The 144,179-nt window shown below is 46.6% G+C and overlaps 5 protein-coding genes across 6 annotated transcripts in view; 1 reads left to right on the top strand and 4 right to left on the bottom strand.

Moving 5' to 3' along the window:
* ZNF684 (zinc finger protein 684) overlaps positions 1-16,105 on the bottom strand; it is a 17,471-nt gene extending 1,366 nt beyond the window's left edge. Inside the window, 3 exon segments of the mRNA XM_012928836.2 lie at positions 1,936-2,031; positions 2,344-2,495; positions 16,026-16,105. Of these exon segments, the coding sequence (XP_012784290.2) occupies positions 1,936-2,031; positions 2,344-2,488 (241 nt within the window). The 5' untranslated portion in view covers positions 2,489-2,495; positions 16,026-16,105.
* A 7,337-nt stretch (positions 16,106-23,442) lies between these two features.
* On the bottom strand, positions 23,443-30,875 carry EXO5 (exonuclease 5). The gene is made up of 2 exons (XM_004591531.2): positions 30,773-30,875; positions 23,443-24,621 (listed from the first exon to the last, which is right to left on the bottom strand). The coding sequence occupies exon 2, from the start codon at positions 24,589-24,591 to the stop codon at positions 23,470-23,472; it is 1,122 nt and encodes a 373-aa protein (XP_004591588.2). The 5' UTR covers positions 24,592-24,621; positions 30,773-30,875; the 3' UTR covers positions 23,443-23,469.
* A 3,837-nt stretch (positions 30,876-34,712) lies between these two features.
* On the bottom strand, positions 34,713-48,561 carry ZFP69 (ZFP69 zinc finger protein). 2 transcript variants are annotated; one of them, XM_058679404.1, is made up of 6 exons: positions 48,297-48,561; positions 46,426-46,718; positions 45,842-45,927; positions 39,674-39,800; positions 38,202-38,300; positions 34,713-36,178 (listed from the first exon to the last, which is right to left on the bottom strand). In XM_058679404.1, the coding sequence occupies exons 2-6, from the start codon at positions 46,550-46,552 to the stop codon at positions 35,049-35,051; spliced, it is 1,569 nt and encodes a 522-aa protein (XP_058535387.1). In that variant the 5' UTR covers positions 46,553-46,718; positions 48,297-48,561; the 3' UTR covers positions 34,713-35,048. The 2 variants fall into 2 exon arrangements, with proteins under 2 accessions (XP_058535387.1, XP_058535392.1); XM_058679409.1 differs by having other exon boundaries at positions 38,202-38,297.
* Positions 48,562-54,288: 5,727 nt separating this feature from the next.
* LOC131483148 (uncharacterized) lies at positions 54,289-59,106 on the top strand. The gene is given in 1 exon segment (XM_058680451.1): positions 54,289-59,106. A coding segment is annotated over 1 exon segment (4,818 nt).
* An 11,818-nt stretch (positions 59,107-70,924) lies between these two features.
* Positions 70,925-130,225, bottom strand: SMAP2 (small ArfGAP2). Its single transcript, XM_004591532.3, has 10 exons — positions 129,707-130,225; positions 88,848-88,981; positions 87,168-87,253; positions 86,127-86,205; positions 81,441-81,527; positions 80,397-80,478; positions 78,647-78,753; positions 77,498-77,663; positions 76,733-77,052; positions 70,925-72,304 (listed from the first exon to the last, which is right to left on the bottom strand). The coding sequence occupies exons 1-10, from the start codon at positions 129,807-129,809 to the stop codon at positions 72,179-72,181; spliced, it is 1,290 nt and encodes a 429-aa protein (XP_004591589.1). The 5' UTR covers positions 129,810-130,225; the 3' UTR covers positions 70,925-72,178.
* Between the last annotated feature and the right edge of the window lie 13,954 nt (positions 130,226-144,179).

The following is a 144,179-nucleotide window of genomic DNA, read 5'->3' as shown; positions in this document are numbered from 1 at the left end:
TCATAAGAAAAAGAAACCTTAAAGGCCAGTGCTGTGGGATAGCAGGTCAAGCTGCTGCCTATAGCACTGGCACCTAATATGGTCAATGGTTCAAGTCCTGGATGCGCTACTTCCCATCCAGCTCCCTGCTGATGCACCTGGCACAGTAGAATACAGCCCAAGTCCTTGGGTCCCTGCTCCCACATGGGAGACCCAGGAGAAGTTCCTGATGCCTAGATATGGCCTGACCATGCCCTGGCTGTTGTAGCCAGTCACGGAATGAAACAAATATCGAAGATCTCTCTCTTGCTCTCCGTCCTTCCTTTCCTCTTCGTAACTTTGCCTTTGAAATAATGAAACACAGGGCCTGGTGCAGTATCCTAGTGGCTAAAGTTCTCACCTTGCATGGCCCAGGATCCCATGTGGGCGCCGGTTCTAATTCCGGCAGCCCCACTTTCCATCCAGCTTCCTGCTTGTGGCCTGGAAAGGAAGTGGAACACGGCCCAAACCCTTGGGACCCTGCACCAGGGCTGGAGATCGGGAAGAGGATCCTGGCTTCAGATCAGCTCAGCTCTGGCCATTGCAGCCACTTGGGGAGTGAATCATCGGATGGAAGATCTTTCTGTCTCTCCTCCTCTCTGTATATCTGTCTTTCCAATAAAAATATATAAATCTTAAAAAAAAAGGAGTATCCAAACAAAAGGGATGTCTCTTTCAACAGATGACATGATTTTTTATAGGTAGGAAACTGTAAAGGCTATATAAAAACATTTCTAGAACTAACAAATTCAGCAAAGCTTCAAAATAACTAACACATTCAATTAAGTTGTAAGAAAACAAAAACCAACAAATAAAAATCAACTGTTTCTATACAATAACAGTAATTTAAAAAGAAACTAGGCACCAAAAGGGCCCAGTGTGATAGCCTAGTGGCTAAATTCTCGCCTTGCACCTGCTGGGATCCCAAATGAGAGGCACCGGTTCATGTCCCGGCTGCTCCACTTCCTATCCAGCTCCCTGCTTGTGGCCTAGGAAAGCAGCAGAGGATGACCCAAAGCCTTGGGATCCTGCACCCACATGGGAGACCTGGAAGAAGCTCCTAGCTCCTGGCTTCAGATCAGATCTCTCTGTACATCTGCCTTTCCAATACAACAAAATAAAATAAAGCTTATAAAAAAGCACACACACACAAAAAAAAAATAGTTAGAAATTAATTGAAAAGATAAAACACTTCTAACCCAGGGCAAATGTTTGGCTTAAGGGTTAAGATATTATTTGGGACCTCCATCGCATACTGCAGTTCCTGAGTTCAAGTCTCAGCCACACTGCCAAGCCCAGCTTCTCCCATCCAAGTACTAACCAGGCCCGACCCTGCTTAGCTTCCAAGATCAGAAGAGACCGGGCGCGTTCAGGGTGGAGTGGCCGTGGACCCAAGCCCAGCTTCTTACTGCCATGTCCCCGGGGAGGCAGCAGCTGATGGCTCAGGTAGCTGGATGCCTACCCTGACATGGGGCACAAGGACCGAGTGCCCAGCTCCTGGACTTGGCCTGTCTAATCCTGGCTGTTGTAAGTATTTAAGAAGTAAACCAATAAATGGTAACTTCGTGTCTGCCTCTCAAAATGAATGAATAATGAATAAATTTTAAGTCTTACAAGGCAAAAACTACAGAACACTGCTAAGAGAAATTGAAGATAACACAAATAAGTGGAAAGACATTCAACGTGAGTGGACTGGAACCTACCGTTTTTAAATGCCAAAATTCCCAAAGTGAATTCGATACAGATTCAATATAATCTCTATCAAAATCCCGACAGATTTTTGCAGAAATTTAAAAAAATCTTAAAATTCACACAAAGTGACAAGGGAGCCCAAAAAGTCAAAACAACCTTACGAAAGAACAGAGACTTCACACTCACCAATTCCAAAAATACCTGTTTGGGTTTTTTCTCTCTCACCTGTATGGCTCCAATATGGCTTCCATCCGTTCACCTTCTGCCGCTTATGTCCTTGCTCCACCTTAACGAAGACCTTTGTCTTGGTAACGGGGTACCCTGTTCATGGGAAGACAACACAGAAGTGGGCACAAAGTGCTAAAGAGACCACCACCCAGTCTAAGTCTCTTCCTTTGAGCCTCAGGGCCCTGAAGGGGCTTTTAAGTGGGCTTCAGAACACAACAGCCCCTTCTCCACTTGGGAAGTAGACACAGAACCAGACCATCTGTCACCCAAGGGGATTAGGGATCCCCATGGCTAAAATGCAGGGCCAAACTGACGAATGTCTGAGCAATGTCCACAGCCTTGCCGAGACGCAAAGGACAGATGCTGTGTTTGCACATGCCCAGTTTGCGGGGAAGCTGTCCTCACCCAGTGAAATCAGGTTTCTCAGGTTCTCCAGCATCACGTCACAGTACAGGGTCCTCTGATCATCAGCAAGCAGCTCCCACTCCTCTGGAGTGAAGCAGATGGCCACGTCCTGGAATGTCAGTGATTCCTGCAGCAGCACATTCATCTTCCCCCTGCAGGGAAGGCCGCCAGGGAATGTAGAAGATTCAGATTGTGTCCTCTGATTACGTCCACTGTGCCAAGCCACAATACACCACACAGAAGAACTAGCAACTCCTTAACCCAGAATTAAAATCTGCGAAAAACAAAATCGTATTACAACCGTCACACACTATACAGATGTGTGTGAGTACACGCATTCGTACATATGAAGATACTTCAAAATGTTCATGGAAAATGGAATTAAAAGTTTATTTTGGTGCAAAAAAAATTTTAAGTCCACACACAGTTCTTTTTCCAGATAATATGTATTGTCCATAAATTTTCTGACGATGTCTCATATGCATGGAGTTCAAAATTGCACAGAGAGCAAGGGCGGACAAAGTGGCACAGAGAATTAGTTGTGGCTCGTGAGGGCAGCATCCTATATCAGAGTGCTGGTTTAAATCCCAGCTACTCTGCTTCCAGCGCACGTACCTGGGGAGGCAGTGGTGATGTCCCAAGCATTTGAGCCCCTGCCACCTACGTGGAAGACACAGATGGACTTCCTGGCCCCGGCTTTAGTCTGGCCCAGCGCTGGCTGATGCAGCTACTTGGGGGGTGAACCAGTAGATGGACAATCTGTTTCTCCCTCCCTCCCTGACACTCTGTATTTCAAATAAATAAATAAATCTTTAAAAGTTTCTGTACCACACCCAAAAAAATTATCTTTCAATTTTCCATATGCTTGTTTGAGGTACCCTCATATCGCATACATATCATGAGGCAAAGAATAAAAAAGAGGGAAAGAGTGAGAGAATAAAAGGAAAGGAGAGTGGAGGAGACAGAGTTCAGTTCACTGAGCACTCCTCTGCCTCCTACAACCTGTGTATAAAAGGGAACACTCTTAAAATGATCCTAGGAAAACTGCTACTACATTTATATTAAGTTTCCTACACAAACACTTTAGTACCAGGAAAATCTTCATGTGACATATTCCATTAAACAAGGCCAATAATTTTACTGAGTATTCTTTTTCTCTTTTCTACAGCTTTTATTTCTTTTTAAATTTTCAATGAATATTTAACAGATTCAATGTCACTTATAGATACAACTTTTAAAAAAAGGCTTATTTATTATTATTTGAAAAGGGGATTTACAGAGAGACAGAGAGATCTTTCACCTACCGGTTCACTCCCCAAATGGATATAACAGCCAAGGGTGGGCTAACAGGAGCTTCTTCAGGTTTCCCACACAGGTCCGGGGGCTCCAAGGACTTGGCCCATCTCTTCTACTTTCCCAAGCACATTAGCAGGGAGCTGGATTGGCGGTAAAGCAGCAGGGACTCAAGTCAGCATCCACAGCAGATACTGGCATAGCAAGCAGAGACCTAACCTACTACACCGAACTGCTGACTCCTATGTATTCTAAGACTCACAAGATTAAATACAAATTCACATCTCAACCTTATAAACTGTGGATAGATGCTGTGCCCCCCATATCAATTTTCTAACGTTACATTCAATGAAAACATCAACCTGTATTTCCCCTGTTGATATACTTAACTATTAACATTTTTCTATTGTATTCTATGGCATCTAATGAGGCAATGCAACCTCACTGGGAAACAAAGTGGAACCTGAATGAACAAAGGGTCAGTGAGTCGAGGCACAAACTCTGTGACTCCTCTCCTAGTGGTCTGACCCTGAGGATAACTGCTCTCCGTTTTCATATCTGCAAAATGGTGACAATAACAGTACCTCTATCATGGGAATTCTATGAGAAGTAAACAGCTAACACATGAAAAGCATTCAAAACATATGGCATATGATAAGCATTCGATAAAATGGGTATGATTTTTAACAAGGGAAAGTTAAAAGTATTGTTTTGACATCTTTGTCAGCACAACCCAAGAGTGCTGATTTTAAAAATCACGATTATTCAAAGGGTAGACTCTTATGTGGTCACCAAAAAATGATGCTGAAGCAGTGGGTGTTTGACACAGCCACTGGATGCCACTTAGGATGGTGGCAACCTCTATGTGAGTGCCAGCTTGGCGCCCAACTCTACCTTCCTGGTAATGCACACCCTGGCACAGGCACAGCCAGCCTGGCTTCCTGCCACCCACATGGGAAAACCAATTGGAGCTCCTGGCTCCTGATTTTGATTAAGCCAAGCTCCCACCACTACATGCATTGGTAGAACAAACCAGCAGATGCATGATCTCTTTGTCTTTCCACATTAAGAAACAAATATAAATAAATAAGTAAAAAAGCATTCTTTGTAATGGCACTAAGGATTATACTATTAAGAATTTCTACTGCCTGCACCCGCCGAGACCAGCAACGGACACAGCAGTCGCTGGGAGACGCACCTGCGGCGAGGATTCCGACCAGAGGAAGAGGCAGACTGCAAGAACCTGAGGTTTGAGTGAGTTGGGTGGGGACAGTGGTGGGTTGGAGGCTTCGGGAGTTGGCCCCCCAGGGGCATGCACAGAGCCTGAACACAATTGGTGCTCGTCTCCCCGCCCCTCCCCCACCCCCAGACTCCAGCGTCTAGAGACACAGGGCGAGTGCCTTGAAATTGCCAAAACTGTGTCTGGGAGAAAGGCAAAAGGCACATTGGATATTCCCCCGTGCCTTTGCGGTCTGGCACTCAGCTGGGCGGTGCTATCCCACAGGAACCCAAGCACGCCATCTGGGCTGGGCAGTCCCGTGCTAGCGCTGGGGCGGTCGGTCCCCTGCAAGCGCTGGGGTGGGCGGGCCTGCACAGGAGGCGCTTCCAGAGAACACCTGGAACACCCCACGCCCTATAGTCCAGTGCTCCGAGCCCTGTGATCCCGCGCACAGGGGGCGCGCAGAGAGAGTGCCTTCACTCCCCCACGCCCTGTGGTAGCATACCTGTAGGGGACGAGCTGAGAGTGCGCTTTGAATCCGCTGGGCCCTGGAAGTGGTGCCCTGAGGTCCAGTGTTCTGGAGACGCACCAAAAGTGCCCTGAAAATTCCCACACCCTGCTACTCCACGCCTGCAGACTCCGATCTCTACAGGATAGTGCTTGGAGACCCCTCAGCACACTGGTGCCTAGGTCTCTCAAAAAAGAAACACTAACACAATGGGAAGAAATACCAGAAAAGGTAATGATCCAGATGAGAGTGCCAACACCCTACCAATAAAGGATCGAAAGCCAATGTCTATTTCGGAGATGCGAGATGAAGACATAGAAGATCTACCAGACAAGGAATTAAAAAAAATAATGTTAAAATATGTCAGAGACAATGAGAAGAATTGGGAGGACTTCAAGGAATTCAAGAACCACATAGCCTCAGAAATACAACAAATGAAAAGTAAAATCCTTGACTTAGAGCACAAAATTGAGAGCCTAACCAACAGAACAAATACAGCAGAAGAGAGGATCTCTGAAACAGAAGACACACAAAACGAACATACCCAGTTCATGAAACAGCTGGAGACAAGTCTGAACAAAGCCAATAAGACCATACAAGAAATGAAAGACAACCTCAGAAAATCAAATATTAGGATTATTGGCCTTCCTGAAGGAGCGGAAAAAGAGTCAGGAATGCAAATGGTGCTCGACGAAATTATACAGGAAAACTTTCAAAACACTTGGAACATGAACCCAGCCCAAATCCAGGACGGTCAGAGGACTCCCAGCAGATATGACCCAAAGCGATCTTCACCCAGATATATGGTGCTCAAGTTCCACTCCAACGAAGACAAAGAAAGAATCCTAAGACAAGTACGAAGCAGAGAAAAGATCACATACCGGGGAAAACCAATCAGGATCACTGCTGACTTCTCTGAAGAGACTTTACAAGCAAGAAGAGAATGGACAAAGATCTTCCAAATCCTGAATCAGAACAACTGTCAACCAAGAATATTGTACCCAGCAAAGATCTCATTCGTATTTGAGAACGAAATCAAATACTTCCACAGCAAAGAGAAATTAGAAGAATATGCCAGCACAAAACCAGCTCTACAAAATCTCCTTAGAAATGCACTAAATCCAGAAAAAAAGGAGGTGAATCATAAGCAAAGATGGCAAACAGGAAGATCTCCCCACTAAAGTCCACACAAGGAAGGGCAATTACACAGATATCAACACCCACAAAAACAAGTATGGCAGGGCAAAATCACAACCTCTCAATTTTAACTCTTAACACAAATGGCCTGAACTCACCAATCAAAAGGCATAGATTAACAGAATGGATTATCAAACAGCACCCAACTATCTGTTGCCTACAAGAGACACATCTAACCAGAAGAGATTCGAAGAAGCTGAAAGTGAAAGGTTGGAAACAAATATTTCATGCCGGAGGGCTGCGGGAGAGGACGTCTAGCTCGGATCCCGAACCCAGTCCGCCATGTGCCCATGGCTCATGGCGGGCTGGGCCCGGACATGCCTGGGTGCGGCCTGCTTCCTTCTGGGGTGAGTACGCCGAGGGGGGAGGCCTCCGTGACTGGGCATGTCCGGGACCCACCCACCACCCTCATTGGGTGGTGGGTGAACGGATTTGGGGAGGGGCGCAACCTTGGGCCTGCAGGATTTAACCTCCGGCTGCCAGAGGCGAGCCGAGGGCTGCGGGAGAGGACGTCTAGCTCGGATCCCGAACCCAGTCCGCCATGTGCCCATGGCTCATGGCGGGCTGGGCCCGGACATGCCTGAGTGCGCCATTTGGCGCCAGGCTGTGCCTGCTGGCCGCCCGGCCGGGGAGCTCTGGGGTATTAGACATCTGAATCGCTGCTGAGATAGCTCTAGAGTGACCCCACTGTTTCTGGGATCTGAGTCAATCCTAAAGATTCCCAATGCCAGTAACTCTTCCTTTGAAGAACTTCCAATCCCTTAATAATGCTGAGCTTTGAACACCTATCAAGTAAAAGATAAGCTCCGGCTTGTGTAGCAGGCTGGCACTAAATGGTCCTCGGAGCAACCACGTGCAGGTGCGTGATTTACGGCTAGGAACGGTCCCAATCTGGGATGCCACAGCTGGGATGAGGTTCCCACCAAGGGGTGTATGTGCTGGAATGGGGGCTGCGTTCTATCTAGAAAACAGTTGCAGTCACCCGAGGCACTAGTGTGGGCTGGGATTGGATGCACCAGGCCGGTTCAGATCCCAGCACCATCTGGTGTTATGGAGAAACAGGGTAGATGTGGGACTGACTAGGCTGGGTCTCAATCCCCTACTGAGCCATGTGTGAGCTGTATGTGGGTATGGACGAGCCATGGCCGGGCTGAAACATCCAACAACAAGAGTCTGAATGGGGTGAAAGCCAGCCAGGAAAAGCCACTGTTCCTGCTAGGACAGGAGGTGAACTGAGTAGGGTTGGCTCAAGAACCCCCTGGCAAGCGCAAAATCTGGCATTGGGAGGGGTTCTGATGGAGGAGCCTGGGCAACTCCTCTGGCAGGACACAGTCCCTGCAGGTAAGCGCGAGAAGCATGATTGGAAACAGCCCAGAATAGGCCATGGAAAGTTTCCCACTGGCATGCATTCGGCATGGGTCAGGAGCAGACCAGGCTGAATCAGTTCATGTCATCCTCTGGCAAATCCGATCACCAGAACAGAGTGTGGAATGGGCCGGGTTTGGTTGCGACAAAACCAGTACACATTATGGAACGCCAGGGCGTGGGTGCCTGTACTGGATATGAATGCAGCACCCATCCAGCACACGTGAGATCCAGGAAGGGAGGGGCAGAGCTGGCGGGGGGGTTAAGGGGCTGGTCCCCTCGCTGGACAACCACTCCCACTGGAGAGTGTGGGCTGGGATAGAGACAGACACGACTAAGCAAGGCTGCAACACCTGTGCGCTGCATGTGGACAAGATCAGGGCCACAGCATCACCTGTCAGAAGCTGGCACTGGGGACTAATTCTGTCGAGTCAAATCACAAAACCACCTAAAGAGTGCATAAACTGGGACAGAGAGACCTGGGAGGGAAAAAGTGGGTTCCCCCTTCTTGGGTCACTATTCCCGTGGGAGGGCATGAAAACTAGGACGGGGGCTGGGATGGCTGGATAGAGAGGTACTCAACAATATCTGTGAGGGCTGGATGGTTGAGTTGGTTAGATAAAACCAAGCTTTAATACCCATTGACAAGTACCAGAGCCAAATGGGATGGGGGACAGATTGGTCTTCTGCTACACATACTGGCAAACCAGGGTAGGGGGCGGTCTGGTGGGGGTTATTGTGGGTCGCCCCAACTAGGCTACAGCTCCCACTGGTTGATGTAAGGGCCGAACCAGACTGGACTGCAACACCCATTGGTTCCAGTGCAACTCGGGACTGAAAACAGAACCAACACAGCAATTGCAACCACCAGCTGATCAGGGTGATGGACTGTGCCGGGCCCTGTGCTTGCTAGAACATACAAGCAACTAATCTGGGAATACCTCAAAGTATCTTTGGAGATCTCCCCACTTGAACTGCTGGACTCAGAATTCTAACCAAGAAAAGACAGAAGACAGAATAGGACAATCATTCATCTCAGCTACATGTTGGCAGCGAAATATGGGACAAATGGAGCCTTCATGATGGACCATATCAATCAGTGGACCACCTCATCGAGCGAAACTGGCAGTGACTCATAACTGGAGAACTATTAACTCCACTTGAGCACATATCTCAGAGCATGCCCCACATCCGGGACTTGGGGTGGGCGGGAAACCGGGTGGGGCTTCTCCCTCAATATCCCCTTTTACCTCAGATACATGATGGAAACAATATGGACATAATAGCATTGCCCACCTCCCTATCCCCCTGAACCTTTTTTTTTTTCTTCTCTTTCTTGATTTTCCTTCAACTATAGTTAACTATGTAAAGATTGTCAACAACAATACAATAAAATGGATTATAAAAAAAAAAAAAAAAATATTTCATGCCAATGGACGAGAAAAAAAGGCTGGGGTAGCTGTCTTAATTTCAGATGATGTGGACTTCAATCTGACACACATCAAAAAGGACAGGGAAGGACATTATATATTGGTGAAGGGACTGATCCATCAGGAAGTAATTACCATTGTGAACATATATGCACCAAATTCAAACGCACCTAGCTACGTGAAGCAATTACTCACGGACTTAAGGGGAGACATAGATATGCACACAATAATAGTGGGTGATCTTAACACCCCACTAACAACTATAGACAGATCAACAAAACAAAAACTCAACAAAGAAACAACAGAGCTCATACAAACAATAGAACAACTGGACTTGGTTGACATCTATAGAATTTTTTACCCTAAGGCCACAGATTATACATTTTTTTCAGCAGTGCATGGCACCTTCTCCAGGATCGACCACATGATAGGACACAAAGCAAACCTAAATAACTTCAAAAAGATAGGAATCATACCATGTACCCTCTCAGACCACCACGGAATGAAGCTGGAAATCAGCAATTCAAAATGTCCCAGGAAATACAGAAACTCTTGGAGGCTGAACAATATGCTATTAAACGAACAATGGATCAGAGAAGAAATTAAAGATGAGATCAAAAAATTTATGGAAACCAATGAAAACTCTGACACAACATTCCAAAATTTGTGGGACACTGCCAAAGCAGTGCTACGGGGTAAACTCATCGCAATTGGAGCTCATGTCAAGGCCCAAGAGAGGCGCCAAATACAGGAACTAAACACACACCTCCAGGAATTGGAAAAACAACAGCAGAAGAGCCCCACACACAATAGGAAACAAGAAATCATCAAAACAAGGGAGGAAATCAACCAGATAGAAATAAAAAAAACCATACACAAAATCAATGAATCAAAAAGCTGGTTTTTTGAGAAGATAAACAAGATAGACACCCCACTGGCCCAACTGACAAGGAAAAAACAAGAGAAGGCAAGAATTAACAGCATCAAAGATGAAAAAGGCAACATAACAACAGACACTGCATCCATTAAGGCCATAATTAGAAATTACTACAAAGCACTGTACTCCAACAAATCAGAAGATCACCAAGAAATGGAAAAGTTCTCAGACTTCTACCACCTGCCAAAACTTAGCCCAGAGGCAACAAACGACCTGAACAAACCCATAACTGAAGTAGAGATTGAATCAGTGATTAAAGACCTCCCAACAAAGAAAAGCCCAGGCCCAGACGGCTTCACTCCAGAATTCTACAAAACATTCCGAACAGAACTGACCCCAATCCTCTACAAACTCTTCAAAACAATAGAAGAAGAGGCAACCCTTCCAAACTCATTCTATGAAGCCAACATTACCTTAATCCCAAAACCAGACAGAGAACTAACAGAGAAGGAAAACTACAGACCTATCTCTTTGATGAACATTGATGCTAAGATTCTCAACAAAATCCTAGCCAACAGAATTCAAAAACACATCAGACAGATCGTTCATCCAGATCAAGTAGGATTCATCCCTGGAATGCAGGGATGGTTCAACATTCGCAAATCCATAAATGTGATACACCACATCCAAAAACTGAAAAACAAGAATCACATGATAGTATCAATAGATGCAGAAAAAGCTTTCGACAAAATCCAACACCACTTCCTACTAAAAACCCTAACCAAGGTAGGCATAGATGGAAAAATCCACAACATAATTAAAGCCATATATGAAAAACCCAACGCCAGCATCATACTGAATGGAGAAAAGCTGGAACCCTTCCCACTGAGATCTGGAACAAGACAGGGATGTCCACTTTCTCCACTACTATTCAACATAGTCCTAGAGGTACTCGCTGAGGCCATAAGACAAGAAAAAGAAATCAGAGGAATCCAAATGGGAAACGAAGAAGTCAAACTCTCACTATATGCAGATGATATGATTCTTTATGTAGAAGAGCCAAGAGACTCAATACAGAGACTGCTAGAACTTGTACGAGAGTTTGGTAGAGTGGCAGGGTACAAAATTAATGAACAAAAATCAACAGCCATAGTGTATGCGAACAGCCCCAAGATGGAAAAAGACTTAACCAGCAAGATACCATTCAAAATAACAGAGAAAAGTATGAAATATCTGGGAATAAATCTAACCAAAAATGTAGGAGACTTATTTGAAGAAAACTACAAACTACTTAAAAAAGAAATTGAACAAGACCTCAAAAGATGGAGTAACATCCCATGCTCCTGGATAGGTAAAATCAATATCATTAAAATGTCTATACTACCAAAAGCAATATATACATTCAACGCAATCCCAATCAAATTGCCCAAAACATTCTTCATGGAACTGGAAACAATGATCCAAAGGTTCATCTGGAAGCACAAAAAACCACGGATAGCTAGAACCATCCTGAAGAACAGGAAGTTAGCAGGGGGAATCACAGTTCCGGACCTCTGGACATACTATAGGGCAGTGGTTATCAAAACAGCGTGGTACTGGCACAAAGATAGAGAGGAAGATCAATGGAGCAGAATAGAAACACCAGAAGGAAATCCACACAGATACAGCCAAGTAATCTTTGACAAAAAGACAAACGACAATCCAGGCAAATGGGAAGGTCTGTTCAATAAATGCTGTTGGGACAACTGGTTAATAGCCTGCAGAAATAAAAAAATAGATCCACATCTCTCATCATACACTAAGATCAGATCCAAATGGATAACAGATCTAAACCTACATCCAGAAACCTTCAAACTTTTGGAAGAAAATGTTGGAAACACACTGCAACACTTAGGGGTAGGCCCTCACTTCCTAAAAAAGACTCCAAATGCAGTAGAAATCGAGACCAAAATAAACAATTGGGACCTCATCAAACTAAGAAGCTTTTGTACAGCTAGAGAAACAATCAACAAAGTAAAAAGGCAACCCACAGAATGGGAGAAGATCTTCGCACACGACATAGGTGATAGAGGGCTGATCTCCAGAATATACAAAGAGCTACAAAACAACCAAAATGTCAAAACAAACAACCCACTCAAGAAATGGGCACGGGAAATGGGCAAACACTTCACAAAGGAACAAACCCAAATGGCAAATAAACATATGAAAAAATGCTCAAGTTCCCTGGCAATAAGGGAAATCCAAATTAAAACATCAATGAGGTACCACCTAACGCCAGTAAGACTGGCCCACATGAATAAAAGCACCAACGACACTTGTTGGCGAGGTTGCGGGGAAAAGGGAACCCTACTCCACTGCTGGTGGGGCTGCAGGCTGGTACAGCCTCTATGGAAATCAGTATGGAGAATATTCAAACAACTCAAATTCAACATACCGTATGATCCAGCAATAGCACTCCTAGGAATATATCCAGAACACTTGTTTTATGAGAAACCAACATGCACTCCTATGCTCATAGCAGCACAATCAGTAATTGCAAAAACATGGAAGCAACCAAAATGCCCATCAATAGAGGATTGGATAAGAAAGCTATGGTTCATCTACTCCATGGAATACTACTCAGCTATTAAAAAAAACAAAATGCAGTTCTTTGTGGCCAAATGGGCCAAACTGGAAACCATAATGCTAAGGGAAATGAGCCAATCACAAAAGGTTAAATACCACATGTTTGCCTTAATTTAAGATGATATGATGTTATCACTGGTTTAGGTGAGGGACGAGAGTGTGATGGGCAGAGCCGGGGAGAGATGCGATACTCATTGGTTCCAATAGAGGTCGGGGCTCAGAAGAGAACCAATCCAGGGGTTAAAACCATCAGCTGATCGGAGTGATGGACGGTGGCGGGCACTGTGCTTACTAGTAGTACATGTAGGAGCCTGGACTGGGAATGCCTCAAAGTTTTTTTTAGGGGGATTCCCCTGAACAAAATGGAGGAATCAAAGCATTAATCAAAAAAAGATGGAAAATGGAGTAGATGAATCAACCACCTCAGCTTTATGCTTGCAGCGAAAAACTGGACAAGGGGAAACCCTAAGACGGACTATGTCAATCAGTGGACTCTGCACCAGCCTCATCATACCTGGACTGTTGCTGATGATATGTTGGAGCTTCTAATTGATCGAGGTGACGCTCTGCTGGCTCTGCCTACAAACCTGAGAGGGCCTCCCTAAGAGGCCGTTGAACTTGAACTGGACAAGTGGGATGCTGGACTCTGTATGGTGTAAACCTTTAATTAGGGAATCTCAACGGAACTTGAGCTGTGGTTATGCATCAAGGTGAAGAAATTCATGATGGGGGAAGGGTTTGGGGTGAAGGGGGGGGGAATCCCAGTACCTATGAAATTGTGTCATGTAATGCAATGTAATTAATGAATGAATATTAAAGAAAAAAAAAAGATGATATGATGTTATGTATAACATGTTATGTTTTGAATGTTATATGTTGTGTATAAACTAAAATTGAAGTGTAGGTGAGGTGGTCACAGAAGGTGGCTGGGAACTCGCATTTACTTTTAACATATTGGTTACTCATTACTATGTCAATTAATTCCATAATGATGTAAATTTTTGCTGATGGTATGTTGGAGCTTTCAATTGACTGGGATGATACTCTGCTGGCTCTGTCTTCAGACCAGAGAGGGTATACCTAAGAAGCCGTTGAACTTGACTGGACAATAAGATGCTGGACTCTATGTTTGGTATACGCTTGCAATGGGGGAATCTCAACTGAACTTGAGCTGTGGTTATGCAACAAGGTGGAGGAATCCACCATGGTGGGAGGGTTTGGGGAGGGGTGGGAGAACCCAAGTATCTATGTAACTGTGTCACATAATACAATGTAATTAATGAAAAAAAAAAAATAGAAAGAAAGAAAGTGCAAAATCTGGGACTGGGAGTGGACACATTAGGGAAACTGTGGGCCCCTCTGATGGGCTGCAACTCCCACTGCTGAGCATAGGAACCAGGGCTGAGGCGACTATGGCTGGACAGGTAATGGCACCAGCCAGCATGATCATAAGCTGCATAGTGAGGTTGGTCAGGCTGAACTAGGCCCACTGATGTGTATGTGAGCCGAATGGGACACGGGACAGACCAAATCAGTCTGGTGCACACACCAGCACACACAGGAACCATGACTGTGGGCATGCCTGGTGGGGGTTATTGGAGATTACTCCAACCAGGATGAAGTTCCTGATGGTGTGCACGAGGGTTGAGTGTGTGGTGGGCAGGGTTAGGCTGGGCTGCAACATCCACTGTTTTGCATATGAGATGGGGCTGGGGACAAAACTCGCTGCACAACCTCAACCGCCAGTGTGTGTAGGCTGATGTGGGTGATGGACTGAACTTCAAATGCATTGGCTGGCACACACAGGAGTCAGTTTGGGCTCACCTTTGGCAAGATTTCTTTGGGATCCAGCCCCACTTTCCCCGCTCCAACTGGATCACTGGACTCAGAACTCCAACTGCAGGGAAAATCACAGGATCTGTGGTCTGACTGTGGAGCGCATGTGTCATTACTGGGCCTCCTCAGTTGCTGAGGCCTGTGTAGTAGGCAGCCTGCCCAAATGCACAGGGGAAACATGACAGCTAGTTCACTGAGGTTTGCAGAGGATGTCTAATACCACTGAGGGGAGGAGGCTAAGGGGCAGCACAGAACAAATTGGACAGCTCTTCCGGTCAAGCTTTGACAGCCAGTATCTGGACAATTCAAGATTCCAAGGTGGACTATGTCAGCCAATGAACCTTGGAAGGATTTCCTCAACCTTGGAGTAACAAATCAACAGCATCTCAGAACTATCAACATCATGGAGCAATACCCTTAGAACATTCTCCACATCGGGGACCCTGGGATGATACTGGGCAGCCATCACCCATCCCCGGTCACTGATGCATTTAGGCTGCTGGGAGTGGTCCTCTTCCCCACTTTCCCCAGGTACAGGAAGAAAAGAGATTAGAAACAGTCGTCTCATCCATTTTCCCCCATTCCTCAACCCTCCCCATCTTAACTGATGGTCTACATGGGCATGCATCCTTCTTAACTATGTAAACATCATCAAAAATAAAATAATTAAAAAAAACAACAACTAGATCCTTCCTTATCTTCACCTCCCTCATTCTCTAACCCACAGAACCTAACCATCCAGGCCCACAACCTACATTCTTCTTAAATACTTAATCTCCCTTCAAACACTTTAATTGACTGTCCCAGGGTTTAATGCCTTGAGTCAAGCTATACTCCCTTTCCAAGAGGACAATCGATGATTCCTAATTCTGCCTAAAATTGGGTTAGGCCGGCTCTGGTCAGGACAGCGTCCTCTCATGAACTGTCTACCCTTTTCTTTTTCCTAGTTCTGATGGGCTGGAGGTCGGCCAAGCAACACTGCTTCAAGGCAACCTTTGGGTGGGGCCCGAATTCCTTTAACTAGTGACCACCTGTGGCTCTGGGTTGGCCTCTCCAGACTTTTAGCCAGAGCTGCTGGAAATCAAGGGGCCGGTAACATGCAAGACAGAGCTATGTGCTCCACGACACAGTCTTCCACAAATCTCCACAAAACGATGAAGTTGGGATTTACTTAGCTTCGGCAGAACTGTGGGTTATAGACTGAATGAGCTCTGGGGTAAAACTGAACTGAGTTTGAACATTTTCTCCTCTACTGTGTGATTTCAAGCAGGTAATTTCCTGCCTCCCTGTCTAAACAAAACAAAACAGACAAAGCAGGAAGAGGCTACTAACCTCGCACGACCAACGAGAGAAATACCACGCTCTTTCCCAAGAGCTCAACAATGTCGGTCACTGGCCACTCTGGCTGCCTTTTCTGCTGCCTTGCGAAGGCGTTCAGCCGTCTGCGCGCCAAAAGGCTCCTGGAATGAGACCAGCTACAGGTCACCATACAGCGAAAGGCTCCCCAGAAAACACACATTTCGCCCCAAGCCGCAGCACAGGAGCAAGACCAGCCTCCAGCAAAACCAGGGGAGCGGCAGTCCTTACCGGGCTTTCTAGAAGTCAGACGGCCATGCACATAAGGGTTCCCTAAGACTTAACTTTCTTCCTGCGAATCACAAACAGGTCTTTGTTCTTCAGCAGCGACCCAGACCTTCGGAATCCGGCGCTCCGCAGCACCGATGCGCGTCAACGAATGCAAAGCTTCCTGCCCACCCCAGGGCGCATGTGCGGAAATGATGCTCCTTGGCGGTTTCCCGAGTCCTCCGGGAATTCTACCTGATACTACATTTCCCATAAGGCGTCGAGATTTTTTTTTATTCCGGAAGGCATCAAGGATTTTTCCCTAGCTCTGTGGATGATTTGCTGTAGTTTAAGCTCCGCGGGGAGTTCGGATAATATAGAAAAGAAGTGTGTACGCCATGTTTCTTTTTAATATGAGAATTTAAATTTTTAAAAAAATTTATTTAAGGGCAGAAAAGAATCCGCTGTTTCACTCAAGTGAAAAGATAATTAGGGTTATGGTCCCTGGTGAAATTTTCCTTTGAGAAATATGAAAGTTTGCTTCTCCCCTGTTTATGCCCCCCTGTGGAAATATGGGTTGCTTTTGGTTTCTCTTTTATCATAAGAATAGCAACAGGGCTATTGGGGGGACACGTTACTGGAATGTGAATTTACCTCCCTGGGTTCTAGAACAGGAAATCACACTGAAGGGATACAGAGACTCCTCTAAAAACTATCTTTGACCAAACAGAAGTGTCAACCTCTACCTCTTTGAATATTTGCAAAGAAGCAGCAAGGAAATAGTGCCTGAGATTTTGGTTCATCATGAGAAAAGAAGGTTGCCTGTCACACCCTTTTTGTTCTGAGCAAGCTAGACAGGGTTAGAATTCCAGCCTGTGATGGTTAACTGCTGTTCTAGCTTTTTCTCTCTCGAAAGTGTGCTTAAACAAGACTTCCACTATTTTCTTCAGTGTTTCTCTTTCAAAACCCTTCCACCGAGCTGCTGCGACTCAGGTTTCCACCTTTAACATCTAGCAAATCTTGCTTCTCACACTGAAATTGTCCACATGAAAATTCTTTCCTGTGAGACAAAAACTGAGGTCCCCTTTTCCTTGTCTGGTGAAATTCCCCACAGCAGTGCCCCAGGGCCACCCCTGCGGCCTCCCGGGTCTGCATTAACAGTGAATTAAAGAGCAGAATGGGAGATTCAACCTAGGCAGTGCCTTACACAGGGATCTCAAAAGGCATCTTCACTACTGGGTCAAACTTCCTTTAAAGATACTGGCAGATAGAGAACAACAATTTAATAAGAAGAAAATATGCCATGTTCAAATACAGTCTCCTCTTCATTTTCTTAAAAAAAAAAATTAAATTTAGTTAGGGAAACATAAAGGTATCTTAACTAAATCATTTTAAAATATAGGCGCATGTAAGATAATGTGCTAGAGCCCTGTTAAAAACCTTTAAGAAGTTTAGTCCAAGGCCCGGCGCTATAACTTAATGGTTAAAGTCCTTGCCTTGAACATGCGCCCTGCGATCCCATATGGGCGCCGGTTCTAATCCCGGCAGCCCCACTTCCCATCCAGCTCGCTGTTTGTGCCTGGGAAAGCAGTCGAGGACGGCCCAAAGCCTTGGGACCCTGCACCCGCGTGGGAGACCTGGAAAGAAGTTCCTGCCTCCTGGCTTCAGATCGATCCAGCACCAGCTGTTGTGGCCACTTGGGGAGTGAACCATCGGATGGAAGATCTTTCTCTCTGTCACTCCTCCCCTCTGTACATCTGCCTTTCCTATAAAATAAATAAATATTTTTTAAGAAGTTTAGTCCAGATATGAATATGTTTCAGAGCTTTCTTCTACCACTTTATGTTGCGAGATGATCAAATCTATCTCATAAATAAGGCAGACTCTTAGAAGCTCAGGAGTATTCACAGGCTGGCACTGACTGACGGTGAAGAACCTCAGTATCAAAATCCCAACCATTTGTTCATGGCTCATCACTACTAAGAAACTATATGAGCTTGCAAGCTAAAAGGCCTATGTAACCTTTAGCGGCCTATGTGACCTTTAGCAATGAGAGGTCCCAATTCTTATGAACCAAGGTGCACTTAAGTCTGGTTATCTCACAGGTGGCTCCAAGTAAATAAGTGGGTGTTTCCCTTACTTGCTGGAGGCAAGGGCTGTCCAGCCCAGATAGGTAGGGAATGTGTGGTATTTCTCCTCACCTTGCAGGCTATTAGGAATTGCCCCTTTTCAAGCTATTGTGGACTGCCCCTATAAAAACCCTATGAATGTGCTGTTTGGGGCCACGCTCCTGGTAAGGGGTGTTGGTCAGCAGGCTGCCTGCTATCAACCAAAAATCCAGGCTCAGGATGTGCTGAGCTTGAATAAACCATGCTTGTGCACTTGGATTGACTTCAGACTCCTGGTGATTTCTGGGGATCACAAAATCTGGGCACAACATTGGCCTGTCCCATTCTACCCTGCATGGAAGAGAGTGGCCCTAATCAGCCATTTTCAGGGGTTCTTTTCTTTCTTTTTTTTTTTTTTTTTAATTTATTTTATTTTTTATTGGAAAGGCAGATTTACAGAGGAGGAGAGAGAAAATGGTCTCCTGCCCATTGTTTCACTCCACAGGTGGCTGCAATGACCAGAGCTGAGCTATCCAAAGCCAGGAGCCCAAATTCTTCTGGGTCTCTGACGTGGCTGCAGGGTCTCGAGACTTTGGGCCATCCTCCTGTGCTTTCCCAGGTCACCGGCACGGAACTGGGTGGGAAACAGCAGGCAGGACACAAACCGGGACCCATATGGGATCCTGGTTCATGCAATGCAAAGATTAGCCACCAGCTAGAATGCCAGCCCTGTTCAGGGATTCTGAAGCAATAATTCAATCAACTATGAGGGCACTGGTGCATGGTGCAGCTCGTTCAGTCAACCAAGCTTACATCAGTGAACAGTGCAAATGATCCAATCACTCCAACACCCATTGGTTTGCATAGAAGACAAGGCTGGAGGTAAAAATGACCCAGCAATTGCAACCACCAGCATATGCATAGGCTGACGGGGCGACGGACACTGTACTGGACACTGTACTGGCAAGCACACACAAGAATTAGGTCTGGAATCACCTCAGATGAAGTTTCTTTGGGGATCACCCCAATTGAACTGCTGAACTCAGAACGCCAACCATGAAGAGAAGTGCAGGTTCCATGGTCTGAGCATGGAGGGCATGTTTCAAAGCTGGGCCTCCTCAGTGACTTAGATGGAGCAGTGGACAGTATATCCATGAGCACATGGAGGATACGGTAGTACATTAGAGCCTACAGAGGACACCTGGTACTGCAACGAAGGACAGAACAAATTGATCAACTAGCCCAGGCAAGTGTTGTCAGTGAAAATCTGGGCAAGTGGAAATGCTAAGGTGGACTATGTCAGCCAGTGGATTCTGAAGTGATTTCTTCTTGCTTGGAGTGGCAAGATCAGCAGCAATTCAAAACTGTTGAACTATCGAAACCCCTGGAGCAGTGCCCTCGAAGCATGCCCCACACTGGGGACCCTGGGATGATTGGGAAGCTGGGTGTGACTTCTCGCTTTATCTCTCCCCTTCTCTCAGATACAGGAAGCAAAAAAGAGAGTGTGGAATCAATGGTCTTACCCACTTTCCTGTAGCCCTTGACCCTTTGAGCCCTAATCAACTATGTAAAGATCATAAACAAACAAACAAAAAAAATCCAAGCAACTTTAATGGCATGGAGCAGATACCCAGTTTAAGCATCATGCACTTCAAACTAACCAATCAGGGCCCGGCGGCGTGGCCTAGTGGCTAAAGTCCTCGCCTTTTTTTTTTTTTTAAAGATTTATTTATTTTATTACAAAGTCAGATATACAGAGAGGAGGAGAGACAGAGAGGAAGATCTTCCGTCCGATGATTCACTCCCCAAGTGAGCCACAATGGGCCGGTGTGCGCCGATCCGAAGCTGGGAACCAGGAACCTCTTCCGGGTCTCCCACATGGGTGCAGGGTCCCAAAGCTTTGGGCCGTACTCAACTGCTTTCCCAGGCCACAAGCAGGGAGCTGGATGGGAAGTGGAGCTTCCGGGATTAGAACCGGTGCCCATATGGGATCCCGGGGCATTCAAGGCGAGGACTTTAGCTGCTAGGCCACGCCGCCGGGCCCCCGGCACCATCTTTTACACAAACCAATGGGTGTTGGAGCCCATCCCAATCCTGCCTACCACACACTTGGCCATTAAACCAGTGGGAGCTGCAGCCAAGTTGGGGAGACTCCCAATAACCCTTACCAGACCTGCGCCCCCTGCCCTGGTTTCCATGCTTGCCAATATGTACAGCAGATTGGTCTAATCTGTCCCACATCCCATTCAGTTCTCATCCTTGTCAATGGGCATTGAAGTTTAGTTCAACCCAATCAGCCGCATTATCCAGCCCACATAGCTGCCAACAGGGGCCACTCCTTGCCCCAGTTCTGGTTCTTATGCTCACCAGGGAGAGTGGCATTCCAAGAGGGAAGTGCCCACTGTTTCTTGATGGGCCAATTCCCATTCATGGATCCTGCACTCTTCAGATGGTTCTGCAGTTTGGATTGACAGAATTAGCGCCGCCCCCGCCCTCCTCCCCCATGACAGCATCTGCTAGCTGATACTGCGGTACAGCTCAACCAACCCACACCCACTCTGACCAATGCTTGTGCCAGTACAAGCAGTCAACTCAGCCTGGCTTTTCCCTGGTCTAGCTCACATGAGGCCCACATGTGTTGTAGCCCTGCCTGGTCTGGATTGCCCCTATCCCAACTCACGCTTTCCATGGGAGTGGTGGTCCAGCAGGGGAGCTCTCCACATTCCCCCACTAGCTTTTCTTTCCCCTTCCCCTCTGGGTCTTGTGTGTGCTAGTTGGGTTCTGCAGCCCAGTCTGGCATGGCCTGCTAACCTCAGCTTTTGCCGGTGGTTGCTGTAGCCTGCCCTGGCGTATCCAACCCCCAATTCCCGCTCATGCTGGTGGGGGCTACAGCCTAGCCCAGCCCAATAGGCACCGAATCCCAGCTGTAATGTGCACTGGTGTGCGTTGCGACCAAACCTGGCCTGACCCACACTCTGTTTTGGTGCTCGAATTCGCCAGCAGATGAAGTGAACTGGTTCAGTCTGGTCCGCCCCCAACCTGCGCCAAATGTATGCTGGTGAGTACCTTTCCCTGGCCTGGTCTGGGCTGCCCCCATCATGGTTCTTGCACTCACCTGCATAGACTATGTCCCAACAGAGGAGTTTCACAGGCTCCTCCATCAGAACCTCTCCCAATGCCAGATTTCGCGCATACCGGTGGATCCATGGGCTTGCCCTACTCAGTCCACCTCTGGACCTAGCAGGAACAATGGCCTTTCCTGACCAGCCTTCAACCCATTCTGGTTATTATTGTTAGGTGTTACAGCCCAGTTTAGTCTGGACCACATGCATACACAGCTCACACCCTGCTCACAAGGGCAAAACCTAGCCTAGTCCATCCTACATCTACCCTGGTCCTCACAAGCACCAGTGGGTGCTGGGGTCTAGCCCAGTCCGGTGCACTCAGCCCCAGTCCACACTTGTGCCAACATATGCTGCAGTGTACAACAAATTGGAGTGGGTACTAGGACACCACAGATTAAGCAATCCATATTGGAATGCCAGTCGGAGTCCTGGGGATTCCATGCTTCCTATCCAGCTTCCAGCTAATGTGACTGCAGGTGGGCAGTAAGTGATGGCCCAATTACTTACATTTCTGCCACTCATGTAGGAGACCTAGGTGGAGATCCTACCTTCTGGATGTGGCTGTGCCTAATTGGATGTGGCTGTGCCTAATCCTGGCTGTTGCAGGCATCTGGGGACTAAACCAAAGGTTGACAGATCTCTGTATGTCTCTCCCTCTCTCCCAGTTTCATATAAGTAAATCCATAAAAAATAACAAATCATCCAAATTAAAAAAGATGCAAAGTATCATGTTACCTTAGTTTATCAAAATCAAATACACAAATACGTAACTTAAATATGACATTGCTTATACTTACAGCTTTCATCTATCTGCCAATGAAAAAGAATATGAATACCTCAAAATAGGTTTAATTTGGGCCCAGGGCAGTGGCCTAGTGGTTAAAGTCCTTGCCTTGAACATGCCAGAATCCCATATGGGCACCAGTTCTAATCCCGGCAGCTCCACTTCCCATCCAGCTCCCTGCTTGTGGCCTGGGAAAGCAGTCGAGGATGGCCCAGAGCCTTGGGACCCTACACCCTCATGTTTGACACCCAGAAGAAGCTTCTGGCTCCTGGCTTTGAACTGACACATCTCCGGCCGTTGCGTGCACTTGAGGACTGAATGATCGGATGGAAGATTTTCCTCTCTGCCTCTCCTCCTATCTGTATATCTATCTGCCTTTCCAATAAAATATTTAGAAAAAACAAATTTCATTTAAACGCTTGCATGCTTCATCTACGAATCATCAAGATTATGCAAAAAAGTCAACTGTCCTCACAGTGTTTTTATATTTTACTTTATTGTATAAGAAGTTGCTTTATTCTTGGGCCCGGCGCAATAGCGTAGAGGTTAAAGTCCTCGCCTTGCATGCGCCAGAATCCCATATGGGTACCGGTTCTAATCCCGGTGGCCCTGCTTCCCATCCAACTCCCTGCTTGTGGCCTGGGAAAGCAGTCGAGGACAGCCCAAAGCCTTGGGACCCTGCACCCACGTGGGAGACCTGGAAGAAGTTCCTGGCTCCTGGCTTTGGATTGGCACAGCACCAGTCATTGCAGTCACTTGAGGAGTGAACCATCAGAAGGAAGATCTTCCTTTCTGTCTCTCCTCCTCTCTGTATACCTGACTTTCCAATAAAAATAAATAAATCTTTAAAAAAAGAAGTTGCTTTATTCTTATTGCTTTGAATAACAAAGGGAAGACTTCTTATGAATTAGACTTTTTTGTTTAAGGAAAATGGCATTTGTAGAAAGATACCTCGCTGTAGCCATATGAACATCCTCCTTCTTGATAACCCATGACAACTCTCCACAGGTAATCTTGCATCTCTCCCACTCATCCCTGAGCCTTGCTCCTGGACTTGGACGTGGCTAGAGACTGCGGCCATATAAAAAGAACCAATATGAGAACATTCTCCATGAAAGCAAAGCTTAGAAGTGGGTTCTCTTTATCCAGGTAAATAGTGTCAGAAGCATCAGCATTCCCAAAAGCATACATTCTATTCATCTGGCTTTTTTGGCCTGGGGCTCCAGTGAGGAGCTGAGCACTCCACTACCCTTCTTCCATGAGCAGATGTCTGGATAGCTGCACGTGCGGCACTTCCAAGCCTCTTCTATGTCAACTCCTTGAGGCTCCCGGTGGCCCCTCCAGTAGGCCATATAATGCTGCACCCGGCCTCTCACCTCGTTCTCTTCAAAGGCTACAATTTCTGTACCCAACAGACTGGCAGTCTCCTGGTGAATGTATTCAATCTTCAGAATATCAATGGCTGGAAGGTCGGACAGGGTGAGAGATAAGAACACCAATTCCATGAGGTCACCCAGAGATTTCACAGTGAAGCCTCCCTGCCGCGCCTGCCTCTGCACTGAGGGCCCCAGGGGCTTGTCTGGACACAATTTTGTATGATGGATAAGGCTCGCAGGGGTCACTTTTCCTTGCACCATGGCATCAAAGATATATTTGTACAGGCTGACTTGAAAACAGTCTTTCTTTTTCTGAGCTTCCGGAGGCAGCACCGGGCGCCTACGTGTCTTGAGCTCTGCCAGTTCCAGTTCCCCCTTGGCTGTGTAGTGCAGTTCGTCAATCACTCCAACAAGAAGCATCCCCTCCACTTCTGCAAACACTGGGAACTCTCGGATGCGCCCTTCTGACTGCAGGGTAGGAATCATTGACAGAATGTTCAGAAACTTAACTGCCCAAGCATCTTCCCGAGTGGTGATGGGGACAGTCACGAGATCATGAAGTTCTAGTTCTCTAGCCAGGTGGATGCTAGCACCAGTGTCCAAAACAGCTGCCTTCTCAGGTGTCACGAAACCAGGCAGCTCCTTTCCATATGCCATTTGCAGCTCACACCAGTCCTGAGTGGACAGGTCAGTGACATACAGATACTGGAGGTGGAATCTCTGCATGGGTGAGGAGACAGCCGGTGGCTTCTCGCAGTTCTGTAGGCTTACGGCCTTGCCACCCTTCCCAGGGAGTTCACAAGATGGGCCAGACTTGCTAACTGAAGCGCTTGACCCTTGAGAGTCTTCCAGTTCTAGAAACTCCACAAGCTCTGAGTCACTCAAGTCTGAGAATCCAGACGCCTCTGCTGGTGCTGTCTCCTCTTCCCCAGGCTCTGACATGGCACAGCTCTGAAACAGGCAAGGAAGGCCCTGCACGACACTGAACAAACATCAAACAAGAAACGCCTCAGAAACATTTTAAATATATAGTCAGATAAAAACAATGACCATTTTTGGATAATCTTGAGAAAAGCCCATTTATTTATGACCAATTTGTACTGCCATAGAGTGGTAGTGTAGACTATACAATAAAATTCTTTGTACTAGCCACATGGGTCCACTTGGCAGAATTTTTTAAAAAATATTTATTTATTTTTATTGGAAAGTCAGATATACAGAGAGGAGAGACAGAGAGGAAGACCTTCCATGTGATGATTCACTCTCCAAGTAGCCACAATAGCCGGAGCTGAGCCAATCTGAAGCCAGGAGCCAGGAGCCTCTTCCAGGTCTCCCACGCAGGTGCAGGGTCCCAAGGCTTTGGGCCGTCCTTGACTGCTTTCCCAGGCTACAAGCAGGGAGCTGGATGGGAATCAGGGCTGCAGGGATTAGAACCAGCGCCCATATGGGATTCTGGCACGTGCAAGGCAAGGGATTTAACCACTAGGCTACTGTGTCAGGCCCCTTGGCAGAATTTTTTAAGGGGGAAATAGTTTTATACCTGAATCTTCCACTAGTGCTCTATGTAATTTTAAAAAATTGCCTTCCTGGGCTGGCAAAATGGCTCAACTGGCTAATCCTCTACCTGCAAACCTCAGGATCCTATACGGGCATCAGTTTCTGCCCCAGCTGCTCTACTTCTCATTCAGCTTCCTACTTGTGGCTTGGAAAAGCAGTGGAGGATGGCCCAAACTCTTAGGACCCTGTATCTGCATAGGAGACCCAGAAGAAGCTCCTGGCTCCTGACTTCAGATTGGCTCAGCTCTAGCGATTGTGGCTTTCTGGGGAGTGAGCCAGTTGATGGAAGACTTTTTCTATGTCTTTCCTTTTTGTAAATCTGTCTTTGCAAATAAATGAATTAATTTAAAAAATTAGCCTTCCTGGGCCTGGCGTGGTAGCCTAGTGGCTAAATTCCTCACCTTGCATGTGTCAGAATCCCATATGGGCGCCAGTGCTAATCCCGGATGCCTCCACTTCCCATCCAGCTCTCTGCTTGTGGCCTGGGAAAGCAGTCAAGAATGGCCCAAAGCCTTGGGACCCTGCACCCACAAGGCAGACCCAGAAGAGGTTCTGGGCTCCTGGTTTTAGATTGGCTCAGCTCCAGACATTGCAGCCACTTGGGGAATGAATCATTGAATGGAAGATCTTCTTCTCTGTCTCTCCTCTCTCTACATATCTTTCCAATGAAATGAATAAATCTTTAAAACAAATAGTCTTCCTTGGACTCAATTTTTTAGATTTAGGAGATATCAAGTTTGCCTTTTCTGCTTCTAAACACTACTGACTTACAAAATTATTTATTTTTTTAAAGATCTATTCTTATTTTTATTATTAATCAAAAGGCAGATATACAGAGAAAGGAGATAAAAGAAAGATCTTCCGTTCACTGGTTCACTCCCCAAGTGGCAGAGATAACCTGATCCAAGACCAGAAGCCAGGAGCTTCTTCCAGGTCTTCCATGTGGGTGCAGCGTCCCAAGGCTTTGGGCCATCCACCACTGTTTTTCTAGGTCACAAGCAGGGAGCAGCCAGGACATGAACCAGTGCCCATATGGGATCCTGGCACATGCAAGGCAAGGATTTAGCCACTAGGCTATTGTGCTGGGCCCATTTCTCTTTTAAAATACATTTTAATTTTTTTTATTAAAGTTTTTTTTTAATTTGAAAGGCAGAGGAGGAAGAGGAGAGGAGGGGAGGGGAAGTGAGAGAAGGAGAAGAAAGGGAAGAGGAGAGAAGAGGAAAGGATAGGAGAAGAAAGAAGAGGATAGGAGAGCAGGGGAAAGGAGATGAGGGGAGGGGAGGAAAGAGGAGGGGACGGGAGGGAAGAGGAAGGCAGGGGAGGGGATGGGAGAGCAGAGATCTATCAGCTGGTTCATTCTCCAAATGGCAGCAACAGCTGGGGTTGGGCCAGGTCAAAGCCAGAGCCTGGACCAAGCTGAAGTCAGAAACCAGGAGCTTCCTCTGGGTCTCCCACATGGGTGGCAGGGGCCAAGGACTTGGGCCATCTTTTGCTGCTTTCCCACGTACTTTAACAGGGAGTTGGATCAGAAATGGAAGAGCTAGGTCTCCAACTGACACCCATATGGGGTGCTGGCACTGCAGTCAGAGGCTTAACCTGTTAGGTCACAAGGCTGGTCCCAAGATTATTTACTTATTTTTAAGTGAATGTAGATCTGTATAATTACTGAAGCAATGTCTGATAGTTTACCATGGACCACTTTCATAATTTTTGTAAAAAAATACAAGGTCTGTGACTAGGAAAATAAACCTGTTACAGCTTGTGCCCTGAGAAGATAGCTCCACAATGATTGCTTTGAAATGCAAGTCTCAGGAACAGCCTATGGCAAAAAAAAAAAAAAAAAAAAAAAAAAAATCAACTATAGACCAAAATAAAGCTGCTCACACACAAAGTAATCCATGAAGTAATGGGAGAGATGTTCACAACAACATGTGGGATTCATTAGCTTGTTAATAACTGGGACAGACTAAGGAAAGAAAGGTCAGGAGAAACAGCTCTTGGTGGGTTGTATTTTAACTCCTCACTGGCTATATACATTATTCTCTTAAAATTACAAAAAATTACTGTTTGACTCTAAACTGGAATTTTCCATAAAGTTCATTTTTTTCTACACAAGAAACTAGCTCATAACAGAAAATTCCTAAAATGTGGAGCAGCTACTTAGCCTAGTGGCTCAGCCCCTGTGTCCATGCCACCTAGAAGTAGCAGCGAATGACACCCTGCTCTGGCCTCTGAGTGCAGATTCCTGCAGATGCGGACCCCAAGAGGCAGCAATCACAGCTTAAGTAACTGGGATGTGGACGCTCTGTGGGAGGCCGGGGTTGCATTCTGGCTCCAGAGCCTTTGGGGGCTGGCAGAGTCTGAATGGGGTATACTCCCTCTCCTTCCCCATTCCTCTCCCTGTTCCCCTTGCTGTCTGATGATCAACTTTTTTTAACCTGAAATTTATTGCTGTAAATAAGTCAATATTTATTGATTTTCTTTTTTTTTTAAAGATTTATTTATTTTTATTACAAAGTCAGATATACAGAGAGGAGGAGAGATAGAGAAGAAGATCTTCCATGTGATGATTCACTCCCTAAGTGACCGCAACGGCCGGTGCTGTGCCGATCTGGAGCCAGGAGCCAGGAACTTCCTCTAGGTCTCCCACACGGGTGCAGAGTCCCAAGGCTTTGGGCCGTCCTCAACTGCTTTCCCAGCTACAAGCAGGGAGCTGGATGGGAAGTAGAGCTGCCGAGATTAGCCTTGGTGCCCATATGGGATCCCAGTGTGTTCAAGGTGAGGACTTTAGCCGCTAGGCCACGCCTCCAGCCCCTATTTATTGTTTTTCAATAGTGTCTCAACTCTGAGCCAAGAACTTTACAGCCGATACCCCATCACTTTCTTCTAGGGCTGGTGTAGCAGCTTCAGAATCTTCTGCTTGCAGCGACAACATCCAGTCCCAACTTGTCCACTTTCCAGCCCAGCTCTGTTATGGCCTGGGAAAGCAGTGGAGGACGGCCCAAGCACTTGGGTTCCTGTACCCACATGGGAGTACCAGAGGAAGCTTCTGGCTTCTGACTTCAAATCAGCTCAACTCTAGCCATTGCAGCCAGTGAAGGAATGAATAGCAGATAAAAAATCTCTCTTTCCCTCTCTCCTCCCCATAACTCTTTCAAGTGAAATAAATGTCTATGAAAATACTTCTAATAAAAATTTCAAACATACATAGTATTGCATCCACTGGACCACTAACACAGAATGTTACATTCACCAGTGACAGTCACAACAAAGTTTCATTATAAATGAGAGGCAAGGCAAATGATTTGACTGACCTAACCAGCAGGCCGGGACCAACACCCCTTTCCAGAATGTTCACATTCACAGGGTTTTTATAGGGGCAGTCCACAACAGCTTGAAAAGCGGCACTCTACAATAGCCTGCAAGGTGAGGGAGGAAATGCTGCACACTTCCTGCCTATCTCAGCTGGACAGCCCATGCCTGGCCACTCTCTGGTCCAGCAATTTAAGGTAACCACCCACTCAATTTCTTGGAGCCACCTGTGAGATAATCAGACTTGGGCCTTGATTTGTGTTAAAAAGGTCATACAGGCCATTCAGCCTGCAAGCTCACAGTTGCTTAGCAATGAGCTATGCTTGCTCCATTTTATTTGTAACAGAACTTAGGACACAACAAAGAATACCCATAAGCACCAGAAAGATAAGTAACCACTGTCAGTTGTGTGTACAAACGATGTTCAAAAAATGAATGAAAACTTTACATAGCCTTTGATTACATCTTTACACAGTTTTTTTGAAGACCTTTAATATTTGCTTTTTGTTTGTACATATTTTTTTGGCTCAACTACTCTAAAGACGTCCTAACAATTCACATGCGAATGCTTCACTGTTAGTTTGAAATGACATGTTTTCTGCTTTTGTGATTCTGCCTTACTTGCCTGGCTGGGGGCTGTGTGAACTCCAGGCCTGACAGTCTCTGTGACACCCGGCAGGGTACCTGGCAGGCCACGCAGGCAGAGCACTCCTCAGGAAGGAGGTCCCTGGTGCTAGATAAGACCCACCGCCCTATAGCCCATCAGTTTGTGCTTTTTGAAAGTTGCTTGCTTCAAACCCACCAATAGAAGCCTGCCAACTTGCTCTTTTTGAAAGTTAAAACTGACCAATCATAACTGTATAATTGTCCTGAAATGTATAAGAACCCTGTGCTGTTCAACCTCAGCCCTTCTCTTTTTCCGCCCTGCTATTCCTGCTGCAGCTGCCCCTCCCCCACCCAACCCATCTGGCTGGGGAGGGTGGCTGGGAGACCTAAGTTAACCTGAATAAAACAAAAATCTTTATGCCTTAGCACCGACTTCAGACTCAATGATTTCCTGGGGATCTCAAAATCTGGCACAACACCTACATAAATGTAATACTATTATCACACCTAACAAAATCAATCACTTCGTAATACTCCAGTCCACACCCAGATTTCAACTATTCTAAACGTGTCCCGGATAGTTTTTCTTTAAACCAGGAAACAATGACCATACAGCATGTTTTGTTTCCCCAAATAGTTTTAATCTCAAGAAACTAGTCAACTTATGACAATAATTGTCCTGGTCTTCCTCCTAACTACCCGTACATATTCTTACGGAGAATTCAAAACGTGGTACCAACCAGAGCACTAGTATTTCTTTCGGAGCAGAAATATAATAAAAGATTTGATACAGAACATAACCTGACAGAACTAAGTGTAAGCCTCATTGCCATTCTAATAAGGAGTGAATATGGCGAGTGCATTAATACCCCTAACAAGTTTAAGAGCTGATGCCCTGAAAAACTCATCAATATTATTTCTGTTTGTGGCTAACTTTAAACAGTTTAAATGTCACTAATGAAGGAAAGCATAGGTAGCCAGAAGTTACTTACAATAGGAAAAAGACACTAAGACTTTTGCTTATATTTTAAAAAACTATTGCATTATAGAATACTTAAATGGTAGTAAAATATGGAAACTGCATATTTATCCAAGTGTCTTAAACTGCAAATCTGCTGCAAAGCATAATCATTTCAAGAGGAGTAACATGCTCGCCTCTTCCGAGGCAAACTCAACCTGACTTCGTTTTTCCTGTACCCTAGATAGAGTTACTGGTCCCGTCCCTCTTTCCCTCAAGTAAAATGGCTAAAAACACTCAAGGTCCCCAGGAGCTCGGAAAGCGGGTCCTTTTTGGGTTAGTGCTGCCACTGCGGGCGCTCTGAGCGCCCAGACATGTCCGGGCATCCCCGGCTGCACTCCGAAGGCGCGCCTCCCGCCGGAGAGCGTGCAAGCGCCCGGGCATCCGGGAAGGGCCGGCGTTCCCACAGCACCTCGGCCGAGGGCGTGGGTCCAGAACCCGCCGGAGAGCCGTGCAAGCCCTCGGCATCCGGGAAGGGCCGGGGTTGCCGCAGCACCTCGGCCGAGGGCGTGGGTCCAGAACCCGCCGGAGCTGGACCCTGCGAGCCGCGCCGTAGGAGGCGGGGCAGACCTACGGCATCCGAAACGCCAGCTCTTCGTCCCAATCCCGGTTCGCCCGCCTTCTTCTAACCTCAGATACTCCGCAGAGCCCCGGCCTCCGCTGGCTCAGCTGCGGGACTGCTCCAGGGCTCTGCCCGGCACCTGCAGAATGAAGCGGGACAGACTCCCGACACACCTCCTGCCCGGTACCCAGCAGGCTCCGCGGCGGCCCGGCGCCGCCACTTCCCAGAGGCCCCTGCTCCCCGAGGCTGTGACGGGAGCGCAAGGGGTGGTGGCCACGGGGTGGTGGGCATGTGGACGCTTGCTAAAAAGCTGGGCAGTGTCCTTCGCTGCTCTCTCTGTGCCTCTTCATTCCGAAAAGAGCTGCTGTCGCTTAAGTTCTCCAGCTGGCGGGGCCCTCTCCCCTGGCCTCTGTGCCCCAAGATGCCATTTTGCCACCCTTGGCCCTACGTGCCTACCTTAGCTCCTCTCAACAGCCTTGCCAGCTGAAAGAACAACCATGAGCTAACTTTTCAAAAATGCCGGTGCTTAGGCCAGGGGCAATGGTTTGGTGGCTAAATCCTCACATTGCATTTGCTGGGATCCCATATGGACACTGGTTTGTGTCCTGGCTGCCCCATTTCTCTTCCAGTTCTCCGAGTGTGGCCTGGGAAAACAGTCGAGGACAGCCGGGACCCTGCACCCGCGTGGGAGATTCAGAAGAGGCTCCGGGCTCCTGGTTTGGGATCAGCTCAGCTCTGGTCGTCGTAGAAACTTGGGGAATGAACCAGCAGATGGGAGATCTTTCTGTTTCTCCTCTCTATAATCTGCTTTTGGGATAAAAACAAATCTAAAACACACACGAAAACTGGTGTTCAGTGTAGGTGTTCAATTTGCTTACTTTCACAAAACCATTTCTTGGGACATGGTCAGTTTTACTTCCTATTTAGGTCCCTGCTATCGCGCCTGGGAAAGCAGTAGAAGATAGCCCAAGTACCTGAACTGTGAGACCCAGATGTAATTCTCCAATCTTGGTTTCTTCCTGGTCCAGCCTCCACCTTTGTGGCCATTTGGGATATTAACCAGTGGATAGAAAATGGCCCTCACTCTATGTATCACTCTCTGCTTTTCAAATAAAAATAGCTTTAAAATAGAGGGAGAGCGCTAAGAACACTGGGAAGAAAAGTTAACAGCATTAAAAAGGACGTGGTATGGTGTGGCGGGATTTATTGCGGCTGGAGTTGTGGCACAGCAAATTAGGCTTGGGCAGCTGGCACCCCATGTCAGAGTGCTGGCTGAATCCCACCTCTGCTTCCCACCCAGCTTCCTACCAATGTACCTGTGAAGGCAGAAGATGAGGTCAGTACTTGGGCCCCTGCCACCCACGTGGGAGTCACAGATGGAGTTCCTGGCTAGCCTGCCAGCCTGGGTTGTGGTCATTTGGGGAGTAAAGCAGGTGGGTGCAAGATTCTCTCTCTCCCCCAACCCCTGTCTTTCAAGTAAATAAGTAGATCTTTATTTTAAAAATTTGTTTTTAGTAAGTATGTTCTATTGTGTAGTACCTTCCCTAAATACCCACCACACACAGGGCTGGGCCAGGTTGAAACCAGGAGCCAGGAACTCCATTTATGGAATCCCCCACATGGGTGGCAGGAGCCCAGATTGCAGCCACTGTCTTCAGGCTCCCAGGCTGCACATTTGCAACAGGGTGGACTTAGGAGAGAGGTGGAACTCAAACTCAGACATTGAAATATGGATGCAGGTGTCCCAAGCAACATCTTACCCACCACATCAATACCACCTTAAACTGTGCTTACTTTTAAAGATTTATTATTGTGTGTCTTCTTCCCCTTTCGAGAGGCACCCCACCTCCCAGTTTTCTCTCCAGAGGTGCTTTCCCCTTCCCTCTTCCTTCCCTGCTCACCTGGTCCCTTTGCAAATAAACTTTTCTGTCTACAACAGTAAAAAATATATATTTTTATTGGAAAGTCAGATATACACAGAGGAGGAGAGACAGAAAGATCTCCCATCCAACGACTCACTCCCCCAAGTGGCCACAATGGTTGAAGCTGAGCTGATCTGAAGCCAGGAGCCTGGCGCTTCTTCCAGGTCTCCTGTGTGGGTACAGGGTCCCAAGACTTTGGGCCGTCCCCAACTGCTTTCCCAGGCCACAAGCAAGGAGCTGGGTGGGAAGTGGGGCCACTGGGATTAGAACCGGCGCCCAACCGGCAAGGTGAGAACTTTACCTGCTAGGCTAACGTGCCAGGCCCAAATTGTGATTGTTTTTAATTAAACTTTCTTTTGTGGATAGCCTGAGTGCTGAAGTGATTTTATGCTTATGTAGAAAGACAGCTTTTGTATCAGAAATATGAAGAAGTTGAGCCAAAGCTTTCTAAACAAGTGTGAAATAAGGTGGCTTTGCTGGACGAGGCCAGAGGTCTCTACTTTCTCCCTGACATCACTTTCTCTAGCCATGAAAACCTGTCCCCAGCCTTTCACACTAGCGTCACTCTTCAAATGGGGTTTGGGAGGCAGGGAAAGAGGCGGTTATCACTGAATGAAGTGAATCAGGATATTCACTTCATTCAAAATAGTCGTGGATCTGGGGAATAAGAAATATTCAACATAACCAAACCATAAAATTCACAAATGATGCCCCTCCTGGAGATGTTCCAGGAAGTGAGTCTCAGGGTTCATCTCTAAATATAAGTTCTTGGTTTGGTTTTTTGCTCTCTTGGGAGCATTTGCAACTATGCAAAAATTTTGGAAATTATTTCCCTTTCATTTTGTTTTTCCTTCCGTGGTCTTTCAGAGGGCAGGTTTCATACCTCTAGCACTGCACCCAGTCTACCAGATAGCAGAGTTTTATACTCACAGAAATGTCCACTAGAGCTGTGCTGGCCCAATATGGCAGTTACCACTACATGTAGCTGACACTTAAAATGTGGCTAGTCCAAAATAAAACATAAGTAACTATAAAATACCTATCATACTTTTGAAGACCCTGTACCCCCGCAATTGGATATACTGGGTTAAGTATTTTTATATTCACTTTACTTATTGCTTTTATTGTATTAATGAAGCTGCCTAAAAGCTGTCACATGTGGCTTGCATTTGTGTAGCAACTCACTGTATATTTCCCTTACATGGTGTTGCTTTTGAGCACTTGAGCCTTAAAGACAAAGAATTCACCTTGCTCATGTTTGAGTTCTTCTCAAATGCTGGGCTCATAATTGGGATAATCTTTGTGTTCCAGAGAACCCCACCCACTGATGATATTCTGTATTTGAGAATATGCTCTTCATGTGAAGATCAGCCTCTTTTCAGCCAAGTATCAATTGTGATCATTAAAAAGGGCATGTTTTGTTACAGCCAGACGTGGCAGCTGGGGAGTTAGGGGAAATGGGAAGAGTTGGCATATGTTTCCCCTCAAAACAAGCAGCTTCAGATACAGGACACTCTGAACCCTTGACTCACCTAGAGTGGCTGATGTACACGAGACTGAAAATCTAAGGCTGACCTTATGTGAGACTTCGAACGAGGTTCAAGTAATGTGACCAAGTGAGTTTCTATTTCTCCCATCTGTTTCCCCTGAGTTTACAAGAAGCCTCCTGGGCTATAGCCATCCAGATGTATGTCCAATGGGAAGAAAAGTACACATCCCTGAGAACTCCAATGCAAGTCCAGAAATGAACCATTATGACTTGAATTAGTTCTATGCCTGGCTTAGCCAGATGCTTCTAGAATACAGTCTAAGGCAAGAAATATGTTTATTTTTATTTTGAAGGTACATATCTCTGTAACTCTGGCTTTCAAATCAATGAACAAATCTTATCATCCCCCAAAGAAAATTTGTATATTCCTTTGGATATTCACAGAAAATTTTGGAAGGATACACACAAAAATTAGTTACAAACTATGGTTGCCTCTGGGTAAAATGAGATGGGAGACAGAGGTTTCTCACTGTGTATGTTTTCTAAACTTTTATGTTGGGTGGAAGCTTTCCCCATTAAGTTTTTTTAATCAAAAAAAAAAAAAAATAGGGGTGGAACTACTTTAAACAGTAGTTCCTAAATGCTGGCAAGTCAGTGAATTATCATGAAGAAAAATGCATTCATTCCCTGTGAGATCAGAAAAAGCATTACATTATTTATTTTTCCTAGTGCTGAATTTATTTAAATAGAAGGACAAGATTTTATTAAATAGTTTGTATGGAAGCATCAGTAGATGGCACTGATACCACAATGAAAAAAAATTTAAAGTTAGCATCTTTCTAGCAGTTCCTCAAATTTAACTGAATCCTGAAATTCTACAACATAGAATCATTGAACTAGACTTGGTTTACGTCTTATGTTAAATCTCTATTTTTATACATTTTTTGGGAAGGCATTCCTCTTGTGTATTTCATGGTGTCGACTGAGTGATGAATTATAGCTGAATGCTTTTCCACACTCGGTACATTCATATGGTTTTTCTCCTGTGTGATGTCTCTGATGTTTCTTAAAGGAGGAGTCGTGCCTGTAGGCTTTCCCACAGCGATTGCACTCATACGCTTTCACTCCTGTGTGGACAGTTTTATGGTTGCTCAGGTGTATCCTCTGCCTAAAGGCTTTCCCACATTCCTTACACGTGTAGGGTCTCTCTCCTGTATGGATTCTCTGATGATGCGTCAGATATGCTCTGTGACTGAAGGTTTTACAACATGCCGCACATGCATAGGGCTTCTCCCCAGTGTGAATTCTTACATGTTCACTCAGGTGTCTAATCTGTCGGAAGGTTTTTCCACATTCATTACACGTAAAAGGCTTCTCTCCGGAATGGGTCCTCAAATGTTGGATCAAGCTAATGTTCTGGCTGAAAGCCTTCTGACATTTATCACAAGCATAGGGTTTCTCCCCTGTGTGAGTTCTGTGATGCTGATTAAGTGATGAGCGATGTCTGAAGGCCTTGCCACACTCCTCACACTCAAAGGGCTTCTCCCCAGTGTGGATTCTCTGGTGGGTACTAAGGGATGCACTTTGACTGAAGGCCCTTCCACATTCTTCACATCTGAAAGGCTTCTCTCCAGTATGAATTCTCATGTGTTCAGTAAGGTGAATGGGCTGTTTGAACACTTTTTCACATATAGTACATTCGTAAGTCTTTGTTCTCATGTAATTTGCTGGATGGTTAATCAAATCCAACTTGTATTTGTTCCTCTTTCTAGATGTGTCACATTTATGGTGCTTCTGTTCTACAATAACATTTGAACTCACAATGATATTTTCTTCATAGTTGTTAGTTTCTTGGCCTCTCTTCCTGCTGGTCAAAATGTCTTGTCTCTCATCTCTTCCATAGGTTTTCTGGTTCTTGTCTAATGCATCCTTGTGATGCGAGACTTGTTTCAGTGTGGAATAAATGATCTCATCCTTCATGAACCGTTCCATCACAATGCCATGATAGAACTGCTCCTGGGAATCACTGCCCTTGGCAGTTGGATCACTGGCTTCTGTCAAGTCTGAAAAAAAGAAGAAATATACACTTAGCTCACATTTATTATGCTGTCCAAAATCACTCACGCAAGTGGATATGGAATAGACATTCAGATAATATGTAAAGTACATGAGAGTTTAGCAATCATTACAGTTGCACAAACTGAGAGGAAATTGGAAATGAAATTGAGAAACGGTGAATATAATGAAATCCCAATGCTATCCATGTCTTCAGAATGTTAAGTCTTTTAAACTGACAAATACTTTTAGGAAAATCATCTCACACAGATAAAAATGGCCCTCCCGCTCCAGGAGCAGGAACATACACTTGTTCCAGGAACAGTATTTAAAATAAAAACATTATCCTGTCCTTTATTATTGTTATTATTTTTTAAATATTTATTTATTTATTTTTAAAGATTTATTTATTTCCATTACAAAGTCGGATATACAGAGAGGAGAAGAGACAGAGAGGAAGATCTTCCGTCCCATGATTCACTCCCCAAGTAAGCTGCAAAGGCCGGTGCTGCGCCGATCCGAAGCAGGGAACCTAGAACCTCCTCCGGGTCTCCCACGCGGGTGCAGGGTCCCAAAGCTTTGGGCCGTCCTCGACTGCTTTCCCAGGCCACAAGCAGGGAGCTGGATGGGAAGTGGAGCTGCCGGGATTAGAACCGGCGCGCATATGGGATCCTGGCTAAATAACACGTTTGTGGATGTATTGGATGTATTAATAACTTTAGGAAGCAGGACTATACATGCACACACATTTTTTTTTAAAGATTTATTTTATTTTTTTTTATTACAAAGTCAGATATACTGAGAGGAGGAGAGATAGAGAGGAAGTGGAGCTGCCGGGATTAGAACCAGCGGCCATATGGGATCAAGGCGAGGACCTTAGCCACTAGGCCACGCTGCCGAGCCCCACACACATTCTTTTATAATAAAGCACAGGGCCCGGCGGCATGGCCTAGTGGCTAAAGTCCTTGCCTTGAATGCACCGGGATCCCATATGGGTGTCTGTTCTAATCCTGGCAGCATCACTTCCCATTCAGCTTCCTGCTTGTGGCCTGGGAAAGCAATTGAGGACGGCCCAAGGCTTTGGGACCCTGCACACACGTGGGAGACCTGGAAGAAGTTCCTGGTTTCTGGCTCCAGATCGACGCAGCTCCGGCTGTGGGGGCTGGTTGGGGAGTGAATCATCGGATAAAAGATCTTCCCCTCTGTCTCTCCTTCTACCTGTATAGCTACCTTTCCAAAAAAAAATAAATAAATCTTAAACAAAAAAATTTTTAAATTTATTCTAAAGACAGAACAGAGGGAGAGACAAAGATCTTCCATTCTCTGACTCATTCTCCCACAGCCTGCATGGAACAGCCAGGAACTCTATGCTGGTCTCCCACTTGGGAGGCAGAAGCCCAAATATTTAGGCTCACCTTCTGCTGATTTTCCAGGCACATTAGCAAGGTGCTGGATTGGAAGCTGAGCAGAAGGGACTTGAGCTATACTTCAGTACGTAATGCTGATGTCACAAGCTACAGCTTAACCTGAAGTGTGACAGTGCCATCCTCCTCTCATTTCTTAGTGTAGGCAGAGGCTCAGAAATTTGCTAAAATATTCTGAATGTCTACAAAGTTCAAGAAGATTGCTAAACACCGCTGGATTTGGGAAGAAGGAATCCTGTGGTAATTTCTCTTACAGGAGTTTCATGAAATGGTTGTTCCAAGAAATTCAGACTATCAGGACAGTCCTGAAGAGATCTGTTTTTTGGGGGAGCTCAAACACATTTGATTGCTCAGAGAACGGAGTTTTGGAACAGTCAACCTTAGGTCTCTGGAGAAAGAGGGGAAAATCAAGTTTAAACTTAGTGAGGACATGGTATCTCTCCCTTCTGACTCCACAGAGATGACTGCAGGAAAAAAGGGGTAAGGCGAAAGGAAGACATCAGGCTTAGTGCAGGCCCCATCCAGTGGCCTGAGTCTTCTTCCCAGGTGAGGGAGTCCGGAGTACTCTAGCTGGTACAGTAAAAGACACCACCTGCCTTGGTCTCACCTGGACTGGGATCTCCTAGGTCTTCTTTCTCTGTCATCCACGGCTCCTCCCCTTTCTCCAACTGGGAAATCACATTTGGTTTGGAAAGCTGACATCCTGCTTTTGAAGTAAGAAATCAGTATGAATGCTTAGGCTGATGCTTAAGAACCATTCCCAGGTTTTTAATGTCGGTAGCCAACATGCCATCTAGACTGAGGAAAACTCACAACTACGCGGCTACATAAGCCATGGTCATGACCTAACTGGCAAGCTCCAGAAGCACCTGGGAGGCCAGGGGAATGCTGGTGGCAGGCACCACCACAGGATCAACTTTGGCAAATATCACCCAGGTTGTGGCCTTTTCCCCCATCCTTGGGTACCGGGATGGGTGGGAGGCTGAGTGTGGCCTATCCCTTTATCTCCTACCTTCCCCCCAAAAATAGGAAGAAGAAATAGAAAATTTGGAAACAACGATCACCCCCATTTATCCCTAACCCTAGATCCTTCCCACCCTGATCAACTATGTAACCACCATCTAAAAAAATAAAAAATATCGCTGGGGTTACTTTGGGAAAGTGGGTATGAGGCAATATGACTTGAAGAGGAACCAGGGCTTCTGTCAACCTTGGTAAGGTGTAGATGCTGGGCAGTGAACAGACATGAGTGCTGCCAAGAGCAAGCCTGGATCTGTCCCCATCACTGATGGGTGTGCTTGGGCTACTACATCGTTCTGGGAAATGGAAGGCTCCGAAAGCAGACTGTCATCGCAAAGGCCAAAGTCGTCAGCAGCACAGCTGAGAATAAGGAGGTGGGGGAGCCTGTGTCCTGGTGGCCTGAAGCCATATGCTTCATTCAAGTGCTTCCCTGCTGGTCAAAAGTAAGAACCAAAACCAAACAAACAAACCAAAACCATCCCCAGAATTTAGTTCCAGTATTCTGTTATTTGAGGTCTCAGAAAGTGGAAAGGGGTATGTTTTTCTATTCTGACAGCATAAAGTAAATTTGTGCCTTCATCTTCAAGGGAATGAGATCTCACTAGCACAGAACCCAAGGCTAGCGCCTGACGCAATAGCCTAGTCGTTAAAGTCCTTGCCTTGCACACGCCAGGATCCTATATGGTTGCCGGTTCTAATCCTGGCAGCTCCACTTCCCATCCAGCTCCCTGCTTCTGGCCTGGGAAAGCAGTTGAGGATGGCCCAAAACCTTGGGAACCTGCACCCACATGGGAGACCTGGAAGAGCTCCTGGCTCTTGGCTTCGGATTGGCTCAGCTCCAGCCATTGTGGTCATTTGGGGAGTGAACCATTGGGTGGAAGATAGTCCTCTCTGTCTCTCCTCCTCTCTGTATATCCGCCTTTCCAATAAAAGTAAATAAATCTTTTAACAACAACAAAAAAGAACCCAAGGCTAGACTCCAAGAAATCCACATGAATCCTTCGGAAACAGCGCCACCCTGAGGTGGGGAGGTTCCAGAGGTGGACAGCTAGTCCTTACCCACTGACACCAGGTTCCTATAGTTCTCCAGCATCACCTCTCGATACAGGCTCTGGTGCACAGGGGCCAGCTGCCCCCACTCCTCCTGGGAGAAGTCAACAGACACATCCTGGAAGGTCAGCGGCTCCTAGAGCAGAAACACATGGCTTTTCAGGCAGAGATGAGCTCCATCCAAGTCTAAGGACTTCTGACAGGATTCTGAGCTTGGAGATGCTGCAGTGGTTTCACCACGCCCCTCTCTTAGGACTGTTTGAGGAGTCTCTGAATTTTATTGTAACTAATGAAATACATGTGACAGGTAGTCCTACATGCCTTAGGGGAAAATAAAGCAGGCTGGGGAATCGGGAGAGTCACAGTAAGAACAGGGAAACCCTTTCCCGTAGGGTGGTTGTGCGAAGTTTCTCTGAAGGACTGCTCTGTGGAGATGTGAACGCGGTGACTGCAAGAGCCATGTGGAAATCTGAGGAAAGAACATCCCATGCAGGCTCCAAGGATCTATTCTGGAGGTATCCTTGGTTCACCTGAGGAGCAGGGAGGTGAAGAGCATGCCGGAGGTCAGTTAGTGACAGATGATGAGCTCAGAGAAGAGGACTGAGGGCAGAAGGAGAGGAGCTTTTATTATTCCCCAGCAGCTACCATCACAAAAAAACTACCTGTTCTTGTTAAGCATAAATTCTGGGGATCAAAGAAAAGTCTAATCCAAAGACCGGTAAAAACAACAAAACTAGTCCAATCCCATCCTAGTTCATATGTTAGAAAGACAGAAAAGATGAACCCTCAGGGGGCTGGTGCATTGGCTCAACTGACTAATCCTCCATCGCCAGGTACCAGGATCCCCTGTGGGCGCCAGTTACTGTCCCAGCTGCTCCACTTCCCACCCAGCTCCTGCTGGTGGCCTGGGAGAGCAGTAGAGGACGGCCCAAAGTCATGGGACCCTACACCTATGTGGGAGTCCTGCAGGAAGTTCCTGGCTCCTGGCTTCAGACTGGCTTCTGCTGTTGTGGCCACCTGGGAAGTGAACCAGCAGATGGAGGATTCTTCTCTGTTTCTCCTTTTCTCTGTAAATCTGCCTTTCAAATAAAAATAAACAAACCTTAGAAAAAACTATCACATAGTGAAGGGGCAGAAAAATACGGGCTATAACTAAGAAAAACAATCAGTATAGCAGATTCCTAGGTGACCAAGTCACTGAAACAGCAGGTAAGAAATCTAAAGCAGGGACTGAAATGATGATGCAGTAAGGTAAAGTTGCCAAATGCAATGCAAGCAACCCATACGGGCGCTGGTTCAAGTCCTGGATGCTCCACTTCGGATCCATCTCCCTGCTAAGGGACTGGAAAAGCAGTGGAAGATAACCCAGGTGCATGGGCACCTGTCACCCATGTGGGAAACCTGGAAGAAGCTCCTGGCTTTAGTGTGGCCCAATCTTGGTCAATGCATCCATCTAAATAATGAACCAATGAATGGAAGATTCTCTTTCAAATAAATAAATTAATCTTTTTTAAAAAGAGAAAACAATAGGCAGAAAAAAGTACTTGAAGAAATGATGGCTACAATTTTTCCATTAGAGAAATAAATCCAAGAAGCTCAGCAAATCCAAAAAGGATAAACTGACAGAAAACCAAACCTATCATAGTACAACATAAAGAAATCACTAAAAGAGACAAAAGAAGGTAGGAAAGGAAGAACAAAACCATAAAGAAAATTTAGTAAGAAACAAAGACACACACATAAATGTTAATGACTGGTTCTCATCAGAAACAATACAGAGGGGCCAACTTTGTAGTTTGCAGGTGCCTGTGGCACCACCATATCGTATGGATGTTGGTTCCAGTCTCTGCTTCTCCACTTCTGATCCAGCCAGTTTTGATTTTGACTATTTTATTCACATTTATCTAAGATCCTAAGTGGCATATATTAGTTTTGGGGGGTGATTAGAATGATTCATTTTGCCTTCTCTACAAAAATTAATTAGCTCAATACTATGCTACATCTGGATGTTGGTGAGACACAATTTACATGGAGACATCAGTATAAGTAGAAAAAGGCCACCACAGAACCCCAATTTTCTGTACAACAGTAACTTATATTAAATTCCTGAAGACCTCCTGCTGTAAGTGATTGTCTAGGTTGCCTTGTACCTAGGCAAGTGTTACACTGCTGGGAGAAAAACAGCCAATAGCTGGCAGGGATTCTGAGCTTGGTTAATGCCAAATTTGTGTCAACTATACCAGTATTCCAGCATAGTTGCTTATTCTTTACTCTTTGTTTTGTGTTTATAAAGTGGCCAATCAGGTAAATGTGGGGTTGAGTCCGGGTCGTTTGGAGGGAAACCAGAGGATCTTTTGGGGTCAAACCAATGCATCCGCCCATGTGGACCTGAGCTGGACTAGTTGGTATTGACTACTGCTCAACGGTGCACATGAAAGCGAGGGTTGGGGAGCCTGCTTGGCAGGTCTTCGACCACAATACCCAACAACGAACGTCAGGGCAGGGATAGGCCATGTTAGGCTAGGCCCTGACACCAACCAGTACATGAGAAGTGGGTCTGGTGGCAGATGTTGTGGGGGATTTGTGGACACACCCCCATGAGACTACAACACCTGCTGGTTTGCAGGAGAGCAGAGGGTGGTGACAGGTAGAGCTAAGCATGATCATCGAACCCACCCATACTTACGGGAACTAGGGTTGGGAACAGGTGGGAATGGTCCAGGCTGCAGCACCTACAGGTGCACCTAAGAACTGGGTATAGGGTGGCCAGGCCACATCTACCAGCACACACTAGGGCCAAGACTGGGGGACAGAATATGCTGGGTAAGAGCCTAGCACCCATTGTCACATATGAGATCCTGATCTGGGAGTAGGCCTGGTGGGGAAAATTGGGGAACTCCCCTGGTGGCCTGTAGCAATTGCTGGTGAGCATGCAAGTCAGGACTAGGTATGAGCCAGGCTAGGCAAGGCTGCTCCACTTGTTGGCAGGTATGTGGGTTGGCTTGTTGGGGGGTGGACCAGGCAGAGCCAGGCCAAACCATAGTATACTGGCATGTACAGGAGCCAGGATGGGTGCTGGCCATGCTAGGCTAGGCTATTACACCTATCAGTGTACATGAAAGCCGGGGTTTGAGGCAGGTTGTGCAGGGCTAGGATGCAGCACCCACCAGTTAGAGTTACAGCTTGGGGCCAGCTGCGCTAGGCCAGGCTGCAGCATTGAGTAGCAAGGGCTGAGACAGAGCAACCAGGCTGGGTCAGAGCAACCACTGGCATGTGTAAGATCTGTGGCTGGCAGCGGGCTGGGTAGGGACACTAAGGGGATACCCTTGCTAAACTGTGGTTCCGCTGCTGAGTACCAGGGCCTGCCATAAGGACAGATTAGGCTGAATATAGCTGCAACAACCATTGGCTGTGTGTGAGCTGGGTCTGGGGTATGTCAGACTGGACTCACTAAAGCCAAACTGGGAGTGGGAGGTCTAGGCTGAATGATTACATTGAACTGGCCCCAGCTGATGAATTCAAGAACTGAGACTGGGGGCAGACCAGCCCAGGCAGGGTTACATTACCCAATGGCATACATGTGGGTCAGGTCTGGGGATAGGCCGGGCTGGACCGGTCTGTAACACTGTAGGAAAGTGCAAGAGTCAGTACAGGGTACAGACCAGGCCAAGTTGGGATGCAACACCTGCCAGTTCACATTAGGGCCAGGACTGGGGCTGGCCAGGCTGGAGCACCTTCTAGCATGAGCTGAGACTGGAAGCAGGTTGGGCAGAGCCAGGCTGCAGCATCCACTGGCGAATACCCAAATGCTGAGGCGAGACAGGCAATGCCAGACTGGCCTGTAGCACCCATTGACACACACAAGACCCCAGGCCGGGATCAAGCCTGTTGGGGGTTGCAGGAGTTCCCCTGCTGGGCCCGCACTCCCATTGCTGAGCATAAGAGCTGGGACTGGGGATAACCTGAACTGCACAAGGCTGCAAAAACCATTGGTCTGCATGCAGGCTGGGTTTGGGAGGGGGCTGGGCCAGACCATTGCATCCACTGGCACATGTAAGAGCCAGGATAAATGCCAACTGTCTCGGCTTTGCCACAGCAAGTGCCAGGAAGGATACAAGTCGTGTCAGACTTAACCATAGTAACCCCCGGAAAGTGCAAGAATCAGGTCTGGGAATGGCTCTAGTAGGGAAACTATGGTGACATGAGAGCCAGGGCTGGGGGCAGACCAGGCTGCACAAGGCAATAGCACTGGCATATACATGGACTGGGTTGTGGGATGGAGAGGGCTGAGCTAAGCTGCTACACCCATAGATGTTTATGAGAAAATGACTGGGACGCAGCACAGACCAAACTAGTCTGTTGTACACAGTGGCACACAGGAATCTGGGCCAGGGTAGGCCCAGTGGGGGTTATTGGGGGTTGCCCCAACTAGGCTACAGTTCCCACCGGTATGCACAAGGGCCAGGTCTGAGGCATGCTGGGATGGTCTGGGCTGCAGCACCCGTCGGTTTGCACAGGACAGGGGGCTGGGGACAGAACTAACCAGGCAACTACAGCGTGTCCATAGACTAATGCTGGTGATGGACCGAACTGGACCATGTACTGGCTGGTAGATGCCAAGTCAGGTCTGGGATCACTCTAGGTGAAGTATCTTCAGGAACTCCTCAACTGGACAGTTGGACTCAATGCTCCAGCCACAGGAAGGATCACAGGATTTGTGGTCCGACCTTGGACCATGCTTATGGTCAGAACTGGGCCTCTTTGATTGCTGATGCCTGTGCAGTAGACAGCATGCCCAGGTGCACATGGGGACAAATGGCCAGCTCATTTAGGCCTGCAGAGGATGTCGAGTGCCATGTCAGAAGATGGAAAACAGAATAGGTTCAACAACTCTCCTTGTGCTCGCTTCGGCAGCACATATACTAAAATTGGAACAACTCTCCTGGCTGAGTTTGGCTGCAAGTGTCCGGGTGAGTGGACGCACTGGGGTGGATTCTGTCAGCCAATGGACCTCTGAAGAATTTTTTTCAACCTTGGAGGAGTAATGAGGCCAACAACATCCAGAATTATCAAAATCACTCAAGCAATACCCTCAGAACATTCCTCTCCACATCGAGGTTTCTAGGATGACATCAAGTGGACATCCATTCCCGGGTACTGATGTAGTTTGGCACCTAGGAGCAACCTCCTCCCCTTCCCTCACTCTCTCACCTCTTGACACAGAAAAGAAAAGGAAAATTGAGGCCTGGGCCCGGCATCATGGCATAGCAGCTAAAGTCCTCGCCTTGAACGCACCAGGATCCCATATGGGTGCTGGTTCTAATCCCAGCAGCTCCACTTCCCATCCAGCTCCCTGCTTGTGGCCTGGGAAAGCAGTCGAGGACGGCCCAATGCCTTGGGACCCTGCACCCGCATGGGAGACCTGGAAGAGGTTCCTGGTTCCGGGTTTCGGATCGGCGCAGTACCGGCCGTTGCGGTCACCTGGGGAGTAAATCACCGGACGGAAGATCTTCTTCTCTGTCTCTCCTCCTCTCTGTATATCTGACTTTGTAATAAGAATAAAATAAGTCTTAAAAAAAAATGAGGCTTGGCATGGTAGTCTAGTGGCTAAAGTTCTCACATTACACATTCTGGGATCCCATATGGGTGCTGGTTCTAATCCCGGCAGCCCCGCTTCCCATCCAGCTCCTTGCTTGTGGCCTGGGAAAGCAGTTGAGGACGGCCCAAAGCTTTGGGACCCTGCACCCACGAGGGATACCCAGAAGAAGTTCCTGGCTTCAGATCAGCTCAGTTTTGGCCATTGTGGCTACTTGGAAGTGAATCATTGGACGGAAGATCTTCCTCTCTCTTTTTCCTCCTCTCTGTATATCTGACTTTCCAAAAAAAATAAATAAATCTTCTTAAAAAAAAAGGAAAATTAGAAGCATTTGTCCCACCCACCTTCTATCATACCTTGCCTTTCCCCTTCCCACCCTAATCAGTGATCCTCATGCGTATGCATCCTTGTCAACTACGTAAGCAGCATCCAAAAAGAAAATAAATTTTTAAAAATTCCTTATGTTAAATTCAGTAGTTTGAAACTCCTTACCTCCACAAAACACAGGTTATAATCTTAAAATCTGAGAAGCAATGTGAAAAAGAGAGACAGACAGAAAGAGAGAGGAAATTGTAACGCACCTGTGAGTCCACTGTCAGCAGCCTAGGGATCATTTCGTCCTTCAAGTGCTCTTCCTGGGCCTCAGCAGCATCCTGACTGAGCAAAGCTGGTGACGGAAAAGAGTGTGAGGCCTGCATCTCCCCAAGTCCCCCAGATAGAACTGCAGACCCAGGGAGCACAGTTCTTCCCCCAACACATTCACAGAGAGGACCTGTGGCAGGGGCTTGAGCACTAATACCTCCCAGTGGTCCGAGCCAGTCCAAAAGCTCAGACCCATTAGGCCACTCCTTGGCTCAAACTCTTGAAGGACCTAATAGCCCTCCAGCCCCACAACTGCGAGTTCCATCCCCCACTCTTCAGAGCCCCTGATGTGGAACATTCCAGATTCTGTCTTTCTGGCCTACGTGAGAAGATGGGAACAGCACACGGCACAGGTCCAAGCAGTCTGGACTGGGATCCCCATTTTCTCTCTCAGCTAGACCTTTCCTGAAAGCCACAAGCATGAACTCCAGAGATCTTCTCCCCCCCCCGCCCAGTTCTCACCCCAGGAGACCATCTCCACAGGAGAAGACCAGCTTCTCCCCGCATATCAGCCTGGGCTTACCTTCTCCTTCAAACATCTTGGTCACATTCTTCCACAGGGGCGCGCCCTCCTGAGTCTTCTGCGGGTCGTGCAGCTTCACCCAGGTGCTGGCCTTGGCAGGCAGGGTAATCAGGAGCTGCTGTGGCATGATGACCCTCGTCCACTCTTGGTGAAGAAACTACCGGAACCTCCAACTAGATGCTTCACAGCCGTGTGGTCATTCTCAGATCCCGCTCTTACACGCTCAGGACCAGGACGCATCTGTGAGGCTCCAGACCCGGGGGCTCCTGGAGGCTGGTACAAGTTGAACACCTCTGAAACACGGATTCCATGCATAAATAAAACATTGTTCCTTGGGAAGGCAGCTATCTGGGTGGGGATGGGTATGCATTCTTCTAGAAGGGCAAAAGGCAAGAAAAGGGGGATCCGGAAGCACCCGCCACATAATTCAGTTCCAGGACCTGCAGAAATACATTTATAAACCACAAAAGATCCGAAGCAAAGACTTGGCATCACACAGGATTAAGTATAATCTGTGTTCTTTGATGTAACTCTACCTCCTGGTTCCACACATTCACCTCAAAGATACAGCAACACCCAGAGATGGGCAAACATGGACAGCCCTGGCCTTGGCTGCCTTCCTTGTAAGCTGCAGACATCTTCTGCCTGAGTATGGAGCTGGGAGTTAGGAGGGCAGGCTTTGGGGCCAGTGCTGTGGTGTAGTAAGTTAAGCTTCCACCTGTGGCACCGGCATCCCACATGAGCTCTGGTTCAAGTCCCAGCTGTTCCACTTCAGATCCAGCTCCCTGCTAACGACCTGGCAAAGCAGCAGAGGATGGTTTACATCTTTAGGTTTCTGCACCTGAATGAGAGACCCAAAAGAAGCTCCTGACTCCTGGCTTCAGATGATCAGTTTTGCTCCAGCCATTGCAGTCATCTGGGGAGCGTACCAATGCATGGATGATTCTCATTCTCTCTCTCTCTCTCTCTCTCTCTCTCTCTCTCTCTCTCTCTCTCTCTCTCTCTCTCTCTAACTCTGCCTTTCAAGCAGCAAATAAAAAAGAAGGCAGGCTTTGTTATCAAACAGCCTGGCTGGAACCCTGATGTCTGCACTCAGAAGGCATATTCCTCATCTATAAAATGGTAATAATGTACTTCACAGGGTTGTAACGTTGGCTGAGACAATGCTAGGGACATAACAGATCCTTCATACACATTACCAGAGGTCTGATTTTAATTCTGCATCGTATAATTATCAACTTATGTTTTAAAAAATTAAAAACCTGAACCTGTAGTTCAGGTATCTCCACTGACAGAATAACCGCCTACCGGTGCTGTGGGAGGACAAGGTAACAGACACATCACCACCTCCAGCAGTTGCTCAGCGGCTGCCAAGCTCCTCTTAACCTCCCTGGGAAGAGGCAACTGGTGGCAAGAAACATTCCAACTAGAGGAAGAGAGCAGGTGCTTTCGGGTGCAGAAAATATCCTGCTTCAAACACAAGAAGGACCCCTGCAGCATTATTTGTAGCAGGCAAATTTGGAAAAAGCCCAAATGCACCATCTCTTCTAGGCAAGCCACACGCACGAGCGGGTGCCTCTGCCCGAGCAGGTCCAGTGTATGTGGGCTCTCCAGCAACAGATGACTCCGTGACAGGGAGCCCGACTTCTTGAAGCCTAGCGCGCGGGGACAGGGGAAGCTATGGGACTACGTGTGTCCTAGAGACGTGGAAAATGTCCTAGTCCTGCATAAAGGAAAGTTCCAGTGCCCAAGTGCAGAAATGTGGAGTCGTACTGATGACACAGCGTCCCTTGTCAACACGCCCCATTCGCAGTATTCCCAGACAGGCCACCCTCGGATGTTCAGTCCCACTCGGAGAAACCCCCACTCACCAGGACGGCTCCGGACAGAGGCAAGCCCAGTCCCTGCAGACTCGCCGCTCGTTCTGCAGGCTGTGAGCCCCAGCGTCTCCACGGAGGATGGGTGCTAACAGACCGTGTTCTTCCCCAGCCTTTTTATGCACAGAGCACATCTCCACTCAACGCAATTGCTCTCCACAGCATGTTAACCCCTCCTGGGGATTCCTGAGGACCATCGGCCTCCGGACAGGACGAGGGTCTTTTCCAAAGCGCCATCAAGGGCAGGTCTAGGGCGAGGCGGGGGTGGGGGGGGGGCTCGTCCCAGCCACAGCGGCGGAGAAGCCGCGCGCTAGCGGCCGGCTGCTGCCACAGCCCGGCGAGGACACCCCTCGCTGCCTGAGGCTTGAAGGCCGGGGCGGGGGCAGCGGCTGAGTTTACTGCCCGCTTCCGGCTCCTTAGGCCGCGGCCGGGAGCCTCCGCACTGGCCCTCGGGTTGCACCGAGCGGGTGGGCTGCCTGGGTCCGGCCCACCGTGCGCCGGCCCGCTGCAGATGCCGCCCCGCCAGCGCGTCGCAGCCCCGGCCCCGCGCGCCCGCTGCCGGCTCCGCCCCCGAGGGGCGGGAAGGCCGAGGATCCGGAAGCCGCCCCCGGCCTCCCGCGCCCCCCCGAGAGCCGCCGGGAGCGTGGGGGCCGCGGCTCCCCCGGCTCTTGATCCCTGGTGCTGAGGGACTGTGGGGCCGGCCAGCTGTCCCGGTGAGGAAGCCCTTTCTCTGGCACTCACTCATCCAGCAGCTGTCTGGCGAGCGACTGCGGGCTGCCGCACGTTCTCAAGGCTCTGCGGAAAATCCGCAGGAAACAAGACGCAGATCTTGTCTTCTTGACCCTAAATTCTAGGGAAGTCGATTGATGAAAAAAAGAAAAAAGTGGGAAAGTTACTACATAATAGCCCGGGGAACTGGGAAGGGTCTTAGAAAACAATACAATGGGGGCCCGGCGCGATTGCGTAATGGTTGAAGTCCTCGTTCGGAAAGAAGAGCTCCTGGCTCCTGGCTCCGGATTGGCGCAGCACCGGCCATTTCGGTCACCTGGGGAGTGAATCATTGGACGGAAGACCTTCCTCTCTGTCTCTCCTCCTTTCTGTATATACGCCTTTCCAATAAAAACTAAATAAATAAATCTTAAAAAAAAAAACCAATATAATGAAAAGTTATAGCCGGGGCCTAGCACAGTAGCCTAGCGGCCAAAGTCCTCTCCTTGCACGTGCCCAGGATCTCATATGGGCGCCGGTTCTAATCCAGGCAGGCCCTGCAGGAACCCCCAGAATTCTGCTTGGGATAACTATGTTCTTTCTTTGGCATTTATCAAGTCATCTTGATACTTTGAGACTTTCGTGATATCTGTTCCTCCCCAATCTTTCAATTATTTAATTTACAGTAAAATACCTATCATGCTTTCTATATTTATTATTAGCACTTATTTTCCAACAAGAGCTATCCCTAACCAATGTTAGTTTTTTTATCTTGTTTTTTATTTATTGGTTGGTTTGATTTTGGTTTTGGTTTTTAAGATTTGTTTGAAAGGCAGAGGGACATAGAGGGTGATCTTCCACTCACTGGTTAGTTCTGCAGTGGCCACAATGGCTGGGGCTGAGCCAGGAACTCCATCTGGGTCTCTCCTGTCGGTGTCAGGGTCCCAATACTGAGGACATCTTGCACTGCCTTCCCAGGTGCATTAGCAGGGTGTAATTTCATTTCTATAGTACTTATTGATTCCTATTAAGGTTTTGTTATGGTTTTGGAACTGGTTGAGCTAGTCTTGAAGTTTATATATAAAACTTGGGCCTGGTGCAGTGGCCTAGTGACTAAAGTCCTCGCCTTGAACATGCCGCGATCCCATATGGACAACTGTTCTTATCCCAGAAACCCTGCTTCCCATGCAGCTCCCTGCTTGTGACCTGGGAAAGCAGTTAAGGGTGGCCCAAGGCTTTGGGGCCCTGCACCCACGTGTGAGACCCGGAAGAAGCTTCTGGATTCAGATTGGCTCAGTTCTGGCCATTGCGGTCACTTATGGAGTGAATAATCAGACAGAGGATCTTCCTCTCTGCCTCTCCATCTCTCTGTATATCTAATTTTGCAATAAAAATAAAATAAATCTTTAAAAAGAAAAAAGAAATTTATATTCAAAACTAAAGGTCCTAAAAGGAACAGGGAAAAAAGAGTTTTGGCAGGTTTGCTTAAACAGGTACTTGAACATACAAAAAAGTCAGTGCAGCTATATAATGATGCTACACGCTTACCATGGCTGCCGTGCTTTGCTTCAAGTTTGATCTCCTGCTGTTTAAAACACCTATATATTGGGCCCGGCGGCGTGGCCTAGCGGCTAAAGTCCTCGCCTTGAAAGCCCCAGGATCCCATATGGGCGCCGGTTCTAATCCCGGCGCTCCACTTCCCATCCAGCTCCCTGCTTGTGGCCTGGGAAAGCAGGAGAGGATTGCCCAAAGCTTTGGGACCCTGCACCCGCGTGGGAGACCTGGAAGAGGTTCTAGGTTCCCGGCTTCGGATTGGCGCGTACCGGCCCGTTGCGGCTCACTTGGGGAGTGAATCATCGGATGGAAGATCTTCCTCTCTGTCTCTCCTCCTTTCTGTATATCCGGCTTTCCAATAATAATAAAAAAATCTTAAATAAAAAAAATAAAAAAAAAAACACCTATATACCCCTTTAATCCATGTAGATGTTAATTCTCAAAAGTGAGATAAGAGTCTAAATTGGTGTTTAAATTGTAAAAATGAGATTTCTTTGATCTGGTTAGATACAACTATTCTAACAATTCCCATATTTTACAGAGTAGGAATTGAGGCAAAGTGGGTTAAAATGGCCCATGTCCCATGCTGGGGGGGCTGTTTTGGGTCCCTGCTGCTCTGCCTCTAGCCTAGCTTCCTGATCATGCCTTGTAGGAGGTAACAGATGGGGTTCAAGTGCCTGGGCCCCTTACACCTATTTGGGAGATCCCGATGGAATAAGCTCTTGGCTTGAGCCTGGTCCAGGTCTGGCTATTGTGGGTATTTGGGAGGTGAACCAGCACTTAGAAGACTCCCACCTCTTGGTCATTCTACCTTCAGGTAGATGAAAATAAATTTTAAAATAAGCATTAAAAGGAATTTTCAGGGGTGGTGTTATGGAGCAGCAGGCAGGTTAAGCCACTCCTGTGACACCAGCATCCCATATGAGCACTGGTTTGAGTCCTGGACGCTCCACTTTTAATCCAGTTTTCTTCTAAGGAGCTCAGAAATGTGGTAGAAGATAATCCAAGTGCTTGTGCACCTGTTGCCCACCCATGTGAGAGACCTGGATGAAATTCTAGACTCCAGGCTTACGTCTGACTCAATCCTGACTATTGTGATCGTTTGGCAAGTGAACCAGTAGTTGGAAGATATTCTCTCTCTCTCTCTCTCTCTCTCTGTCATTCTCCCGGCTTCTCTCCATAAGTCTGCCTTCTAAAATTTAAATAAATCTTTAAAACATTTTCCATTGTTGTTCTGTATTCCACTACATGCAGGTATAATATGTCTGTTTTTCTGCTGATGCATAGTAGGATTGCTTTCCGATTGGAGCTGTCATGACCAGTGCTTCAGGAACGTTTCTGTGCTTGTCTCTTAGTCCTCCAGTGCCTGCATTTGTATTTGATGTATGCCTAGGAGCTGGATTGTTTACTCATAGGAGTATCTGCCCAGCAGGCTTGATAGGTAGTACTATTCTGCAAAATAGTTACATCAATTTACACTCATAGTTCCAACACTCCTGAAGCCAACACAGAGAAATTATATTTCATTTTGGCTACTATAGTGGACCTTTAGTGGTATGTTACTATGGTTCTCATTTGTATTCTTCCAACTAGTAATGAAATTGGACATCTTTTCGTGTATATTGATATCCTCTTGGAGTACTTGTTCAGGTCTCCAAGTATGTTTCCAATTAGATTATCTTTTGGGCATTCTGCAAGAATTCTTGGTATTCAAATGGTGGAGGGGCAGTTGTTTGATTCAGCAGAAACACCACTTGGAATACCCACATTCTGCCATGTAGTGCCTGCATTTGAGTCCTGACTCTGACATGAACTCCAACTTCCTGTTAGTGTGATGGTTCAAGTGTGATGGTTCCTTGCCAGGGTCCGTGCAGTAGGTGTGAATGACACAAAGGTGTGAAGAGAACAGCTCCCTGCATGGCAGGGCCCAGGGAGCTTCCAGCTGTTTGGCAGGGCCCGGCGGATTTCTCTCTGACCACCTTGATGCAGTCTCACCACCCTTTTGCATGGACACTCAAGCACCCCACTAAGAATCCTGTAATCTATTGAGGCATTGTTTGCCCCTGTGAGATGGCTTTGGCAAATAATATCAGCTTGAGAGTTAATGTTACTGATAATGTCTTGGTGAGTGAGCCTTTAACTGCACACAGGAGTACAATCAAGCCCATGCTGTTTCCAGACACCTTATTGTGTACCTACCCATTGCCATAAAATCTGGCCTGGACATTTAGCATGCTTTCTGGGAAATGGCTTGATAAGAATTTTACAAACTAATGGAAATGATGGGAGTATGGGTTAAAACTGCCATGACAAAAAATATAGCTACTGGGACCCTAAAAGCTATCTTGTTACTGGGACCCTAAAAGTTATTTTGTTACTGTGACCCTAAAGGCTATCGTGTTACTGGGACCCTAAAGGCTATCCTGCTAAAGCAAAAAATATAGTTACTGTGACCTTAAGGGTTAGCCTGTCCTTGCAACTCTTTAGAACATAGAAACTGTAGTTGCTTTAGCTGCTTTCATAATTTCTAACTAGAGGAAGTATAGGCTGATTTCACTAACATCACAAAGATATACTTTTGATTATTATTTGATCACTTATGAGGTTGTAGAACCTGCAGTTGTAGAGGAACTTAATGTTTGGAACCTTTTGTCTTAGATCTTTGTTTTTTTCTCTTTTGATGTATTTCTCCCATTAAGTGATGGATAAGTTGTAGAATAAGAATTGTAGTAAGAGTGTATTACTGAATAAGATGTGTTGTCTACTGAGAAATTCTTGGCTGCAACGTTGGAATGGATAATGCCCTGTCTTGAGGTGAAACAATTTCTAGAATTATCTTTGGAAACACTCACTTGTCCATTGTAGAATTGAAACATAAATGGAGTAAACTTGGCTCATTGCTAATTACGATTCTTTCTGCCGTTATAACTCTTGCTTTACTTGTTCAGATAACAAACTGTGTGAGCTTGCTGACCTAATGGCCTTTAGTGCCAATGGCCTGTAATCCCCATACACCAAGACCCCGGACTTACTAATGAAAGACCCTCACCAAAAAGCATGAGCTTTAGCAGCAGCAACGCCATTTTGCAAGGCTTAGAACTAAGAATAACAGGATCTCTGGGAAGGAAGCGGACAAGGACAGGGCAAGCTTGCCTCATATCCGTGGTCAAACATCTGGCCCCCAAATAAGGCAGAAATATTAGGAAAGAGAGCTAACTCAGCGCCAACTCAGCTGTTATCAGAGATAGGGAACCAACTCAAGGCTAAATCAGTCATTATTAAAAATCCCCGGTACTAAAATAAAGTTGCTGTCACCATGACCCTGGCCTTATAGGAATCCACCAATCAGAGTCCTGTAACTATGCTTCTTGCTTCTGTAACTGCGCTTCTGCTCCTGAACCCTATAAAAACCCCCAGACCCCAACCTGAGGCGCGCAAGTCTTCCAAGAGACTTTGTTGCCCCAGGTACCTGTGTATCTGAATAAACCTCTTGCTGTTTGCATCCGCACAAGTGGTCTCGTTGTTCCTTGGGAGGGGCCTCTCCAAAGGAGGGACACCCATTTCGGGGGTCTTTCATTTGGGGGCTCGTCCGGGATCAGAGACCCCTGCCCAAGGACCACCGACCCACCTCCGGGAGGTAAGCTGGCCAGCGCTTGAAATTTGTTTATGTCCTTGTCTCTGTGTTTGTGTTGAAATCTCGCGCTTGCGTTTGTACGACCCGGCCATGTCGCTTTGTACTTGGCGGACCCGTGGAGGAGCCGACGGGCTCGGACTCCCGACCGCAACCCTGGAAGACGTTCCGGGGACATTTGGAGTCAGGTTTCTGGCTCATTTGAATTTTGTGAACCTGACCCGAATAGGACTCTTTGGGGCTCCCCCACTGTCTGAAGGGTACACGGTTCGTTTGGGAGACGAGAGATCCGGACTCTCATCACGATCTCCATTTGAGTTTTTGCTTTCGGTTTGGCACCGAAGCCGCGCTGCGAAGTTGTTTTGTTTCAGTGCCGGCCTATTGTTTGTGGTCTTTGTGTTCAGTGTTTTGTCTGTCGAGATAATGGGACAATCCATTACCACCCCACTTAGCCTTACTTTACAGCATTGGCGAGATGTCCAGGACATAGCTAACAATCAGTCAGTAGATGTCCGCAAGAAAAAATGGATTACCCTCTGCTCCTCAGAGTGGCCAACCTTCAACGTTGGCTGGCCAAGAGATGGAACCTTTAATCCTAATATTATTTCACAGGTCAAACACAAAGTGATGGATCCTGGTCCTCATGGTCATCCAGACCAGGTGGCCTATATAATTACCTGGGAGGCCCTCATTCATGCTCCACCTCTGTGGGTCAGGCCTTTTATTACTCTTAAACCACCCTCTACCCCTATCCCCTCTGCTCCTCCTCCCCTTCCAACCCTTGGGCGCCCCTCTCAGTCTTCACTCTACCCAACCCTTGTCAAACCCACACAGATCCAAAATGCAAAGAAGAAATCACCCAAAGTTAAGGTCTTACCCCCAGGAGAAGATCTTGTAATGGACCTGCTGGCTGAGGAACCTCCACCATATCGAGATCAACAAGCGGCAGAAGCTGAACCAGAAGAGACCCCAGCCGCCGATCCTGCACCTTCCCCGATGGCAGGGCGGCTACGAGGGCGTCGGGAACAACCTCCTGACTCCACTTCCCGTGCCCTCCCCCTGCGGGCCGGTCCCAATGATCGGCTCCAGTACTGGCCGTTTTCTGCCTCTGATTTATACAATTGGAAACATAACAATCCCCCCTTTAGCAAGGACCCCTCTATGCTAACCTCTTTGATTGAGTCTATTTTAGTAACACACCAGCCCACTTGGGATGATTGTCAACAGTTATTACAGACATTACTGACGACCGAGGAAAAACAACGGGTTTTCCTGGAGGCCAGGAAAAATGTTCTAGGGGACAATGGCCGCCCCACCCAACTACCCAATGAGATTGATGCAGCCTTTCCCCTGGAGCGGCCCAATTGGGATTTCACTACGGATGAAGGTAGGAACCACCTGCGTCTCTATCGCCAGTTGCTCATAGCGGGTCTCCATGGGGCGGCACGGCGCCCCACCAATTTGGCTCAGATCAAGCAGGTAATACAGGGGTCCGAGGAAACTCCCTCGGCATTTCTTGAGCGGCTAAAAGAGGCATACCGTATATACACCCCATATAACCCAGAAGATCCAGGGCAAGCCACCAATGTAGCCATGTCCTTCATCTGACAATCAGCTCCAGACATTAGAAAGAAACTTGAGAGACTTGATAATCTCAGAGAAAGCTCTATTCAGGATTTACTTAAAGAGGCAGAACGTATTTTTAATAAGCGTGAAACTCAGGAAGAAAGAGATGAGAGACTTAAAAAGGAAACAGAAGAACGTGATGAAAGGTTGAGACGTGAAGCCGAAGAGAGAGAGAATGTCAGAGATCGCAGAAGAAACAAGGAGATAAGTAGACTATTAGCCACCATAGTGTCAGGACAAACTCAGGAGAGACGAGGAGGGGATCGGAGGAGCCCCCAGGTAGATAAAGATCAATGTGCCTATTGCAAGGAAAGAGGACATTGGGCCAGAGATTGCCCTAAGAACCCAAAGAGACTTAAAAGATCAGGGCACCAGACTCCCATATTGACTCTAGAAGATTAGAGAGGTCAGGGCCAGGAGCCCCCCCCTGAGCCCAGGATAACTCTTAATGTTGGGGGGCAACCTGTCACCTTCCTGGTGGATACCGGGGCACAGCACTCGGTGTTGACCCATGCCCCGGGACCTTTGAGCGACAGATCGGCTTGGGTCCAAGGAGCGACCGGAGGGAAAAGATACCATTGGACGACTGACCGAAGAGTGCAGCTGGCAACTGGTAAAGTGACTCATTCTTTTCTACATGTTCCTGATTGCCCCTATCCATTATTGGGACGGGATTTGCTTACCAAACTAAGGGCGCATATACATTTCGAGAATAATAGGATTCGAATAACTGATCCAAAGGGAGCGCCTCTCCAGGTCCTCACCCTCCAATTAGAAGACGAATACAGGTTATATGAGATTCTGGAGCCAAATAATACAGAGATAAAAAATTTAAACTTAGATTCTTGGATAAAGAGATTTCCTATGGTTTGGGCGGAAACCGGAGGGATGGGCCTTGCACTCCGGCAGCCGCCTCTGGTCATTGAACTGAAAGCCACTGCGACTCCGGTCTCTATAAAGCAGTACCCAATGTCCCAAGAAGCTTATCAGGGCATCAGACCACATATCAAGAGACTTCTGGATCAAGGCATTTTAGTTCCTTGCCGATCACCTTGGAATACCCCGCTTCTTCCAGTAAAGAAGCCGGGAACAGAGGACTATAGACCTGTACAAGATTTAAGGGAAGTTAATAAAAGAGTGGAAGATATTCATCCCACTGTGCCTAACCCCTATAACTTACTTAGCACACTTCCACCTACACATATTTGGTATACAGTTTTAGATTTGAAGGATGCCTTCTTTTGTCTCAGGCTTAGTCCCCAAAGCCAATCTTTGTTTGCTTTTGAATGGAAGGACCCGGACTTGGGACTCTCAGGTCAACTGACCTGGACCAGGTTACCTCAAGGCTTCAAAAATAGTCCCACATTGTTTGATGAGGCTCTCCATCGGGACCTCACAGATTTCAGAGTCCAGAATCCGACTCTAATACTTCTACAGTATGTGGATGACCTCCTATTGGCAGCAACCACCGAAACAGATTGTCGACAGGGCACTGAGTCCCTGTTACAAACTTTGGGACAATTAGGCTACAGAGCCTCCGCAAAGAAAGCACAGCTCTGCCAAACCCAGGTCACATATCTAGGATATCAGTTAAAAGATGGACAGAGGTGGCTGACTACCGCCCGCAAGCAGGCGGTGACCAACATTCCCGCCCCAAGGAATTCTCGTCAACTACGAGAATTCCTGGGGACCGCGGGTTTCTGCCGCCTATGGATTCCTGGGTTTGCTGAAATGGCAGCCCCCCTTTACCCCCTTACAAAGCAGGGAGCAACGTTTAATTGGGGGTCTGAGCAGCAACAGGCCTTTGACGATATCAAGCAGGCTCTTCTGACTTCTCCCGCTTTGGGCCTTCCCGATGTCACGAAGCCCTTTGAATTGTTTGTGGATGAAAAGCAGGGCTACGCAAAGGGAGTCCTGACCCAAAGATTGGGGCCCTGGAGGCGACCTGTAGCCTACCTCTCTAAGAAACTGGATACTGTTGCCTCTGGCTGGCCACCTTGTTTGCGGATGGTGGCAGCTATAGCCGTTTTAACTAAGGATGCTGGCAAATTGACTTTGGGACAATCATTGACTATCTTGGCGCCTCATGCAGTTGAGGCCCTAATCAAACAACCGCCAGACCGCTGGCTCTCCAATGCCCGTATGACCCATTATCAAGCTATGCTCCTAGACACGGACCGGATACACTTTGGACCGGTTGTCGCCTTAAATCCAGCAACTCTGCTTCCCCAACCGGAGGATATAGAGCAGCATGACTGCCTACAGATCCTCGCAGAAGTACACGGGACACGACCAGACCTAACGGATCAGCCCCTCCAGGACGCGGACTTCACCTGGTATACGGACGGGAGCAGCTTCATAGATAATGGAGAACGGAAAGCCGGAGCAGCAGTAACCACAGAGACCGAGGTAATCTGGGCTAAGGCCCTTCCATCCGGGACTTCAGCCCAGAAGGCTGAACTCATCGCCTTGACCCAGGCGCTCCAAATGGCAAAAGGTAAGAGGCTTAACGTTTATACTGATAGCCGTTATGCTTTCGCCACGGCACATATTCATGGAGAAATATACCGAAGGCGAGGGTTACTGACTTCAGAGGGCAAAGACATTAAAAATAAGTCTGAAATCTTGGCTTTACTTAAGGCCCTGTTTTTGCCTCGAAAATTGAGTATCATCCATTGCTTAGGACACCAAAAAGGACAGAGCCCAGAAGCTCGGGGCAATCGACTGGCAGACACTGCTGCCCGGGAAGTGGCTCTGGAGAGCAAAGCTCCACCCCGAGCTCTTTCTCTAACTACCCAGGAAATGCGGTCCAACCTGGATACCTCTTTTGAGTATGGCCTTGGAGATATAAGAATCTTACAAGAATTAGGGGCACAACATGATGCTGAAAAAGGATATTGGATATTTCATGGTAAACCTGTAATGCCCCAAAAGCAAACTCGTGAATTAATTACCTGCTTACATAAATTAACCCATCTCAGCAGCAGAAAAATGAAAATCCTTCTGGATAAAGAAGAGAGTCCTTATTTCCTACTAGGGAAAAATAAAATCTTACAAACTGTAGTGGATGAATGTACGGCGTGTGCGCAAGTTAATGCGGGAAAAACCAAAGTAGGACAAGGAACTCGAGTGCGAGGACACCGCCCTGGGACTCACTGGGAAATTGATTTCACCGAGCTCATTTGCAGGCCTTGCAACTTGTACAGCGAGAAATCTGGAAACCACTTGCAGCTGCCTACAAGGACCAGACGGATCAACCAGTGGTACCCCACCCTTTCCAGATAGGAGACTCTGTGTGGGTCCGCAGACACCAGACTAAGAACCTGGAACCTCGGTGGAAGGGTCCTTACACCGTCCTTTTGACCACACCAACAGCACTCAAAGTAGACGGCATCTCATCTTGGATCCACGCCTCCCACGTCAAGGCTGCCCACTCTTCAGAGGAAGAAAGCAACGCCACGACAACATGGAAAGTCCAACGCACTCAAAATCCTCTAAAGATAAGACTTACCCGTGGGGCTCCCTGATTATTATAGGAGTCATGTTAAATTCTAGCTTAGTTCACAGCAGTCCCCATATCTCCCGGTCAATGGCTTGGGAAGTTCTCTCACAAACTGGGGATGTTGTGTGGTCAACCTCTCAAATCGCCCCCCCTGGGACCTGGTGGCCTGATTTAACCCCTGATGTGTGTGATTTAGTTGCCGGTCTTAATAATTGGGACATCCCCTCAATAGATCCTGCAAAAGAAAGACCTAAATGTGTCCCTAAGTCCAAATATGGCTTATGTCCGTGCCATCGGGCACCTTATAAGATACCAGGATGCTCCCATCCCCGCTTTCGAGTAGAGCTGCAAAAACTTCCATTTTATGTTTGTCCAGGAACTGGAAGAGATAAAACGCAGATACACACTTGTGGGGGAATAGATGCTTATTTTTGTGCTGCTTGGGGTTGTGAGACATCTGGGACAGTCTATTGGAAACCCAACAAAAAGGATTGGATACAGGTCAGCCGGAGTAAGCATACTCCGACCAGCTCAGGACCCGGTACTTGTTTCTTTAACCCTGGTAAAAAATGGTGGAAAGGTGGAGATTGTGAAGATTTCTCTTGTAATCCACTTAACATTTCCTTTACCCCTGAAGGAAGAAAAATAAGTGATCTGCCAGAGTGGATTAAGGGAAGGACATGGGGTCTGAGATTTTATATGTCAGGAACAGATCAAGGATTCATTTTTACTCTCAGATTACGTCTGGACCAGGGCCCCTCAAAACCTATTGGTCCCAACCCTGTCCTTCCTAGACAGAGAAAACCCTCTTTATTGGCACCCCAAGTCCCACAGGTTCGTAATATGTTCCAAAATGTTACCACATTATCTCCGCAGATTAGTAACCGCGTTGTGACAACCACAACAGGGGACAGATTATTCGATTTATTACAAGGAGCCTATTCAACCCTTAATCTCACGGACCCAGATCGGACTCAAGACTGTTGGCTATGTTTGATCTCTAGACCTCCCTATTATGAAGGGACCGCCATTATAGGAAATTATACTAATCACACCTCTACACCCATTAACTGTACTACTGTTCCCCAACATAAATTAACTCTGTCTGAAGTATCCGGACAAGGTCTTTGTATAGGAACTATTCCCACGACCCATCAGGCATTATGCAGTCAAATCAAAACATTAACTAAAGGAAATTATAATTTAATGGCTCCCAATGGAACCTATTGGGCATGCAATACTGGATTGACTCCATGCATTTCTTCCGTGATACTCAATTTGACTTCTGATTATTGTGTTTTAATAGAATTATGGCCTAAGATTATTTATCATGGTTCCGAATATATTTTTGACCATTTTGAGAATAGATTTCGAACCAAGAGAGAGCCAGTGTCCCTCACTCTGGCTTTATTGCTCGGGGGCATAACTGTAGGAGGGATTGCGACAGGAATAGGGACAGGAACCACCGCTCTCATACAAACCGGTCAATTTAAACAACTCCAAAATGCTATGCACAATGATATAAAAACATTAGAAGAATCAGTTAGTGCCCTTGAAAAGTCTTTAACCTCTCTCTCAGAAGTAGTACTGCAAAATAGAAGAGGATTAGATATTCTATTCTTACAACAGGGAGGACTATGTGTGGCACTCCAAGAAGAATGCTGCTTTTATGCAGATCATACGGGATTAGTGCGAGATAACATGGCTAAACTCAGAGAAAGACTCAAACAAAGACAACACTTACTAGAATCAGAACGAGGTTGGTTCGAGAATTGGTTTAACCGGTCACCTTGGTTCACTACCCTAGTATCCTCAATCATGGGACCCCTAATTATTTTTCTCTTAATTTTGTTTTTTGGACCCTGTATTTTCAAGAAATTAGTTGCACTTATTAATAACAGATTTGCATTGATTCAAACTTTAGTAGTAACCTTACATTCTGTACCATACCAGGTCGCCCGATCCCGGTACCGTGCAATTGAACAAGATGATCCAGATATCCTAGAAATAGAAACCACTACCACCTAGCCGAATGAAAGATTTCATTCGGAGTTAGAAGAAAAAGGGGGGAATGAAAGACCCTCACCAAAAAGCATGAGCTTTAGCAGCAGCAACGCCATTTTGCAAGGCTTAGAACTAAGAATAACAGGATCTCTGGGAAGGAAGCGGACAAGGACAGGGCAAGCTTGCCTCATATCCGTGGTCAAACATCTGGCCCCCAAATAAGGCAGAAATATTAGGAAAGAGAGCTAACTCAGCGCCAACTCAGCTGTTATCAGAGATAGGGAACCAACTCAAGGCTAAATCAGTCATTATTAAAAATCCCCGGTACTAAAATAAAGTTGCTGTCACCATGACCCTGGCCTTATAGGAATCCACCAATCAGAGTCCTGTAACTATGCTTCTTGCTTCTGTAACTGCGCTTCTGCTCCTGAACCCTATAAAAACCCCCAGACCCCAACCTGAGGCGCGCAAGTCTTCCAAGAGACTTTGTTGCCCCAGGTACCTGTGTATCTGAATAAACCTCTTGCTGTTTGCATCCGCACAAGTGGTCTCGTTGTTCCTTGGGAGGGGCCTCTCCAAAGGAGGGACACCCATTTCGGGGGTCTTTCACTAACCCATACATAATTCAAGGTAGGGGCCTGGTTGTCACAGGTGGCGCCAAGGTTAGAGCCCAGACCTGAGGAGAGTGGATGAAGACTGGCAAACCAAGATAAGCAAGGAATGTGGGACCCTTCCTCAATCATTTCTCAAGAAGTTGTAAATTGTGCCGCCCTGAAGCTATGTCAAAATGCCCCTAAAAGAAAACTTTGTACTGCTTCTGTATAAATAAAGCGGACAGCTTTCTTGCAAGGTCCACAATCATCAAGGAATCCTAGTGGTCCGTCTCTCTTTTCTTTCTCTCTTCTTCTTTCTACGCCTATCTCACGCACCCTTCTCGAGCTCCGAACTCTCGGCTGGAGCTGGACTCCGGCAGTTCCTGCCACCTGCATGGGAAACCCAACTGAGTTCCTGATTTCCAGCTTTGGCCTAGCACAATCCTGCAGATGTAGGAATTTGGGGAGTAAACAATTGGATGGAAGTTCTTTCTCTGTCTCTGCATGCCTGATGAATACATGTGTTTTTTTTTTTCTTTTTGAAACTTTTTATTTTTATGTAATCACCAACTTACATTTGCAGGAAAAAATTCAAAGAACCTTAAACTTATTCTTCACTCAACTTTACCATTGTTAACAATTTATCTTCATCATTCTCTCTCTCTCTCTCTCCCCCCCCACAAGAGTAACTATAAACAACATACGGTTTACCCCCAAAATACATACTCATGGGTACTTGTACATGCTTAAATAAAACTATGGGACAATTGTCAAAATCAAGAAACTTAATATGTAGCTGAATGTAGAGTTCATTCTCAAATTTTGCCAGTTGTCCCAACAATGGTTTTGGTAGTAAAGTTTTCCAAGTCATTAAAAATACAGACTATATTTTTTTGGTCCTATCCCTGTTACTCTTTTTTTTTTTTTAACTTTTTATTTTTTATTTTTTTTTTTTTTGAAAGTGGGTAATACCATTGTTTCCACATCAATATAATTTTTCCCTGTATCTGGGGTCAGGGAAAAAAACAAAGGGAAAAGCCCCACCCAACCTCCCACCCATCCCAGATCCCCAACGGGAGGCGCGCTCTGAGGGTCCTGCTCATACAGTTTTGATAGTTCATCAGTTCTGGATTGCTGCCAGTCTCTCAGTTCCAATCGCAATGAATCCTATTCAGGATCCACTGGCTGACAGTCTCTTCATGGCTGGGGTTGTAAGATCAGCAGTTCAGTTGGAGGGATCTCCAAAGAAACTTTATCTGAGTTGATTCCAGGCCTGATTCTTGCACGAGTTTGCTAGTACAGAGTCTGACACTGTCCGTCACACCAATCAGCTTATGCACATGCTGGTCGTTGGGATTGCTGGTTTCGTTCTGTTTCCAGCCCTGTCTTCCTCATGAACCAACGGGTGTGTAGTCCAGTTTAATTCTGCCCGCTTCATACTCAGTCCTCACGCAAACCAGTTGGAGCTGCAGCCTAGTTGGGGTGACTCCCCATAACCCCCACCAGTTTTGCCCCCTACAGTGGTTCCCATGCTTGCCAGTACGCACTGTAGGCTTGTCAAGTCTGTCCCACATCCCGTTTAGCTCTCACACGTGTCGATGGGCATTGAAGCCCAGCTCAACCCAACCAACCTACTATCCAGCCCACACACCTACTGGCAGGTGCCCTTCTGTACAGCCACCCCTGCCCCTGTCCTGGTGTTCGTGCTGTCTAATTAGAGTGGTAGCCCCGAAGGAGGTGCCCACTATTTCCCTTCTAGGCCACACTCACTCCCAGATTATGCACTCTCCAGGTAGTTCTGGCATTTGACTTGACAGAATTAGCTCCGAGTGCCAGCCTCTGCCAGCTAGTACTGCGGCTAGCCCAACCAACCCTCACCCACTCTAGTTTTTGCTTGCACCAGTTGGAACAGTCAGCCCACCATGGCCCTTCCCTTATCTAGCCCACATGAGGCCCACAGGTGTAACAGCCCTGCCTATTCTGATCTGCCCCCATCCCGACTCACGCTTTCCAATGGAAGTAGTTGTCCAGCAGGGGAGCCCACATTCCCCTGTCAGCTTTGCCTCCTCCCCCTGATTATCGCATGTGCTGTTTGGGCGCTGCAACCACATCCGGTACGGCTCATCTCACCCTGGCATTCCTTATTGTGTACTAGTATGTGTCGCAACCGACCCTGGCTCAACCCACACTCTGTTCTGGCGCTCGGACTCACCAGCGGGTGATGTGAACAGGTTCAGCCTGGTCTGCCCCCAATCCATGCCATGTGTATGCTGGTGGGATAATTTCCATAGCCTGTTCTAGGCTGTTTCCTATTGTGCTTCTTGCGCTTACCTGCAGGGACTGTGTCCTGCCAGAGGAGTTGCCCAGGCTCCTCCATCAGAAACTCTCCCAGTGCCAGGTTTTGCGCATACCAGGGGGTCCATGAGCCAGCCCTGTTCAGTTCACTTCCTGTCCTAGCAGGAACAGTGGTGTTTTCTGACTGTTCTTCAACCCAATCTGGTTCTTATTGTTGGATGTTTCAACCGAGCCATGGCTCTTCCATACCCCCATACAGCTTACACATGGTTCGGTAAGGGGCTGAGACCCAGCCTAGTCTGTCATACATTTCCCCTGGCCCTTAGAGCACCAGATGATGTTGGGGTCTGGCCCGGCTTGGTGCTTTCATTCCCAGTCCACAAAGTGGGATTACACTCGTATCCTGATCGGAACGCAGCCCCATTTATAGCCCATGCACTCATTGGTGGGAAACTCAACCCAGCTAGAGTATCCCCTTAGCTGCCCAACTGGGCCTATTCCCAGCCTTAGATCTTGTGAAGGCCAGTGGTTGCTCTGATTCAACTTGGTAGAGCCCCTCTCTTGTCCTGTCCCCTTAGATGCTGTGGCTTAGCATCCCTGTCTTTTTTTTTTTTAATTATTTATTATTTAACTTCATTAATTACATTGTATTATGTGACACAGTTACATAGATACTTGGGTTCTCCCCACCCCTCCCCACACCCTCCCACCATGGTGGATTCCTCCACCTTGTTGCATAACCACAGCTCAAGTTCAGTTGAGATTCCCCCATTGCAAGCGTATACCAAACATAGAGTCCAGCATCTTATTGTCCAGTCAAGTTCAACGGCTTCTTAGGTATACCCTCTCTGAGCATCCCTGTCTTATGCAGATCTGTAGGTGCAAGGACCTACTTGTTTAAATATTCAAAAAGCATTTATGTAAATATGAAATCAAAAGGTGCTTATTGGGCCCAGCGCGGTAGCCTAGTGGCTAAAGTCCTTGCCTTGCATCCGCTGGGGTCCCATATTGGCACCTGTTCTAATTCCGGCTGCTCCGCTTCCCATCCAGCTCCCTGCTTGTGGCCTGGGAAAGCAGTTGAGGATGGCCCAAAGCCTTGGGACCCTGCACCCACATGGGAGACCTGGAGGAAGAAGCTCCTGGCTCTTGGCTTCGGATTGGCTCAGCTCTGGCCACTGCGGCCACTTGAGGAGTGAACCATTGGGCGGAAGATCTTCCTGTCTGTATTGACTTTTGTCTGTATATCTGCCTTCCCAATAAAAATAAATAAATCTTTTCTTAAAAACATGCTTATTTTTGTACAAATTTTTAAAATCCATGCACAATATTTTCATAATATGCATTTCCCATGAACTTTAAGACACTTCAGATAATCTAGATAAAAGGCCTTTATCAAGGTCAGTACCATGGCTCAACAGGTGACTAGTTCTCCACTCTGTGGCACTAGCATCTCATAGAGGTGCATTTGTTTTCTCCTTTCTGATGAGCTCCTTTCTGATGAGCTCCCTGATTGTGGCCTGGGAAAGCAGCAGAGGTCTTTGGGCCCCTGCACCCATGTGGGAGATCAGGAGGAAGCTCCAGGCTTCAGATCAGCACAGCTGTGGCCATTGCAGCTATTTGGGGAAATGAACCAGCAGACGGAAGGCTTTCTCTCTGTAAATCTGCCTCTTAAATAAAAATACAAATTTAAAAAGATTTTTTAAAAGATTTTTTATTCTTGATAAGCCTTTCCACTCTCCTAATGGAATCTTTTAGTAAACAGTTCTTAATTCCTTTATTTATTTATTTATTTTTTAAAGATGTATTTAATTTATTCGAGAGGCACAATTACAGGGAGATAGGGAGACAGAGAGCTTGATCTTCCATCCACGGATTCACTCCCTAAAAGGCCATAACGGCTGGGACTGCACCAGGCTGAAGCCAGGAGTCTGGAACTCCATCTGGGTCTCCGATGAGCGTGTTAGAGGCCATCCCCCACTGCTTTTCCTAAGCATATTATCATGGAATTCTATTGGAAGCAGAGAATCTGGGACACAAACCAGCACTCATAGGAGATGCAAGCATTGCTAGCAATGATTTAACTCACTGTGCCACAACACTGGCCCTAAATTCTTAATTTCATCAGCTATATTCATCTGTGTCTAGAAATGGTGCTGTTGACGCACAAGTCCTCTCCTCTGCCACGGTCATGAGGAGATTCCCCCATCTCCTTTGTCAGGAGCTCTATTTGAATTTTACAATCCCTAGAGAACCAATTTTTGTTATGAGATAGGGGATCAATCTTAACCTTTCTTCTACATATTTATCTGTTGTACTAGCATTCTTCCTTAAAAAGTTTTTCCTTCATCTATTGCTTTGCTTTTCCACTGTTAATTTTAGAATCAATTGGTCAGTTTCTGCAAAACAAAAACAACAAAAAACCCTTCATGCCTATTTAATGAAAATGTGCATTATGAAAACTCTATACATGGATTTAAACTCTATTTTGATTATGCACTAACATTTCTCACAGTGCTTAAAATTTATTTCTATGCATTAAAATGCAAACTTGTTTAGAATTATTCTGCTTGTGAATTAAGCAGTCACACCCCCCCCCCTTTTTTTTTTAAACCTTTGGAGCAGCCAGGACACAAACTGGAGCCCATATGGGATGCCAGTACTTGCAGGCAGAGGATTAGCCAGTTGAGCCATCATGCTTACCCTCCCACATAGAAGTAAAAGTCAAAATCTAAAAATGAGTAAAACTTAAAACCTTGCCATTTATCTTTAATAGAGACTGTTTCACTAATTTTTCAACTATTTTAGTTTTCTTTTCAACTCCCCATAATCTGGCTTCTGGCCCTACCTCTCCATTGAAACTGCTGCAGAAATTACCCAATGCTGAGTCCAGCAGTCCTTTTATGAGTACTTACCTCACTGGATTTGCTTGATGATGTTACATTTGGGATCATCCCTCCTTCCTGGTATTCTATTCCCTAGGTGTTCCTCATACTGTAATTTCATGAGATTTTTAAATTTGAGAAACACACACACCACATACACACACTGTCCCCAACACACACACACGCACACAGGACTGGGCCTGACCAAAGCTGGGAGCTAGGAATACAATCCAAGTCTCTGACATGTGTAACAGGGACCCAGCCACTATCTGCTGCTGCTTCCAGGATCTCAAGGTTCTGTCTCCATCCCATTGACTTTCAAAAAAATTTAGTTTTAATTTTAGATGATATTAACATAGTTGATCGACGTGGGATGGATCAAGGGTTAGGGAAAAGTGGGTGTGGATCCCACTGCTTTTATTTTTACAAATCTACTCGATGTGAATCAATCCACTTCTATGGTATTAACTCCATGGGACTAACTCCCAAATTAATTTTTCTAGCACCTACTTTTCCTTGCACTTCAGACTATTCACATTAAAAAATATGTATATGTATATGTATATGTATATGTATATGTATATCTACACACACACACACATATACATGTGTGTGTATTTGGGAGACAGAGTGATAGGTATCTTCCATTTGCTGACTCACTGTCCAAACAGCTGCAATGGCCCAGACTGGGTCAGACTAAAGCCAAGAGCCTAGAACTCCATCTAGGTCTCCTACATGGATGGTGGGAGCCCAAGCACTCGGCCCTTCTGCTGCCCTCCCAGGTGCAGCAGCAGAACCAAAGCCTCTGGGAGTGGAGCTGTGCTGATAGGGGATGCTGGCCCTCAACTGCCCACTGGTTCAACATGCCTAAAGCCAAGCTGTTAATTATCCACTTCTCTTCCCAGGGAGAAAAGTCCTCTTGTAGATTCTTCCAAGTACTTGAGAAACATGTGAAATTTGATTTTTTCCTCTCTCCATTTACTTTTCACTTGCTACTGAGAGCTTTCAACCTTGCATCCTAAAGTGTTCTTCTAGCTGCTATTCCTAAGCAATATTCTGCAATTATTTTTTTTACAGCCCTAAATTTCTTTTTTTTTTTAATTAATTATTTTGCATTATGTGACAGTTTCATAGGCTCTGGGAATCCTCCCACCCCTCCCCTCCCCTCCCCCCTGGTGGATTCCTCCACCTTGATGCAGTATTACAGTTCAAATTCAATCGAGATTCTTTCCTTGCAAACATATACCAAGCATAGAGTCCAGCTACTTATTGTCCAGATGGGTTGAACAGTTTCTTGGGGAGACCATTTCTGGTCCAAAGTTAGAGCTGGTAGAATATCATCCCAGTCAATTAAGAGTCCCAATATAACATCAACAGCAATTTGCAATATTATGGAATTGACATGGTTTTGAGTAACCAGTATGTTGGAAAAAAAAAAAAAAAGCAAGTCCTAACGTCAACCTATGATTAGGTCATTGACATTCCAATTTTAGTTTATATACAGGACCGGTTGCTATATACCTTAAAATGGCTATAAGGTACCATTCAGCTGTCTCGTGTCTATTTCATTTTCGTATTTAGCCATTTGTTGTGTTGAAGTATAATTTTGCTGATCTTGGCAGATTTTAGGATAATCTAGACTGGCTTGTAACTCTAACAAGACATTTGTCGACATTTAAGGTGCAGAACTATTTTTTTTGGGGGGGTGTGCAGGAAAATCCTCAACACCATGGTGAGGAGTAACTAATCTTTGTGTCCCACCCAGCGAGGCATGAACCAGTCCACGCCAGCTCTTTCCTGTCAGATTTCAAGCTTTACTTTCTGTTGTTTTCTATTTATTTTAGGTTTTTTTTAGTTTGTATGATTATTTGTTTGCTGTGAGGGGTTTTCGAAGCGATCCCGATGGTCATTGCGAGGGAGGGCGGGGGTCCAGAGGAATATTCTGCAATTATTACACAGACCAGAAAAGTGACGTCCCTCGTAAATGTTGGTGGATGCTAGGATATGAAAACCTTCTTGCTGTAGGACCTTTCGGAGCTATTTCTATATAGATCTTGTGCTCTAGACATAAAAGAGGTGACAGAGTATGCAGTCCCTAATTAGTTTAGCATTTCTGGGCAACATCTTTCAGCACCTCCCTTGCTGCTTAGTCGGCTCATGAATTCCTGGTCGAGGCCACTCCACTCCTCACCACCATGGTGCTCCTTCATCTTCAGCCACAGGCCATTTCTCTGGTCTCTAGCTCCAGTCTTGTTTCCTCCAACATGGCCTTTCGCGGGTGAGCTGCCATGAATTCGATCCTGTAGCCATTCCACCATTCATGCTTCCTATTGAAGTCTTCTTAGGGTGTAGGATGCCCGCCACCCTGACAATGTGGTCCCACTCCAGCTCTGTCCCACCTATCACACCCCGACCCACATCACACTTCAGAAACACCAGAGTGTGTATGTGTCCCCAGTTCCTGGGCTCTCACGGCTCTCTCTCTGCACCCGTGGCATTATCTATCGGAAGTAACTCTCCTTATCCCTTCCTTGACGACTCAGCTCAGATGCCACTGTTCTGGGCTGGGTGTCCCCACCACCCGCTGTGGAAGACATGACAAATGTGCTGCTCTGTAAGACTGTAAAGTTCTTCAGAGTAGCAGTTATATCAGACTCCTTGAATCTTCTCAAACTGTAAAAGCTGACAGGTTCCAAGGCTTTTTCCTTGGGTGGATCTGCCCGGTCCTGCTCTGATGACTTGCCAACACTTGCACCACAGACACTCATATGTATTTGGCTCCTTTTCCAGATCTCTGCCTCACTGGCTCTTCCTGACAACTCCATCCAATTGGTCCTGGAGCCATTCTCATCTTTTGAATTCTCACTCTCTGAAATTTAAGTCCATTTATTCACATTGATTGTTCAGTGCTCTTATCATACCAGCCATGAGCTTGGGGGAGTTTTTCATTGCTCAATCTCCAGAATCAGAAGCAATTCTGGGTACATCAAAAACACTTACTGAATATCTGTGAGATAAATCCATGGCTCACGTGGGTCTGGCATGCAACACCTGCTACCAGCTGAGCACTCAGTAACTATAGACCGGAATTAATTATTCTAAGTGTTCCTGTTACCCTCATTTCACACTGAGACCCAGAGGTTTAGTTACTTGCCTGAGTCCCAAGATGGGATGTGAATACCAGCAGCCTCTTCCACAGCTCATTTTCTTAGTCACTGCAGTACGTACGGTCTCTTGATCCCATATGTTAAGCACTCAAAAAGTGCACTCAAAGAAAAAGAGAAGGGGAGGAGATGCCCCAGTGTCCCTTCTGAGGAGTAGAACAGGAGAAAATGGACCAGATTATTCACCTGTTTTCACATGACCCCCAGGTGGGGCATTCAGTCTGACAGCAGGCCCAGCTCCTGCCCCTCCTGACAAACTAGCCTTTCACAGAGGGCTGCACTACCCAACTTACCAGCAGACCTCCTGCTCTCCTGGCAGAGAGGAATGTACACAAATGTCACAGTACAGGGACAGAACCTGAGGCTGGAAGTCTTGGAGCCCACTGCTGGCTCTGCCAAGGGCCCTCCAGGAGCCAACTGCTTCCTTTCGCTGGGTCTCCACTTCTCCACCTCTGTGTGTGTGTGTGTGTGTTGGGGACAGTGTGATGTTTTGTGTCTCTCACAAGTACAGATCTCCACAGGCCCCTCAGCACCCAACTCTAAGGCACCCCTGGAGAAAGAGCCCCTTTCTGATGACTCGTACAATGTGAGAAGTGAAGCAATTGGCCATCCAGCGTGAGTTGCTCTCCTCCAAGAAGGATGCACAGCACCAGCCACACAGCAGTCCTTCCCTGCAATATTTATTAAGGAATTTACACATACACAGGAGAAAGGCAACCGGGAATTGTGGTTCCCACACATGAAACCTCTGAAGCAAAGTTGTCTTGTTTGAATTTTCAAGTGGACGATGACTGAGAAAAAAGCTGCCCGGGCTCTGGGCCTCACACACCTGAGAGGATGTGGAGACAGAGCAGCCTGGGGACACAGGCATGGAAGAATGCTGGGCAGATGGGGGAGGAGGGAGAGGACAAAGGGGCGTAACAGTGAGATGGCGGTTATCTTTTTTATTTCAAAGTGTAAGAAAAACTGGCAACAGCTTTAGACTATCAATAAATTAACTCCTCTCTGTTGTTAATCTAAAACCAATAAAACAAAAATCAGAATACCCAGAGCAGGTGGGGAGTGGCAGGAGGCAGGAACCACGCGTACGTACACTTGCGCACACACACTCACGCACACGTAGTGCACATGTTAAAGCTGTGCGTTCCCACAGCAGGTTCGGGCCTCCAGCCAAGGGGCCAGATCCTACCGAAGGCAGCAGGCGGGAGGTGGGGAGCAGGTGCCTGTCCGTGGGTGGGACCCTCACAAAGTCTTTGGTGCTAATAAAGGCTGACTGAGCAGCGAGTTCTGAAGCCCCAGCTGGAGAAAGCAACTCCAGGCACAGCAGAGAAATATTTTTGCTCGTCCACGTAGGAAAAGGGCTTGCCTCATCCCAGGGCCAGGGCTGGCCTGAGCCAAGACCCGGGGAATGTTGGATTTCCGTGTGTACCTTCCTCAGTCCCCTCAGTCACAGGCACGGTAACGTCTGCTGCTTCAAGCACAAGCTGAGACACCAGGCAACAGCTTATCATCATGTGTGCAGGCACTTCCGAGCCCTCGCCTCGCCACACCCACAGGCCTCTCTGGGAGTCTGGCAGGAGGCGTGGCCCTGAGGAGGGGGAACTCACAGGGGTGCACATCTCTCCTGCAGCTTAAATGCCTTCTGCCAACCCCTTCTAAGGTGCTGGTGCCAGGAGAGGGGAGGGGCCGAGGCTGGGGAGAAGGAGGTGGTGGAAAGACGCCTACAACAGAGAGCAACAGAGAGGGCTGCAGGTCGTGCTGTCCTGGAGTGGCTCCAGGGACTGACCGAGCAATTAATAGACCAAACAGAGAGAGGGAGGAAAGGGGTATGAGGGAAAGCAAGGGGGGGAAAGAGGAGAAGGGGAGAGTGCGCAGGCCGAGGTGAGTGGCAGCCACATGGGGGGGGGGGTTGTGCGTTTATTTCCACATCTGTGGGCTGAGAGTTTGATTTGCTGCCTGTCCGTTTCCACCGCTCATGGACTGTCCGTAGCTCATCACGCCGTTGGCTCCGTAGAAGTTCATCCCGGCCATCTGCTGTGTCATCTGAAAGGGAGACAGGAAGTACTCAGCCCGGCGTTTGGCACTTGGCCATGGAGGGCAGAGGCAGGGCAGGAGTCCCACTGTCCACAAGTGAGGTGAGGACAAGACAAAGGGAAAAAGCCCTGAATGGTCAGATGGTTTTGATGATACAAGCCCAGAAGTGGGAGGAGTTCCAGAGAGTGCAATGGTGCCTAGAGAAAAATCCCAAGGTACAGCCAACAGCACAGCAGGAGTAGTGCCTCTCCTCCTCCCTTCCAGCCCCTCATTTGCAAAGGCAGGGGTCCAAGAAGAGCCCCCCACCCCTGCTCCCACCTCCTGCCCAGCAGGCAGCCTCACTGTCTGCACAGCACCCTGCAGGCGCACAAGCAGAGGGGAAAGGGCATGAACAGAGCAGGGCCAAAAGAAGTGGCCTGGGGTTATGGGAAGGCACTTCATGAACCAGACTAAAAGACCAATCCCTGGCAACAAACAGGACAACAGGAAAAATGCCTGATAACTTCCTGAACCTAGAACATTCTCTGGACACATTCTTCTTTAAGAAGAGGTGTAACGGGCCTGGCACGGTGGCCTAGCGGCTAAAGTCCTCACCTTGCACGTGCCAGGATCCCATATGGGCTCTGGTTCTAATCCCGGCAGCCCCGCTTCCCATCCAGCTCCCTGCTTGTGGCTGGGAAAGCAGTCGAGGACGGCCCAAAGACATGGGACTCTGCACCCACATGGGAGACCCAGAAGCAGCTCCTGGTTCCTGGCTTAGAATTGGCTCAGCTCCAGCCATTGCAGCTGTTTGGGGAATTTCCAATGGATGGAACATCTTCCTCTCTGTTTCTCCTCCTCTCTGTATATCTGCCTTTCCAATAAAAATAAATAAATGTTAAAAAAGAAAAAGAGGTGTAACTATTCTCCACCAACATCCTCAGAAGCTGAATGGGAAGCAGGGCCGCTGGGATAAGAACTGGCGGCCATACGGGATCCCAGCGCGTTTAAGGCGAGGACTTTAACCATTATGCTGTTGTGCCGGGCGTGCAAACATACATCTTTAAAATAAATAAAGAGGTGGATTTATGATTATTTACGAAGGATTATACTATTGTAAATGATACAGTGGAAATCAGAGGGGAAGGGGTGGGTTTGGGAAGAGGGGAAGGGAAATCCCAGAGCCTATGGGGAACTGTATTATTAAATAATAAAGTAAATTAATTAAAAATAAATAAAATGAAAGGTCAGACCAGATCTTTTGGCTTTCTCTCATGTTTCCTCATGACTGGGTCCAAGATGCACATTTTTGACAAGAGTCATGGTAGGTGATCTTTCTGATACAAAGTATCAGAAAGCATACTACATCGGATGATACTCTGCTGGCTCTGTCTTCAGACCAGAGAGGGTATACCTAAGAAGCCGTTGAACTTGACTGGACAATAAGATGCTGGACTCTATGTTTGGTATACGCTTGCAATGGGGGAATCTCAACTGAACTTGAGCTGTGGTTATGCAACAAGGTGGAGGAATCCACCATGGTGGGAGGGTTTGGGGAGGGGTGGGGAGAACCCAAGTATCTATGTAACTGTGTCACATAATACAATGTAATTAATGAAGTTAAATAATAAATAATTAAAAAAAAAGCATACTACATCAATTAGTTCACACTTTATAATTCTACCTTTAATCAGTAGGCAGTAGTAACTGTCACTTGATTTTTAAGACTGATTTATTTATTTGAAAAATCAGAGCTACTTAAAGAGAGGGAGGGAGGAAAATTTTCCATCTGTTAGTTTATTCCCCATTTGCTCCATCAGCCAGAACTGGGCCAGGCTGGAACCAGGAGCTTCATATGGGTCTCTCATGTGGGTGCGGGGACCCAAGCTTTGGTCCATCCTCCATTGCTTTTCCCAGGCCACCAGTAGGGAGCTAGATTAGAACTGGAACAGCTGGAACATGAGCTGGTGCCCAGATGGGATACTGGTATCACAGGCAACTGCCTTACTCACTACGTCACGAGACTGGCCCTGACATATTATTAATTGTAAAGTAATATGTAATTCAGAGGGTATTTCTTTGAAAATGTATAAATATCCTGTTTCTTCAACTGTGTGGTTTTTTAAAAAGATTTATTTATTTTTATTGGAAAAGCAGATCAGGCCTTATGGAGAAAGGGAGAGACAGAGAAAGAGCATCCATTCATTGGTTTCGCTTCCCAGATGGCCACAATGTCTGGAGCTGAGCTGACCCAAAGCCAGGAACCAGGATCTTCTTCCTGGTCTCCCATGTGGGTGCAGTGGTCCAAGGCCTTAGGCCATCCTCTATTGCTTTCCCAGACCATAATCAGGGGGCTGGATGGGAAGTGGAGTGGCCAGATGATCCTGTACCCATATGGGATTCAGCGCTTACAAGGTGAGGATTTAGCCACTAAGTCATTGCATTGGGCCCCTCAAGTGTTAACTGTTATTATTTTCTCAGGAAGATTTTGCCTCTATTCAACACTCAATTTAAAATATACATATATCGGGCCTGGCGCGGTGGCCTAGTGGCTAAAGTCCTAGCCTTGAAAGCCCCGGGATCTCATATGGGCGCTGGTTCTAATCCCAGCAGCTCCACTTCCCATCCAGCTCCCTGCTTGTGGCCTGGGAAAGCAGTCGAGGACGGCCCAAAGCCTTGGGACCCTGCATCCGCGTGGGAGACCTGGAAGAGGTTCCTGGTTCTCGGCTCCGGATCGGTGCAGAACTGGCCGTTGCGCTCACTTGGGGAGCGAAATCATTGGATGGAAGATCTTCCTCTCTGTCTCTCCTGCTCTCTATATATCTGACTTTGTAATAAAAAATAAATAAATCTTTAAAATATATATATATATATTCCTAGGTATTCATGGATTTTTGTTCAATGTGCTACAATTCATTAATTATGATTATTTGTTTTTAAAAAATTATTTGCTCATTTATTTGAATGACAGGGCAAAAGACAGCTCTATCTGCTAGCTCACTTCCCAAATGCTGCAACATCTAATGATGGACCAGGCCAAAGCCAGGAGCCAGGAACTCCACCCATGGTGGCAGGGACTCAAACAGTCAAACCATCATCTATCTGCTGCCTCCAAATGCTTCTGATGTTACGTTTCTAGAAAGTTTTGCATGACGGTTTTAACTGTATGAATTCCATCCCATGAAGTTTGTTTCCCCCGCTTTCAACGTCTCCTAATATCTGTCATGTTAGGCTTTCTTTGCCTCTCTTCTATATTAATTTCTGATTCTTTTGTGTATATTTGTTTTCCATCCTGTTGGCTATTTCATGCCTTTCCACACTGTCACATATATTTCCACTTGAATCTATTCTCTTCTGGCTAATTTGTTAGTGTTTTCTTTCAAGATAAATTGGTCTTCAGCTTCCTCCCTGAGTCAAGTAGTTTTCCTGCTCATTTTGGCTCCACATTTTTGAATTTCTGATTTAAGCTGTTTTGCTTCTCAGAGAAAACCATACAATTAATTCAGGCCAGTGGGACTAGAGTCATTTTCTGCTGCTTCCTGCCTAGTTTTAGGGGGAGAATTTTCCACACCTGGGACCTGCTGTGCCACAAGCCGGCCTCAAGCACCTTGCTTCTGATCCCAAGTAACCAGAGTTCCGATACAGCAGGTCTCAGCTCCGGTCTTGAGATGTCTTCTCTCTGGGTAGATCTTTCTCTTCCACAGGGTGGGCCCCACCCCACTGTCTCCTCCTTCCCCAGGGCCTCCTCTCTGACACTGGCTCTGCTGGATTTGGGTGTCATATCATTTGAAAGTGTTTAGTATTCTGTCTACTAGATGTGGTAGCATGGTTCAGGGTTGGTCATAGTTGCATTCCTTGTTTGTGCACAGAGATGGTTTTTGGTTTTGAGAAGGCATGCAGTCAGCTTTAGGCAGTGAATCTATTCTATAGGAACCCAAAACTCCTCAGAAAGTCCCTTTAGAGAGTCTTTCCAGGAAGACAGTGCATACCCGAGAATGTCTCTGGCATCAGCTCATCTACACAGAAAGAGACAAGGAATAACAGCAAGCCACAGAGGGGCTGGCGCGATGGCTCAATTAACCAGTCCCCCACTTTCAAGCGCCAGGATCCCATATGGGTACTGGTTTGTGTCCTAGCTACTTCAATTCCAATCCAGCTCCCTGCTAGTGGCCTAGGAAAGCAGTTGGAAGATGTCCCAAAGTCTTGGGACCCTGCTCCTGCGTGGGAGACCCAGAATAGACCTCCTGGCTCCTAGCCTTAGATCAGCTCTGTTGCAGCCAGGTGGGGAGTGAGCCAGCAGATGGAGGCTATTTCTCTGTCTTTCCTTTTCTTCCTAAAATCTGTCTTTCCAATAAGAAATAATTAATAAACCTTAAAAAAAAAAAGAGCAAGTCACAGAGTGGAAAATACTGCAAGAAAGCACAGAACTCTTCGTCCAAGCAGAACGGGGAAGCTTACCTGAGTGAGGTTCCACTGCAGCTGCTGAGTGGGCTGAACCCCATACACAGTCTGGGGCACAGCTGCCATGCCTGTCATGTAGCCAGCCTGCTGGGTGGCCATCACCCCATTCGGCACGCCCACCATTGATGCCTGCATGCCACCCATGTAGCCTGCAGGCATGGCCATGGGGGCAACCATTCCAGATGCTCCTGGTTGAGCTACCATGCCTACTGGTGGGGGCATCATGCTTCCCATGATGCCACTAGGAGGTGTGACCCCAGGGAAGCTGGGATATGCTGCTGCAGGATATGCCATCTGAGCTGGAGCCATGAACATTGCTGCCAAGAAAACACAGATGTAAATTAAAGAGGAAGAGAAATGAAGTTGGCCCAAACTCTCTCTGGCTACATCTCTCCAGCTAGAATTTTTCAGGACTGCAGAACTCAGAATGCTCTTTTGCCCAGCAAAGTAGCTAAAGAGATTGTCCACCACACTTCCTAACACTTACCAGTGGACTACTGACTTAACCACTTCCCCTTTAGGGTCCAGACCCCAGTTTTTAACCAGGTTTCACAGAGATGTGACACCAGCCCTCACAGAAGGCTCGCTGCAATATTTATCTGCTGACACTTTCATGGTTTCACGAGAAAAGTCATGTTCAGGGTGGTCTGACATCTGACCTCCTCGCCCCTAGAGTAACTGTCCTCTGACACTACAGGTATTTGCAGCATGGAAGTCCTCATGCCTCTCTTGACACATGGCCATAAGCCCTGTGGGACCTACCCTGAGCAGGCATCTGCGGCGTCTGGGATCCATACAGAGAGAGGATAGAGTCTTTAGAGAGCTGTTTCTTGCCCACTTCTTCAGATTTGCTCCCTGGCTCTGGAAACAGGTTGAGGTTTTCGGGAACAGAGCCGGCACTCCCTGCAGTTGGCATGGAACCTACAACCTTGGAGTGAAGAGGACAGGAGGAGAATTGGAACAGTCCTCAAGAAAGAAATTCACGGCTCAAGTTAATAGTTTCCTGCTATTTTTCACTATATAAATATTTGAAGATACTTAATGGTTAAGCTCTAACATAGTTCTTCATTTTTCTTCAAGCCAATGTGATTTGGTCAGAATAAACAAACAAACAAAAAAACCAAGCAAATGAAACAATCCATGAAAATAATGCTGCAGAGAGAACTTAGTTTAGGGCCTTGTTGTACCATTTTACTAGCTGTATATAACCTTTCTGAACTAGTGTTTCCTCATGTGTAAAATTCCATTTTGTGAGATTGAGGTAACTACTTAAAATTATTAGTGAAATAGATGAAATGATACATCAAAACTACCTGGCACTCTTCTCACATGTTGCAAGCCACTCACAGATAGCAGTTATTAACAGTTTTAAGATGCTGCTTAGGACACTCAGTCCATACTAGAATGTGTGCCCGGGTCCCAGTCCTGCATTTCTCCCAGTTCCAACTGTCTGCTAATGCACACACTGGGAGGCAGCAGGTGACAGCTCAGTGGTTGTACCCCTGCCTTCCATGTGGGCAACCTGGACTGAATTCCTGGTCCCTAGCTTTGGCCTGGAGCAGCCCCCAGCTGCTGCAGAAATTTAGGAACTAAAGCTGCAGATGGGAGATTTTTGTCTCTATTTCTTTCTCTATCACAGTAACTCAGGCTAAGGAATTGACATAAAGCATCAGGCTTTACAATAGGACACTCCTTTGATGGACACCCACCCAAGGGGCCCCACCCTTTATGGGCAGAAACAAAATGGACATATTCAATCATCTTGGGCTATGACAGAGATGACAGGGAAGAATCAAGAAAAAGCAAAGGCCAACTCCACCAACAAAGCATGATTTGGCTTGACAATGAAGTTATTCAAATCATTTTCATTTCCAGAATGTTCTTGAATCCTGAGGTGCCTGTAAGACTTACCTTTCTGGAAACTGAAGAAGGAGACGGAACAGAGGCCAAAAGATCTAAATCCTTCTCTAGGGTATTGCTGGTCTTACTGTTTGCAATGGAGGAAGCCACCGGAGCATCTGAGAAAAGTCCAAAATTAAAAATGTACCATTGTGGGCCCGGCGGCATGGCCTAGCGGCTAAAGTCCTCGCCTTGAAAGCCCCGGGATCCCATATGGGCGCCAGTTCTAATCCCGGCAGCTCCACTTCCCATCCAGCTCCCTGCTTGTGGCCTGGAAAAGCAGTCGAGGACGGCCTAAAGCTTTGGGACCCTGCACCCGCGTGGGAGACCCGGAAGAGGTTCCAGGTTCCCGGCTTCGGATCGGCGCGCACCAGCCCGTTGCGGCTCACTTGGGGAGTGAATCATCGGACGGAAGATCTTTCTGTCTGTCTCTCCTCCTCTGTGTATATCTGGCTGTAATAAAATGAATAAATCTTAAAAAAAAAAAAGTACCATTGCTCACGGAGCACACGTCTTAAAGCAGTAAAAAAGCACAGAAAAAAAAAAAAAAAAAAAAAAAAAAAGCACAGAAGGCTCACATAGTCAGTCATAGACCCAGAAATCTAAGGTTTGTAAGTCATCCAGCTGGATGGCACTGCCTCAAGAGGCCACATTCCCAAGAGCACTCTGGGAAAGCCTGAGGCCCAGCCAGCCAGCACAGGACAATCAAAGCTCATGCCTGAAGGCTATGGCGGCACCACAGCTGCGGAGGATAGACTCCCTTCGGGCAGGGTGTTTCGGATTCACTAGCAAAGAGAAATGGAAAAGTACAGAAATTAAAAGCCTACAAAGCCAATAACCCAATTCAGCAGAGGTATAAACCACCAGCACTGTGGAAGTAGCAGAGACTTTCTTCCCAATGGGGCAGAATTACTATTTCATGGCTTCAAAGAAGGAAAGACCACAAGGTAACAGGCCATCTTAGCAACAGGTTCAGGTCTGACACTGTGGCATAATGGGTAAATCACCATCTACAGTGTGCATCCCATATAAGCACTGGTTCTAGTCTTGGCTGTTCCACTTCTGATCCAGTTCCCCGCGAAATGTGCCTGGGAAAGCAGTGGAGGCTGGCCCAAGTCCTTGAGCCCCTGCACTCACATGGGAGACCCGGAAGAAGCTCCCGGTTCTGAAATGGTCCAGATCCGGCCATGATAGCCAACTGAGGCATGAACCAGAGGATGGAAGCTCTCTCTCTAATTCTGCTTTCCAAATAAATAAATAAATCTTAAAAAAAAAAAAAAAAGAAAGAAAGAAAAGCAAAGCAGCTGTCTGTACCTGAAATTCAAAGGGAGTGGAACATAGGGAAGTAGTATAAGGCTCCAAAGTGCTAAATTTAGCAAAATTTATTGAGGCTTAGCATGTGCCAGACATAGGGCTGTGAGTTTGAGTCTTTCAGACAACTCTTCTGAGATAAAGTTGCTTATCGTCACTACATAGCTCAGCAAATACACAGAGGGCAAGTAAATGATCCCAGCTCACTCAGGAAGTGGTGCAGCTGGGATTCTGCTCCAAAGGCCACGACACAGCACTATCACACTAACAAATGTCCCAGGAAACACTTACTTGGAGCAACTGCTCAGATGTGAAACATAACAGGAAGAACATGAGAGAACAATCTGTGAAGACAGATGCTAGAGAATCCTGTGTTTCCCTGCCTTTCAGGGCTCACTGCAAATCCATCAATGTTTGCATGAATACAGGAGTTGAGAAGTCTGACTCTTACCAAGGCCCAACAAATCCATGACAGGTGCCGTGGATTTCGGGGAGCTTTTCCGAGGTAGCTGTGGATCTTCTTTTTTCTGTGGCTAGAGTGAAAAAACATTGCAGAAAGAAATAATCAGGTGTTTGTGAAACCTTTGCCTGCCGCTCTGTAAAGCCACAGGTGTCCTTGGGATGGAAATGCTGTTACCCAAGCACAGTCACCAGAGAAACAGAACTGGGAACGTCTCAGATGAAAGGGTCAGTCGGGAGACCAGGGTGCCCAAAACCTCCATAAAGAAACAACACTGTCTGGGCCTGCCTGGCTTTCTGAAGACCAAGACAACCACATATCGGAAGACTCAACAGAAGCAGCAGGAAAAAAGCAAGAACGAAAGGTGGCGTTCTGATGCATGAGAGTCAAGACCTAACAAATCTCCCTATTTTAACACCAAAAGGAAATCAGGTTAGATTATGGAAGTTATGGAAGTCACTCTGTCCACTACTCCAGCGATTGTGTCTGCAGACAATGTGATTTAAAAGGGATGACAAAAGACTCTTCCTTTAGCAGCAGTAAAATGTCACCTTCTCCTGAGCCTGCAAGTTATTAGAGTACCTGCCACTATATTATGTACTGTGGGGGAAGGAAAGTGTCTGTTTCATCATGACAAAATCACAAAGCCAGACCACACGATAGGATTCTTTAACATGGATGAATGAGTACTGGGTTTAACTGTGACGGGAAACTGAAGCACAGGAGGTCTGACAAGAGAAGGACTCCTGTGAGGTAGTCTATGCTCAGAAACTGTCATACAGCCTTGGCATTCTGGTCTGGAATGTGCCTCTAGCTTAGAAGGGACAGATGTAGTGCCCAAGCTCCCATCTGGCCCCAAACAGAAGTGTTACAGAGCAAATTAGCAGCAACAATGGGGAAAAAAAAAAAAGCAGGGAAAACCAATAGGCAATGCAATAGTGCAACACTGTAACAACCTGACCCCACAAGACAAGAAATCCCCTCTCCTTCCCCATCCCCAACATCCTCACCACAATGCGTATATTTCCCACTTACCATTTTCACTTTCTCGAAAACAACAGGCTCCATTTTTTTCTCTGGGACTGATTCACTCCCTCTTTTCCATTTGTCATCTTTTTCTTTCTAGAATGGTTTCACAAGACAAAGAACGCAAATCCCCTCATGACTAAGAATTCCAGATGTCCACAAAGTACACCAGAAATCCTTAATGAGTCTGATGCAGGTGTATTAGAAGCAGGAATATGTCTTCTTGGAAAGCCCAAGAGTTGGCCTCTTTCATATTAGCCTCAAAATTACATATCCTAGGAAGGTCAAAAGCTCCTGCCCTCCTGGTCTGGCCAACCCACTCATGGCCTTTGAAATTTGCACTCTAATCTACAGAAAATAAAGCCTTCACCAGTTTACTGGCATTTTTTTTTCTCTAAAATTTAATTTGCTCATGTTTTGAGAGGTCCCCTCCCATCTTGGGATACTGGGATTATAAAGTTCTTGCCCACATTTTAGCATCAAATAGACATCTAAAGCAAAATAGTATCAAAAAGCAAACTTAACAGAGGCACATAAAACTATAGTGTGTGTGTGTGTGTGTGTGTGTGTGTGTGTGTGTGTGTGTGTGTGTATATACATATAAAAAATTATTCAGTTTTTCTAGTGATTAAAAATGCATGGAGGGGCCCTGGCGCGGTGGCCTAGTGGCTAAAGTCCTCGCCTTGAACACACCAGGATCCCATATGGAGGCAGGTTCTGATCCTGGTGGCCCCGCTTCCCATCCAACTCCCCACTTATGGCCTGGGAAAGCAGTCGAGGACGGCCCAAAGCCTTGGGACCCTGCACCCGTGTGAAAGACCCAGAAGAGCTCCTGGCTCCTGGTTTCGGATTGGCGCAGCACCGGCCATTGTGGTCACTTGGGGAGTGAATCATCGGACAGAAGATCTTCCTCTCTGTATATCTGACTTTGCAATACAAACAAATAAATCTTTAAAAAAAATACATGGGGGGCACTGGGACTGTGGGGTAGTAGTTTAACTCCTTGCCTGTGATGCCAGTATCCCATATGGGTACCAGTTTAAATCCCAGCTGTCCCACTTGTAATCCAGCTCCCTGATAATGCAACTGGGCAAAGCAAGAGAGGATGGGCCAAATCCCTGAACTCCTGTATCCACTTGAGAGACCTGGATGAGGCTTTGGTCTGGCCCAGCCACTGCCATTTTGTTCACTTGAGGAGTGAACCAGTGGATGCGTGATGGATCTCTGTTTCTTTCTCTAATTCTGCCTTTCAAGTAAAACTGAATTTTTGGAGAAGAGAAAGATTTTAATGATATGTCTGGTTGATAGGGATGAAACAAAATTAACACTCTCATATAAAGCAGAAAAGACAGAGTAAAATGGTACAAATTCTGGAGAACACATTGGTAAAAGTACAGTGACAAATACTGAAGTTCTTTGATGTGGATAATATCATACCTTTCAGTATATAGCTTCCAAAATATTGACAGCTATATGCCAAGAAGTTGACTCCAGAATTATTTATGCTAAAAAAAGATATATAACAGCTTTTATGCCACAAAAGGGGCATGGTAAAATGAACTGATCCAGCTGCTTGCTCACTGAATGATGACTGGACAATTAAAACTTATGATCATCAAGGTGCACTTTCAGCTCCATGATTCATATGCTGCTTAGGATGCTGGCATGCCACAGCAGAGAGCCTGGGTTCCATTCCCTGCTCCAGCTGTTGATTCTAGCTCCTGATTCCAGCTTCCTGCTAAGGCAGACCCCAGGAGGCAGTGGTGACAGCTCAAGGAATCAGCTTCCTGCTACCTACAATGGGAGGCCTAGATTGAGTTTCCAACTGCAAGATTTGGCTCCATCAGCTATTGTGGGCATATGAGGAGTAAATCAGTAGATGGGAGCTCTCTCTGGTCTGTACTGTCTGCAGCTCTCTCAAAGTTCAAAAGAAAAGAAAAAAATTTTTTTAATTATGAAGACCTATATAAACATAAACATATGTGACACCTTAAAGGCAATGAAAACAGGAGACATTCTACACAACTATATTATGAGTCCTAGAAGTAGCTATAAAGGAAAAAGAAGGAACACTTCAAGATAATAATCATTAGTAAACATGAAGAGAGATTGCATGGATTTATCAGTCGAATTTTTGTATTTTCTATAAAATCATTTTACAACAATCACAATGCAGTTCTGTTTTTGTTACACAGAGAACAGCAATTAAGCAGAACACTTTATTTCTTAAAACTGCCTCACTTATAAAATACTCTAATAAAACAAAGCTGGTTTACTTTCATTTGATATTAAATGTCTTCACTTATTATTTATTTATTTAGTTTGAGAGCAAGAGAGATGGAGAGACAGAAAGACAGATTTTGCATTTACTAACTCACTCCCCAATTGTCTGCAACAGCTGGGGATGAGCCAGACTAAAGTGAGTAACCTAGAACCCCATTTGAGTGGCAGGAACCCAAAGACCCGGGCCATCATCTGCTGACTATCCGGTGCATTAGCAGGAAACTGGATGTGAAGAGTAGTAGCTGAAAGTTGAACTGGCACTCCAATATGGAATGCATTGGAATGCATGGTTCCTAAGCGATCATCAGTACACCTATCACAATGTCACTTAACCCATATATATGCTGGTTTGAGCCCCAGCTGCTCCACTTCTAATCCAGCTCCCTAGTAATGCACCCGAGAAAGCAGCAGATGATGGCTCAAGTGCTTGAACCCCTGAGCGAGATGAGATGCAGTTCTGGGCTGCAGGGTTTCAGCATGGGCTGTCATGGGGAGTGAACATCTATTTCTCTCTGTCTCTCCCTCTCTCTGTAATTCTGCCTTTCAAATAAATAAGTCTTAAAGAAAAAACAAAGGTCTGGACAGTCCTAATTATGGGTTCTCCTTCATTTTGTTCCAGAAACCATTCGTTTCCTCCCAGATGTGACACATAGTACTTCAGATTCTGACCATGTCTACGATGGAACTGAGCAATCCTACTGGCAGTCAGTCCCCCAGCACACAGGCCATCAGTAGGTAATGCTGGAAATACACACTGATGAGAATGAAGACAACGCTGGCTTGCTTATTGATAGAAAAAAATGTGTATGGGTGTCTGTATGTGTGTGCATGTTTGTATTATTATCCCAGTTGATTAACAATAACTAGTGTGCCCATGTGAGGAACAACATGGCACATCTTCAGATTAAGCCAAAAAATTGACTGATGACCTTCCCCACCCATCCCTGTGACAAAAATCTATTCTATGTTCTCTGATGGTGTTTTCTAAAAGTGCAGTTAGTATGTCTGTATGCATGTGTGTATGTATTTGAAAGGCAGAGACACAACAGACTCAGACAGATAAAACAGAGAGCTTCCACTTGCTGATTCACTCCCCATATACCCACGATAGCTTGGGATTGTCTGGGGCCAAAGCCAGGAACTAGAAACTCTAGTTCTCCCCCGTGGGTAGCAGGAACCTAATCACTTGAACAATCATGTGCCTCTCCCAGAGTGTACACTAATACGATGCTGGCGTCAGGAGCTGAAGCCAGGAATTGAACACTCAGATATTGGATGTGGAGATTCTACCCAGCATCTTAACTGCTAGGGTAAAACCCATACTCTCACAGTCTTGACACCAAAACTGGCTTTTTCCTAGGCATTTTAAAAACTGGCTTGGAACTCTCATTGGATAGCACGAACACCAGGACAGGGGCAGGGGTGGCTGGACAGAAGGGCAACTGCCAATAGGTGTGTGGGCTGGATAGTAGGTTGGTTGGGTTGAGCTGGGCTTCAATGCCCATCGACACGTGTGAGAGCTAAACGGGATGTGGGACAGACTTGACAAGCCTGCGGTGCGTACTGGCAAGCATGGGAACCACAGTAGGGGGCAGAACTGGTGGGGGTTATGGGGAGTCGCCCCAACTAGGCTGCAGCTCCAACTGGTTTGCGTGAGGACTGAGTATGAAGCGGGCAGGATTGAACTGGACTACAACACCCGTTGGTTCATGAGGAAGACAGGGCTGGAAACAGAATGAACCCAGCAATCCCAATGACCAGCATGTGCATAAGCCAATTGGTGTGACGGACAGTGTCAGACTCTGTACTAGCAAACTCGTGCAAGAATCAGGCCTGGGATCATCTCAGATAAAGTTTCTTTGGAGATCCCTCCAACTGAACTGCTGATCTTACAACCCCAACCATGAAGAGACTGTCAGCCAGTGGATTCTGAATAGGGTTCATTGCGATTGGAACTGAGAGACTGGCAGCAATCCAGAACTGATGAACTATCAAAACTGTATGAGCAGGACCCTCAGAGCGCGCCTCCCGTTGGGGATCTGGGATGGGTGGGAGGTTGGGTGGGGCTTTTCCCTTTGTTTTTTTCCCTGACCCCAGATACAGGGAAAAATTATATTGATGTGGAAACAATGGTATTACCCACTTTCACCCTGTAGCCCTTGACCCTTTGTTCCCTAATCAACTAAATAAGATTATTAAAAAATAATTAAAAAAAAAACACAAAAAAACCACAAATCTATCAATCCTCACTTCAAGCTGTTTAGTCACACTGAACTCTTTTTAACTCTTATTAAAGAAATAGTTATGCATAAAAAAATTGGCTTGGAGTAAGCAGTTCTTCAAATTTTTCTATGGTAAAAGTAATAAATATTTTAGTTACTATAAACAAATCTTGAAAGGTTTACAACCAACCCTAAAGGCATTGATATCCAGACTTCGGTCCATGTATTTCTTCTTTTCGTATTTATCTCGGATAAATCCCTCGACAGCTCTGCCAAAAGCTTATTAAGGATGAATCAAATAAGCCTCTTAAAAAAAAAAAAAAAAAAAAAAGTACAAAAACCTAATTTGTATTCCATGGAGCTTTATGCTTTCTGCCTGCCTGGTTTCCCCACTTGGTGCCTGTCTTTGATCAAAACCTCAAGATGGCTCCCTCAAGGTTCCTGCAGGGAATTACTTCCTATGATTTCCATTTAGAGTGATGGTGGCAGCAAGTGGGATTAATCCTTATAGATAGCAGAGGTATGTACGGTTGTTCTAGAATTCAGGGGAAACAGGCAACGATCTATTTGAAAACCCTTAGGTCAAAAGGTCTCAAAAAAGGTACCTAAGTTCCTTAACAAGATCTTGAGCCCATTGCCAGATTCTGATCATGGATCTCCTGCAGGGCCTCAGAGCTATAACGTATCAGTTTTGCTTTTTCACCAGAAAAGCAAACTCTAACAAGAAGATCTACAAACTACATGTTGAAAAGCACAAGACTAGTAGGGGTTTTGTTTTTGTCTATTAGAGGAAGGAATTTAGGAAAAAAAAGTTACTGATCAACTGGTTACCAACAGTTCCTTGTTTCACATAGGACACTAAAAGGCAATAAAAATGAATAGCAGTTTTGCTGACTACAAGCCTTCAACAAGGCATATGTAAACTAATCCTTTTAAACCAAACAACAGTTTCAGAAATCCAAAAACTAGCGGAGTTGTCACTTTAAAGGATTCACAGTGAAATCATGGCATCTCGATTCCTCAGTGAGTCTTCCCCGCAATTACACAGCATATACAACATTAGCAAGTATACATGTGCTCTTCATATGTCTCGGCTGCAGGGGAGAGGAAAAGCAAAAACTTTGACTAATCAACAAAGACAGCCCAGTTAATTAAGTCACAGGCCTTTAAGCTTGCCTGACTCCAAATACTAAACACCACTCTGCCTTTTAGGTTGTTCCAGAAAAGATACGGGTCTATCTGTGGTCGCCGAAATGTCTCAGGAAGGTAGGCTTCGTAAAGTCGGTTGGCCTTTCCATTCCCCATCTCTTGCATGCACTGCAATCAAAGAGAATACAAAAACATAGAATGTCAAATCAGGAAAGAACTGGAAAACGTCTCACCCAACCCCACCAGTGTACAACTTAAAAAAAAAAAAAAATGACCTAGAGAACGGAAGAACCAAAATTTAAATTTATGCATTCTTATTTCCAGTCTATGATTCTTTCTATCCTCCTGGGAACTCACATTTTACCCAATAACTGTCTTTTATCCCCATCCATGGGTTCCTTTTATTGAAAGATTTGTGTACCAACACACAACTTAAGTCAGTAATAATTCAGGATCTTATTTGAATGCCCAACATTCATAGTTACCAAACTAAACGTCTACCTGACAGATAATAATCAGTGTTCTAATTTTATACTACTAATTAACTTATTCCATGCTATTATCAATAAACGTAAGTTTCCAATTAGGCTTTTGAAATTAGACCCCTTAACAATTATGAGTAATAAACCCCCAAAGCTTTTTAAAATTTGAAATTCCCAAAACTTCCATGGCATATCATTTCCTTTATAAAACAAAACTGTAACTGGAAAATGTACATCTTCCTTTTAGACTTAATGAATTTACAGTCTCCAGTAACTTCTAAAGCAATTTCTAATTAAATAAATGTCCCAATTTTATCATCAACTTTAGTAAATGTTTGAGACCTCCATTCTTCCTCCCAAAAAAGATAAAAGTTTTTATGAAAACATCTCAATGTAGGTAAAAAATAAATAACAAGGAAGCTGTACCAAGGTACAGAATTTAAGCTAGACAGATTCACTTAAGTGTCTTAAACCCAGCCCACCTTGCTAACAGCAAGCAAGACTTATATATGCTTCTTGATTATATTATCCCAATTCTGATTTGAAGGCTAATTTTTTGAATATATAAAACTTAATCTTTCTATCTCTCCTTCTCCATAAAATCTGCCTTTCCTATAAAAATAAATCTTTCAAAAAAAAAAAAAAAGATGGGTCAGTACAATGGTTTAATTGGCTAATAATCTTTTGCCTACAAGCACTGGCATCCCATAATAGGTGCCAGTTCATGTCCTGACTGCTGCACTTTCCATCCAGCCCCCTGCTTGTGGCCTGAGAAAGCAGTGAAGAATGGCCCAAAGCCTTGGGACCCTGCACCCATGTGGGAGACCCAGAAGAAGCTCCTGGTTCTTGGTTTTAGTTTGCCTCAGCTCGAGCCATTAAGGCTATTTTGGTGGGTGAACCAGCAGATGGGAGGATCTTTCTGGCTGTCTTTCCTTGTCTTTCCAATAAAAATAAAATAAATCTTTAAAACTACAAACATTAGATCTGCAAAAGCCAAGGGTACTACGACATAGCCCAAAGATTCCTCTTAACATCACCATGGATACATGGGGTCCTAGACCACAGATGATTTGTGTTTTGAAGCAGACAAAATACAGATACAATATCTTGTGTCTTAAATAGAAAGACTAAAAAATTTCTCTATTAAGATATGAGAATTTAATGTAGGAACTAAATTTTCCTTCACCTTCTCTTTTGTGCCTAGTTTGACCGAAGTTCCCTCAGAACTATTTTTACAAGGTTACATGGAAGTGGCTGACTTTCTTGGACTGCAGAAGTACCTGAATCTGTTCTTGAGTCCATTGGTCAAGGTTAACTGACTTTACCCTGGATATGTGCACCCCCAGGTTCCTGTGGATCCCAGCACACCGAATGCAGATGAACACACCGATGTTCCAGGAGGCCCATCGTGGCCCTGGGAAGCACAGGGGCAGGGTAAAAAAAAACACAAGTTACAATGACATTCAAGGTCCAAGCAGTGATCACTAGTTTATCAGACATTTCTACTAGAACTGAAGTGAAAGAAGGTTGACATAGTCATTTTTTAATTGACCCTGTTCATTGCTCCATGGATTGAGGTTTCTTTTTTTGTTACTGTTATTTTAATTTTTTCGAGAGTTGTGTAAGGATAACCACTATCTAATTCCAGAACATTTTAATCACTCCAAAAGAAATCCAAAACCCATTTTCAGATATTTTCCATTCCCTCCAAATCCGTTCCTTTCAACCACTGACAACCCCAAATCTATTTTCCATCTCTATAGACTTTCCAATTCTGGACATTTTAGTGGAATTATACAATATGTGTGCTTAGAACAGTTTTTTACAGTTACTGGTGAGTGCTGAAACACGGATGTTGGAAACTATATCATATATAAAGAAAACTCCCAAATTTATGTCACATCCCAGTTAATCTAGCACTTTATATGGACAGTCCTCGCCCAAGAGACCCTGCAATGATGTTGGGGCCTGGATTTAGTTTTCCTACTAGGAAAAAAGATACAGATGTGGACGCCAGCCTGAGACTTGACCTGAAATTAAAAACTTTGTTTATCCTCACTTCCCCGCTAGACTTATAAAATATGCATCCACATTGACTTAATAGGATCCTTTAAACTTGGGCTGATGTCCTTACTTTATTCAACTGTAGAATTATCTAGATTCAAGGTTGCCAATAATAATTGTTATAAAAATAAAGATACCTATTGCAACAAAAGAAACATCTCAGGAATTTTCATGAAGAATCTTTACAGATTCTCCCCTCTCTGCCAACTTTCCTCACTCTCATAATCACGCTGGAAAACTACCAAATTCTGCTTCATAACTGTTGTCTAGGAAAAGCGTGACACCCTTTTCGCATGACACCTGCCAAAGACTGACTGAAACACCAGAAATACTTCCTTCTCCATCATGCCATGAGGCAGAAATTTACCACACAAAGCAAGCATGACATCAGAACTGGAGGTTGTAAAAAAGTGGTGAGAGGACACTAATTGATTTTCTGCAGCAGTAAATCACATCCACATTTGAAACAACAAAAGGGCACAAGACTTCAGTTCCGTGGGACACGGGCAATTATTTGGTTAGTCCAAAGGCTATGGAGAGGCCTTAACGAAAGAATGCTTGAATTACATGCTTCCCCAGAATCATTCTCAGAAATTTGAATTTATAAGTATTATAAATAAAACAATATTTTTGACGATATTGTTCATTTACTATAGCAATTACTACATACACAGGGCTCACATCCTGCTTATCACCACCAGGTGGTGTTCTCTGCCTGAAATGCTATCCCAGTATCTTATTGCTATTATCTTGATAGCCCTGGATTTATCTCTTGAAAAGATCTTCAGTACCTTCAAATGCCCAGTTGGACTTGCATCACTGCTATATAGCTGATAAACACACAAATGATTCACATACTTGTTTTGTGTAGTGGAGTGTTACAGTTTTCATAAAGAAACTTTGATAAAATCTGAGTAGCACAAGATTAAAAATAGACCCGAAGTTAATATTTCATGTTTCTTTAGCATTTTTCTTTTGCTCTAGGTTGTAGAATTTACAACTCATGATAAGATACTTAAAATGTATCTGCTTGCTAACAAAATCAAATCAAAACCCCCTTAAAAGCTGGCTGTAGAGGCAGGTGTTTAGCCCCTGGCTTGGGGTGCTGCAGCCCAGATCAGAATGCCTGTGATCCTTTCCAAGTGGCACTGGTTTTGCTGCCAAGTCCAGTTTCCTGCTCATATTCACCCTAGGAGTCTACACTTGAGGGTTCAAGTGCCTGGTTCCCACTACCCATAGAGGAAACCTGGCTTGGGCTCCAGGCTCCCAGCTTCAACATGGCCCAACCAAAATATTGCAAGTATTTTGGGAGTGAACCAGCAGATGGAAGGTATCTCTCTCTCTCTCTCTCTCTCTCTCTCTCTGATTTTCAGATAATGAAAATATACTAATCTCTAAAACAATCTAGCTTGAAAGTTATCCTGTTTGCTTCCTGGCCCTTCCTATGAAGAAGGCAATTCTCAATCATTTAAACCACTGTCAGGACTTGGTCCCCAGGTCTTGCTTTGAACAATTCAAGACCAAGACCAGATGCTCTGGAGCCACTGATAAGGTCCACCATAGAAACTGAGGCAACCACATGTTCATGCGAAGTCAGGGGAGAGCCTCCTCTGGTCCCCATCTGACACCACTGTCCCCCACCTGTCATCCCTCCTGCAACACACATTTTCATAATAAAACAGTGGCTGCTCTATCCCAGAGACTCATTGAGTTCTGAACCATCAGGTTCACCAGTGATTGTAGGTGCCACAAGTTACTTATACAGCTGAAAATGTTATTTGGAAAAATGTCATGGTTACTAAAAGTACAATCTGCAGCCAGCAGAATTCTATTTGAACTCAGTTCCATCAATAACCACCTATATGAAACACACACACTTCCTAAGCCTCATTTTCTCTTCTGTAACACCCACCTCACAGTGGCTAGCACATGAAGGGACGGTAATAGAGAGCTATAAGGGAGAACAAAGCTCACAATGAGGTTTCTGGCATCATTGCCCATTCAGCTTCACTGACAAGGGACTGCTAACCCATTCACTCACAAATCAACCCTGCGGAGTACCACAGGATTCCTCTGTTCGAACAGGAATATGACTTGTCCAAAAATGTCAGAACCAAGACTCACTGAATATCAGAAAGAAAAAATCTGGGAACTGCATTACAACACAGTAAGCAAAACCACTGCCTGCAGTGCTGGTATCCCATACAGGTGCAGGCATGTGCACCTGCTATTTCATTTTTTTTTTTAAGATTTTATTATTATTGGAAAGCCGGATATACAGAGAGGAGGAGAGACAGAGAGGAAAATCTTCCATCCGATGATTCACTCCCCAAGTGAGCCGCAACGGGCCAGCGCGCGCCAATCTGAAGCCGGGAACCAGGAACCTCTTCCGGGTCTCCCACGCGGGTGCAGGGTCCCAAAGCTTTGGGCCGTCCTCGACTGCTTTCCCAGGCCACAAACAGGGAGCTGGATGGGAAGTGGAGCAGCCGGAATTAGAACTGGCGCCCATATGGGATCCCGGGGCGTTCAAGGCAAGGACTTTAGCCGCTAGGCCATGCCGCCGGGCCCACCTGCTATTTCATTTCAATCCAACTCCCTGCCAGTGTGCCTGGGGTAAAAAGAAAAGAAACCTGCCACCCAGGTCTCTCACCCAGGTGGGAGACCTGGATAAAGCTCTTGGTTCCTGGCTTTGGTCTGGCCAAGTTCCAGGTGTTGGGGCAATTTGGGGAGTGATGTCTGACTCTGCCTCTCTAATTCTGCCCTTCAAAAAATAAACTAATCTTTTCTAAGGAAGAAAGAAATTTAATCCTGGAGCTAATATTTTGTTTTTTTAAAAAAAGTTTTATTGTATATACTTGAGGTATACAATGTAAAATGGTAGGATGGTATATAGTTACTGTAGTGAAATGGACCCTATTTCAGCCTTCTAGAATATATCATTTTTTTCCAAGCAGCTTCCTTTATCTATCTCAAAATATTCTTGGAAAATGCACTATCTAAACCCGCACCAGGTCTTCTCTGCTACACAATTCCCACCCTGCCACTATGCCTACACATCTCCACCCTACACACAGAAAGAAGGCCTGGGGCCATGAGGCTGGGTGGTGTTGCTTGAATTTCATGGCATCTGGAATTGCTGTCATAGGGCCAGGGTATTTAAATCCATCATACTTGCAAAGAGAAGGCAACTGCTCAACAGACATTAATCATTGCCAATCACCCAACAGGCTTTCCTCCAAACCCTGTTCAATTTACTGTGGAAACCAAGGAGAAAATTTTAAAGATGCAATTTTTAAACTAAAAATGGAAAGAGATGCTGAGAGGCAATATTCCAAACAATTACAAAAACAAAAAGGATTATTAACTGATACATACTGGTAGTGATTGGGCCCACACAAAAATGAGGTTGCGGGAGCGACGAGGTAGCCTAGCCGCTAAGGTCCTTGCCTTGAATGCGCCAGGATCTCATATGGGTGCCAGTTCTAATCCCGGCAGCTCCACTTCCCATCCAGCTCCCCGGCTGTGGCCTAGGAAAGCAGTCGAGGATGGCCCAAAGCCTTGGGGCCGTGCACCCACATGGGAGACCCAGAGGAGGCTCCTGGCCTTGGATTGGCTCAGGTCCAACCATTACAGCCCCTTGGGGAGTGAACCATGAGACGGAAGATCTTCCTTTGTGTCTCTCCTCTCTGTATATCTGCCTTTCCAATAAAAATAAATTTTAAAAAAATGAGTTTGCAGCTGAATGAATATATTCAACAGGAGACTAAGAGTAAGCTCAGGTAGTACTAAACAATATATATATATATATTTGTATTCTTCTTTTTTATTATTATTATTTTTAAATCATTAATTACATTGTATTATGTGACACAGTTTCATAGGTACTTGGGTTCTCCCCACCCCTCCCCAAACCCTCCCACCATGGTGGATTCCTCCACCTTGTTGCATAACCACAGCTCAAGTTCAGTTGAGATTCCCCCATTGCAAGCGTATACCAAACATAGAGTCCAGCATCTTATTGTCCAGTCAAGTTCAACGGTTTCTTTTTTTTTTTTTTTTTTATATAATCCATTTTATTGTATTGTTGTTGACAATCTTTACATAGTTAACTATAGTTGAAGGAAAATCAAGAAAGAGAAGGAAAAAAAAAAAAAAAGGTTCAGGGGGATAGGGAGGTGGGCAATGCTATTATGTCCATATTGTTTCCATCATGTATCTGAGGTAAAAGGGGGTATTGAGGGAGAAGCCCCACCCGGTTTCCCGCCCACCCCAAGTCCCATATGTGGGGCATGCTCTGAGATATGTGCTCAAGTGGAGTTAATAGTTCTCCAGTTATGAGTCACTGCCAGTTTCGCTCGATGAGGTGGTCCACTGATTGATATGGTCCATCATGAAGTCTCCATTTGTCCCATATTTCGCTGCCAACATGTAGCTGAGATGAATGATTGTCCTATTCTGTCTTCTGTCTTTTCTTGGTTAGAATTCTGAGTCCAGCAGTTCAAGTGGGGAGATCTCCAAAGATACTTTGAGGTATTCCCAGACCAGATTCTTGTATGTTCTAGCAAGCACAGGGCCCGGCACAGTCCATCACCCTGATCAGCTGGTGGTTGCAATTGCTGTGTTGGTTCTGTTTTCAGTCCCGAGTTGCACTGGAACCAATGGGTGTTGCAGTCCAGTCTGGTTCGGCCCTTACATCAACCAGTGGGAGCTGCAGCCTAGTCGGGGCGACCCACAATAACCCCCACCAAGCCTGCCCCCTACCTTGGTTTGCCAATTTGTGTAGCAGAAGACCAGTCTGTCCCCCATCCCATTTGGCTCTGGTACTTGTCAATGGATATTAAAGCTTAGTTCTATCTAATCGACTCAACCATCCAGCCCTCACAGATGTTGTTGAGTGCCTCTGTCTAGCCATCCCAGCCCCCGTCCTAGTTTTCATGCCCTCCCACGGGAATAGTGACCCAAGAAGGGGGAACCCACTTTTTCCCTCCCAGGTCTCTCTGTCCCGGTTTATGCACTCTTTAGGTGGTCCTGTGATTTGACTCGACAGAATTAGTCCCCAGTGCCAGCTTCTGCCAGCTGATGCTGTGGCCCTGATCTTGTCCACATGCAGCGCACAGGTGTTGTAGCCTTGCTTAGTCGTGTCTGTCTCTATCCCAGCCAACACTCTCCAGTGGGAGTGGTTGTCCAGCGAGGGGACCAGCCCCTTAACCCCCCCGCCAGCTCTGCCCCTCCCTTCCTGGATCTCACGTGTGCTGGATGGGTGTTGCATTCATATCCAGTACAGGCAACCACGCCCTGGCGTTCCAGAATGTGTACTGGTTTTGTCGCAACCAAACCCGGCCCATTCCACACTCTGTTCTGGTGATCGGATTTGCCAGAGGATGACATGAACTGATTCAGCCTGGCCTGCTCCTGACCCATGCCGAATGCATGCCAGTGGGAAACTTTCCATGGCCTATTCTGGGCTGTTTCCAATCATGCTTCTCGCGCTTACCTGCAGGGACTGTGTCCTGCCAGAGGAGTTGCCCAGGCTCCTCCATCAGAACCCCTCCCAATGCCAGATTTTGCGCTTGCCAGGGGGTTCTTGAGCCAACCCTACTCAGTTCACCTCCTGTCCTAGCAGGAACAGTGGCTTTTCCTGGCTGGCTTTCACCCCATTCTGACTCTTGTTGTTGGATGTTTCAGCCCAGCCATGGCTCGTCCATACCCACATACAGCTCACACATGGCTCAGAAGGGGATTGAGACCCAGCCTAGTCAGTCCCACATCTACCCTGTTTCTCCATAACACCAGATGGTGCTGGGATCTGAACCGGCCTGGTGCATCCAATCCCAGCCCACACTAGTGCCTCGGGTGACTGCAACTGTTTCCTAGATAGAACGCAGCCCCCATTCCAGCACATACACCCCTTGGTGGGAACCTCATCCCAGCTGTGGCTTCCCAGATTGGGACCGTTCCTAGCTGTAAATCACGCACCTGCACGTGGTTGCTCCGAGGACCATTAGGTGCCAGCCTGCTACACAAGCCGGAGCTTATCTTTTACTTGATAGGTGTTCAAAGCTCAGCATTATTAAGGGATTGGAAGTTCTTCAAAGGAAGAGTTACTGGCATTGGGAATCTTTAGGATTGACTCAGATCCCAGAAACAGTGGGGTCACTCTAGAGCTATCTCAGCAGCGATTCAGATGTCCAATACCCCAGAGCTCCCCGGCCGGGCGGCCAGCAGGCACAGCCTGGCGCCAAATGGCGCCCAGGCCGCCCTGGCCCAGCCCGCCATGAGCCATGGGCACATGGAGGACTGGGTTCGGGATCCGAGCTAGACGTCCTCTCCCGCAGCCCTCGGCTCGCCTCTGGCAGCCGGAGATTAAATCCTGCAGGCCCAAGGTTGCGCCCCTCCCCAATCCCGTTCACCCACCACCCAATGAGGGTGTTGGGTGGGTCCCGGACATGCCCAGTCACGGAGGCCTCCCCCCTCGGCGTACTCACCCCAGAAGGAAGCAGGCCGCACCCAGGCATGTCCGGGCCCAGCCCGCCATGAGCCATGGGCACATGGCGGACTGGGTTCGGGATCCGAGCTAGACGTCCTCTCCCGCAGCCCTCGGCTCGCCTCTGGCAGCCGGAAGTTAAATCCTGCAGGCCCGAGGTTGCGCCCCTCCCCAATCCCGTTCACCCACCACCCAATGAGGGTGTTGGGTGGGTCCCGGACATGCCCAGTCACGGAGGCCTCCCCCCTCGGCGTACTCACCCCAGAAGGAAGCAGGCCGCACCCAGGCATGTCCGGGCCCAGCCCGCCATGAGCCATGGGCACATGGCGGACTGGGTTCGGGATCCGAGCTAGACGTCCTCTCCCGCAGCCCTCGGCTCGCCTCTGGCAGCCGGAAGTTAAATCCTGCAGGCCCGAGGTTGCGCCCCTCCCCAATCCCGTTCACCCACCACCCAATGAGGGTGTTGGGTGGGTCCCGGACATGCCCAGTCACGGAGGCCTCCCCCCTCGGCGTACTCACCCCAGAAGGAAGCAGGCCGCACCCAGGCATGTCCGGGCCCAGCCCGCCATGAGCCATGGGCACATGGCGGACTGGGTTCGGGATCCGAGCTAGACGTCCTCTCCCGCAGCCCTCGGCTCGCCTCTGGCAGCCGGAAGTTAAATCCTGCAGGCCCGAGGTTGCGCCCCTCCCCAATCCCGTTCACCCACCACCCAATGAGGGTGTTGGGTGGGTCCCGGACATGCCCAGTCACGGAGGCCTCCCCCCTCGGCGTACTCACCCCAGAAGGAAGCAGGCCGCACCCAGGCATGTCCGGGCCCAGCCCGCCATGAGCCATGGGCACATGGCGGACTGGGTTCGGGATCCGAGCTAGACGTCCTCTCCCGCAGCCCTCGGCTCGCCTCTGGCAGCCGGAAGTTAAATCCTGCAGGCCCGAGGTTGCGCCCCTCCCCAATCCCGTTCACCCACCACCCAATGAGGGTGTTGGGTGGGTCCCGGACATGCCCAGTCACGGAGGCCTCCCCCCTCGGCGTACTCACCCCAGAAGGAAGCAGGCCGCACCCAGGCATGTCCGGGCCCAGCCCGCCATGAGCCATGGGCACATGGCGGACTGGGTTCGGGATCCGAGCTAGACGTCCTCTCCCGCAGCCCTCGGCTCGCCTCTGGCAGCCGGAAGTTAAATCCTGCAGGCCCGAGGTTGCGCCCCTCCCCAATCCCGTTCACCCACCACCCAATGAGGGTGTTGGGTGGGTCCCGGACATGCCCAGTCACGGAGGCCTCCCCCCTCGGCGTACTCACCCCAGAAGGAAGCAGGCCGCACCCAGGCATGTCCGGGCCCAGCCCGCCATGAGCCATGGGCACATGGCGGACTGGGTTCGGGATCCGAGCTAGACGTCCTCTCCCGCAGCCCTCGGCTCGCCTCTGGCAGCCGGAAGTTAAATCCTGCAGGCCCGAGGTTGCGCCCCTCCCCAATCCCGTTCACCCACCACCCAATGAGGGTGTTGGGTGGGTCCCGGACATGCCCAGTCACGGAGGCCTCCCCCCTCGGCGTACTCACCCCAGAAGGAAGCAGGCCGCACCCAGGCATGTCCGGGCCCAGCCCGCCATGAGCCATGGGCACATGGCGGACTGGGTTCGGGATCCGAGCTAGACGTCCTCTCCCGCAGCCCTCGGCTCGCCTCTGGCAGCCGGAAGTTAAATCCTGCAGGCCCGAGGTTGCGCCCCTCCCCAATCCCGTTCACCCACCACCCAATGAGGGTGTTGGGTGGGTCCCGGACATGCCCAGTCACGGAGGCCTCCCCCCTCGGCGTACTCACCCCAGAAGGAAGCAGGCCGCACCCAGGCATGTCCGGGCCCAGCCCGCCATGAGCCATGGGCACATGGCGGACTGGGTTCGGGATCCGAGCTAGACGTCCTCTCCCGCAGCCCTCGGCTCGCCTCTGGCAGCCGGAAGTTAAATCCTGCAGGCCCGAGGTTGCGCCCCTCCCCAATCCCGTTCACCCACCACCCAATGAGGGTGTTGGGTGGGTCCCGGACATGCCCAGTCACGGAGGCCTCCCCCCTCGGCGTACTCACCCCAGAAGGAAGCAGGCCGCACCCAGGCATGTCCGGGCCCAGCCCGCCATGAGCCATGGGCACATGGCGGACTGGGTTCGGGATCCGAGCTAGACGTCCTCTCCCGCAGCCCTCGGCTCGCCTCTGGCAGCCGGAAGTTAAATCCTGCAGGCCCGAGGTTGCGCCCCTCCCCAATCCCGTTCACCCACCACCCAATGAGGGTGTTGGGTGGGTCCCGGACATGCCCAGTCACGGAGGCCTCCCCCCTCGGCGTACTCACCCCAGAAGGAAGCAGGCCGCACCCAGGCATGTCCGGGCCCAGCCCGCCATGAGCCATGGGCACATGGCGGACTGGGTTCGGGATCCGAGCTAGACGTCCTCTCCCGCAGCCCTCGGCTCGCCTCTGGCAGCCGGAAGTTAAATCCTGCAGGCCCGAGGTTGCGCCCCTCCCCAATCCCGTTCACCCACCACCCAATGAGGGTGTTGGGTGGGTCCCGGACATGCCCAGTCACGGAGGCCTCCCCCCTCGGCGTACTCACCCCAGAAGGAAGCAGGCCGCACCCAGGCATGTCCGGGCCCAGCCCGCCATGAGCCATGGGCACATGGCGGACTGGGTTCGGGATCCGAGCTAGACGTCCTCTCCCGCAGCCCTCGGCTCGCCTCTGGCAGCCGGAAGTTAAATCCTGCAGGCCCGAGGTTGCGCCCCTCCCCAATCCCGTTCACCCACCACCCAATGAGGGTGTTGGGTGGGTCCCGGACATGCCCAGTCACGGAGGCCTCCCCCCTCGGCGTACTCACCCCAGAAGGAAGCAGGCCGCACCCAGGCATGTCCGGGCCCAGCCCGCCATGAGCCATGGGCACATGGCGGACTGGGTTCGGGATCCGAGCTAGACGTCCTCTCCCGCAGCCCTCGGCTCGCCTCTGGCAGCCGGAAGTTAAATCCTGCAGGCCCGAGGTTGCGCCCCTCCCCAATCCCGTTCACCCACCACCCAATGAGGGTGTTGGGTGGGTCCCGGACATGCCCAGTCACGGAGGCCTCCCCCCTCGGCGTACTCACCCCAGAAGGAAGCAGGCCGCACCCAGGCATGTCCGGGCCCAGCCCGCCATGAGCCATGGGCACATGGCGGACTGGGTTCGGGATCCGAGCTAGACGTCCTCTCCCGCAGCCCTCGGCTCGCCTCTGGCAGCCGGAAGTTAAATCCTGCAGGCCCGAGGTTGCGCCCCTCCCCAATCCCGTTCACCCACCACCCAATGAGGGTGTTGGGTGGGTCCCGGACATGCCCAGTCACGGAGGCCTCCCCCCTCGGCGTACTCACCCCAGAAGGAAGCAGGCCGCACCCAGGCATGTCCGGGCCCAGCCCGCCATGAGCCATGGGCACATGGCGGACTGGGTTCGGGATCCGAGCTAGACGTCCTCTCCCGCAGCCCTCGGCTCGCCTCTGGCAGCCGGAAGTTAAATCCTGCAGGCCCGAGGTTGCGCCCCTCCCCAATCCCGTTCACCCACCACCCAATGAGGGTGTTGGGTGGGTCCCGGACATGCCCAGTCACGGAGGCCTCCCCCCTCGGCGTACTCACCCCAGAAGGAAGCAGGCCGCACCCAGGCATGTCCGGGCCCAGCCCGCCATGAGCCATGGGCACATGGCGGACTGGGTTCGGGATCCGAGCTAGACGTCCTCTCCCGCAGCCCTCGGCTCGCCTCTGGCAGCCGGAAGTTAAATCCTGCAGGCCCGAGGTTGCGCCCCTCCCCAATCCCGTTCACCCACCACCCAATGAGGGTGTTGGGTGGGTCCCGGACATGCCCAGTCACGGAGGCCTCCCCCCTCGGCGTACTCACCCCAGAAGGAAGCAGGCCGCACCCAGGCATGTCCGGGCCCAGCCCGCCATGAGCCATGGGCACATGGCGGACTGGGTTCGGGATCCGAGCTAGACGTCCTCTCCCGCAGCCCTCGGCTCGCCTCTGGCAGCCGGAAGTTAAATCCTGCAGGCCCGAGGTTGCGCCCCTCCCCAATCCCGTTCACCCACCACCCAATGAGGGTGTTGGGTGGGTCCCGGACATGCCCAGTCACGGAGGCCTCCCCCCTCGGCGTACTCACCCCAGAAGGAAGCAGGCCGCACCCAGGCATGTCCGGGCCCAGCCCGCCATGAGCCATGGGCACATGGCGGACTGGGTTCGGGATCCGAGCTAGACGTCCTCTCCCGCAGCCCTCGGCTCGCCTCTGGCAGCCGGAAGTTAAATCCTGCAGGCCCGAGGTTGCGCCCCTCCCCAATCCCGTTCACCCACCACCCAATGAGGGTGTTGGGTGGGTCCCGGACATGCCCAGTCACGGAGGCCTCCCCCCTCGGCGTACTCACCCCAGAAGGAAGCAGGCCGCACCCAGGCATGTCCGGGCCCAGCCCGCCATGAGCCATGGGCACATGGCGGACTGGGTTCGGGATCCGAGCTAGACGTCCTCTCCCGCAGCCCTCCAAGTTCAACGGTTTCTTAGGTATACCCTTTCTGGTCTGAAGACAGAGCCAGCAGAGTATCATCCCAGTCAATTGAAAGCTCCAACATATCATCAGCAAAAATTTACATCATTATGGAATTAATTGACATAGTAATGAGTAACCAATATATCCAGAACAATTGTTTTATGAGAAACCAACATGCACTCCTATGTTCATAGCAGCACAATCAGTAATTGCAAAAACATGGAAGCAACCAAAATGCCCATCAACAGAGGATTGGATAAGAAAGCTATGGTTCATCTACTCCATGGAATACCACTCAGCTATTAAAAAAAACAAAATGCAGTTCTTTGTGGCCAAATGGGCCAAACTGGAAACCATAATGCTAAGGGAAATGAGCCAATCCCAAAAGGTTAAATACCACATGTTTGCCTTAATTTAAGATGATATGATGTTATGTATAACATGTTATGTTATGAATGTTACATGTTGTGTATAAACTAAAATTGAAATGTAAACAATATTAAAACTAATGTGTAACCACTACACGCAATGAAATTAATGAGCATTTTAAATTGCATATAGATTTTACTGATCAGCAAAAAAAAATCTACTGTAATAAGTTAATGGTGTTCAATAGGTACATGGGTTTGACATCTCTCTAGGGCTTATGTCTGCATTTGCAAAATGGAAGGCATATAAGTAACAGCCAATTTATGCCCAACTTTTGGATAGGTTTTAAGTAACTAAGCTCTCCTGCTGCACATTTCTCTTGCTACTAAAATGGCCCCCACCAAAAGAGCTGCCACAATTAGAAGAATTCTGGCCTTACGAATTCAGCAAAAGGGAGAACTAGAATTACAGCCACTATTACAATAATCACAGCTCATTGATCTCTCAATAATGGAGTTCCAAACAAATAGGGGGAAAATTACTAAACAGATTTCTTTAGACTTGTTCACATCATGGAACTACTGAAAAATTCAACAGCCAGGTTAAGTTAAAAAAAAAAAAGCCTTGGAAATGTCTAGACTTTCTAACTTGTTGAGTGCCTATGTGTCAAGCATTCTGTCCTTTAAGCACTGGGCATACGTACTAAAGCAGAGACGATAAAGATGAGCTTTCTCAATTCAAAATGTCACCGACTAACAGCTAAATGGTCTTCAGACTCCCACTAGAGCAATATTTCCTAAATATAAATCTGTACAGATCTCTGAATAGAAACCTTCCAGATACTCTCACACGAGAGATGAAAATGTAGATTGGTTCTAATTGTCTGATTCGCGTACATATTCCAATTGGAGCTCTCAAATTTCTTGCTGCAAGCTCTGCTCATCCTCCATTCTTTTCCAACTCAGTCAATTACACTTCTGTCCATTCAACCATATTAGATGAAAATTTATGCATCATCTTGAAACCTTTCCCTCCCTTACTCCCAACATCACAAATACCAAAATACCTGTCAGATCAGTGTCTCTTCTCTCCAAGTCTATCTCTTTAGTCTATGGTCCCTTGATCTTTTGCACCAGTGTAATAACATACTAATGTCTCTTTACTTATACATTCTCCATCCCCAGAGCCCAACCCAAAACCATACTCCAAAAAAAACAAAATAAAACAAAACAAAACAAAACAAACAAAAAGCAGCAGCAAAGGCCACCTTGTCCCTTGAAACCTTCCTCAGGAAGGCATGTCTCTATCACTGCCAGACTTGACAGGCCCTCAGCTGTCTGGCCCATCCTTCTCTGGCCCCAGTCTTCTTTCACTTCCCCAAGGCACCAACAAGTTCCCTCCTTTGGCTTGCTGTCCCTTGTGCATGCTACTCTCTCTGCCAAAAGTTCTGTTCCCATGTTAGGTAGGGCAGAGATGATGCTTACTAAATGTACAAAATGGATTGATGAGATTAGCCAGTTAAATCTTTTCACCAGTAAGGCACTCAACAGCCCATGAAATATTTATTAAAAATGTCAAGTAAATCCTCTTATTTTTGTATCATAGTGTCAAATAGCAGTAAAATAAACATGTTAAGATCCTTAATTTACTGCTATGTTTCACTGTAAAATTTATCTTTGTTAAAATTTGCTTCTGTTCAAATTTGTTGAGATCGCACGTAAAAGTATCCTAATATTACTTTGGCTGGTATTTTCTAATTACTGTATAATATTTTGGGAATGTAAATTTTATTTGAATGTCAACTACAGTTAAGCATGTGCCGTTTGTTTTTCTTGCTCAGGTTTTATAATTTGATTGAATGTTTTTATTATAGTTTAATAAATGTTTGCTTTATTAAAAAAAAAAAGTTCTGTTCCCAAATCACTATCCATCACTTGTAACCTAGCCAACTCCTACTTGCCACAAGCGTCTCAGCTGAAATGTTTCTTCCTCAAAACAGTGTTTCCTTGGTCCTCCCCATCCCACCAGCCCCCATCCAAAATCATATTATAATCTCTTCTACTCTCTTTTTCTATTGTTTTATTATTTACATTGTATTATGGAAACTTCCAAACACACAAAAGCAGCTTCAGCAATTATCAACTCCTAGCCAATATTGTCTCAGCTATATACTCCTAGACGCTTTCCCTCCCACCCAAATCTTGGAATATCAGAGCATTTCATCCGTATATACTTAATTTAATGTCTCTAAAAGATAAGGATGTTTCTAAAAATCTATTGGAGAGGCAGAAGAGGGCCCTCGTATGGTGGTTCATTGCCTAAATACCTGCCATGGCCCTGGACCAGGTACTGGAGCCAGGAGCTAGGAACCCAATCTAGGGCTCCAACATGGGTGGCAGGGACTCAGCTACTTGAGGTATCATCTATTGCCTCCCAAGGTGAACATCTTCAGGCTGGGTGGGATACAGGTGAAGCCGGGCTAGGCCATAGCAGAGGTTGGCACATGTAAAACAGGGCTGGGGTAGGCCTGGTGGGGGTTATCAGGGGTCACCCTGTCTAGGCCACAGTACCTGCCAGTATGTGTGAGGACTGGGTGTGTGGTGGTGTGGCTGCTAAGCCGCAGTATCTATTGGTTCCTGGGAGATATGGAACTGGGGCAGAACTGATCAGGAAGCTGCATTTACCTGTATGTACATTGCCTGGTACAGGTGACAGACCCTGCACTGGCTGATGCACGCAAGTCAAATGAGGTCACCCCAGCTAAGGTTTCTGGGGGACTCCCCAATTGGGCCATTGAACTAAGACCCCAACCAAAGGGAAAAATCACAACTTTTATGGTCCAAACTTGGAGTGAATGTATCAGAACTAGGCCTCTTCAGTTGCTGATGTCTGCACAGTGGATAGCTTGCTCAGATGCATTTGGAGGACATGAGAGCCAGCTCACCTAGGACAGCAGGGAGCATCGAATCTCTATTCGGAGGACAGAAAGCAAAACAGGTTGGACAATTCTCATGACCAAGCTTTGCAGTATGTTCCTGGGTCTGTAAACGCACTAAGGTAGTCTTTGTCAACCAACAGACCTTGGAAAGATTTTCTCAACCTTGGTGCAACAAAACCAACAACTTATCAGAACTATTCAACAACTTCTCGAAACCATTCATGTAACACCTTTGGAACAGTCTTCCCCACATCAAGGTCTTCCCCACATAAGGTGGCCATTCCCGGGTTGCTAATGTAGTTTAACAGCAAGAAGCAGCCTCCCCTTGTAGACACAAGAGGAAAAAAAAAAAAGCTGAAACATTTGTTCTACCTCCATACCTGACGCTCACCACCCTAATCAGAGGCCCACACAGGCGTGCATACCTCTCAATTATGTAAATACTTAACATTTAAAAAATTTTAAAAACTATTTTAGTGACACAATATCAGATTTGTGGTAACCCCTGTCAAATTTTTAGGGTACAACACAGTTCCTCCCATACAGCAGGGAAGCAAAATCTACTTTAAAATTAAAAATTAAAAGTAAATAAATTCTTGGATCTCCATATCTAAGAATTCATCAGAAAAAATATCACATTAAGTACACAATGCAACACATAAAGATTGCTCATTGCTGTGTATTTATAAAAATTAGAAATACAATGGATTACATAAGGCAATCATGCCTGATCATGCAATAACAAAAATAACCTTGTAGCTAACTTGATACACAAATATCTCCATGATATAACAGTTGTTTAAATCTAGCATTAATAGGGTGGTTAAAAATGTAAATAAGTATATATGCATGCATAGAAAAATGGTCTGGAAAAACATATGTAAAATATTTAACACTATTTCTCTAGATAATGGGTTTGTGGAATATTTATTACTTGTATATTTTATTCATTTTTAATACATTTTTAAAAGCCATTCATGTTCTTTTTAAGGATCTACTTGTTGGTTTACTTATTTATTTGAAAGGCAGCACAACAGAGAGAGAGAGAGAAATCTCTTTTACTGGTGACTATAACAGTCAGTTCTAGGCTAGGCTGAAACCAGATGTCAGGAACTCCATTCAGGTCTCCAACATGAAAGACAGAGTCCCAAGTAACTAGATATTGTGCTACCCTCCAGTCGCCTAAGCAGGAAACTGGATTGGAAGTAGAGCAGCTAATGGTTGTGGGATAAACTGAAACTCCTTACCAAGACAACTGCTGCCTAGCAAGAGCCTGAGCTTTAGGGCTGCCATTGTAGCACAGTGAGTAAAGCTGCTTGCTGGTGGTAACACCAGCATCCCAAGTGGGCACTGGTTTAAACACAAGCAGCTCCACATCTGAAAGACCCAGATGAAGCTCCCAGCTCTTGGCTTCTGGCTTCAGTCTGGCCTGGCTCTGGCTGCTGCAGTCATTTAGGGAGTGAACCAGCAGATGGATCTTTCAATCTCTTTCTAACTCGGCATTTAAAATAAATAAAACAAATCTTTCAAAGAAATTCTAAAACATGGCACACACTCACACCTCTTTGTTTATACCGTTTTTTTTTTTTTTCTCCTACCTGGCATGGCATTCTCCCTCACTGTCTGCTTGGAAAAAACCTTAAGTTCCCATCTAATTTTCTACCTTCGCCTCTTGGCCTTCTGGCTAAGATCGCGTGTAATGTTCTATCTTCTGTGAGGCCCTCAGAGGGTGTGGGGGGACGTCTGGCTCATGAGGTCCCCAAAATCATTTGTTCTGGCCCTGCTAAGACAACTGCAGGAAGAACTTGAAATTCAATAAATCTGTGGCAGGGCCAATTTGGCAATTTTATATGACCCACAATGATGTTATAACAGAAACAATGTTCCTAACTCCCACTTTAATAAGTCAACCTTTTCTATGGCTGAGTCCACCACATGTTTTGTCCTTTTACAATTAAATATCTTATTAAAGCTAGTTATTTACAGATCTCTCCTGCCCCAATTAGACTGAGCACTGGAAAGCCAGGATTGTGTCTCTTCATCACTGATTCCAAACACTTAGCACAATGCTAGAAAACAGAAGACTTTACACAATAAATATTTGTCAAATGAATTAATCAACAAACAACATAAAAGTACATCATTTATTCCTATTTCACAAAATGAAGGGTGACATTTTCAAATACTTTAAAGGCTAAGCGATCACAGATTAACTGATTTCAGTGAGGCTGCAAAAGGAATACTAGCACCACTGCGTCAATGATTTTAGCACACACTCAGGAAGAATTTCCTGACCAGGAAGGCTGTGTAAAAACCAATGCAGCATCTCTAGAAATGGTAAAACCCCCTAAGTGCTGGTGTTCCTGCTGAGGCTTGGGAAATCAAGTCAGGGAGATGGCAGGGAAATGCTCCCCAAGGAGTCAGTTGTGCAACAATGAGCCTCAAGATCCTTTTAACTACTTACAGTTCTAGTAAATAATTTGTGCGTAATTTTTGGGTCCCTTCCAGTTTTAACATTCAATGGTTCTGAAAATGCAAAGTCAGATCATTAATTTATGAAGGTGTTATGTTTTGATAAGCTGAAAATGGTGAATCAAATTTAGTTCACAAATCTTGGGATTGGCTTTGAAATCAGGTTTGAAAGGGATATGCTTGGTTAGGGCCAACAACAATGGCTGCCCATAGAGGTGTTAGTTCAAGTACCAGCTGCTCCACTTCCCACCCAGCTCCCTGTTTGTGACCTGGAAGAATAACGGAGGATGGCCCAAAGTCTTGGACCCGGTACCTATGGGGGAGCCCCAGAAGAAGTTCCTGGCTCCTGGCTTCAGATTGGCTCATCTCCAGCTGCTGCAGCCATTTGGGAAGTGAACCAGCAGATGGAAGATCTTTCTGTCTCTCCTTCTCTCCATAAATCTGCCTTTCCAATAAAATTAAATCAATCTTTTAAAAAGTAATAAATCTAATGTTACATCTCTTAATTCTCTGATTTACTACCAAAAAATGGGGGTGAGGGGAGTGGTACACAGACACACTAGTATGATCCTGAATAAATTACATGCAAGTACTGACAGGAATGTTTACCACTCCATTTTATTTACACAAAAGAGAATTCATTCAGTTCCCTGTTCCAAAATAAACAGTAACTTTGAACTTCTGTAAATACAAACTTTTTAAGGAACCATGAGTCCAAAACAAGAGCTTACTCAATCAGTCTCTGCTCTCAGCTTGCTCTGCAAGAAAAGTATCTTTGCATCCAGGCCATCTGGCAAGAACAGTGCTTCCATTTGTTGAAAACAGGCACCAGCCATATTCACACACTTGAAAAAAGAGAAGTTAAGCTTCTGAGATGTTTGAGACAACGTGAATTGAAATACTTCTGAGATTGATTTGGGGAACAAAAGTAAACACTATGCTAGAAATTGAAAATTAGGAAATTGGAGGTGAAGGGATCAGCATGGTGACATACAGGGTTAAGCTGCTTCCAACAGTGCCAGCATCTCATATGGGCTACTCCACTTGCCATCCAGCTCCCTGCTAATGTGCCTGGGAAAGCCATGAAAGCTGACCCAAGTCCTTGGGCTCCTGCCATTTATGAAGGAGACCTGGCTGGGAGTTCTAGGTGCCCCAGCTGCTGGGATCATTTGGGAAGTAAGACAGCAGATGGAAGACACATGTACGTGTGTGTGTTAACTTTGCCTTTCAAATAAATAAACCATTTAAAAAAAAAAAGGTGGGAAGAACATTAGAATTCATTGGGTTCAGAATTCCATTAAATGCAGAAAATCCTTCTGTGGGTGATGGCCTGGCTCTCTGGTGCTAATCTGAATTACGGACCCCTTCAAAAGGTAGTCAGTTCTATCGAAAGAGACCTTTCTCTTCCTCTGGGTCCCATTAATGTATTTCCTACCATTTCTATCTCCTAGTATTCCTGTTTAATCCTCCCAAATTTATATAAAATATCAACATGTACAGATTATAGATAGAGGTCTAGCGATTCCAACAGAAGACAGTAGCTGACTCGATCCAGCTGACCAATGACAGAAGAGACGGCTGTTAGATTGTTAGGAGAGAAATGGAGATGGAGATGAGAAGTAACATTATCTTCCCACCAGGTAACCAGAAAACGCTTAGTGAAATATAATGCTGCCGTGTATTCACTGGTGAAATGATTAGTCAATCGATGTCTAAACTTACGCAGCAGTTGCCCTAAGAAAGTCTGTAACACTAGGAAATCAACAGGAAGGCAGACCCAGGGCCAGTGGAAGAGAACAAGGGAACTTTTTTCCCCATCTTTCTTAAGTTATTTATGTTTACACACCATGGGACTGCCTTGATTTCACTCAGCCCTGGGCAAGGAGGCAGGGTGCAAAATTTAACATAACTGAAAAAGGACCTAGAGAAAGGAATAAAAACTTAAAGTAATATAATAACCAAAGGTCGAAAGACAAAACAGGGCATGTATCTACAGCTGGAGGCAGCTTCTTTGATCAGCTCCTCCTGGTTAGCTATTTCCTTTAAATTTTGTGAAAACTACTACTTGTTGGAGCCACTCCAAGAACATGCTCACACACATAGCTCTTAGAATTTTTTAAAAAGATTTATTTGTTTTTCAACGGAAAGTCAGATATACAGAGAGCACAGACAGAGAGGAAGATCTTCCATCCACTGGTTCACTCCCCAAGTGACTGTAGTGGCAGAGGCTGAGCCAATCCGAAGCCAGGAGCCCCCAGACCACAAGCAGGGAGCTGGATGGGAAGATGGGCCTCCAGGACACGAACTGGTGCCCATATGGGATACTAGCCCAAGCAAGCAAGGACTTTAGCCGCTAGGCTACCACACCAGGCCCAGCTCTTAGTACTTACATGCCCCCTGCCCCTGCTACCCACAAAGCTGAAGATATGGGTTATCTAAACAGGGCCACAAATCAGTGTATGACTTCAAATAATTCAACTCTGAGAGTCAATATCTTACCTAGATTAGAGTATCTCTGGAATCTACCTCTTCTGAATGATAGTAGCTACACCTCTAAAATTAATTAAACTACTGTGGAAGGACTGAAAAGAAGGCAATTGACTTTCAGTATATTTAGCTCCATGTCATTCTTATTTCCCTGGTTTCTTATTAGTATGTAGGGCTTCATGGTAGGTTAGGCTGTGACTTTCTGTCTGTCCCAGCAGTGGATAGGACCAAAGATGATGTTTCTGATGCTGAAGAACAACTCAATCAACCATTCTATGACATTATTATCCAACCACATCTCTCAAAACATATTCAGACGCAAAGAACAGAGCACTCATTTGGAAATGTATTAGTTGTGAAAAGGTGCTCTGCCAAGAGATTTTCTGAAGATATCATTCCCTCATTCAAAGTCATGCAACTGGACCCTCACCTTTAAGTGAGTGCCAAGCTTCTACGTATGGCTTAAGTTCTTCTACGATTGGGCCTTTCTAGTCTTATTACTTTTTCTCTCCCCCCTCTTTTTTTAAGATTCATTTATTTTTAACACAAAGTCAGAATACAGAGAGGAGGAGAGACAGAGAGGGAGATCTTCTGTCCCATGATTCACTCCCCAAGTGAGCCGCAACGGCCGGTGCTGCGCCGATCCGAAGCCAGGATCCAGCAACCTCCTCCAGGTCTCCCACGCAAGTGCAGGGTCCCAAGGCTTTGGGCCATCCTCGACTGCTTTCCCAGGCCACAAGCAGGGAGCTGGATGGGAAGTGGAGCTGCCAGGATTAGAACCGGAGCCCATACGGGATCCCGGGACGTTCAAGGTGAAGACTTCTAGCCGCTAGGCCACGCCACCAGGCCCAGCAATGGTTTTTAAAGTCAAAGTATAAACTTGAAATTATATTAATGCCATGTATTTTTAAAAAATTGCTTTAATTTCAAAGTTACAGAAGCATTTTTATTCTATTATTTAAAATTATTTTAGAGCCCGGCGCCGTGGCCTAGTGGCTAAAAGTCCTCGCCTTGAACTCGCCGCTGGGATAAGAACAGGTGCCCACATGGGACCCCGGCACATTCAAGGCGAGGACTTTTAGCCACTAGGCCACGGCGCCGGGCTCTAAAATAATTTTAAATAATAGAATAAAAATGCTTCTGTAACTTTGAAATTAAAGCAATTTTTTAAAAATACATGGCATTAATATAATTTCAAGTTTATACTTTGACTTTAAAAACCATTGCTGGGCCTGGTGGCGTGGCCTAGCGGCTAGAAGTCTTCACCTTGAACGTCCCGGGATCCCGTATGGGCTCCGGTTCTAATCCTGGCAGCTCCACTTCCCATCCAGCTCCCTGCTTGTGGCCTGGGAAAGCAGTCGAGGATGGCCCAAAGCCTTGGGACCCTGCACTTGCGTGGGAGACCCGGGAGAGCTCCTGCCTCCTGGCTCCTAGCTTCGGATTGACTCCGCTCTGGCCGTTTGAGGTCACTTGGGGAGTGAATAATCAGACAGAAGATCTTCCTCTATCTCTCCTCCTCTGTGTGTATCTGACTTTGCAATAAAAATAAATACGTTAAAAAAACCAAGGATTTAATTTGTTACTGCTGTTAGTGCTGTTTTCACAGAGACATAACTCTGTTGGTTTACTCCCCCAAATGCCCACAGCACTCAGGACAGGCCAGGCCAAAGCCAGGAGTCTGAAGTCTAGGTCTTCCACATCGGTGGTTGGGGTTTAATTACTTGAGTCATCATCTGCTGCCCCTTAGGGTGCACATAAGCAGGAAGCGAGAGTCAGAACTCAAAACCAAGGCACCCTGAGAGTAGATATCTTTACCAGGTCTAAACTGCGAAGCCACACACCCACCCCTAAGGGCTTGCGGTTATTTTATTTTATTGTTTTTTTTTATTTGAAAGACAGAATTACAGAGTGAGAGAAAGATCTTTCACCTATTGTTTCCCACCCCTCACCTGCCACCATGGCTAGGACTGTACCAGGCTAAAGCCAGACGCCTGGAATACCATCTGGTCTCCCACATGGGTGGTAGGGCCTTGAAGCAGCTGGGTCATCTACTGTTGCCTTCTTAGGCACATCAATAGAGAGCTGACTCAGAAGCAGAGCAGCTGGGACTTGAGCCTATACACATCAGGCATACCAGCATTGCAGGCGGCTAAATCTGCTCTGCCACAATGCTGGCCTCTTAAATCACTCATTAGACAGCTACTCTGTGTCCTGTACCTGAATCTGAAGAAGTCCAATGAGTGTCTATAAGTAGGATTCACCCTCTCAGATTTCTCTGTGTGACAGAAATGTACCAGCTGGCATTAAAGAAAAATAAAATGTAATTTTTACATCCTACATAGGAAGCCAGAGGAAAGAGTGTCCTTAATGTCCCTTGTTTCCTGGTCAGCCCATGATATTTTGGTTCCAGCCAATTTCTTCTCCACAAAGACCCTGCTCAGAGCACTGCTGAATAAGGCAGAAGAGGGGTGGCTGAGACATGGCTTCTTTGAAAAGGGAGGGAATAAACAAGAAAATAGCTGCTTTCATTGGGGGCGGGAGGGAGGTTATCTCACTAGGAACCAAACAGGGAGACCATCTCAGTACAAACGATTGTTTGGCTTGAAGGCCCCATGTGGGCAATTGCTCCACCAAGGGCTTGGCTGGAATGGGACATAGAGCTTGCCAGGGGACAAGGACAGGGACTGACACAGGCCCAAGCATACGTATCATGGCTTTGGGATCCCAGAGCATCCCAGCTGGGATGTCCATAGAACAGACTTGACTCTAATCAGCAAGGAGCATCATTTTGTTCCTGATCCAGTGCAGAATGTGAATTTAAAACAGAAGGGGAGAGGCAGGCATTGTGGTAGGGTGGGTTAAGATGCCAGTTAGGATGCTTACCTCCCACTATCAGAGTGGCTGGTTCAAGTCTCAGAACCTCCACTTACAATCCCACTTCCTGCTAATGCATCCTAGGAGGTAGCAGATAATGGCTGCCCATGTGGCGGATGTGGATGGAGTTCTAGGTGCCTGGCTTTAGTCTAGCCCAGGCCCAGATATTTTGGGCATGTAGAGAGTGAACCAACAGATGGAAGATCTGTCTCTTGGTCTGTTTGTCTCTGGCCCTCTGCTTCTAAAGTAGATGAAAATGAGCAATTGAAGGAAAACTAAGGGCACTGGGAGCAAATTCAAACTTACTCAACCTAAACAGACATTTCTTAGCAAATGTAACAAGTATAAAAATTAGGTGTGAACAATCAAATACCAGTCACTACTTCAGTAGTTAACAACATGCTCTGGGAAGTAGTGTGGAAGTAGGGATTGCCAAGCAAAAGCCTAGGCAGTCATTGCAAAGTCGGCCAGGTGAATCTGGGATTTCAAGACTTGACATTCTGATTAAACTATTTTCCCAACACTGAACGACCTCACTTGGGGTTAAGAGATGCAAACTGGGTTTACCAGAAGGTACAGTCCTCACTCTCTGAGGACATTCAGTTCTTCACATTTTTTTTTTTTTTAGGTTATTTCAGGTTAAAGGCTTAAATTCCTCTCTGCAACAACCAGTATCCATTCATAGTCTCAAAACAACAACAAACAAAAAACCACTGAGGCTCTAAAGGGAGACTCTTCACAGGCGGGCGGGGTGTATCTTTGGAAGATGCTACTAAAGAACGGCTGGTCAGCCACTAACCACTGTGGATGCTCTTTATCCTCCATCCCCAGGAAGGGGCCCCACCCTACTGATAATGGACTGAGGTCTTCCCCTTGGTAGCTGAAGGAGTAATGGCCTTCACACCAGATTCCAAATGCCCAAGACCCAGTCCTATCCATAACTCACAAACCCGGGGAGCTTCCAAGGTGGCTAGCCTCATAGCTTTTGCTATGCCTCCACACATTTTAATCACTTCCTCAACCAACAGCTAACTGCAGGCTGCAGGGAGTAGACGTGTAGGATTGGGGACTGCTGAGCTGGCAGCTATATAATCATTTCAACACTTGACATCACTATTAAACTCCCTCATAATCAAGTGGAAGCATTCAACTTCATATCGTGAGCACTAAAGGTGTCTCTCTCTCTCTCTCTCTCTCTCTCACACACACACACACACACACACACACACACACACTCTCTCTTTGCTTTTCAAATAAAACACATGTGGGCCCGGTGGCGTGGCCTAGCAACTGAAGTCCTTGCCTTGAAAGCCCCGGGATCCCATATGGGCGCCGGTTCTAATCCCGGCAGCTCCACTTCCCATCCAGCTCCCTGCTTGTGGCCTGGGAAGGCAGTTGAGGACGGCCCAAAGCTTTGGGATCCTGCACCCGCGTGGGAGACCCGGAAGAGGTTCCTGGTTCCCGGCTTCAGATCGGCACAGCACCGACCATTGCGGCTCACTTGGGGAGTTAATCATTGGATGGAAGATCTTCCTCTCTGCCTCTCCTCCCTGTATATCTGATTTTGTAATAAAAATAAATAAATCTAAAAAAAAAAAAAAAAAAAAAAAACAAAACACATCTGCCTGATAATAAAATTGGTAATTAGCAGAAGAGGACAATGAAAATAGGTATGGGGCAATATGGTATGTTAAGCTGCCATCCGCAATGCCGGCATCCCGGTTCGAATCCCAGTTCACTTTAAGTCCAGCTCTGTGCTCATGTCCCTGAAAAAGCAGCAGAGGATAGCACAACTGCTTGGGCTCCTGCACCCACATGGGTGATCTAGATAAATCTCCTGGCTTCAGCCTGGTACAGTTCCAGCTTAGCAGTCACTTGGGGAGTGAACCAATGATAATGATGGAAGTCTCTGTCTGTCTCTGTCTCTCTCCCTCTCTCTCTCTCTCTCTCACACACACACACTTTGCTTTTCAAATAAATAAAACACATCTCTAAAAAAAGAAAATCAATATTAAAAACAGTCCATATTTGGGCTGGCAGGGTGGTACAGCAAGTTAAGCTGCTGCCTGTGATGCCAGTATCCCATCTGAGTAGTAGTTCTAGTCCCAACTGTTCCACTTTCAATCCAGCTCCCTGTTAATGCACCTAGGAAAGCAGCAGAATTTGACTCAAGTACTTGGATCCATGTCATCCATATGGTAGATTCAGATGGAGTTCTAGGCTCCTGGCTGTGGTCTTGCCCAGCCCTGATTGTTGTGGCCTTTGGGGGAGTAAACCAGCATAAAGAAGTTCTCTGTCTTCCTACCTTTCTGTAACTCTGCATTTCAAATAAATAAATAAATAAATAGGTTTGCATTCAAATAATCCCACTCTTCTCCTCTTCTCCCCCTGCAGCAACAGCCCCCACTTGAATCAGCCTCCCTCAAAGAGCAAGCTGCTGATGTCTGGAGAGATAGTGGTCACAGCTAGTAGGGGAGTGCTACTGGTCACCTAGTGGGCAGAGGCCAGGAATGCCACTAGCCAAGCTAAAATGCACAGGACGAGCCACAGCAATGGATTAGCCAGAAAACCAATGGTGCTGGGTTGAGAAATATTGTTCTAAAGAAACCATTTTTAAGTCATTCACTTTGAGACAGAAAAGATACTAGAAAATCCCATTTTAAAAAAACTGTTCTCTTATTCTTTAACACTTCAAGGATACAGTGCTAGAATTGGGAAGAACCTTTTAGGGATCAGGTTAGTTCAAACACTTGGAGAAACTGTGGCCCAGAGAGGTTATTCAAGTTCATCGACGAAATGGTTAGCTGGACCAGAATTACTGTCATCTTTACATACCCTAAATATAGTAGGTGCTCAACAATGGTCACTAAATCGGTACCTTGTTCTTCCGGTGTTCTTTTTTATTACAACATAGGATTCACTCTCCCTATCAGGAAGCTCAATATCAGAGACAGTACATAAAGTGTCCCTTCCCAGCCATGTTCACTTTCCTTCAAAGGAAGTCCAGAAGGAGAGAAGAATCCAACATATGAGGACTCAAGACTAAGTACGTGGTCAGGCAGAAAGCATGTTTTCAACTGTTTCCAGGGAAACATGGGCAGAAGCTTCATACAAAATCCACATTAGCCAATAGAGCTCTCACAGAAAACCATGGACATGCCTTTCTCTATACAACAGAGGACAGCAGCTCTCCTGACACATCAGAGCTGACTCAACCAATGACAAACAGAAATTCAGTGCCGGCTTAATTAAATCACAGCCACATTCGAAGAAGCTGAAGACATTGCATTTCTAAACCAACACAGAATTGCAATGAATTCTGGGATCAAAGTGCAAGTAGCACGTTGATTGTTAGTCATCCAACCAGCCCTGGCTTCAGGGAGAAGGGCAAAAGGTAAGGGTTTGCCCTTGCCAGAAAAGAAAACATCCACCAGGATGTTTCAGAACCTAAGTGTTTTTGAATCAGGTACAGGTCAAAAGGTGTAGTACAAGTGGGTGAGGCACAGACAGGAGCCACGTGGATAAAATATCCTGGAAACAGAACATTATGCAGGTCTCAAGGAAAAACAAAGAATCACTGCTTCAGAAGAGCCAAAGTAAAGGTTTTCAGATTAAATGAACCTGCTTCAATGGGCTCAAGAATAGCTTCTAAAGCTGCTGCGAGGTTATTATTGATTTCTACAGCCCCAGAGAACTGTGTATAAATATTTACTCCCAGCCCATGAAAGGGCTAAAAGATTACTGCTCAGGCCTCCTGTTTCACACTGCATGCTGCATTCACCCAGGCTGATGTGCCACACTGAAACCTCCGACTGAGAGGGCAGAGGATTAGCTTTGTGACTGGCTCCAGCTTCCAAAGTGACACAGCCTACAGAGGCACACAACAGAAACGGCACAAAGAAGTGATTACCACCAAGCAACCATGAGATTCACCTGCTCAGCTCCCTGGCATGCCACACATCTTCAGATATCTGAGTTAACAGTATGAAAAGTGACTGTTAAAAAAAAAAAAACAGGATCTAAGCACACATTAATAGAATAATAGTGTTCATGACAAAAACTGAGACACAATGTGGACGTCACATGAGGATTAAGATACACGTGAAGACACAGACCCTGTTCTTATTCTCATTTACAGTCTAAGGAAGCCTCTGTCTAAAATGAAAACAAACAAACAAACAAAAAGTCAGTAACTGTTGTCCACTTTGCACTAACGTAGGGCCTCTAATCCACCTTCCCAGAGGGCTGGATTTAAGTGAGCCGCGACTGTATAAACAACGTATAATGCCAGTCAGTGACTCGGGAGTACTGCCACACATCAGCTACAAAATGGGAAGGGCTGACCCATCTTGATAAGACCCAAAGCTGCCCTTACGCTCAAGCCAGGGTCCTTCCCAGTGAAGTCTTCTTGCCTCAACAGGTGTCTCTTACAGGGAAGAAGCTCTGAGTGATGATCCTCATGCAAAGCTGTCTCCACAAGCACTCAACCACCAAAAATTCCCTTCACGACTTCTTAAAATTAGAAAGCTCCCATGACTTTTCAAATCTGAACCCATAAATAGCTCATCAGTCCAACAGCAACACAAAAATTTACAATGTACCATTCTTTATAACACTGAAAAACTGAAAACCCAACAGCTGGGGAAGAATTAAATAAATAATGATGTCATTCCAAAGACAGGACATAATTGAGGCTTTTAAATGTTTTCAATGTCATGAAAAATGCTTACAATGTTAAGCAAGACAACAATGACATAAAATCATGGGATAAGCCCAAGTAAACCTTATTTTTGCAAGCTTTCCCATGGTTTTTATCATGACTATGGACACCTTTCATAATCAGAAAAAAAATGTTTTAAGAAATGCCACTGAATTATGTTAAGATAATAAACACAAGGATCCTTCCATCTCTCCACCTCCCAGAACCCGTAAGACACACACAAACACACAGGACTGGCCTAGAAGTCTGTTTCTATGGTAACAGGTCTTTTCTTCCCCCTTAAGTGCAGGGGAAATCTAATGAAACTGGGTTCTATTTTCACTCTTCCCATGATATGTCTTCTTGATTTGAATCACCTGCAGCAGGCTGTTTGTGTGTGAGGATGAGGCTCTGCATCAAGCGAGAGCATTCAGAGCAGCTCAGCTGGGGTCCTCCTGGCTCCACGCTAAATGAAGCTTCCTTTTACCCTTACACAAGCAGGGAATGTTCATACGGCAGCCACCCAGAAGGGAAGATTTTTTTTCTCAAATTTCTCCTCCATCTGCACGGTTCCTCTAACCAAAGCCCTCGTGTCTATTTCAGCGAGACAGTCAACCCCTGTTCCACGTAGCTACTCATTTCAGTGAAATGCTTCCAACATGGCAGAAGTGCCTGCCCTTTTAATTTCTTCTTTCTCAAATCAGCTGTCATATTCGAATTGGTTTCCATTCGCTCTGCTGTTTACAGCTATTTTGAACAAAAGCATCATGGTGAGGACAGCGAGTTTCCTTCCTATTTCTCTCATGAGGGCTTTGTGTCAGTTTTAACATGAGGACCAACAACAATACAAAGATTCTAACACCCGATTCCCCACAAGCTTTATGGTTCAGTCTAAAAAAAAAAAAAAAAAAAATCGGTAAGAAATTATATTTCAAAGCCATAAGAACAAAAAACACCACCTAAGCAATATAAAACAAACAAAAAAATTTTTTTTCAACCCAAAGCCAGAAATACCAGGAAACTCATTTCTAAACCCACATATCTGGGGACTTCCAGCCACATACAAAAAGAGGAAGTAGTTAAACAACAAAATATACTGCATATGCACATGAAGCAAACAAAGTGAAGAAACACTGCGGAATTAACACTGAATTAACACTGAAACCCACATTTAAAGACGGCGGCTCTGTGCTAGACGCTTGAGGATCCCTGGTCTCTCCATCACTAGCAGTTGTTGAGACACACAGCAGGGTGATGTGAAAAAAAAAAAAAAAAAAAAAAAAAAAAAAAAAAAAAAAAAAGCTCTGTTTGCTCCAATCACTGCTGGAACAGGTTTATCCATCCTGAGATTAAGTCTCATCCCCCACTTGCAATCATTTGATTATTTTCAACACATCATAAAATGACAGTGTTATACGTTTACTTTTGGGGTGAAAAGAAATGACTTAAAGCCTGAAACAGCCAGTTCTCATCATCGTTTTGGATAAAAGAATTTCTTTTTGAAGGTTTTGATTTGAAATCAATATATTCTCAAAGTGGGCTTAGGATCTCCAGGATTCAGTTAAATTGCATTCTACATGTTGTTAAAAGAAAACTGGAGTACTTCTAGGAAATACCCAAATGAGGATGGGAGAGGAGAGGGAGGAAAGATGGGTATGATAAACAAAAGTGGCCAGAAAATCACTTAACCTTAGAAAAGCCAGCAGCACTAATAATAAATCCAGCTGCTGTCCAGGGAGAAGCTAGAGGTGGAATCCCAGGGCATGTGTCCCAGCCAGAGGGGAGGGAAGACGGGAGACAAGGAGAAGGTTGGACAAACTGCAGACAACCCCCAGGGTGACCTTACACTGCCGGATGGCCACAGCTGAAGGCAGATTTGGTTCATCTCGGGGCTTTCCAAGGGGGAGGGACCTGCAGCTCAGCCAGCAAAGGACCAGCGTTCCCAAAGCCTGTGGGGAAATACAGGATCCAGAAGAGTGGGGCAGGGAAGGAGAAAGTTTGGGAAAATGAAGTCAAACATGGTAGCAAAATATGTAATTATTAAACATGAGACTTCAAAAATGCATAGCTGTGCCTTTTCATTTTGCAATGGACTGCTGAGAAGAACTGGTCCTCTGGGAAACAGTCTGATAGGCTTTTTAAAAGACCAAATTACATTGTAATTACACCCGTGAACTGCATGCATCCCTGGAGAGAAGAAATTCATTTTTTGGAGAAAACAAGACAACAACAACAACAACGAAACCTACATGATTTTTACAGTTGGAGATTCAACTCAAAGAATGAAGGGCCCATATCTGTGGCCTCTAAGAAAAGTAACAACCTAAAAGCAAACATACTTAACACTTCACTGAAAACCTTGCTGGCCTAGTTCCACCAAGTCCATTAACCTACCAAGGACCCAAATGCAGGTGACCTGATTACAAAAAAAGCACTTCTGGAAAGTGCAGCATCTGCATCGTGTAACTCATTAAACACTTTTCTATTCAGGGGAGGGGAGGGAGGAAACTGGTAGCAATAACTTGGGAAGCCTTATCTTGAAAGAAAGACAAAATGTTTTTCAGGTGCTGTACAGAAGAAAACAGAGGCAGTGCCCCCCCTTCTCTCACCTGGGGTTAAGCTGTCTCAGCTGTCAAGCGGCAGGTGGTGGAAAACTAACCAACCAATGCTGCACAAGGAAAATCAGCCCCACCACAGTGACCTCGACTACCCAGGCAGGATGATGCTGGGTAGTTTTAAGGTTGCCATCCTTAAAATTCTCTGCGTATCTGTTGCACTATGGACTTCAATGTACACACAGAGGTCTAAGACTTCTCAGAAGTGGCAGGGTGGGAACCTCTTTTCTGGGTAATCAAAGGATAAATCGCACCAGGCAGCAGCCAAGAGTCAAATACATGCTCAACAGAAAGCAACCTGCCTAGTCACACATCCAATTTATATAAGGCTGCTGCGGAGCTGATACACTACCTCTGGGACTGGCTATTGTTTGAGCAATGGTCAAGATCTTTTAAAAGCTTGTGTATTTGGCTGAAAATCCTTCTTATCTCTTGTCTGAAATAATGCAAATGGGGAAAAGAATGACATCTTGGAGTGCCTTTGTGTACTCGTGTTTGGGTCCTCCCCTTGCTCCACCCTATCACAGGGAACTACATTTCCCATGCCCCCTTGCCAATGACTCTGGATAAGTTATCAAGCAGTGGCAGTGGTGTGGATAACAGAAGGGGAGAAGCCAGGGTGATGTTCGGCCTGGGTCCAGCTGCCACCAACAGCTCCTCTTTCCATGCTTTGAGCTCACCCCAAATGGTTCAGGCTTCTGGATTTTGGTGATAGCAGCACCTCCTATTTTCCTTAGAGGCACAGCAGCCCCCAGGCATTGCTTATTTCTGGGAAACATCAACCAACTCCTATCAAGTTTCTTGGCTCTCATATCGCCTGCCTAACCTATTCTATTAACTTCCCTCTGTCTGCACCACCTACAGTGGTTTCTGTTGCCCTGACTAGTCCCTGATTCATGTAGAGCCTTCTAAACATACTCAAACTTTTTTTTTTTTCAGAAAAATAGCTTTCCTAATATTAAAACAACAGTTCAGATCATCTCTAAATGATTTCTTCTAATAAAAGACCAAAAAGGTTGAGGTATCACAAAAATCAGCTCAATCAAAGACTTACTAAAAGCCCAATCTATGCTAAGCCCTAAGTCTGCATGCCAGGAAGTCCCAAGGAAACAGAGTAGGTCCAATCCCCACCATCACAGAGATGATAGCCTAGTGGCCATACAAAGTGCGACAAATTCCAATTTGAAAATTTAACCCGGGCCCGGCGCCGTGGCCTAGCGGCTAAAGTCCTTGCCTTGAACGTGCCAGGATCCCATATGGGCGCTGGTTCTAATCCCGGCAGCTCCACTTCCCATCCAGCTCCCTGCTTGTGGCCTGGGAAAGCAGTCGAGGACGGCCCAAAGCTTTGGGACCCTGCACCCTTGTGGGAGACCTGGAAGAGGTTCCTGGTTCCCGGCTTCGGATCAGCACAGAACTGGCCATTGCAGCTCACTTGGGGAGTTAATCATCGGACGGAAGATCTTCCTCTCTGTCTCTCCTCCTCTCTGTATATCTGACTTAGTAGTAAAAATAAATAAATCTTTAAAAAAAAATTTTTTTTAACCCAATACAGGAATACTGCCTTAACAACAGAGGAATCTGGCAAATGAGAAGTCACATTAAGGTATTCTACTCTACATAAATGTGGTTCCTGCTTTTCAACATAGTATGCTGAACTGTCACATTTCAGGGGCACATTTTGAGGATGTCAAGAAATAAAGAACTTCTTTGAAGTCAGTATATACTTAAACAGAAGCACAACTGTGATAGGATTTTAACAGACACAATAACAAAAATTGTGTGTTTCATGTGGGTTCCTGCTTGGGATACATGGGTTATAGTCACTGAGTATGACTCAATTTGAGAAGTTACTTTAGGGGTTGGCACTGTGACATAGTTGGTTAAGCTGCCAACAACAATGCCAGTATCTCACGAGTGCCAGTTCAAATCCTAGATGCCTGACTTTGATCCAGCTCCCTGCTAATGTGCCTGGAAAAGCAGCAGAAGACAGCCCAAACACACGGGTCCCAGCTACACAAGTGGGAGGCTTGGATGGAATTTCTAGCTCATGGCCCAGTTCTGGCTGCTGCAGCCATTTGGGGAGCAGATCTTTCTCCCAACCTCCCAATCCGCATTCCCTCACCCCTAACACTGCCTTTCAAATAAATAAACAAATCTTTTTTAAAAGATTATTTTTTCACAAATTTAAAAAAGAAAAAAACAGAAGCTACTTTCTTCCTTCTTGGTGGCACAGACTCCAACAACAGAATACACAAAGCCAGCTCCGCTGCACGTAATGAGTAGTGTTACAGTCCCCAACAGCATGACATTATTTCCAAGATGGGATTTTCAGGCAGAAACAAAAACAGACAATGATTCATGTGGTGAACAGTTATACAGACAACTGTGCCCAAGAAAGCTGCCACCTACATACCATGATGACATCAGATGGAAAATGCAGAAGGCAAGCAGCTTTCCAATTTATCTAAAACAAAAGATTTGCTACAAAAAAAAAAAAGATTTGCTACAAAACCAATGCCCAGAGCGACCAAGAGCACACTGGGTATGTCAAAACCAACAGCATCTGCTGCAGAAATGAATGAGTATCTACTGCAGGCTGGTGTACCCATGATGGCACACTTCCACAGAGACCTTCTGGGCATGGCATCCAGACCTTCCTTACTACTACTCAGCAACTTGGCATAACAGATGGCTGACAACACTATGGGCTTCTTACACAACAGGAAGTAGAACACAAAATGCATACTCAGGATCTTTGCCATACACAAAGTCAACTACTGCAACAGGATTTTAATCTTACTGGTCACTAGCTGTCAAACTCTAGCCCTAATCTGTATCCTACAAGAGGTCAAAATACACTGAAGAGTCCTGCGCACACAAGATACAGTACATCACAGAAGCACAGCATGTTCTCTTCCTCTTCCCTGGGGAAAAGACCCCTAAATTCATCTCACAAAGTCATGTTTTCCTTTAAGATGCAGCATAATTGTCTCTCTGAAGCCATGACTTCCTGAGGAAGTTTTGCTTGTCCTCTTCAATGCTTTCATTTCCCCCTGTACCCAATGCAATAATTGATAATTACTGTTGCTTCATTTATCTGTTGTACACATCTGCTTCCCCATTAGACTGTAAAATCCTTGAGATCAAAGGTCTTTTAATCTATACTTCCTTATACAGTGTCAGTCTTTTAATCTATATTCCTTGTACAATATCTGACACAATAGGTACTTAAGAAATATTTTCTGGGGCTGCCATTGTGGTGTGGCAGGTAAAGCTTTCACTGTAATGCCAACATCCCTCACAGGCACTGGTTCAAATCTCAACTGCTCCACTTCCAATCCAGCTCCCTGCTAAAGACCTGGGTAAAGCAATGGAAGGTAGCTCAACTGCTTGGGCCCCTACTGCCCACATGGGAGACTTGGAAGAAATTCCTGCCTCTTGGCTTTGGCCTGACCCAGCTCTAGCTGTTGTAGCCATGTGGGAAGTCAACCATTTAAAAAATGGTTGAAAAAGAAATACTTTCTAAACAAACATACCTAGTGTGTTTATGAAGAGTTCCAACTAAAAGACACAGCATTTTGTACTCTTTTTCTCCTGCCAGGGCAGGAGGTAGACAAAATCAACATGGCCAATGATCCACTGGTGTGCACGAGAACTGCCACTGGGAGGAGACTCAATGGAGGAGCTTGGGAAACTCCTTCACTGGGATGCAGTCCCTGCAGGTGAGCACAAGAAGTAAGGTAAGCAGCAGCCAAGACAATGCCAGGATATAGTACCCACCGGCATACATGTGGGTCAGGTCTGGGGACAGGCCAATCGGGGCCAGCACATAACACCCACTGGCAGAGAACCAGAGCAGGGGCAGGAGGAGCCAGATCAGATCACGACACCAGCCAAGTTCACATTAGGACCAGCACAGAAATCAAACTGGGCTGGAATAGGCTGCAGCACCCACCAGTAGGAGCTAGAACAGGGGGCAGACTAGACTAGGCCAGATTATGCAATAAGATTGCAGACAATGAAGTGAGGAGAGTCATGCCAGCCTGGGTCCAGTGGGGGCTGAATTCATGCATTGCAGGTACGGGGATCTGGAGGGACTCAGGTTGACTAGCCTGGGTCTGGGGCCTGTCTGTGAGGTGGGTGTCGGGTTTATGAGTTCCGGGAGTGTGGGATCTGACTGGGGTTGGGTCTCCTGGCCCAGGTCCCAGGGCCCGCCCTCTAGGTAGGTGCTGGTTTCATCAGCCCCAGCGGTAGGGGATTCAGTGGGCCTCAGGTCGCCTGGCCTGGGGCCTCGGGCCTGGGACCTGCCTGCAAGATGGGTGCCAGGTTTATGAGCCCCAAGGGTGGGGAATCCGATGGATTTGGATCTCCTGGCCTGGGTCCTGGGGCCCGCTTACTACGTGGGTGTGGGATTCATAATCCGCAGGGGTGGGGGATCTGGCAATACTTGGGACATCTGGTCCACGTACTTGGGCTCGCCGACAAGAACATGTCCTACTTAACGAAAAAGGCAGAGCAGTGGACACAGGCCCTGTTGTAAAAGGAGAATATGGCAGCACATTTGGTGCCTTAGCAGAACAACAGAACTAACTGGACAACTACCCCAAACAAACAATGACAACAAAAAAATCTTGCTGAATGGGGCCAATGGACACTGGGAGGGTGACATCATCCTCAGGTCGTTGAAATCAGCAGCACTTCAGAAGGACCCAAGCCACTTGGACAGAACCCTCGAAGTACGTACACACTGAGACTCTGCGTTGATATGAGGTGGCGGTTCCTCATCCCTAGGTACTGGGTAGTAGGATGTGTGGAAAGTCAAGAGTAGTTTCCCCTTTTCTCCCTCCCTTTCCCCGAGAAACAAGAATAGCAAATTTGGAAGCAATGACAACGCCCAATTTTCCCTAAACCTAGATTCTTCCCACACTGATCCACCATGTAATCATTATAAAAATAAAATTTATAAAAAAAGAGTTCCAACTAAAACATACAGCATTTTGTATTCCTTTTCTTACAACTATGGAATAATATTTTGCTTTGTTTTCAGAATTTATGAGAGTTATTTGAACAGAGATAGATATCTTCTAGTTTACTCCACAAATGGCTATACTGGTCAGGGCTGGACCAGGCCAAAGCTGGGCGACCAGAGCTCTACCTGGGTTTCCTACATGGTGACAGTGGTTCAAGCATTTGGGCCATCTTCCATGGCTTTTCCAGGCTCATTAGTAGGGAGTTGGATCAGAAGTGGAGCAGCTGGGACTTAAACCAGCATTCAGAGCTCCAACTCAGATGCCAGTGTCACAAGAGGACGCTTAGCCTACTGTGCAACAACACTGGCCTTAGAATGATACTGTTAAAGGTCAAGAAAAACAAATAAGAAAATGCCAACCAGAAAACAGATTTCATGTGTTCACATTAGAAGATAACCTAATGGGGGAATTTCCAATGAGCTACTTTCAGTAAAACCAAGACTTCCACAGTTGAAGTACATAAGCTATGAAAACTCAGAAAATCACTGGACCGTGGCTGAAGAAGGACGTCTACCAACTAGAAATGGAAGTAGAACTCCTGCTATCTACATTGGATAGAATTTTTTTTTTGGGGGGGGGCCGGTGGCATGGTCTAGTGGCTAAAGTTGTTCGCCTTGAACACGCCTGGATCCCATATGGGCGCCGGTTCTAATCCCGGCAGCTCCACTTCCCATCCAGCTCCCTGCTTGTGGCCTGGGAAAGCAATTGAGGACAGCCCAAAGCTTTGGGACGCTGCACCCACATGGGAGACCCGGAAGAGGTTCCAGGTTCCCGGCTTCAGATCGGCACAGCACCGGCCGTTGCGGCTCACTTGGAGAGTGAATCATCGGACGGAAGATCTTCCTCTCTGTCTCTCCTCCTCTCTGTATATCTGACTTTGTAATAAGAATAAAATAAATCTTAGAAAAAAAAATTTTTTTTGTCTTTCGAAAGGGGTCACTGATAAAGCTAAAATAACTAAAAATTAATAAGAAAGTTAACATCCTAAGGGATAGTATTTAAGCAAGGATTTAGCTATGGAGGAAAAATAAACACACAGCACAACTACAGCCTAATTTACAAAAGTTCAGATTTAGGATTACTAGAAAATTTCCACCCACAAAAATTCCCTGGTCTAATCTTGAAAAGTCAGGAAACATCCAGAAGCCATTCTCAAGGGTACCCATAAAAACATCTGCAAAAATTCCAAAACTCCCATATATAGGAAATGGTTTTGGCTTAAAGACCAGGGAAATCATTGGGTGAGTCATTCCAAATGTGGCTTCCAGTAAGTAACCAGAGTATTTCAAGGGAATAAAGACAAAAATGAAACCAGTAAAACTAGATAAAATAAGTAAGGTCAGCAATGGTAAGAATAAATGGTGCTCACATCTGAATACCACTTCCGTTTGCAAGGCACTTTTGCAACCTCAGACACTGACGCTGAGAAAGTGAGGAGGCTTGCTAAAGGTCATAAAGCCACAATGAGCCAAGGAAAGGAGTTGAGAGATGTGCCAACGTCAAGCCTAACACTACTGTTTCTCTAGACTTATAAGTGTTTTGGCCACGTCTAGAACACTCCTTAAGCTGCCTTCCAATGAGAGCATCTGTCTTCCAAATTATTCAAGACGCCTTCCAATGTAATCCAGATAAGCCAGAGAGAGAGTTCTAGAAAACACCTTCAAAGAATCAAAAGTTCCACAACACGTGGTAAGAGAATCTTCACATTCTCCACCCCAAACTGTTGGCAGAAAACTGCAAAGTGCCAAGAACTGTAAGTAATATTCTTCTATTTGTATAAAAGCACTGAAAAGGAATACATGGAAATGTCATTCCTTGTCCACACATGTTATCTTTAAAAAGTCAGGTAAGAAATTGCCAAGAGTGGTTGGTTGTCATCTCCAGGGATGCAAATGGTGGCCAAGGAAAAAGGGAAAGAATGAATTTTCAATATGTGTATTTCCTTTTGGAACTTCAGAATTTTGAAACACATCAAAATGTTATCTTTTTCAAAAAAGTAAATTTTTTTTAAAGATTTATTTATTTTTATTGGAAAGGCAGATGTACAGAGAGGAGGAGAGACAAAGAGGAAGATCTTCTGTCCAATGGTTCACTCCTCAAGTGAACCGCAACGGCTGGAGCTGCACCGATCCGAAGCCAGGATCCAGGAGCTCTTCCGGGTCTCCCACGCGGATGCAGGGTCCCAAGGCTTTGGGCCATCCTCGACTGCTTTCTCAGGTCACCAGCAGGGAGCTGGATGGGAAGCAGGGCTGCCGGAATTAGAACCGGTGCATGTGAGGCGAGGACTTTAGCCACTACGCTATCGTGCCGGGACCTCAAAAAAGTAAATTTAACCTTGAAAATACCTAATGAGAGTTGGAACAGAGGCAGTGCTTAGGTAATAGAGCATGAAACACCTCAGAGACAGGATGCAGCAGAAGAAGAGAACAGTTAAAAGTTCTTATTATAAAGTTTGTGTCAGAGTCCAGAATTCCATGTGCTATTTCGCAGACTGAAATCAATGTTCTTCAAGACTATCAAATTTCTTCCACTCTAATTATTGGCCGATTCAACCATGACACTGAGACAGGTGTATCTCAATAGTGGACTCAAGTATTCAGGTCATCAGAAAGGCAGAGCCTCTCATGATAAACAACATTGCATCCAGTTTATGCCAATCTCTGAAAGGGTTGTTAAGGAGTTACTCCAGGCCCAGGGATAAAAGCTGGAACTGTAGAGCAAAAGGCCAAATATGAACGACCTGTCCTACAAATGGTCCCTCCAAATAGAACCTGGCTCAGGTAGCCGGAGTTATCACTGACAGATCAGGAATTTTTAGTATTTTGTCCTCTGTTAGTCCACAAATTTATCCTAAAGGTCCGGTTAACTTCGGTGATAAGGAAATCACAACTCACACTTTGACAAGATAAGGCAATTTTTTAAAGGCAGCATTGAAATAGCTTCCTTTCTCCCCCTAAAATTGCTCTAGGGCCTCCCAGGTCACTGGGGAACCTCGCTTTAAAACCCTCTGGAGCAAGAAAACTTTAAAGTTAAAAAAAAAAACCTGCTAAGTCAAAAGACCATTGTGATGCTTACTAGAAGTCTCACTCTTTAAAAAAGTGTGAGATTTTAGAAAGGAGGGTCATTTTCAAACACTGATTTGGGAATAAGTCAGCCATACTGCTCACAGGTCTGTAGTCCAGTCACGTCATCTGATGGAATACTGACTGGTGAGCATGCATTGACCAATCCTGCTCATTCAGCACTCAGTTGTCTAAGAACGGACCTGAGAAACTCAGATGAACTCAAACCCAAATCTGTATTTCAACAGTTTTGAAATTCTTCCTCCAAGTGCCTCTTCCTTCTACCATTTGATTGGCTGATGGCTGTCCACGTAATCATCACAATGACCAAAAGTAAAAAAGAGGAAGGAGAAATGAGTAAGCAGAATGCAAAGGGTGGAATAGGCTGGATAATTTATGAAGAGTGCAGGCCTCAACAAATGCCTGTTTAACATAACTGAAAACTCTCTCGTTCTCATTTCATTTTTACTTCAATGGCCAAGTCACTGAAGTCACCAAGGTACACGTCACACTAACTGGAAAAGAAACTGCTTCTGAATCCAGGATTCTCTCATCAACAGGAGTTAGTAAAGTTTCCAACTAAGCAGTTACTAGCCCTTAGTAAGAACTGACTAGTGATTTGTTACCTGTTCCCAGGTAAAGCTACTGTTAAAAACCTGAAACAAGTAGTAAATCAACCTCCCTCTTCCATATGCTGTATTTGATTGGGATATGAGTGCAAGAGTAGTTTAAGAAATGGAGGAGGGGGCCCGGTGGAGTGGCCTAGCAGCTAAAGTCCTCACCTTGAAGGCGCTGGGATCCCATATGGGCGCCAGTTCTAATCCCGGCAGCTCCACTTCCCATCCAGCTCCCTGCTTGTGGCCTGGGAAAGCAGTCGAGGATGGCCCAATGCTTTGGGATCCTGCACCCTTGTGGGAGACCCGGAAGAAGTTCCTGGCTCCTGGCTCCAGATAGGTACAGCACCAGCCATTGCGCTCACTTGGGCAGTGAATCATCGGACGGAAGATCTTCCTCTCTATCTCTCCTCTCTGTATATCTGACTTTGTAATAAAAAATAAATAAATCTTTAAAAAAAAATAAAGAAATGGAGGAGGAATGGTAATAATCATCAAAATGGCATCTGACTTCCCAAAAGTAGCAGTGCTCACTCTAGCTGTGCCTTCAGTTTTACCCAAGCTCTGTCAATTGAGGACCCAAGGAAACAGGAAAGCCAAGATACACTCAGAAATGTTACACCCAATCCTCTGATAGACCCAACACAAGAGTTAAGAATGAACCTTCCCAATGGTAAAGTGGCTCTAAAATACTTCTTGGTAAATGCAAAAAGTCAGGAAAGCAGTGTGGACACCTGCTTTGCTAATGGTTCACCCCATTCACCTATTGATAGAGGTCACCAAAATCTACTAGTATGCATCTAAATCAATGTCTCATTCCCCTGTCCTCCTTACATAATCTTATGCTAAAATAAAAGGGAATTCAGTGAAAGCATCGATTAAACATGCACTTCCTTTCTTAAAATATCATTTCGTTTTTGTTTTATGCTGTCTGCCTGGTGTACCACGTGGCAAAGCCACTGCATTATGAACAAAAGTCAATGAATAATAAGCCTCTCCCATATAAAGGCTAGTATCTATTATTGTCAAATGCAAACATTTCCTAATCACTAAGCCTTCCTATCACGTTGAATTTTAATGATATTAAGAACATTAGTTTTTGAGGGCACAGAAAACAAAGACTGAATGTTTTTGCCAACAGACAATGATTATATTTCACCTTTCGAAGGGTAAGCACCATGGAAGCCACGAATTCAATGAATTATCTGCTTCTTTCTCTCCACCAAAATCTGCTAGCTTCTGCCACCTCTCTCTCTCTCTCTCTCTCTCTCTCTCTCACACACACACACACACACACACACACACACACACCAGGCCTCCAACGCACTCCACACTGTGCAGAAATCCGCACTGTGTCAGTGCGTGAGGTGGCTTCCCACTGCATTCATCCGGGAAGAGGCAAGCCGCCTCGGCGCTGTGTCAGATCTCGGCAAGGCTGTCAAATGACAGGAGCTGCTAACCAAATCGCAAATAGCAGGTGGCCACACCACCTCTCAAAATCACCAAGCAGTTTAGTTTTCCCATCGCTCATCTCGTCATCTCTCTCTCTGTTTCTCTCTCTCTCTCTCTCTCTCACTCACGCACACACACACACACTCTGCAGTTCAGCCTCAGCTTTGCTACACTGGTTCCGGACTGACAGTCGGCCCAGAACTCATGCATCGCCCACAGAAACGCAGACGTTCTCACCTGAACACGCCAGGCTCCTTGCACCCCCGACACACACACACACACTCCCACCTCTCAATCTCTCCCCCCACGCCAACCCCCCTCTCCCAGCCGCCGGAAACCCAGCAGCCTCCCGATGACTTGGCCGCCCTCAGCTCCCGAGAGCCCCTCCGCGGCCAGGCCACCCTCCAGGGGCGGCCCCTCCGCCGGCCCCTCGACCACCGCGAGAGATGCGCTACCTTTGGACTGGCAGTCCGCACAAAACTTGTTATCCTCCTCCAGCAGCAGGTTGGCCAGGACCGCCTGGTACCGATCCACGTCCTTCACCGACTTGCCCGTCATGGCCAAGGTGCCGGCGGGGGCAGGGGGCGACGCGCCCTCCTCGCCCCCAGAAACCCCTGTTCCAGTCCGGAGATGAGGACTCCCGGTCCCCGGCCCAGGGCACCTCCTGAGCGGGGGTCAGCGACCCCTCCCCTCGCTCCCGCCCGAGCCCCTCACAGGGTCCGCGGCGCCCGCCCCCACGCTGCAGCCCCCTCAGCGCGGCGCCTCCTGGCGGGCTCAGGGGAAGTCCCGAGTCCAAGGACGCTTCCGGACCGGAGACCCTCAGGCCGAGCAAAGGCAGCCCTCGGGCCTCCCAGGTGCCGGACGCAGTGATGACCCCAGAACCCGCCGCTCTGCGGCCCTTCAGTCCCGCGCCTCGGTTTCCCTGGCAGCTGCCGCCTGCTCAGCCACCACCTCCACCGCCTACTTCCGGCAGCTCTTCCTCTCCTCCTCCCCCTCCACCCTGCCCGGCCCGCGCATGCGCCCCGCCCCCCACCGCGCCGCACTGGGCTCTTCCCTCGGCTCCGCCTCTCAGGGACCAATCCGGGGAGATGTGAAGGGCGGGGCTTAGGGCTACGGGCGCAGAGGACACGCCCCCGGCATGTCCTTGGAAAAGAATGAATGGAGCCTGGTAGAAAAGGAGGGGAGGGCACGGAAGAAAGTGCAGAAGGATAGGAGCGGACGTTTGCTGAGCTCTTAACTATGTGCCAGGCATTGTGCTAAAGCTTTACATGAACTTTCCCCATGAAGCTTTACGTGTTGTTCCTCACAGTACCCTTATGAGTTAAGTACTTACCATCCTTATGTAAGCCCCAAAGTCCTTCAAACTTGTTCCTTCCTCCAACGACCAAATAGAACAGACCAACCTCTGCCTCCATTTGCGGAGGATTCTGGTCACCTCTTCCCATGAATACCTATTCCCACCCACAACCTTTAGCTTCCCTCTTCTGACTGGGGCTGTCTTGGACCTTCTTTAGCCTAGTGCCTGCACGATTTATTTCTCCATTTTCTCCTTAACTCCCCTCAAAACAGAGAGTTTTGGGGTAGTCGACTTTTACTGAAACTTGCTGGGGAAGGAGGGACTTTGTAACATAGCACAACATTGATAACTATTTAAAAATGTCTAGTAACCATGTTGTCCAGGGGTAGGCGCTTAGAGGAGCGGTTAAGAGGTTGTATCTTACGCCGCAGTGCCTGGGTTCCATACTTAGCTCCATCTCCGGACTCCAGTTTCCTGCTTAAGCCAACCCTGGGAGACGATGGCTCAAGCAGTGGGTTCCTGCCATGCACGAGGGAGGCCTGAGTTCCTGGTGCCAGTTTGAGGCACTGCAGACATTTGGAGAATGAACCAATGGATGAGGTCTCTCTCCCTCTCCTCGCTCTACCTTCCAAAGAAATGAATTCATTAAAAAAAAATCATTGCCTAAAACCATCTGTATTACAGAGAATACTCAGTGGTTACCTTTTTTAGGGGGTAAAGGTTTATTTATTTTTATTTGAAAGGCAGATTTTATAGATAGAAAAGGTGAAATGGAGAAGTCTTCCATTCTCTGATTCACTCCCCAGATGACTGCAACGCACCGTCCTCCACTGCTTTCCCAGGTCATAAGCAGGGAGCTGCATGGAAAGTGGAGCAACTGGAACACAAACCAGTGCCCATAGGGGATGCCAGCTCTAGCAAATCTTTTTCTTTTTTCTATCTAGCCGGTGTTTTGTTCATTCATTTACTTCATTTACTATCAAACACTGCACTTTGGGAAAGAAGCAAAGTGATCTGATTTGTGGTTTTAAAAGATCATTCTGGGGCCCAGTGCCAAAGACCAGCAGGTAAAAGTCCTGTGACTGGATCCCATATGGTCACCGATTCTAATCCTGGCAGCCCGCTTCCTATCCAGCTCCCTGCTTGTGGCCTGGGAAAGCAGTTGAGAACAGCCCAAAGCCTTGGAACCCTGCACCCACACGGGAAATCTGGAAGAAGGTCTTGGTTCCTGGCCTCAGATCGGTTCAGCTCCGGCCGATGCAACTACTTGGGGAGTGAATCATTGGATGGAAGATGTTCCTCTCTGTCTCTCCTCTTCTCTGTATATCTGACTTTACAATAAAAATAAGTAAGTCCTAAAAAAAAAAATCACTCTGATAGCCACAAAAATAATCAGAGAAGCTGGTATAATCAGGCACTCAGAGCTATCTTACTCCATATTGAAACCCCGTCCTCCAGCTCTTTACTTTCTTTCAAAACCAAGCTCCCTCACAACTTTCATTTCAGGGCTGGCATTGTGGCGTAAATGGTGAAGTCACTGCCAGTGTTGCCAATAATCCAGAGGGGCGCCGGCTCATATCCTAGCTGCTTCACTTCCAGTCCAGCCCCCTCCTCCTAATGGTCTGAGAAAGACAACAGAGGATGGCTGCCACGCATCCCGAGTCATGCCACGGGATGAAGCTCCCGACTGACCTGGCCCAACCCTTGCCATTGTGTGTCTCTCCTTCCCTCTGACTTTTAAATAAATAAACCTTTTTTAAAAAGCACTTTCCATTTCATCAGATGAAAAAGGGTTCCATTGCTTTATTAATAGAATAATTTGCTTTCCTATTTAAACTTCCTCTGTTCAAGGCATGCCCAAGAGACTTGACTTTTATAAGCACACAAGTTCACTCAGGCATTTTTCCTGAGGAAAAAAAATCCATCAAAGCAAGGACTACCAGAACCATTTTTCAGGGTCACAAGTACCCCCATAATTGATGCGCCTGTGCTTAAGTTCAAGCCCTTGTCAGCATCATTGCTTCACTCTGCAAATTGCCTTCTGGCTTTAGCCTAACTTGAGTTAAACTGAAATTTCACCCAGCTCTTCAGAGAAGCCTTTAAATAGCAAAACTGCTTGAATCCCCCGTCTTGCTGCAAAGTTTTGGTAATGTTCCGTCTCCTACGACAGTGTTATTTGTCTTTAAGAGGTTGTGAACTGGTGGCTGAGCACGCGAACTGCTGGCCAGCTTCACCTGCTTTGGTCCATGAGCAGTTACTGAGCCTCTCTGGGTCTCAGTCACCGCCTCTGTAAGATGAAGTGATGGCGATATTAACAACACTAATTCACAGGACTGTTTCAACACTTGGTTAAGAGACTGCCTGTGATAAACAGCTCTTGGCACATGGTGAATGATGGGTAGTAATGCTACTCATTATATCTTTTTTGGCTTTTTGTCCTCTGAGCATATGCTGGGATTTTATTTCCTGACTCACAGGAAATAGCCAGTGAGTTTGAGCCTGAAGCTTCCTGCCACCACCACCACCACCACCACCACCAACCCAGTATGATGCTCTCCTGATTCTCTTCCCACTGGTTTGGTAACATTCAACCTTAAAGATGTTTGTGGTTCTGAGAGAACTGTTTGCCAGCCCATAAAGACACCTAGCATATGCAGGAAGTAAGCCTCGGCTGTGTTAAGTTACAGAGCTTTGTTTGCTTGCTTGTTTGCCAAGCATAGCCTACCTTATCCTTACTGATACATCAACATTGGCTCTTTGTGTCATTATTAATAGCAGAGGACCGTGAATGCACCTCTCAGGATCTATGGATTTGAACAAAGAGAACCTTTCCTAGTCCCAAGCACAGACATTGGTATGAAGTCTTGAATTTTATCGTGACACTTCTTACAGAAATGTTCCTTGTATTCCATCACGTACTTGCTTGCTACCTTATTGTGAAACAGCTTTACATCAACTATAGAATCTCCTGTCTGACCTGGGGGGTGGCTGGGCACAGTGTGACTGCGCTGTATCTATGCTTTCCAGAAAACTGATGTAAATTGAAAAGTTCTGGCACCACATATTTTTGACTTCCAGATTTATGCTCCTGGCCTTTACATCAGAGCACTTGAAGAAAGAAAGAGGACAAAATAGAAATCAGTTTTAAGAAGCACTATAGGGTCAGCGAAAAGGTGAGCTTTAGGTAGGGAGGGAAGGAACATGATGGCTCCATTGACTAATCCTCTGCCTGTAAGCACCAGCATCCCAAATGGGCAAGGATTTTGTGTCCTTGTCCTGGCTGCTCTACTCCCCATCCAACTTCGTATTTGTGGCTTGGCATGGCAGTGGAGGATGGCAGTGGAGGATGGTCCAAAGCCTTGGGACCCTGCACCTGTATGGGAGACCCTGAGGGGGCTTCTGGCTCCTGGTTTCAGATCAGCTCACCTCTGGCCATTGTGGCCATTTGGGGAGTGAACCAGCAGATGGAAGATATTTCTGTCTCTTTTTTTCAATCTTTCAAATAAAAATAAATAAATAATTTTTAAAATCATAAATATCCTGGGCCTGGCACGATGGCTAAATCCTTGCCTTGTTAGCTCCAAGATCCCATATGGGTACCTCTTTATGTCCTATCTGCTCCACTTCCCCATCCAGCTCCCTGCTTGTGGCCTGGGAAAGTAGTAGAGGATGTTTCAAGGCTTTGGAACCCTGCACCCTCATAGAAGATCTGGAAGAAGTTTCTGGCTCCTAGCTTTAGATTGGTTCAGCTCTGGCTATTGCAGCCACTTGGGGAGTGAACCAGTGGGTGGAAGATCTTTCTGTCTCTCCTTTTCTCTGTAAATCTGCCTTTCCAATACATAAATAAATCTTTTTTTAAATTAAAAACATAAATAAAAACTACTATGGAGGCCAATAGCTAAATAACTAAACTAAAAATACTATGGAGGCCAATAACTAAAGAGTTAACCCTGTGCCTGCAAAAACAGCATGTGCTCCAGTTACAGCCCTAGAGGCTTCCCCTCCACTCCAGCTCCCTGCTTCCTCTCCATGAACAGAAGAAGATGAACCAGGGCTTGGTTCCCTGTGCCCACATGGGAAACCTGGAAGAAACTCCAGATCCTGGCTTCAATCTGGCCATACTCTGGCTATTGTGGCCATTTGGGGAGAGAACAAGAAGAGGAGGAAAAACCCCTGTCTCTTCTGCTCTCTCTAAGGCTGAGTCTTTCAAGTAAACAGACAAATTTTTTTTTTAACTTTTTCCATTTTTAAATTATATTTTTTATAATCTTTACATAGTTAATTAGGGTAAAAAGGTTCAAGGGCTACAGGAAACTGGGTAAGACTATTATTTCAACATTATTTCCTTCATGTATCTGAGGAAAAGGGCGATATTAAGGGAGAAGCTCCACCCAGTCTCGCACTCCTGGTCCCTGATGTAGGGCATGCTCCGAGGGTCTTACTCAAGTGGTTTTGATAGTTCAATAGTTATGAATTGCTGCCAGTCTCGCCACTCCAAGCACGATGAGGTCATTGAAGAATCCACCGATTGACATAGTCCATCTTAGAGTCTCCGTTTGCCCAGTTTTTCACTGCCAACAGACAGCTGAGGTGGTTGATTGACTTGTTCTGTCCTGTCTTTTGATGGTTAGAGTTCTGAGTCTGGCAGTTCGATTGAGGGGATCCCCAAAGAAACTTTGTCTGAGGTGTTCCCAGACCAGATTCTTGTATGTATTAGCAAGCACAGGGCCTGGCACAGTCCATCACCACAATCAGCTGGTTCTATTTCTAGCCCCGACTTCCACTGGAACCAATGGGTGTTGCAGTCCAGCCTGATTCTGCCCAGCACACACTCGGCCCTCACATAAACCAATGGGAGTTGCAGCCTAGTTGGAGCGACCTACAATAACCCCCACCAGGCCCACCCCCTACCGTGGTGTGCCAGTATGTGCAGCAGACTAGTCCAATCTGTCCCACATCCTATTCAGCTCTTATACATGTCAATGGGCATTGAAGCCCAGTTCCATCTAACCAGCTCCACTATCCAGCCCACACAGATGTTGTTGGGTGCCTTTCTGTCTAGCTACCTCAGCCCCTGTCCTGGTTTCCGTGCCCTCCAGTGAGGGTGGTAATCCAAGAGGGAGGAGCCCACTATTTCTCTAGTGGGCCACTCCCACTTCCAGATTATGCACTCTCCAGGTGGTTCTGTAATTTAACTTGACAGAATTAGCACCCAGTGCCAGCTTCTGACAGCTGATGCTGCAGCTAAGCCCAACCAACCCTCACCCACTCTAATTTTGGTTTGCAGCAGTAGAAGCAATTAACTCATCCTGGCTTTTCCCTGATCTAGCTTATATGAGGCCCACAGGTGTTGTAGCCCTGCCTAGTCTGGTCTGCACCTATCTCAGCTCTTGCTCTCCAGTGAGAATAGCCATCCAGCAGGGGAGCACCCCCATATTCCCCCTGCCAGCTCTGCCCCCTCCCTTCCTGGTTCTCAGGTGTGCTGGTTGGGCGCTGCAGTCACATCCGGTGCAGGTAACCTCACCTTGGCATTCTGTAATGTGCACTGTTTTTTTGTTGCGACCGAATCTGGCTTGACCCACACTCTGTTATGGTGCTCAGATTCGCCAGTGGATGATGTGAACTGATTCAGCCTGGTCTGCCCACGAGCCATGCCGAATGTGTGCCAGTGGGAAACTTTCCATGGCCTATTCTGGGCTGTTTCCTATCATGCTTCTTGCGCTTACCTGCAGGGTCTGTGTCCTGCCAGAGGAGTTGCCCAGGCTCCTCCATCAGAACCTCTCCCAATGCCAGATTTCGCATATACCAGGGGGTCCATGAGCCAGCCCTACTCAGTTCACCTCCTGTCCTTGCAGGAACAGTGGCTTTTCCTGACTGGCCTTCAACCCAATCTGGTTCTTACTGTTGGATGTTTCAGCCCAGCCACGGCTCATCCATACCCACATACAGCTCACACATGGCTCAGTAGGGGTTGAGACCCAGCCTAGTCCGTCCCACATCCACCCTGGTCCTCCAGAGCACCAGAAGGTGTTGGAGTCTAGCTCAGCTTGGTGCATCCAATCCCAGTCCATACTTGTACTAGGGGAGACTACAACCGTATCCCGTGCTCCTTAGTGGGAACCTCCATCCAGCTAGGGTGTGCCCTTAGCTCCCCAACTGGGCCTGTTCCCAGCCATAGATTACTCACGCCTGCCAGTGGTTGCTCTGTCTCAGCTTGGCTCAGCCCTTCACCTGTCCCGGCCCTTGCCTTAGACACTGTGTCTTAGCGTCCCTGGCTCACGCAGACCAATAGGTATAACAGTCTAGCTCGGCATGTCCTATGTTCCATCCTGATTTGTAATTTTGCTTGTGGGCTAAGGTTTGCTCAGTCCTGCCCGGTCCACTCCGTTCCATTACCAATCTACACATTAGCCAGTCATTGGAGCTACTTTGCCCAGCTTGACCGACCCCCAGGTCTGGACCACATGTTCACCAGCAGGAGCTATGACCGGCAGGGGAGTTTCCCAAGTTCCTCCACTTGGCACTCCTGGACCCAGTTCTCATACATGCCAGTGGGTTTTAGGCTAGTGTCCAGCATAGTCTGGCCTTTCAATTGGCCTTGTATGAGCTAGTGAACGTTGTAGTCCGGCAAACCCCACACCCTATTCAGGATGCACATTCGGGTACTGCTGCCTTGACCAGTCCAGACTGTTGTGGGTTCCTTTACCTGTGAGTGATGGCAGGCTCTTTGGTCACACCTAGTTTAGTCCATCACCCCTGCAACTCTTGAGCTAACCAGTGGGGCTAGCATTTCCATGGGGTTAGGCCCACACATCCCCCACAGAATCTACCCCCGGATATGGTTCTCTGGTGTGCTACTTAATGTCATGGCCCTGCCTATTATGACCCGTTTCCTGATCCATCATCACGTCAGGTAATAGGATATGATCCTGCTAGACAAGCCCCAAGCCTTAGCTTTTGCATGAACTGGTGTTCAGTGGTCATCTTTGTTCAGTGATTACAAGTACTACACAGTATTTAAAGGAGTTTGGTGCATCAGTCTTATCCACAAAAATTATCTCGTCCCTCTCCTCTAACCTACCAGGTCTCATTACCCTCGCTAACCTTCAAAGGAAAAGTTACTCTGTCACTGAGATTCTGTAGGATTGATTGACATCCCCCCAGAAGTACAGTGGGCTTGACATGGAGATACCTAAGCAGCAATTCAACGCCCCAAAACCCCAGAGCTGGCTGTCGGGCAGCCTGCAGGTGGAGCCTGGCACCAAATCTGGCCACCTAGGGACAGGTCATCGCATGGATGTGGTGGCTGGAATCGGGGCTCTGAGCATGGAGACGATCCTGGCCTGGCACCCAGCAGCAGCCAACAGGCTGCTGGAAATTTAACTCCCCAGGTCCCAAGGTCACCCCCTCCCCAATCCCATCCCCTGAGCCATGATGGCGACGGGTGGGGCTCGGGCGCTCCCAGTCCTCCAAATTTCCCCCTTCAGTGTATTCACCGTGACAGGAGCAGTCTCTGGCGTTCAGGCAGGCCCAGGGACAGGTCACCGTGTGGACGCGGTGGCTGGAATCAGGGCTCGGAGCATGGAGACGATCCCGGCTTGGCACCCAGCAACAGCCAACAAAGACAAAAATCTTAAAATAAACATTTGCTATGTTAGAATAAGTACTATAAGAATAATTACAAAAATGAAAAAAAGAGAAAGAGAGAATAAGTACTATAGTAAAATAATACCACCAAAAAGTTAGCATGGGGCCCGGCGGCGTGGCCTAGCGGCTAAAGTCCTCGCCTTGAAAGCCCCGGGATCCCATATGGGCGCCGGTTCTAATCCCGGCGGCTCCACTTCCCATCCAGCTCCCTGCTTGTGGCCTGGGAAAGCAGTTGAGGACGGCCCAATGCATTGGGACACTGCACCCACATGGGAGACCCGGAAGAGGTTCCAGGTTCCCGGCTTCGGATCGGCGCGCATCGGCCCGTTGCGGCTCACTTGGGGAGTGAATCATCGGATGGAAGATCTTCCTCTCTGTCTCTCCTCTGTATATATCTGGCTGTAATAAAATGAATAAATCTTAAAAAAAAAAAAAAGTTAACATGGTGAATATTCTATTGTTGAACCACTGCTACAGAAAACTTGCCAATGTATTTTTGGAAGATTTATTTATGTGTTTGGAAGGCAAAGTTTTGGGAGCAGGGAAGGAGTGGGCAGAGGGAGAGACACAGAGAGATTTTTCATCTACTGGCTCACTCCCCAATGGCCACAATAGCTGGAACTGGGTCAGGCCAAAGTCAGGTGCCCAGGACTCCATCTGGGTCTCCCATGTGGGTCACAGAAACTCAAGAACTTAGTCCATCTTCTGCTGTTTTTCCAGGCTTAGGAAGGAGTTGGATTAGAAGTAGATCAATCTATACTCAAACCCTCACTGATGCAGGGTGCTAGCGTTATAGGTGATGACTAACCTGCTGGGCTGCAATGTCAGCCCCCATTAGCATATTTTCTATCTAAGAAACCAAGTTTCTTAGATCATATGTTGGACTCAGTTTTTCTTTTAAAAAATACTTTATTTGGGAGGAAGAATTAGAGAGAGAGAGAGAGAGAAAGGTAGAAAGAGATTTTCCTTCTGCTGGTTCACTCCCCAGATGGCCACTGACTGCTGCTGGGCCAGGTTGAAGCCAAGAGCCAGGACAGGAGCTTCAGCCCTTTACCTGAGTAAAGGGACCCAAGCACTTGGGCCATCTTCCACTGTTTTCCCAGGAGCTTTAGCAGGGAGCTGGATCAGAGTGGAGTAACCAGGACTCAAACCAACAGCTAAACCTCCTGTGCCATGATGCCAGCCTCTTGTTCAGTTTCTGATCTTTGTGAGTCTCTCTATTCCTGCCTGCCTCTCAGATATTAATTAATTAATTAATTAATTAATTTTGGAAAGGCCATGAGTTAAAGGCTTGGTCCCCAGGATGGTACTGTTGAGAGGCAATAAAATCTTTAGGAATTAGGGCCCGATGGAAAGTCCTTAGGTGAATGGGGTATGCTCTCTGATGGCTGTTTTCACAAGAGCATTATTACAAAAAGTTGAGTTTGGCCCCATTCAGTCTCTGTTTATCTCTCTGTTTCTCTCTCTCTCTCTCTCTCTCTCTCTCACACACACACACACACACACACAGTTTTTGGCTTGCATGTGATCCCTTCTCTGTACTTGCCAAACCAATATGGCTGCCCAAACTTGGATTTGAACCTCTAAAACCACAAGCTAAAGGAATCCCTTCTCCTTATATAAGTTGGATGCCTCTAGTATTTTGTGCCATTAACAAAAATCTAACACACACGTGTTTCAGGTGAACTCTCTTCAGCTAACTCTCAAACTTCATTTTTAGTATAAAGAACTTGCAGCTCTTTAACAGCCTTCTCAGCCTTGTAGTAAGTATATGTTCAGCCCTGAAGAGGTATCTGCTGCTTTAGCCCTGGAGTTGAACAAGCGCCCCTCCTTCCTACTCCTGTTCCTGTGTGTCCATTGCCACAGTCTCCCACTCCCCAAAAGCCTTCATCCCTCCCACCTGTTGGGAGCAAGCCAGTGTCCCTTCATTGGCACTGGCTTCTGATGCACACAGCACAAGTACTGGGATTCCAAGTGGTCAGTGCTCCCTGGCCCCTTAAAAGATGGAGAAAATGACCTCTTCTCAGCTTTGTGTTTCACTGTTACCTGGACTCCAAATTGGCTTTGCCTCAGTGCATTCTCCCAGTCTTCCTAATGATGACTTGCTGACCTTTGTCCTCTCTAACTACAAGGGCCTGGAGTCTAAGACACCTGGGGCACCTGATTGGACCAGAGTTCATGGCACATCCAGCTACCACTCCCCTCAAGACAGCATGTGTTCCTACCTCCACCAATCCCTCCTTCTTCCCTTCTCTTCCCTGGTTTCACAGTAAGAGCTTCCAAGAGTGTTCTAAACTTTGGCCTAGGAAGTAGAACTCTTCGTGCTGGCATCATCTGAATCCCAGCCAAACTCAGTGCCATTGTGTTCTTGCTACACTGTCCCCAGGTACACAATTTCCAGCAGATACCTCACACAAGCAGTTAAATGGTAACACCCAAGGGTGGCCATCTACACAAATGGTGTGTTTTCAAGGCCTCAGAGGAACCAAGCAAGTACACATAGACAAGGCAGACTCCTGGGATTCTGTTGCATAATGACAAAATAGGCACCCACTCCAAGATGTGTCACCTTGAAACAGCAGAACACTGGAGGGAAAGGCAAGATTTAGTCTCCAGAAAGTGGAGGGGGAAGCACCTCACGTGGAAGGATCAGGAATCAGAATGGCACAAGTTTCTCAATGGCAGTTCTGGAAGCTGTGAGACCATGAAGCATGGCCTCCAAAGAAAAGGAGAGTTGGCATCTCAGAATTCTACACTAGTCAAATTGCTGTTCTAGAGGCAGTGTTGAATCAAGACACTTCCAACATCATTCCCTCAGCCCAGGCTGGCTGTGTTCCATTTCCCTGCTTGTTCTCTTTCTCTGGCCATCACTCAGCTCAAGACCCTGAGAGGTGACTTTGATGGATGCATAAACCTGGCTCCCTGTTATGCGTAGCCAAAGGGAGGCACAAATGAGAGGTCACAGGACAGGAGAAGGGATACATGGAGTCATTTGTTTTCCTCTAGGTGGCAAAGCCACTGCCTCTCTGCAGGGACAGCTAGAGAGCCTATGAGGGTGGCCCCCTTCTGTGGCCATGATTGTCACAGCATTCCATATGTCCTCTCCCAATGCCACCTCAGGCTTAGGAGCATGGTAGTCTGTTTTCCATGGCTACAACAAAGCACTTGAGGCTGGCTATCTCACCACAGCAGTTGGCACCATGGTGGGAGCAGGTGCCAGAGGGAGAATCACTTGATGAGACAGAGTCTAGAGAGAGGGGCTGATGGTGTGCTTTCATATCAACTCACTCTCACAAGCACCAATTGCAGTCCCAAGGAATGACATTAACCTCTTCTAAGAGCTGTACACCCCACTGACCACCAGGCACCACCTCTCATACCATCACACTGGGGACCAAGCTTCTAACACAGAAGTTTTAGGGACACATACAAACCATACCACAGCCATCACAGAGGATAACAGCTATGTGCTGTTGCTGGTTCTATGGTATCATCCCCTTTGCAGGTTTTCTTTAACCTTGCCCAAACTTTGTGAAACACTCCCTTCCACTGCTTCTTTTGCATTGACCACCTACTTCCAGCTGGATCCCTAGCCAATCCATCATATTCACTTTTTCAAAAGTGACACTGTCATCAACAAAGGAGAAAACACGAATTCTTGAAAACAAGACACTTTGGAGCCAGCATGGTGGCGTAATGTGTAGAATGGTAACCGGCAACACCAGCATTGATTCAAGTGCTGGTTGCTCCACCTCTGATCTAGTGCCCTATTAATGCTCCTGGGAAAAGCAGTGAAGGATGGTCCAAGTACTTGGGTTCTTGTACCTACTTAGGAGACTCAGAAGTTCCTGGTCCCTGGCTTCAATCTGGCCCAATGCCAGCTATAGGAAGCTAACCAGTGGGTGGAAGATCTCTCTCTCTCTCTCCTCCCCCCCCCCGTTACCTGCCTTCCAAGTAAATAATAATAATAATTTTTAAAAAGATAAAAAGAAAGCAGGACACTCTACCATGGAGTTAGAGAGGATGGAAAACTCAGACAGAGGCTTGGACATCTGATTGATGCCAAGATTGGAGCTTTGGGATGGACAGCACCATGTGAAGTGCCACACACAAATGAACTGAGGGTTGGAACTCACCAAGAGGAATTCTCTCCTGTCAGAGGATCAGGACATAAATCAATTAATCACTGATTCACAATTAACAGCCCCCCCCCAAGAGCAATTATTATCTCCAGGGGAAACACAAAGTATAACTAGAAAACAATGTAATCAATGAAGACAAGGTTCAATTGTCAATAACATTTAGCTATAATAACAGAAACATTGAACATAAGTCTAAGGAAAGACTGATGCTGTACCACACTGGGAAATGGTGGGACAGGAAGCCTGGGGGAGGGTGGATACAAAGAAATCACATTCTCATTTTCCACAGTAGGAAGTGAACCAATAAAGCTGCAAATATGGACTATCTAAGCAAGCACATCCTTGAGTCAAATTCGAAATTCCAGAAGAAACAGCCAAAAGAGATGAAAATAGTTGCTTCAGAGGAATAGGGGTTAGGGGTAAGGTGAGACAAGATAGGACATTACTGTCATAATCAGTCTTGGGTAACTACTTGACTTTTTAAACTACATACGTGTCTTACTCTGATTTAAAGAAAAAAATTTTAATTAATGTAAACAAAAAAGCCCATTTTGGGTCAGTGTTTGGCTAAGTACTTAAGATGCCCACATCCCACACTCAAGTGTCTGGATTCCAGCACCCGATTTCCACTTCTTGATAGTGCTGGCTCTGGGAAGCAGAGGGTAATTATTCCAGCTGCTTAGCTGCTGGACTCCTGTCACCACATGGGAGATCTAAGCGGAGGTCCCAGATTCCAATTTTGAAATGTTTCAGCCTTGAATGTTGTATTTGAGGAACGAACCAGTGGATGGGAATGCTTCCTCTCTCTCTCTCTCTCTTACTTGCTTACTCTCACTCTTTCTCTGGTCAAAAAAAAAAAAAAATTAACCCACATCTTGCTAGGGTCAAGCCCTGTGGATTCCAGAGGGTTCACACCATTGTCTGGTGAAGCAGTTTCTAGTGGGCCTCAGGTAAGCACCCATCTGGATTCTTCTCTGCTTCTGTTCTCCCCTCAGTATCCAGTTCTCACTATGTTCAGAATGCTTCCGCATGGGAGTCATAAGAAACCCAACTAACCAGGGCTCATCAGAGTCAGCATAGTGATGCAGAAAGTTAAGCTACCCCCTGTAATGCTGGCATCCTGTATGAGTTCCAGTTTGAGTCCCAGCTGCTCCACTTTCAATCCAGCTCCCTGCCAATGTACCTAGGAAAGCAGCAACAGAAGATGACTCAAGTCTTGGAGCCTCCACCACTCACATGCGAAACCTGCATTGAAGTTTTAGCTTCTGGTTTCAGTCTGGTCCAGCCCCAGTTAATAAATAAATAAGAAGCCCAATAAACCACAGTTTAAATGCAGAGTGGCAGATGTCCTCAGAGAACAAGAAACCCAGAGGAAAGGCAATTGTCTGCATGGATGCACCTGCCTGATAAAGCCACCCTCAGCATCCACACACTGTCACTCAACTTTGGAATCCTCAGCTTATCAGATGTTCAGCCTCACGTTCCATGGTTCTTAAAGTGTGATTCCCAGGTCAACAGCATCTGCATTCCATGAAAACATGTTATACCTTCGGGGCCTGGCAGCGTGGCCTAGTGGCTAAGGTCCTCACCAGGATCCCATATGGTCGCCGGTTCTAATCCCGGCAGCTCCACTTCCTCTCTGTCTCTCCTCCTCTCTGTATATCTGACTTTGTAATAAAAGTAAAAATGAAAATCTAAAAAAAAAAAAAAAAAAAAAAAAAAAAAAAAACCACTATTAGAAAACATGTTATACCTTCACAGGTCCACTCGAGACATATGACTCCTGTTTGTGTCTGCAATTAAAGAAGCCCCTTTCAAAGCTGGTGCGGTGGCATTATAGGC

Source organism: Ochotona princeps, chromosome 2, assembly GCF_030435755.1.
Source record: "Ochotona princeps isolate mOchPri1 chromosome 2, mOchPri1.hap1, whole genome shotgun sequence".
Classification (NCBI taxonomy): Eukaryota; Metazoa; Chordata; class Mammalia; order Lagomorpha; family Ochotonidae; genus Ochotona; species Ochotona princeps.
The sequence above is the reverse complement of the archived record's forward strand: the minus strand, read 5'-3'. Positions and strand labels throughout refer to the sequence as shown.

Coding starts and splice junctions, on each gene's coding strand:
- ZFP69 (XM_058679404.1), bottom strand. CDS start 46,552: ATGCCACAGCAGCTCCTGATTACCCTGCCTGCCAAGGCCAGCACCTGG. Junction 45,928..46,425: donor CAAGATGTTTGAAGGAGAAG/GTAAGCCCAGGC, acceptor TTCCGTCACCAG/CTTTGCTCAGTCAGGATGCT. Junction 38,301..39,673: donor TAGGAACCTGGTGTCAGTGG/GTAAGGACTAGC, acceptor TTACTTCAAAAG/CAGGATGTCAGCTTTCCAAA.
- EXO5 (XM_004591531.2), bottom strand. CDS start 24,591: ATGTCAGAGCCTGGGGAAGAGGAGACAGCACCAGCAGAGGCGTCTGGA.
- SMAP2 (XM_004591532.3), bottom strand. CDS start 129,809: ATGACGGGCAAGTCGGTGAAGGACGTGGATCGGTACCAGGCGGTCCTG. Junction 80,479..81,440: donor TTTTCGAGAAAGTGAAAATG/GTAAGTGGGAAA, acceptor TTTTCACTCTAG/CCACAGAAAAAAGAAGATCC. Junction 78,754..80,396: donor CATGGATTTGTTGGGCCTTG/GTAAGAGTCAGA, acceptor GACTTTTCTCAG/ATGCTCCGGTGGCTTCCTCC.